Source organism: Phyllostomus hastatus, unplaced genomic scaffold (genome assembly GCF_019186645.2).
Source record: "Phyllostomus hastatus isolate PE091 unplaced genomic scaffold, TTU_PhHast_1.1 phas_scaffold_39, whole genome shotgun sequence".
NCBI classification, from domain to species: Eukaryota; Metazoa; Chordata; class Mammalia; order Chiroptera; family Phyllostomidae; genus Phyllostomus; species Phyllostomus hastatus.
This window is the reverse complement of record NW_025334028.1, coordinates 33829224-33951204: the sequence shown is the minus strand read 5'-3', so window position 1 is coordinate 33951204 and position 121981 is coordinate 33829224. Positions and strand designations below refer to the sequence as shown.

At 41.1% G+C, this 121981-nt stretch overlaps 3 protein-coding genes across 9 annotated transcripts; 1 reads left to right on the top strand and 2 right to left on the bottom strand.

The window, feature by feature from the left end:
• Window positions 1–334: 334 nt before the first annotated feature.
• On the bottom strand, window positions 335–67543 carry WDR37 (WD repeat domain 37). Of its 3 annotated transcripts, none has more exons than XM_045820219.1 (14): window positions 66958–67543; window positions 51039–51216; window positions 46990–47086; window positions 41059–41154; window positions 40647–40711; window positions 37355–37490; window positions 36021–36092; window positions 34242–34286; window positions 32276–32352; window positions 23296–23533; window positions 21914–22055; window positions 7105–7239; window positions 6545–6659; window positions 335–3143 (listed from the first exon to the last, which is right to left on the bottom strand). In XM_045820219.1, exons 2-14 carry the CDS (start codon window positions 51174–51176, stop codon window positions 3012–3014), a joined length of 1488 nt encoding a protein of 495 aa, XP_045676175.1. In that variant the 5' UTR covers window positions 51177–51216; window positions 66958–67543; the 3' UTR covers window positions 335–3011. The 3 variants fall into 3 exon arrangements, with proteins under 3 accessions (XP_045676175.1, XP_045676176.1, XP_045676174.1); XM_045820220.1 differs by lacking the exon at window positions 66958–67543 and adding an exon at window positions 66399–66886 and having other exon boundaries at window positions 23296–23530; XM_045820218.1 differs by lacking the exon at window positions 66958–67543 and adding an exon at window positions 66399–66883.
• Window positions 67544–76333: 8790 nt separating this feature from the next.
• On the top strand, window positions 76334–83065 carry LOC123806931 (isopentenyl-diphosphate Delta-isomerase 1). 5 transcript variants are annotated; one of them, XM_045820404.1, is made up of 5 exons: window positions 76334–76633; window positions 77770–77942; window positions 78577–78669; window positions 80274–80404; window positions 81600–83065. In XM_045820404.1, the coding sequence occupies exons 1-5, from the start codon at window positions 76554–76556 to the stop codon at window positions 81915–81917; spliced, it is 795 nt and encodes a 264-aa protein (XP_045676360.1). In that variant the 5' UTR covers window positions 76334–76553; the 3' UTR covers window positions 81918–83065. The 5 variants fall into 5 exon arrangements, with proteins under 5 accessions (XP_045676360.1, XP_045676362.1, XP_045676364.1 ...); XM_045820406.1 differs by lacking the exon at window positions 76334–76633 and adding an exon at window positions 76635–76677; XM_045820408.1 differs by lacking the exon at window positions 76334–76633 and adding an exon at window positions 76647–76670.
• An 8160-nt stretch (window positions 83066–91225) lies between these two features.
• Window positions 91226–113242, bottom strand: GTPBP4 (GTP binding protein 4). Its single transcript, XM_045820149.1, has 17 exons — window positions 113088–113242; window positions 112005–112175; window positions 108983–109086; window positions 108764–108900; window positions 107069–107169; window positions 105730–105822; window positions 104856–105047; window positions 104708–104773; window positions 102067–102156; window positions 101136–101246; window positions 99475–99552; window positions 99073–99124; window positions 98496–98596; window positions 96327–96524; window positions 95247–95312; window positions 93036–93179; window positions 91226–91887 (listed from the first exon to the last, which is right to left on the bottom strand). Exons 1-17 carry the CDS (start codon window positions 113133–113135, stop codon window positions 91735–91737), a joined length of 1905 nt encoding a protein of 634 aa, XP_045676105.1. The 5' UTR covers window positions 113136–113242; the 3' UTR covers window positions 91226–91734.
• Window positions 113243–121981: the final 8739 nt, after the last annotated feature.

The window sequence follows — 121981 nt, the reverse complement described above, 5'->3', positions numbered from 1 at the left end:
ACTTTTGAGAAATGTCTGTATTATTTCAAATCATTAACTTCCTTCAGAAATTTTTGGGATGGGAATGCAGGAATGGAGAAGATTATGTATCACTTAATATTAGCCTAACAGACAAATAGGAAATATAACACAACTGATCTTTTAAGTCTAAAATTAAAATTTTTCAACTGAGCAAACTATAATTAGAAATCTGTACAATTTCTACTTCATTATGATGTTCAGTAGCTATTAACAAAACTGCATGAAAGCAAAATATTTTTAAAAAGTAAAATAATTTTAAAAAGTAAAATAATAAAAAAGACACTCCTAACAACAAAACTTTTTACACTAGTAATTATGGAACGTGGATTTTTAATGAATTTCATATTGCAATGAAGACACAGAACACTTAAAAACAATTACCTCAATACAATAAAAAATACTTGCTTCTACACAACACTTACAAAATGCATACTTTGTCCCAAAGAAACTTGTTTTGCACACATTTAAGCAACAAATAATTTTACATAGGATTCTTCAGGCTGCAAAATATGTACAGAATCTCTGACTCTACAGAAACTGATGTGCAGTGGTCGAAAGAGTGATGTTCTGTCCAACAGTGTATCTCGTATGAAATTCTCTACCAACACAGTTTTCAGTAACCACCATCCCCTTTCCATTATTAAATGAAATTCTGGACATGTCAGCATATGGGACAAAACAACTCCCATTTCAAAACACTATTTCAGATGAAATCACTTGTGGCTGATCACATGACAAGTTTAGCCACACACACACATACATGCATGCAAACTCACACATGTGCACATACACACTACCACCCCGTCTCCTTCATGACTTCTGAAATCACCAACACTACGACCAGAACAGCTGAAGGGATCCCATCAGAGGACACGCAGCAGCCAGCAGGAGAGGGTCCTGTGCCTGGAAACCCTGCTCCAGCACCGTGGGGCCTTATGCCCTCAAGGAGATGGAAGAGTGAGGCTGGCCCCTCCACTTAGCAAAGACCATGAAGGGCGCTGGTCTGCACAGAATTAAATGGCAATCACAAATATGTATTTAAAAGCTTCAAAATTTTTAATCTGGCAGAGATCTGGTTCTTAAGTTTGATTTAGCTATTTATACACATCTTTCAATGTTCCTAACAGTGATTCTAAGACACCCAAACATTCAAATTAAAACCCAAGAGGAACCCAAGAGTGTGGTTAGGTAAATCGTCATTGAGAACTCACCACGCTCAGGCCTTTGGGGTATGGTGCCGTGGAGAAGGTGTGGCCACAGACATCCTGCCTTAAGACCACTCAGGAGAGCACGGCTGGAACCTGGTGCTCAGGATCACAGTGACAAGCTGACTTTGTCCTCAGTGTGCTCAGGGCAAATGGCACATTTTAAAAATACAACCAATTCTTGAGTTTTAAAAATAAACTCACTATAAAACTTTTCTTGTTTGTCCCTTAGCAACCTCAACTCTAAATTTTCCTGGTCCCTCTTCCCTGCCAGGCTCTGTAACTCATTTCGGAATCACCAATGATTCAGGGTTTAAGTCTCAAAGATTAGCTACTGTAGGACCTGAGCCTTAGGCGCTCCACCCAAGGGCAGCCTGCACACTGTCCCACTGCGCTGCACCACACCGCACCAAATGGTGTTCTAGCCCGTGTCACTACAAAACAGGAGACACGAGGAATGGGGTCACCTATGGTCATTTCCAACATTACCCTCTTGTACCTCTCCAAGGGGCCAGTCTCCGAGTGGACATATTCAAGGATTAAAAATATGAGGAGCAGTACACTGAGATGTCTCTTTATCAAAACTGTAACTCAACAATAACACTAACTCACAAACGTCACACACAGTAACTGCTAAGAAGGCAAGAGTGATGGGCCCAGCAGTGGGAGGGTTGGCACTAAGAGGTGTTCCGGCAGCAGAGACCGGAGCATCTTGTCACCTGTGAACTATGGCTATAGCTGCCACCCTGCTGGCTAATGGAAGTGCCTTTTGTCTTCAGGATACATTTGCTGTTTGTCTTCCTTGCCTTCCAAACTAAATTCAGTATTCCAGCTAAAAGCCAAAGTGCTTAGTTAGCTAGGCACAGTGAGACTCCCAAGTTTTCCAAACATTTATTTTTGAGGTAGTACTCATTTATTTGCATTGTTGGCTCTCAAATACCACCAAGGAAGTGAACCCATGTAGAAATATGCAAACCAAAGGTGTAGAAAATAAATAAGGTTTTTGTCTTCAGGTAGCAGAGCCTTCTTAAAAAGGTCAAGTCACATTCAATGGATAAGTCATTTGAAACTTCTAAAAACTGTTTATAACCATAGCTATAAACTAAAGTGCTTTAAATTTTGCTTACGATCTGAAATTGGTGATTAGAATCATTTTAGAATTTGCTAATATGAGACCTCAGGATATTGAAATGATTTTCTATAAAAAACAACAGAAACTTTTTCTTTTCAAAACAAACTCTCTAAATGTTGCAAACTCAACATTTGATGCTATTTTTTTACTTCTAAGATCCAGGTTAATTTCACAGAACTGTAACAGAATAAGAGCTGAAGCTGAATTACACAACAGCACTTGCTACAACTTCATAAGGAAGTAAACATAAAATTTTTTACTAATCCTGCCATTCATCAGCCAAGGCAAACACAGCTCTGCAGTCTCCCCAGGACAAGGTAGATATGTAGGATTATTCCAGAAATGCCACAGACTTATGCTCACAGTAATACACAGGTTCACATTGAACTCACACAAATTTGATGCCCTCCTGACATCTGTCAAATGCCATGTGCTACAGGGAGGGGCTCCGTTCCCACTGACCAGAGGATGCCAGCACAGACAAGATGGATAAAAAACAAAACCACAGTTCTGTACATTTCATGCAAGCTGGGTACAATGTGAAAAGGACATATACAAATCACCCTTCTCAGGGTCCAGCTCTCACAAAAACGGCTGATCGGTATGAGAAAGTCTGCTCCAGTCACAGGTCCATGGCATATAGTGGCAGCACCTTATTTTTCTTGTAACAGTGCAGGGATGTTGATGTTCCAGCCTATGGCTTGCCTGTCAAACCCACAGGTGAACAGATTGCACGTGGGATGGTCCTCACTCCACGCGGAGCAGCACACCATTCTTCTGTGGCCCTATTACCAATAACACAAAACAGAATTAGTGTATTATTCCTCAAGCATAAAAGCTATAATAAAACCTCAAAAGCTATAATAATACCTCAGCCAAATTAACAACTACACCACTCAAAGCAACCAAATGAAGAGGAAAACAATTAACAGGCAGGATTAGTCAAAGTGAGCCAAAAGCACTGAGTAGGGCAACGGGCTCTCAGGGATGTGCTGGTGGAAAGGCCATGACAAATGAATGAGGTCAGACACAAGAACCCAGTGAGATGCACAACAAAATCATTTATGATTCTTTAAGAAAATGAGTAAGATTACAGTCAGACAAAAATAAATAACTAAAAATAATCAATTTAAAATGTTTTAATGAATAAATGAGGCTAGGTAAATTTGGGAATAAACTCAATGAAATTGACTCAAAGACCTCAAATATCATTTTAACAAATACTTTGTTCAGGTGTTAAAGTCGCTAGAAAAACACATTTGGTGCCAAGTAAAAAAAGAAAAAAATAAGTGGCCTTTCAAGTAGATTCCTGCTAGCTTTAGGAATTCCAGTTCAATACCAGAATATTGGAAAATATTTCTGCAAAACATGTGCAATGGTTACAGTGCACTATGTTTGGTGTATACACACATGGATGCAAGCACTGCCTTAGGAGAGTCATATGTTGCTCTAATAAATAAATGGCTATTACTATACCCTACAATAAAGTACAAGAAGCAGGATTAGGAACAGTTGACAGAAATTGAGCAAGTGAAAGAATAGCACAGAAGTCCCCTCTGGAAAACATTCACATATGAATATTGCTAGCTATATGTTTTCAGAGAGAACTGGACAGGCCATGCAATGAAAGCACTGCTAGTAAGGAGCCCACAGAACGAAGGGTTTGGGAAGGGATCTTCTATACTTCTTTGTTAGGAACCCGAGAAGAGAATGAACAAGCATCCATTAGCTGGCAGGAAAAATCAAGCCTCTGGAAAGAACTAGTTGAAGATGACAAACTCAAGGCATTCACTGGACTAACCTTGAAATCAGGTCCCACTAACTGGATGAGGGAAAAGACCAGGCAGCACCTACAAACGTGGGTGAAATCCAGAAGCCAAGTCCTCACTGAACTGGAAGCCCACACTAGGAGTCACCCTTTCATCTGTAGACTCCCAGAATGCACACGGACATGACCCAGAAAAGCTCTGTGCACATGCAGACTCTGAAACCACTCTGCCCTCCTGGAGTTGCAGGCACATGTTGAAAGCTCCACACTCCTGTGCAGACCCTGTGCCCTGTCCTCAGACCGACCTCTCACTGTGCACTGCACCATGATCCTCTCCACCCTGGATGCCTGTTCAGTCCACACTCTGGAAAATGTCACTTACATGTTCCCCAAAGTTAAAACAATCCCATTATCATAAGCCCCTGATGCTCTGGTGACCAAGTTCAACTGAGTTTCATTGTCTCCTTATGAATCTATCAACTGGAAGCAATTGAGACAACATGAACCAGGGATTTCTAGCTGCAGTTCTGTGACACTGAAAACCATATTGTTTTATCTGATGAAGTGTTACAAGTTCAGAATGAAATAGAATGTTATTCATTAATAATAAAAATAAGTCCTTTCAGACCCACATTAGGAGGATATAAATCCAAGCACAACAGAATTCTACAATTCCAAAAGGTTTGAATATTAACAGATAATTAAAAATGAAGTTGTGTCCACAGAATTAGCCCCAACAAGAACTGCTGAGAACTCCCATTTTTTTCAGGGGAAATATTCTGAAAGTAATGAAGCCACACACATACACATTTGTATTTGAAAATGCTAGCTTTCCATGTTGCAGAGCAATTTTATGTACTGCACAGGTGCAGAGAAAAATAAAGAACTCTACTGTTATAGGACAGGCATTTAGAGGATACATCAGTGATGCTCAGCAGTTACCAAAGAAAATCCCAGACAAGCAACTATAGCTTTGCTAGGGGCTGTGAGCCTCTCTGTCGTTACTCTAATTCTGAGTAGTGTTTCTATGACATGCACTCATAATTAAGAAGCTCAGTAACTGACTTCAAACAGCAAACAGAGGAGCCACACATGGAAGAATCAGCCGTGTCTTAAATACAGAGGGCTTTCAAAAAGTTGGTGCCACTCAGACTTGCTGCTCTGTTGGCAGCAAACCCCACTTGACCGTTTTCCTAAGTCTGTGGTTCCTGAGCCCCAACACCCCCCAAGGCCAGCCTGCAGCTCACAGCTGCACTTTGAGGCTGTGCCCAAAAGAAAAGATGGGGTAACTACACCAAGGGTTCAGGTACCCACCAAGTTGAAGCCATGATGGTGGAATGCCAGCATGCATGCGGACACACTGACCGCAGCATCAGAAAACGAGTTCCTTAAGAAAGAATGAGGTATCACAGTGACACACAGAAAAGGCTGAAAAAAGCAAAGGACAGTGACCGTGTGGTAGGGCTCAGTTAGGCACAAAACTGAAAAAAGGCCACCTCACTAAGCTGGGGTGGGGGGGCCCCGCCTGTTGTTACTGCAGCTACATTCATTTCCCCCACAGAAGGAGCTAGTGTGTCACTCACTTGGGAATTCTCCCTCAAACTTGAAATCACCCAGAGAACAAATCAAAACACAGGTTCCCAGGTGCCTCTCAGAGACCAAGTCAATAGGTCTGAGCTGGTACTGCAGCCCAGGCAACTGTGACAGGTTGTGCAAACACCTCAGTATACACTGACTCAACGCCCCCACACTGTACCATCTAGGCTGAATGCAACGAGCAGTCCTAGCAACCAAGATGGTCCATCTACAGTGAAGTTTGTCCTGGCAACCCAGCACGGAAAGAGGTACCTGACTGGGACTGCAGGGTCCCTTCTTAACAAACTACCACAATCCATGATCCTGCCTGACCACGCAAACTCTTGTTATTCAATATACTTCCAATTTGTGTAAGTTCAACTGCAAATACGTAAAACTGTGCTTTCCAGGACAATGACCACTAACCCACATGCAAATGAGCTCCTGAAACATGCATGGCTAGTGACATGCATGAGGAAGTGAACACTCGATTTCCTTTTAGTTAAATGTAAAAACTACTACTCAGTTCAGGAATTGGGAAACATTTTTAAAGTTAAATTTTATGAACTCTAAATACAGATCAAGTATTTGCAATGAAAATCTAGCATCCAAAGTTAATAAGAAAACAAGAGTGTCAATTTTGCTAATATTTTTATACTGATGACATGTTCAAATGATATTATTTTGGATATATCTGGTTAAGTATATTGTTAAAATAATTTCTTTTTTAAAGTGGCTATTAGGTAACTGAAAACACATATGTGACTCGCAGTGTTACTTCCATGAGTTGCGATGACCTAACAGACATGAGGCTCTCTGTGAACACACACTGCCTGCAGTTACCTGCCGACTGCTGCGAGGGAGCCGTGCCAGCCGCACACCAGACATATCAAATAATCTTACTTGTCGGTTGTCATGGGGGAGGGCGATGATTTTTTGGCCAACGCATACATTGATCCTGCAAAGAGACAAAGTAGGTTTCATATAAAACAGTGACAGCACCAGTTTCTGAGTTTACAGATTACGATGCAGTAGAGGATTCCATACTATGCACACTTCATGGCAAATATGACAGCAAACTCCAAGTATTAGCTGTCTATAGCTTTATGATACAGAGACCAAGTTACTTAACACAACTCACATGCACAGCATGGTCACTAAAACAGAAACACTATGATACTGAGCCATAACTGCCTCACTCTTATTCTCAAAGCCCACTATACCAACCTGATTCTGAACTTCAGTTTCAGTGTTTATGGACACTGAATTTGCATTAGAGGATCAATAATAAATATTCTCCCAGAAGTCTAAACCACTTTTCCAAGGCTCATAGACAAGACATCGCACTACAATCAACCCTTTCCAGTCAAGTAAACATCTAAGCAATGAGTAGCTTCCTTCACCTGTTGATGGCGGAGTCTGTCCGAATGGTTGCAATGGGAGATCTCATGTTCTTTAAATCCCAGACCTTCACGGTGCGGTCGTCACTGCCTGAAACAACGTTATCTCCCACGGTAAACACAGCAGAGGTCACGGTGCTACGAGTAAAGGGAAAGGTCAGAAGCTCATCTAGTGTACAGCATGGTGACTAGTTCATACTATACCATGTACTTGAAATTTGCTAGAGGAGTGGGTCTTAAGTGCTCTCACCACACAAACAGAACAGGTATCCACGGGAGGTGAGGGATATGCTAATTAGCTTGACTGTGATCATTTCAGTGGATGCGTATACTAAACATCACATTGTACACCTTAAATAGAATCAATTTTTACTTGTCAACCATACCTCAATAAGGAGGAAAAAATTTTAAAGATAAGAAGAAATGGTCAAGAAAATAATCTAAAGCCCTGGCTGGCGTAGCTCAGTGGATTGAGCGCGGGCTGCGAACCAAAGCATTGCAGGTTCGATTCCCAGTCAGGGCACATGCCTGGGTTACAGGCCACGGCCCCCAGCAACCGCACATTGATATCTCTCTCCCCCGCCCCTCTCTCTCTCTCTCTCTCTCTCCCCCATTCCCTCTCTAAAAATGAATAAAATCTTTTTAAAAATTAAAAATAAATAAAATCTCAGAGTTTAAAAAAAAATTAAAAAATAAAAAAAAATAATCTAACCATTCCTGACAACTCTGGCCCTAAATAATAGCCTCCCAGAATATTTAAGAGCCATATTATTTTCAGAGGCATGAAAATTAACTACAAACAAATAACATATATATATATATATATATATATATATATATATATATATATATATCCTCATTATTTCTCACAACAATTTCAAACTACTTTTATTTCACTTAAGAGTCTAAAACAAGAGATAAACTTCTCAGGTTTAGAATATCAAGGTCCAACCCAGACTGAGACCTAAAGCTGTTTCACCGGCATTAACTCCATGCTGAGTCCCTGCCAGGTGGGCCTCACGCTGGTTGTCACTGCCAGCGTGCAGGTGACCCCAGTCTGTGGAGTATCCTGTGTACCTGGGATGAGCAGTCTTCCTGCCTCTGCCCTGCTGACACGAGGCGTGTCCCCTCCCCAGGTGCTACATCGCCCAATATCAGCCATTATGCTACAAAAAGGAAAATGGGAAACCTGGAGCATCAGTCCAGTGACCCATCTGAAGTCCCTATTTATAAAACAACACAAGGGCTTGTGTTACTCCTCGTCCATCCAGAGGTCACAGCGAAGTTTAAAGAATTCAACTGCCAACAGAGCTCTGGGAACAGCTCATGACACCAGGCTGCTCTGCAGATTCCAGCTTTTAGAAGGTTTGGGCCAAGTTAAATTTCAGTTAACATTCTGCTAAATTAATGGAAAAAATCTCCACAAAAGACCATCGAACCCTATGTTAATGAAATGCTGAAAGACATTAGGTTTTTAATAAATCACAGTCCTGACAGGTATTGTGGGCCATCAAAGGAAAAAAGCTGGCGCAGAGGCAGTCATCTGACAGCACCCTCGACTCGGGTCCCATGGGGAGCGGGGCCACCACAGCCACACACTGGAAAAGCTCCGACTCTGCCAGACTCCAGCAGACTCATTTATCTTGCCGCCGCGAGCAGCCAAGCATGTGCTTGCAGCTGACAGCGCGGTACCTCCTCACCGCACACCACTGCCCGATCTGGAACATTCCGCTCCCTCCGAGGGTCTCAATCAACGGAAAGACTGTAATGCTAGCACTCCTCATTAGGACTAACAGCTGTCTTCCCAGTCACACAGAGACACAAAAGTGTTTTGCATAACAATCTGCTGGAATTTCATGGCTAAGAAAAAAATATGATGTGGAAAATGCTGGCCCAAGAAATGCTGAAGCAGGGTGTTTTCCTGGCTCTGCGTCAGACACTGACTGCAGAGCACCCATTTCTTATTGTAAGGTGTAGTTCCCTACAAAACAAAGTCATCCTTCTACATCTGAAGAACAGGCCAGAGAGCAAGCACTCCACTCTGGGAACAGAAAAGGCAGGGCACCCTTCCCTAGAACATAGGCGGCTTCTCCTCAGGTCCATGGAGCCGTATGTGAAAAGTATATTGAGGAGCAACCAGTGTGGCCTTCTCAACAGCCATCCACCTGTTCAGGTGCACTGCAGTGATCATGTAAATGCACAGGTGTAACACCTGTGTGTCCAGCAGAAGCTGATGTGGCAAATGAACTACAGAACTTTCCCATCAGCCAAGTCAGAGTTCTCACACCCCTGCACAGGAGACTTGCTCATGCCACTGGACCCTGTCAAGACCACAGCGCCTCTATGTCCAAAGGCATCAGAGGTCACCACAGTCCTCCACAAGTCATCCCTACTTCCCAAACTGTTTTAGAACTAGACATCTTAACAGATGACAACGTATGCAGGAGACAGAGCAGGGTCATGGGGAGTGTGCCCTCCTGGGCCTTTCCTACCACATGTGGTTGGCAGAATTTAAGGCACTCACATCAGCCTGTACTACACAACCTTGGAGGACCAGGAAACTTCATTTCCAAATGAAGTCATTTCTAAATATTCCTAGATGGCTAACTCCCCGCAAAAAAGATAAAAAACATTCAAAGGAAGAGTCAAACTTGTATTACACATGGCTCTTTTTCAGGATTAAAAATTCCACTATTCCCTTGAAAAAAATTATGTTAAGCTGTGTCCTGACTGGTGTGGCTCAGTTGGTTGAGCATGGTCCCACAAAGTGTAGGGTCACTAGTTCAACTCCCGGTCAAAGCACATACTTGGGTTACAGACTCAGGCCCCAGTTAGGGCGTGTGCCAGAGGCAACTGATTGATGTTTCTCTCCCTCTCTGTCTCTCTCCCTTACCTTCTCTAAAAATAAACAGATAGCCCTGGCTGGTGTGGCTCAGTGGATTCAGTGCCGGCCTGTCAACCCAAGGGTCACCTGTTCGATTCCCAGTCAGGGCACATGCCTAAGTTGCAGGCCAGGTCTCTTGTTGGAGGAGTGTGAGAGGCAAACACACATTGATACATTGATGTTTCTCTCCCTCTCTTCCTCCCTTACCCTCTCTCTAAAAATAAATAAATAAAAATATTTTTAAAAACAATAAAAATAAAAATATATAGATAAACTATTTTTAAGAAAAAAACAGATGTTAAGGCTCCTTATTGTGCCAGCTACTCAGTATTCTCATTTGGCTGCTCTTCTCTCTACATCTCCCTCTTCAGGACAACTGAAAGATTTCCTTCCTAAATTACTGAACTACAAAACCACCCATTCGACAAGGATTTCTGAGCACTGCTGTGTGCCAGGCTCTTCTTTGTGTGAGAGAACTCCAAACAAAGAGAGGGTAAACCATTCCAGGTGATGCTTCCATTCTAGTGGAAAAGATGGCAGTGGCCCTGGCTTTAATGAAACGTGCTGCAGTTTTAGAACATGCAGTCTAATTGTAGTGGCTGGAATGTGCTGCTAACAGTTATCTCAAAAAACCCCTGCAGTCACCAGCTTTACTACCAGCCAGACAGAAGGGCTCCAAAAGTGATTTTAGGAGCACAAGAAAACAGTATGTTCAGTTAACCTGGCTAAATTCTCTTCCTTAGCATTCTATTCATTAAGAACCTTTTTCCACAGATTATTCAAGATGATAGTGCCACACAATCTGATTTAAAATGATTACAGAGAAATGAAAATGACTAAGATTTATATCTGACTTCCTGCTTGTAACATCAAAGTCAAGACACCAACTTCCTTTCCGTGAAAACTGTGGTCCTTGTTTCATTCTTACTGAACAATGTAATAGTCAGCTGTAAGTGTGAATATCTGTAATGACTGCAATAATTTTACAGAAACCTGAGAGGAATTGCACACCATTAAATTAGGTAAGGGATGATCTCTCTCTGGTTTTAATCACCTGACTTTCCATTCCCTTATTTTCTGAATCCCAAACTTTGCCTGTTACATACTCATCAACTAACAGCAGCCAATGTCTCAACATCACCATGATGTGAGTCTGTGTACAGAAACTAGGAAAGAACTTCAAAGGCTTTGTTTTTTTTAAATCTTCCAAAAGGAAAAAAACTTTTACATCAGCTTTGAAGGTAATGTGATTCAGACAAGCCCTATTCATTAGAATACTTAGGAAATAAAAGTCAGAAATATATAAGGACCTGCAAATGTTTCATTCTCCAATATACCAGATTAGCCAAAAATTGCAAAGTTGAAGGAAGGCCACTGTTGCTTTACTTGGTAAGAAAGATATCACAGGGAGCCGCACACCCAGCCCTGGGTGTTTAGTGACCCTTCCCAGGAGAATCTTTCCTTTACTGGTAATAAAGGAAGTGTTGCTCTGACTGGAGTATGGAGTGACCACCTAACACTGCACTAAAGTAGCTAAAGGCCCTTACGGTCCGAGATTGTGTGCCAATGTGCTTCAAAACCATATGTGAGCATACCCACCAGAAGTGACACAGTCTACACAAAACATGACACATGACAAATAAGTGTATGTGTGTATGAGTGTGCCCACTAGAAGTGGTGTGGGCTACAAGGAACATGACACATGTGCAGATAAGTATATGTGTGTGTAAGGATGCCATCAGAAGTGACATGGACTACACAAATTGGGATGTACATGCAGATTATGTATATCTGTGTGACCATGCCCATCAGAAGTGGCACCAGCTACACAGAACATGGCATGTGTACAGATAGATATATATATGTATGTTTAAATAAACCATGACTAACCTCTACTGATACAGAAGTGACTCTGCTACTTTAGCAACTACGCTGAGAACAACTGTTTTTCAAATCAAGTATAATTTGCTCACTGAAACAGTGGAACCATGTGGCCCCAGGAAGCATCCTTGGGTTCCACACATAAGCAGGGAGGTGACTACAAGTAAAATTTCACTTTAAAAAATTCAGAATTAAGCAATTAGAAACTTCCGGCCAAGATGGAGGCATAAGAAGACACGCTGTGCTTCCCCGCACAACCAAAATAAGGACAACAATTTAGAAACAAAGTAACAACCAGAACAGACAGCAAATTGAACTGTATGGAAGTACTACAACCAAGGAGTTAAAATAGACACATTCATTCAGACCGGTAGGTGGGGCAGAGCCTGGCGGCCGGGTGGAGAGGGGTCAAGGCACAAAAAGCAGAGTGTGCAAGATGACAATGGGCAGATCCCAGGCATGGGGTGGCAATGGGCAGACCCAGCAAGGCAGCAATTGTGAAGTGAGACACTGCACACAAGGCGGCTGGCTGACAGGGCGATCCCACATCCGCATGCACAGATAAACCAGGTGAAACTGGAGAGCCAGACAGGCCACACAGCCCAGGGTCCCAGTGCCAGGAAACAGAGCCTCAAAAACACCGATTGAAAACACCTGTAGGAAAAAATAAACATAAAAAAAGAAAACTCCTGTGGGGGTTGAAGCACAGGGAGAGATTCCCAGCCTCACAGGACAGTTCATTAGAGAGACCCACAGGGTCCTAGAACTTACACAAGCCCACCCACACAGGAATCAGCGCCAGAAAGGCCCAGTTTGCTTGGGGAAAGGAAGGGACTGAAATCTGACAGAGAGTGGAGCAAGTGCCACTGTTCCCTCTCCGACCCTGCCCCCACATACAGCATCACAACCTGACTGGGTTGCCCCACCCAGGTGAACAGGTAAGGCTCCACCCCTCATATGTAATAGGCACGTCAAGATAAAAAAAAAAAGGCCCAAATGGAAGAACAGATCAAAACTCCAGAACAAATCCAACTAAGCGATGAAGAGACAGCCAACCAATCAGATGCACAGTTCAAAGCACTAGTGATCAGGATGCTCACAGAATTGGTTGAATTTGGTCACAAATTACATGAAAAAATGAAAGCTATGCTAAGTGAAATGAAGGAAAATGCACAGAGAACCAACAGTGATAGGAAGAAAACTGGGACTCAGATCAATGGAGTGGACCAGAAGGAAGAAAGAAACGTCCAACCAGAAAAGAAGGAAGAAACAAGAATTCAAAAAAAATGTGAAGAGGCTTAGGGACCTCCAGGACATCTTTAAACGTTCCAACATCCGAATTATAGGGATACCAGTAGAGGAAGAGTAAGAGCAACAAGTGGAAAAGTTATTTGAACAAATAATAAAGGATAACTTCCCCAACCTGCCAAAGGAAATAGACTTCCAGGAAGTCCAGGAAGCTCAGAGAGTCCCAAAGAAGTTGGACCCAAGAAGGAACACACCAAGGCACATCATAATTACATTACCCAAGATAAAAATAAAGGAGGGAATCCTAGAAGCAGCAAGAGATAAGGAGACAGTAACCTATAAAGGAGTTCCCATCAGACTGTCAGCTGATTTCTATAAAGAAACCTTCCAGGCAAGAAGGGGCTGGAAAGAAGTATTCCAAGTCATGAAAGGCAAGATTGCTCTATCCAGCAAAGCTTTCATTTAGAATGGAAGGGCAGATAAAGAGCTTCTCAGATAAGGTCAAGTTAAAGGAGTTCATCATCACCAAGCCCTTATTTTATGAAATGTTAAAGGGACTTACCTAAGAAAAAGAAGATAAAAAACATGCACAGTAAAATGACAGCAAATTCACAAATATTAACAACCACACCTAAAACAAAAACGAAAACTAACTAAGCAAACAACTAGAACAGGAACGGAACCATAGAAATGGAGATCACATGGAAGGTTAGCAACAGGGGAGTGGGAGGAGAGAGGGGGGAAAAGGTATGGAGAATAAGTAGCATAGATGGTAGGTAGAAAATAGGGGGAGGGCAAGAATAGTATGGGAAATATAGAAGCTAAAGAACTTATGACACATGGACATAAACTAAAAGGGGGGAATGTGGGTGGGAGAGGGTGTGCAGGGTGGAGGGGAATGAAGGAAGGAAATGGGACAACTGTAATAACAATCAATAAAATATATTCTTTAAAAATTTCAGAATTAGTTATTATCACAGCCCTTTAACACCTTGCATTTCCTTATTCACTTAGGACAGCCACCTGAGTGGTGGCTGCCTGGTTTTCTCCTAGCTCGTGTGTGATGCACACATTATACACACTGGTCATCTGAGGACTGACTTCCAAGGGACCCCGTGTGGTGTTAGAGTCAGGACCCTGCAGCCCTCACATGTGGATGAGAGGGAGCAAGCAAAGACCTGACCAGGTGATACAGCCCCCGCCCCGGGCCCCCTGAGTGCAGGCCTCAGCACGCAAAGCATGAGCACCACTATCCTTCCAAAGACAAGCTCCACCTCTGGCAGCTGCTCACCTCCCCACTCTGCTCACTTCACATCACTGCTCAGTGGCTTCTGCCAACACGTGGAACCTGGTCCAAACACAGCTCATTTCTGTCTTCACAAGTCTGTTACAATGTAGTTAGCAAGTTTTTCATCTGTTAATAACCTGACAATTTTTTTCTAAGTTATATCAATGAAAGAGAAGCAACCTGGATAGCTCTTGACAAAGCTGAGAAGGAGAGTGATTTAATCATACTAATTTCCTTGAAGACCTTATTTTACTAGGTAGTGATCAGCCCTTCTTAAATGAGAAATTTTAAAAAGTAAATGGAGAAGTATTATTAACCATCCTCTTACTTTACAAGCTATATTCTCATTTGGAAACAACTTACAAAAGCATCAACAGGGGACTGATTAAATAAATTACTATGCATCCAAACTACAAGCTTCTTAGAAACAGAGGTGGTTCCAAGGTGCTGACATGCAAGGAACTCAAGCCCTCTCTCAGTGAAATACGATGAGACTTGCAAAATGACCCCATTCACAGAAAATCACCACTGTGTCCACATACATGAGGTACGAACGCATACTCCAGCAGTTGAAGCTACACAATATACTTACTAGCATCTCTATGACAAGACAAACATCAACTAATTAATACAAAGAAAACTTCCAAAAACAGTCCTTACCACAACCACTGAAGCTGAGTCACATTCTGCCAGTGCTGCTGCTGTTCCTTTTCTCTATAAACCTGGATGGTGTGTTTACGCTAACAAAGCTGAGAAAACATGAAATGGGGCCATATACTGGAGTTGGCACTGTCAATCTGAGTCCTTCGTTTTATGATAAACTTCAACTCAAACCATTGCCAGGGACTGTATGTCTCTAAACTTTTTAAAATAAAATTATTCCAATCTATCTTATTAAAAAAAGATAAAACCAGATTTTCAGGCATATGGGTAAAGGAACATGAAGCTGAGAGAGGCTCTAGGTTCCATATAGTTTTGAGGCCACGGCAATCCTACCGGTTCTTTTCTTTCCCAGGCAGTAATTTCCACCCCCACCCCAAGGGGACTTCCGGGGCCACCCTACCAGAAACCTCAAAGAACAATACCTTCTCCTCCCAAAGGCAAGGGTTTGAAACCAATCATTAAGAGTAATGGATTTACAAACCAAGTGCAGTCTACCAGAATTTCTAATCAGTTAGAAATTATAATATTAAAGTTATGTTCTTTTTCAAATGTGTTTATTGCCAAATACCCAAGGGAGATATTTAGTACTAAACATGAAACCTCCAGGGCAGCGTGCTGACAGACTACTGCCCATCTCCACCACAGGAAATCAACCACCGCCTGGTTATAAAAGAGAATGCTGGCAAAATACATTCTCTTTAACAGCACAATACAAAATGGAAAGTACATGACCTACCCTTTAGTATTTAGTACTTCTTTCCTGGGTATTTGGCAATAAAGCATATGAAAATATCGTAACTTTAAAGCAACCATTACAATTTTTAACTAATTTTTTTAATGTTTTCTTGTTAGATGTGGTGTTTTGTTTTCTTTAGAAGAAACTGTTGAAGTTCATGTGGACAGGGAATAACGTTATAAGTATATGGAAAAAATAAAAGCAAAAAAGAAATTACTTGGCATTCTCAGATATTTTATCTGTGCCGAGCTAATTTCAGATTTTTTTTCAATGTCAGAGTTTATTCACACTTGTAAATACCATCAGTTGGGTATAGAACTAGAGTCATCAGCCAGCCCTGGGGGAAGTTTAATGACTCAGTGACAGCCTCAACCGTCAGTCCCTTTTCATAGTAATTGAAACAAACAAAACTAAACTAAAAAAGGAGGAAGGAGAGGAGACATTCTACCGTGCTCCACAGGGAAGGCATTGGTGGTGCTGGGAGGCATGAATCTGGGTCCTCCAATTAGAAAACAGTCTAAATGGGCATGTTTCATGTTCCTTTCAAAGGGTAGTTACTGGATTTAACCTAAAAGCAAGTTTTATTACAGTAAGAGGTTCTTACGGATATGTCTGTGCATCCACAGCCCCCAGGATAACAGTCCTGGAATGGCCTGTCTGTGGAGTCCCACCCCAAAAGAGTGTGCACCAAAGCACAGCAAAGGGGCAGGCAGGCTCCCCAACTAGACGCCTTCAAATCGTCGGCTCACCTAGTGAGCAAATAGCATCAGGTAAAAACAATGACTATATAAGGGTTTGGGATCTTTTTTCAGATGACACTACTACATTTCAGTCCCAGCTCCTGAGGACAGAGACCCAAAAAGACCTAAGGGGAAGCAGGAGACCCCAGGAGGGCTGCCTAGACACCATCAAAGATGAACAATGATGCTGAACACACACAATCAACCACTCCTCTGCTCTTCTGTGAGAATTAGGCTCTCATGTTTGGTTGTAAGAAAAGGGTGACTTTGCATAGGGACACACTTATGTCCACTTGCAGGGTAGTTAAGTTCTACAGGTATTATTGGTCACATGGGCACGAACCAACAGAACCCATACCAGAGACAAAAAAAGCAACAATTATTGACTAAGAGTCCTCAACAGAAGACTGTAAAATGTCTCACTTCTTGCTTTTCCAAACTGCAGTTACTTCTAGAGGCTTACTGCAGACACTACACAGGAAGGTACTCTAGTGTGGAATAAAGCAGCCTGCATACGTCACCTCCTGACCACACAGTGTGGTTTCTCACAAGGTGTGGGCCTTCCCAACAGAGATGGCAGAGGCCCCCACCTGTGGTCCTGGTGCAGCCATGACTGGGTGAGTGTAGGACAGACACCACAAACCAGCCCCTAGCCAGTCCCTGCTGAATTCTCAAAGGCTTAGATAAGAGATAAAATATCCCCCTCACACTACTGCAGTAAATTAGTGTTAAAGATAGAACTTTTTTTTAAAGATTTTATTTATTTATTTTTAAGAGAGAGGGGAAGGGAAGGAGAAAGAGAAGAAGAGACACATCAATGTGTGGTTGCCTCTCATACACCCCACTGGGGACCTGGCCCCGCAATCAGGGCATGTGCCCTGACTGGGAATTGAACCAGCAACCCTTTAGTTCACAGGCCCATGCTCAATCCACTGAACTACACCAGCCAGGGCTGAGAGAATTTTTAAAAACTTTTCTCTCTACACATCAACAAAGTATGCTAGTTCATTCCGACACAAATGAAAATGTAAATAATCTGCACAACAGTGCTACTTGTACGTATATTTTATTTTCATTTAAAAGCTGTGACCTCATAGCTACGGTTAATGTAGCATCAACTTATGTCTTGGGAGATCCGGATGGGAGAGGCCCCCAGGACACAACTTCATGTCTACTCTGAGAAACTCCAGTTCGCAGTAGAGAAACAAACCTAAGAAACTGTGTAAAAGGTCCACACTAGGAATTAGATTTCCTTTGTAAGCAGTTATATTCCTCATAAGCATCTCTCTCCAAAAACAGCCATTATTTCCTGTACCTACCAGCTGCAAAAATATGCCACAAATTACACAGATACTTTAAATAAGACATTGGTATCTCCTGTACTCCATAATCTGAGGGAGATTCATGAGAAAAACCTGTTGTTAAAACACAAAGCTAAAACTGGCACTTCCATCAACTTCCAGTAACATACAAAAATTCCTGGCTCTTTTGGCACAAAAGATAAAATCTTTCAAACAAATAAAGAAAATGAAAATAGAATGTGACTAAACAGTTCTTTAAATAACACCAAGAAAGACTCCTCTGGAATCACACTTAAAAGTCAAGCCCCACCTAGAACCCATGAAATCTACAGGAAATTATCTGACTTCCTTGTGCCTCAGTTTACCTCCGCAGAATAGGGAGAGACTTGCTCACTGTAAGGATTAAAAAAGTTAGACCCAGTTTTCACTGTGCCTGGTGCACACCAAGGACTCAGTAAAAGCAGCTGCCACCACTCTCTCCATTTTTTACCTCACTCTCCAGACATGACCCCAGTCCTCCCTGATTCTCCACCCACAGGTCTTTGTGTCTCCTATCCATGCTGCACAGGCCAGTCAGGTCAGCAAAGCAGAGTCTAGGGTAGAATCTAGAGTAGAGCAAAAACAGTCTAGGAGACTATTTACAATGTTTCCTAGAGGCACAACACAAGTATGACTACCCCATCTCTACACAGTCCTCAAATCTCTGACCACTTCTGGCCTGGTGCAATACCAGCGAGCAGAGGCAGTTTAGTGAGAAGACTGCTGGCCCTTTCCACTGTCAGGTAGGAAAGTGCAGAATAAGGCTAGGACAGAATCCTACTGTGCCAAAAGCAGTGCATACTCAAAGACAAGAGGGCCCAGTAAACAGAGACAGAGAAGCCACAGGTGGGTACGCTTGGCAGCTGACTCTGGAACAACTTCAGCATCAAAAATAATTATGACAGCCAAGACTTTATAACCATCAAAATGAAAAAAGTCCTCGAGTCTATACTAACCTTCAATTACACTAATGAACAGAGCCAGCTAATGTGTAGAAAGAATGACAGAATTAACAAGATCACCCTTTTGTAACACTCGGTGTACTAACTGAGTCAGGCAAGGATCATTGATGATGTCAGAACTTTCACTGGATGAAAGGTAACTGGAGAAGATATTCACATGTCACAAAGTGTCACTTCATTTCAAGAAGATATTCACGTCACAAAGTGTCACTTCATTCATTTCAAAGTGGAAAACATCCTTCTGGGAAAAAGGAAAAAGTCAGCATGCGAGACATTCCATGACACAGGCTTGGATTCTCTACGAAAAATTTCAATTTTTTGTAAAAAAATTACAACAAAATGAGTAGAGGATTGTCTTAGATTAAAAGAGACCAAAGAACTTTTCAACAAATATGAAATGTGTATGTCTCAACATTACTTTTGTAATTTAAACTATTAAGAAATCAGTAGTAAAATTTGAAATATATTTAAAAAGAGATAAAAGGGAAAAAAGAGAAAGACCAAAGAACACAGTATCTAAATGTAATTAATGAATCCTAATTAAATACTTTAAAAAGTTATCAAAAGATATTTTGGGACAATAAGGATAAATCTGAATATGGGTTGGATATCAGGTGATATTAGAGACTTTTTTTTACATGTTCTTACATGGATAATGGCACAGTGGTTATTTAAGAAAATGTCCTTATTCTGAAAAGATACATCTGAGGGGAAAAGTGTGATGACAAGGACACTTTCTTTCCAAGGGCTCAGCCAAAGAAAGTGCTGTACAGAGAATACAGTGTACATTCCAATACAATAACATGTACATGTATCCACAGAGAGAACAGTGTGTGTGCTGTGTATTCACATGGTACATGTGAACACCTATCTATAGAGACAGGAGTGCATACTGCTATATATTCATACAATATATGTGAACATATCTAGAAGTGCACATATGATGTATCATGATACATGTGAACATATATCTACAGACAACAGTGCATATGTTGTATATTCATGGGTGCATATGTATCTAGAGACAGAAGTATGTGTTCTATTCATGCATGTGTACACAAATCTAAAGAGACAGAATTACACATGCACTACGCATTCTCATGATACACGTGTACGAATACCTCTAGACAGAAGTGTATGTGTGTGCTGTGTATCATACAATACATATGTACACATATATAGAGAGACAAGTGTGGTGAAATAAAAACAATTGCACTTCTAGAAGGACCACTGGATTTGATGCACTCTTTTTTTCAACTTTTAAGTAATTCTGAAACTTCTCACAAAAAATACTTGGAGAAAAGATGTGCAGGCTCCAGGGTAAGGTTGTAGGAGGGTCTGCTCGCCTCACATTTGGTCCTCATGGTAACCACCCACTGAAAGTTGCATCTGCTCTCTGGCTTAGTCACCTCACCCTAAAAGCGGGAAATGAAGAACTGTTGCTCCACTCACAACCCCACCCTTCCCAGTGTGCTCATGTAGGCTGGCCTGGTTAGAAGCTTCCCCTCCATAACTTCCAGAGCAACCAAAAGAACTAGACTCACAAGGACAGGGAGAACATGTGGGGTTCTGCTCAGCCCCCCAGCACTATATGAACCCCTGAGAATTGGGCATTTTCTGTTTCAGGGTTATACCTACCCTAGTTGGTAAAGAAATACCTCCCTTATCAGAATAAAATAAATTCTCATATGGATTGGCCTCAGAACAGAGTCAGTGGTATGCTAAAATCTCCAGTGTGCTGCCTGCTGCTTACTCCAAACACTTACATGCACCTCAGGTGCAAGGTGCAACTTGTTCTCCAATGTCAAGCTCCTTATAAAACTCTATCCTAGTTCCCTTTTGTATACTTTATGAATTATAACCATCAGCCCAGGCTGGTGTGGCTCAGTGGATTGAGTGCCAGTCTGCACACCAAAGGGTTGCTGGTTTGATTCCCAGTTAGGGCACATGCCTGGGTTATGGGCCAGGTCCCCAGTTGGGGGCACTCAAGAGGCAACCACAGATTGATGTTTCCCTCTCTTTTTCCCTCTCTTCTCCTTTCTCTAAAAATAATAAAATCTTTTTTTTAAAAATCATAAACATTGAATCTAACACTTAATATCTAACATTAAAAAGATAAAACAGACTTATTTGTTACATCACATGGTGGAGTGAGTGAAATATATATTCTGGAACAGCTGGATAAGCAAAAATTCATTCATAAAAAAGTATTTACTGCACTGGCTGGTGTAGCTCAACAGAAGTAGATTGAGCACTGGCCTGTGAACTGAAAGGCCACTGGTTCAGTTCCTGGTCAGGGCACATGGGTGGGTTGCTGGCTGGGTCCCGCTTCAGGGCCTGTGCAGGAGGCAGCTGATAGGTGTTTCTCTCCCTCCCCTCCCCTTTCTCTGGGAATGAACAGATAAAATCTTTCTGAGAAAGTACTTCCTGAACACCACTGCATACATCAGGAGGTATGACTGGACAAGAGGTCTTATTGCGGTCTGAATGGAACGTTAGCGGCGGGGTGGGGAGGTTCATGAGTTGAGTAACTAGAAAGATGATCACGTCATGTATTGGGAAGGGTCAGACTGGGAGAACAAGAAGTTTGTGGAAAGAAGAAAGTCCTCTTAGGATACGGTTACTCCTGAGCTGCCTAATACACAGGCAGAGAGAGAAGGGTGAAAGTCAGTGTACATCAGAGTACCAAGTATCTTCTCCTGGAACAGACCCTGCAAATATACGTATTATCAAAACTAGGTGAAAACACCCCAGTGTGAGGGGTGGCTGTGAACAGTTCCAGTGGGATCCCCTCACACTACCAGTGCTGGAGACTTCCCATTTCCTCTCTGATCTCTCCCAAAGTCCCATTCTGTCCCCATCCAATTTTCTTGAGAGAACTTCAGTGAGTTCTCTCAGTCTCCTAAATTCTTTGAAATCTCCAAAATGGAGTTAAATGTTTAGGAAAAGAGTAGCCATTTTGGAAGACAGTGGAGTTCAAAATTAATACGAAAATTAAGGTAAGAATTGAGTTTTCATATCCAACCACAAAACCTTTACAGTGAACAGTTAAAAAGAAACTGCAACTCACTCCGTATGGCCCTGGAAAACATTCACAGAGTGGATAGATGGGTCCCTGAAATCCCACAGACGGAAGGTCGTGTCACGAGAAGAGGTCACCACAAGCCGCTGGGTAGGGTGTGTACAACAGTGCGTGAGTTCCTGGTCATGCCCTACAACACAATCAAAACCAACAAAAGTGTAAGGTCACCCAGGTGCAGATAGTTACACTGAAGCTCTCTTAAAAATACCAGAATCAAAACTCAGTCTTTATGTCCTCCACTGCTAATACTCGCTGTAAAAGTAAGCACACGGAAACAATAAATAGCACGTGTGGTCACAGTGAGACTAGTTTTCCCTCAAGAGCTGAAAGTCCTTTCACTTGTACATTTAAAAGGAGCATGACACTGAGTGTGAGTATGACCTACTTCCTGACCCTAACAGTTAAAAGGTCTGGCAAATCTCTTTAACAGGCTCATTCACTTGCAGAATAGCCTCTAATAATATATGCGGAGTCTTCAGTGAAATTAGTCTTTAACAAACAGGAAATGTTCTTACTGACAAATCTGCAAAAACACTTGTGGTGAGCAGACTTTTAAGATGGCCTAAAGACCCTCATCTCTGGTGTACACACTGTCTGACTGATACCTTCCCTTGAGTTTGGGCAGAACCTACAAATGTGATAAGCTACTGCTCTGGTAATCTCAGTACGTTACATGGCAAAACAGATTTTGCAGCTGTAACTTAGGCCCCTAAATGAGGTGGTTTTGAGTTCATCAAAAAAAAAAAAAAATGTCCTGGGTGGATCTGACATAATCAAGTGGGCTTCTGAAAAGGGTCCAGGCAGAGATGCTGCCCTGCTGGTCTGGAAGAAATCAAATAGCCATGGGAAATACAACTCTAGAAGGAGCCACGAGGGACCTAATTGCATACTGGATGCTAAAGGCAGTCCCCAGCTGACAGCTAGCAAGAAAATGGAGACCTCTGTCATTCACCACAAGGAAATGAATCCTTCCAACAGTAGTAAAAAAAAAGGACCCCAAGCCTCAGATGAGCTAACACTCCAGGCAGCACCTTGAGACCCTGCGCAGAGGGACAAGCGTGCCCAAGATTCTTGACATAGGGAAACCACGAGGTTTAAATTCATGTTATTTTAAGATACCATGTCTGTGGAATGCTATAAAGCAATAGAAAGCTAATACACCAGCATGTTTCAAATATCTACGTACTACATGCTACAATTAAATCTCCTAAAGATAAAATCAGCTACCAACAGTTTTTTTTTAGAAAGGATCTCTAAAAAATCAGCACCCAGAGAACAATAATTCTGGACAGGAAGGAATGTGCAGGGTAAGATATACATATAAGCACATAACTCACGAGCACACAAATGGGAGGCCAGGGCTCTGGTACCTGTCAGAGAGTGAACAAGCTCTGCCGTCTCCACGTCGTACAGGTTTGCTGTTCGGTCCCAGGAGGCTGTCACTGCCTGCTTGCCCCCAACCAGCCAGTCAGCAGCTATGACCACGCCCTGGTGACTCTTAAGGGAAGTCAAGGGTACCCGGATAGTAGGACAATCACTGGACACGTCTCCATCCACATCAGGCTCATCCTTATCAGAGCACTCGACTTCGTCCTCACCACATATCTGCTGTTGAAGGTGAGAACAGAGAAGAACTCCTGAGTATCACAGGTCTTTTCTGACATGGCTACCCAATCAGACTATCGTCCTACAAATCATCAAAGTCTTTTTGTCAAAAGCTAAAGATAAAATAAAAACAATATAGTCACCACAGGCTTCAGCTCTTTAAAAAATATATGCTTATCTATTCATTCAACAAATATTTATCAGATGCCTACACAGTACCAGACCAAAGGATGGACACAAAGGAGAGGAGACAAGCTTTGCTGACGTGGACATAAGGGACAATGAACAGCAAGGTAAAGAGAGCAATTAAGCCAGAGACTAGCAAAGCCCTGCCTCAGGGAATCTACATACTAGCAAGGAAGACAAGCCACACATGTAAACCACATGTGTGGAGGTGCGTACATGCATGCACACATATATACATGTTAGTATGGGAACATGTCATAGATATACACACTAGTATGGAAATGTATATTGTATATATACGCACACTAGTGTGAGAATACATGCCATGTGTACACACACCCATAGCACAGTGATATCACATATTAATATGCATAGTATAGGGATATTTGTCATATGTGTACACTCACAGTATAGGCACAGGTATCACGTACACATACACATATCTGTGTAATAATTAAGTGTTAAGAAAAAATAAAACAGGATAAAGAGATGGACAGTCATGAGGACTACTCTTTATACAGAATTATCAGGGAAATACTCTGCTAAAGTAACATTTCACTCAGGATGTGAAAAAAAACAAGGAGTAAGGCCTGCAAATATTTAAAGAACAGTGTTCCCAGCCAAGGGAACAGAAGATGCAAAGGCCCCATAATGGAGCACATCAGCTACAGGGAAGGAGCTTGCAGAGGTGGATTCAGAGAGGTTTCTGGTGTAACTCATGTGAAACCTAGAAAAATGGAAAGGACTTTGAATTTTATTCTGTATGCTGGAAAATCACCAGAGAATTCTGGGTAAGAAAGAAAGTCAGTCTGACTCATGCTTTAAAGAACCACTCTTCTGTGTGAACATTCCAGGGGGCTGAACTATGTCTCCCAAAATTCATGTCAAATCCTCACTCAACCCCCAGTACTTCAGAACGTGACTGTATGTGGAGATGGGGTCTTTAAAGAGGTACTAGAGTAAAAGGGGGCCTTTGGGGTATACCCTAATCCAGTATTACTGATGTCCCTAAAATAGGAGATGAGGACAGATACACACACAGACAACCATGTAAGGACATGGGAAGAGGCCTGTCTGTGCGCCAAGGACCACAGGCTCAGAAAAGAACAGTCCTTCTGACAACTGAATCTGAGTCTTCCAGCCGTCAAGACCATGAGACAAGGAACATTTGATGTTTAAGCCATCCCCTTGTCCCCGGCCAGGTAGCTCAGCTGGCTGGAGTGTCATCCTGATATTACAAGGTTTCTGGGTTCAATCCCCGATCAGGGCATACCCAAGAAACAGCCAAAGAATGCATAAATAAGAGGAACAACAAATCGATGTTTCTCTTTTCCCCCTTCTTCCCTCTCTAAAAATCAATTTTAAAAAATTTAAGCTGCCCCCTTAGGAGTGCTTTGTTACAGCAACCCAAATTGATAAACAGGGTGAAGAATAAAGGTTGAGACAGGGAACAAAAGAGAAGGAATGGGTTGTGGGAACATCCAGAGCTCAATTTTGGACACGTAAGTTTTGCAATGTTTATAAGACATCCAAGTAGAAATTGAGTAAGTAGTTAGATGTCTATAGGAATCTAAAGTTAAAGTCAGGGACACTGTGCAAACTGGGGGATCAGCAGCAAGGGATGGTCCTTAAAACCATGGGTCTGAGGTCAGCTGAGAGTACTGGGGGAGGAAAACAGGTCAGAGGGTAGAGGTGGCCCACACACGTGACAGAGTAAGGAGGTGACTCACACAGAGGAGAGAGAGTGGGCAGGTGACCCACACGTAAGTGAGAGGGTAAAGTGTCAGAGATGAGGAATCATTGGGAAGAGGAGGTGACCCAGCCAATGAGACTCAAGGAGAGAGAAAATAAGAGAAGCACACAAGATGTGAGATGGAGAGAGAAGCCCAAGGAGCAAGTGAAAATGCCTGCAGGTAGGCGACATGGATGGGATGCTCATGAGAAACAGGTCCAGCTGGGACACCGCTTACTCTAGAGAAGTGTGTCAAGAGAGGCAAAGGAGTGCCAGTGACAAGTCTGAGGTTTGCGTAAGAAACCAATACCATGTGGCTCCAGGTGAAATACAGCACAAGGCTCAGGTGGATTATGGGGACTGCTACTGTGCCATGTCTGCGTGCTGCTGGGGACAACACAAGAAATAAGGAGGCCAGTGAAAATATGCAAAAGGGAGAATGTGAGGATGTCACCCGAAATTTGGCAGAGTTGCAGCCTGGGGAAGTGTGGTGGGGAGTGTCACAGCCCAGAGTCGCCTGGCGGTGAGGCCAGTCACGGGGCGCTCACTGATCAGTGCAGGTAGGACAGAGGGCCTGCCCAATGTGACCACAAATAGACCTGTCCAGAGAAAGGACTCAGAATCTAATGGGAAAGTTAAACATAAATGCTTACACAAAATTATCTATTTCATATAATGCTAAATGCTAGAAAGGCAAATGCAGGCAGTCTGTGACACTGACAGGTTCCTGCAGGATGAGGAGTGGTGTGAGGGGAGAGATCTAGGGGAAGGGTCAGCAGAGAGCGAAAAGGTGGCGAGTCAGGGCAGCAAGCCCATCCAGGAGCTGAAGCAGGGAAGGGACACAAACTGAGACTAAATTAGGTTTTCAAGGGCTCATTGAGTGACTCACAGAGACACAACGCTATGAAGACCACTCCCAATTTCACAGAGAAGAGGCTGGACAAGAGTGGTCAGATCTGAGATAGGGAAACTAGTCAGGAGACTACTTAGTGATCTGGACTAGGGATGGTGACAGCAAAAAAGACAGATGTGTTCCCATGGAATGCAACATGCTCAAGGTAAACCATTCCCTGCAAGGTAAACAGCATGTAGGCAGGAGAAACAACAGTCACTATTACAATCCAATGGAGATGCTGCAGCCGGGCTCTGGTTCCTAGGCAACGGGGCTTCTCACCCCCACAGCTGCTCCTGGGAGACTCCTGCATCTTTGCTAACTCCTGGACTGGCAAGTAGGGGGTGTGGACAGCTCTGTGGGAAGTGCAGAACAGGGGCACCAAGTGGGGACACTCTGCAGAGACCTCAGGTTGGGTGTCACAGGGAGACAGAAATGATCCAAAAATTATTCAGGAGCCAGAACCAGGAAGACGTATGTATTAGATGGAAAATGGAGGAGGGGAGGTAACTGAAGGGAAGAGTGTCAAAGTGACAGTCCTAGAGTATCAAAGTGACGGTCCTGTTCACAATTACACCCAGACCTGCAGAGTGAGCTAATGGGCTCTTCACTAGCTATTCTAATGGAAGGAGAAACAAGTGGGCACCCAAAGGAGCAACCTTTCCCATAGGAGTGGGGAGGGTCATGTGCAATGTGGTCTTGGAACAGTGCAGTGGAGAACTTGGGTGCAGGAAGGCACAGTGGTACAAAAGAACGGCCTGGAGCTCCCATGTAAAAAGCCCTACTTATCAGGATCCACATTTGAAAGGTCAGTCGCAACATTTACAGAAGTGATCTTGTTGCACAAACTACAGCAGGAATTAAAAGATATTTAAAACACACATGTAATAAATATAAAAGGATAATTGTCAAATCTTTAACCCTAAATTGGCAAAGGGCAGGACATGGAAGGGTAAGACACTTTTTTTGCCACTGTCTTAGAGATAATTAATCTATTTAACTTTAGTCATTTTTACTGCCAATGACGTTTGAACGGAAATGTCCAAGAACTACCTAGTAAGTATTTCATACTAAGTAACTACTGAACACGTTGTCCACAAAACCACAAGTCCCTGAATCACATGTTCTCATGTAGCAGGGGCCATTGGGAGCCCATATGTAACTCACGTCGATTTTCACTTTCAAATGGAGAAAATTCACCTAAGTTAAATTACTTACTCAGCATCATACAACTAGTATGACAGAGTGATATAACAGGCAATCTAAAACTGTTTACACAATATCATCCAAATATTTCTTTATTAACATCATGGATGCCAATGAAAAGGAGAAAGCCTCTGTCCAAAAGCTGAACTGATCCAAAATGATCTTCACAGACTAGAGGCTTTTTGAGATTCTAGGAGAACTGCTAAGGAATCCAGCAGAAGCTTAAGAACTCAAGTGGCCCTCAATCAAAGATCCGTGTGTGCACTGAGTGACAACTACAAAGGGGAGTAATCCAGTCCTCATAAGCAAAGGCCACACAGAACCCTGCCTGGCAGAGCGCTGAAGCGGTTCCAGTCACACGCTGTGATGAAGGCTCCTCTCTAGTTCAGTCTGGGCTTCCCCCAAGGGCCTCAAATCCTGAGGCAAAAAATCCACACATGAAAAAACCTGTTTCTAATGTAAACAAAACCATAAAGGAGAAAAAGTCAATTTAAATTCTAAGTAAATTATTAAGTTTTTTAAATGTAAGTAGCATACATAATTTTCTCCTCTAACAAGACTGATATTTTCTTATTTATTGGTGGGGGGGCGGTAACCACACAGTGTTAACTGACTTTTTTACCTTTCTGAGCATTAATCCCACCCTTATCTCTGCCCTGTCCTCCATCAAAACCCAATGCTTATCTCTTCAATGAATGAGCCTGTTAAGTACGACACATAATAAATAATTTGGTAATTCCACATGAGCAAAAACTGTGTTAAAATAAAGTACACAATACACTCAATTAAAAATGAGCTGTTTGCCCCGGCTGGTATGGCTCAGTGGATTTGGCACTGGCCTGCAAACCGAAAGGTCTCAGGTTCAATTCCCAGCCAGGGCACATCCTGGGTTGCAGGCCAGGTCTCCAGTTAGGTGTGTGCAAGAGGCAACTGACTGATGTATCTCTCACATACTGATGTTTCTCTCCCTCTCATTCTCCCTCCCTTCACATCTCTCTAAAAGTAAATAAATAAAATCTTTAAAAATAAAAATGAGCTGTTAATAAGACCTCTAAACTCACTCTTACTCATCACTGGAATTCATTAATTACTTAACCCATTCCCAAATAGAACAATGCTTAAAATGTAAAGGAATTTTCAGAGGCAGAAACATCTAAACTAGAAGGTTACCAATCATCAACCAGAAATTATGACCAAACGTGAGCTGAAACTTCATCTTTACACTGACTGCATGACATCACTGACCTCTCTGCTTGCTATCGGCAGGGCAAGGAAAGGGATCATCACCACAAGTGAGGATAAGACAGCAAAAAGCCAGATCATTTCACTCAAAAGGACAATTAAGGTCTCTGAGTGATTATAAACAGTATCCAATATTATGAGACAAACAGTAATTGAAGGATTTATGGTTTAATCTATTAATTCATTCTTTTTCTCAGTATGTAAACTCTATTGTTCCCTACATTGAAACTTTACCTGCAAGCCAAAGATGATGGCTTAGATAAACACAGCTCGCCTCCTCACAAAACCACATCAAAATTACAACCAAATACAGAACAACCATCATTTTGAAATGTCAGAAATCAAGCTGAATGGAAGTCCTACAACCACAGAATTAAAGAATAAACTATATCCAGTCTGGTAGGAGGGGTGGAGATACAGAACAAGCTGGTCCCATACGAATGTGTGGCAGACAAAAATGAGGAGAGATATCTCGGGAGCAAGGTGACCCAGCCCCACACCAGGCCCCCTAGCCCCAGGTTCCAGTGCCAGGCAGATAAGTCCTTATAATTTCTGACTTTAAAAACCAGCAGAGATTGAGGCTGTGGAAGACAAACTGCTAAGTTCTCAGTTCTTCCTAAACGGTCCACACACAGACTTATTCAGACTCACTCCCAAGCTCCAGCACAGGAGCAGCAGCCTGAAAGGCATCAGAGACATATGGGGAGAAGTGAATTGTCTGACATCAGGACAAGAGCTGAGAAGCAGCACTCTCCCACACAGAAGTGCAGGCAGAGGCAACTGTTCCTTTTCTGAGCCCTCCCCATGACATAGCCAACAGGCAGGTGCCACAGTTTGTTCCACCATGCGCTGCTCAACCCAACATTTAAGTCCACCCAGACTGTTTCCAGTGGCTTTTCCATACAAATGGCTTATCTTGGCTCATGCTTCATATTTTCCAAAATTCTCTCAAACAAACAGCATCTGGCCTCGGTGTACCCCATGCCTATTGGTAAGGGGCCCCCAGGCCTGGAACTAGCAGTAACGCAGCTGGCCTTAGTTCACTTAGACTCAGTTAGGTACCTCCAAGCCCAGCACAAGTAGCAGTCAACTGCAGACTGCTTTGTAGCTTATTTTGGTGGCCCCAGACAGAACACAGAGGGTGGCTGACCTTGGCCTGCACCTCCCAGGAGGCTCCAGAGCCTGAACACCCAGTGGACAGTTACAGACCACATCGGAGCATCACCACCCACCCAACCTCCATAAGCAACACACTCAAGGGGCAAACTCAGCAGGCACCAGAGCACTGCTGAAGAAAGTCCTGATCTGTGGAGTGGGCCCCTGCACAACTAATCGTCCATGGTGACTGATTAGAGGTTGGTGGTCAGTGGTCGCTACCAGTCCTTGCAGCTGATCTGCCTGGGTAAATCCCTCCTATTGACCTATCAATAGCAGTCAAGGCTCAGCTGAAGGAGGGGGGTGTACACAACCCACACAGTGGGTGCACCTTGATTGCCAACTTGGGTGATAGTGCCACTGGACACCTACTACATTAGGACATTCTACCAAGCCAGAGAGTAGTATCGGCTCTACCTAATACATACAAACACAGGGATGTTACCAAAATGTGACAAAGAAGCATGGCTCAAAAGAAGGAATGGAGCAAAATTAGAGAGGGAGAACTAAACAAAATGGAGATAAGCAGTGTGTTAGATGCAGAAGTCAAAACACTGGTTATAAGGATGCTCAATGAACTAAATGAAAACTTCAACAACACAAAAAAAGAGCATGGAAACCATAAAAGGAGAACCAATCAGCAATGAAGGACACACTAACTGAAATGAAGAACAATTTATAAGGAACCAAGAGTAGAGGGGATGGAGCCAAGAATCAGATCAGTGATTTAGAATACATGAAAGCAAAAAACACCCAATCAGAACAGCAAAAAGAAAAAAAGAATAAAAAAAATGAGGATAGCATAAGAAGTCTCTGGGGCAACTTCAGGCGTACCAAAATTCACATCATGGGGGTCCTGAAGGAGAAAAGAAAGAGCAAGAAATTAGAAACCTATTTAAAAAAATAATGAAAGAGAACTTCCCTAACCTGGTAAAGGAAGTAGACATACAAATCCAAGAAGCACAAAAAGTCCCAAATAAGATGAATCCAAAGAGGCCTACACCAAGACACATCATAATTAAAATGCCAAGGGTTAACGATAAAGAGAGGATCTTAAAAGAAGCAAGAGAAAAGCCATTAGTTATCTACAAGGGAGTTCCCATAAGAAACCAGCTGATTTCTCAAAAGAAATTTTGCAGGCTAGACGGGATTGTCAAAAAATATTCAAAATGATGAAAAGCAAGGACCTACAACCAAGATTACTCTACACAGTAAAACTATCATTTAGAATCGAAGAACAAATAATGAGCTTCCCAGACAAGAAAAAACAAGTTCATCATCACCAAATCATTTTTATATGAAATGTTAAAGGGTTTCTTTAAGAAGATCAGAAATATAAACAGTAAAATGGTAATAAGTACATACCTATCAACAATTGAATTTAAAAAACAAAATAAACAAACAAGCAGAATAGAAACAGAATCATAGATACAGAGAACATTTTGGTGGTTGCCAGATGGGAGGAGTGTCAGGGGGATGGGCAAAAAGGGATTAAGAAGTACAAATTGGTTGTTACAGAACAGTCATTGGGGATCAAAGTACAGCACAGGGAATACAGTAGCCAAAAAATACATATGCATGATCCATGAACATGGACACAGTGGGGGGATGCCTGAGGGAATTGGGGGGGGGGGGGGGCTCTACACAAAGGGCAAAATTGTGACAACTGTAACAGCATAAACAATAAAATATAATTTAAATTGAAAAAAAACCTTTACCTACATAAAAATACTACACATGCCACTGATTTTAGAAAGTTGTCCAAAATCAAGTACATAAAACATTAAGAAATGCAACCTATTCATAAATTTAAAAGAAAGGTAAGTGTTTAATATTTGTGAGAGGGAGGTTAAAGCAAGCACATGCATATATAAAGTAAGGTACTTCTTAGACTCCACCTTAATCTGCTCACATTGCCAACACAAAGCAGCAAGACTGGGTGGCCAAGATCAAGGGGCAGTGGATATGGTTTCTGGAGAGGGCTTTCTTCCCGGCATGTGGATACTGCCTTCTCATCATGTCCTCACATGACCTCTCCCAGTTGTATCCGGGGACAGAAAAAGCTCAGGAACTCTTTGGTATCTTTTCTTATAAAGGCACTGATCCTGTAGGATCGGGGTGCTACTCTATGACCCCATTTCACCTTCATTTTTTCCTTAGAGGCCCTATATCCAAACATAGTCACACAGAATTATAGCTTCAACCTCTGAATGTTGGGAGACACAAACATTCAGTCCATATGACAGCAAGTTATCCTGAGATTTGCAGACATCCAGAACCCCACCAACATACCCCAGGATGCATTTTCAGGGTAAGAAAATGTGCTGCTTACACTAGTATCAGCCACAGGCTGGGGTGTCGGCAGCTGAACTGCGTATCTCCAAATGTGAGCAGTCTGATCTCCAGAAGCTGAAGAGAGAAATTGGGGAAAAATTACCCAAAGTGCATGCCATACGTAAAAAGTACCTTTTGAAAGGCTTTTGGCATCATCAGACTTGTGTTAACTTAGTGACCATTATTCACTTCTTGAAGCACATTCACTCAAGTATTTATTTCTGAAAATACATAAGGCTATTGAGAAAAGGTAAAGGCACAAAATTAAGATAATTACTTTAAAAAAATGTTCCCTTTTTCATTTTAGTGTGGAAAGCTGTGAGGGGTCAGAGAAAATATACGAACAGGTTTTATTCTCCAAATACCTAAGTAAACTGAAACCCAGTTATACTCTCACTTGTGCCTATAATAGGTTCTGAGGTTATTTCAGAAAAGTGAGCAACACACAAATGAATGGTCCTACCACTCAACGCTGATGGACCTCATGATCTGCCAGGCACCCATAAGTACTAAGACCTCACCAGCCAAATCTCCAAGGTGATGCTTGGACTTGAAAACAGAAAGACAGAGGACAGCTGAAAGCCCAGAAAGGTCCCAGGAGTATCCATCGTCTCCACCCACCCTCACAGGAGAACCAGCTGAATCCCACTTTGTCTTTGGTTGAATCCCACCTCGCCTTGTGGCTGCAGAGCTTATTCAAGGAAGTGACCATGTGCAGATGGTGGTACCTTTCTCAGGTGTTAAATGCACCTATTGCCTGACTTGCCAATCTCTCTTAGAATCAGCATCATGACCAACGCCCCATCTTGCACTCCCCTCTCTAGCCCACTACTGTTATCTGTTTCAGTTTCCATCAGCTCCCTTCTGAGTTGTCCGTTGATTTCAATACCTCCTTTCCAATCTCTGGTTGTCATTAGTCTCCCTCCATCTTCCCTCTTCCACAAAATGAACGGTTGATTTAATAAAGTTTAAACTCCTCACCTACCTTATTCCCAAAATGTTTTTTCAGGTATCAACGAGCTACTGTGGTCAGGCCTATGACTCTCAAACTAACTTGCCCATTGTATTCCACTCACATGTAAAAGCAACCAATTAGAACTGCTTTTGTCCTTTTATCCCAGGGTCAGCAAAATTTTGCCCAGGGGCCAAATCCAGGCAACCACCCATTTTGTAAATAATGCTTCCTGCACACAGCCATGTCCATTCATCTGTGTCTTTGCAGCTTCCCCACTAACACAGAGCTGAGCAGTTATGACACAGACCCTGTGGTCCTCAAAGATGAAAACAGTTACTTCTAGTCCTTGACAAAGACTGCTGATCTCTGTTCCATCCAAGCACTTATCCTTCAAGATTACTCTCAGTGTCCCAAAACACCAACAGTGGACTACAGCTGTTGGATTTAATAGGAAAACGTCTCAATATAATAATGAAGGTACTTCATTATTGTTGTTTTTAAAACCACTATGTAAAATATGACAAACACAAGCTACCACAGTTTAGGAGAACTACCTAGAAAAGAATAAGAACACAGGCTCTGCAGACTGCTGTGACTTGGAACTACTATTTTCTCATTTCTGTATTTGAGGTGCACACAGAATTAGGAACTCAGCAGAATAACGGGCCTCAGAAAACTGAGTCACAATCTGCTGAGGATCTTCATGGCACAAGAAGGGAAAGTGTGCAAACATGAAGTCTTCATAAAAAGTCTCCAAGAAGATCCTAGAACAATGTTAATCTCACAAAAAGGTAAAGCTCATGTAATTTACCATCCATTACTGGTTAAAAGAAGTACTACTCAATGTATTTTTTCCCTTATTTCTTATGTAATTCAAAAAACGCCTACTAAAAACCGTCTAACTTTTGTACAAGACATGGATAATCCTGATGCTCCTGATAAGAGAATGATTACAGCTGTTTTAAGAGTATCAGTCACTTTATTCAATAAAGAAAATAAATCAACATACCAGTGAGAGCCAACTGCTCTGATGGATGGAATTTTATAGAATTTACTGCAAAACAAAAATATTACACAAACAGGTTTAAAATAAAACATCATTAATACCTATTATAGCTACAGCATATATTGCAGTTAAATTTAAACCCTAAAAGAACTATGGTAGTTCAATATTAGATCCTCCTAGTCAGTTAAACTGTAAAAAAATATGTACATTACAGAGAACCAAGATACAATAAAAATACTCAACATCAGCTATCAAACTGCTAAAGCACAGTACACATGGAAAAAGAATATTAACAATCCATTTCTTTTTTTTTTAACTCTATTTATTCATTTTTAGAGACGGGGGAAGAGAGGGAGAGAAATATCAATATGTAGTTGCCTCTCACATGGCCCGAACGGGGGACCTGACCTGCAACCCAGGCATGTGCCCTGACTGGGAATCAAACTGGCGACCCTTTGGTTGGCAACCCGCGCTCAATCCACTGAGCTACACCCAGCCAGGGTTACACTCCATTTCTTTTTATCCATAGGGAAAGCATCAAGAGTTAAAGATAATCTGCAGAGTACAGTGTAGGCCCAAGTGGACCTAGGCCATGCTCTCCTTCCCAGCTCTCAGAGCCCTGTTGTCCAGTCCCCTGGGGAAGCCAGCCCTCACACCCATACCTGAAAAGAGATGCAGGGCCCATAAATGGAATGTAAGGAAGTTTTAACAGACTTCAACAAGTTCTCTTAGTGAGAATTCCATTAGTGCTGCCACTAGAATTATATTTTTTTAATGAACTAAAAGATGCTGTTTTACTGTTAACTCTAGACAACAGGTAACTGTAAGAGAAGCTGGTGGAACAATTAACTGTGATGCTTAGACCATCACCACACTCCTGACAGGCAAATAGTATGAATGCTCCCAATTTCAGTAAGACCCACTGCTGGAGAGAATGTGGAAGAGCCAGAACTTGCCTGCACTGCTGGTGGAACAGAAGCAAAGGGAGGGAGCACACACTCTGGAGACTGTTTGGAGGTTTCTGCTCATGTTGACCACCATGAACTGGCCCACATGGAGCACACACCATATGACATGACCATACATGTGAGCATCCCGAGCCCCAGGGGCAGGACTGAACAAGCTCACTGCACATCAGGCCCCTCCCACCCTCACCTTCACCTCCTCAGTCCAGCAATAAACAGGCTCAGTTTCTTGACAAGTTGGTAGATGGGGACACCCCTAACTCTAGAAACAAAAGGCAGATGCCACCTAGAAGTTTGTCTACAAGGGTTCAGGGGGTGACAAGGGCTGGTAAGGGGCAGTGAGCCAGGGACCACTTGACAGAACCCTGGATATTATGCATTCCAAATGGAAGGACCTACAAAGGGAGCAGGGACAAGAGTGGGTGATATCTGGTCAGAACACCTGGGTACACAGGGTACACAGAAAAGGCATGGAAGAGCTGCTATGTTAACTATGGCACTAAGGGCTGGCAAGGGCCTAGGACAGCCAGAGCCCTGCCTTGGGCCTGAACATGGGAAAGCAAATCTCTAGAGTGAATACGTAATTTTTGATAAATAACACACATATTTCCATTTCAAAACTATCTATTTGTGCCTTTCTGTGCAACACTAAATAAAACACAGACAACTCCTATCTGATGTTGTTTAGGGAGCTGAGCTTTCCCTTTGTGAAACCCATACTTAGATGCATAGTGTCTGTCTATGAGAATGCCTCACTGTCCCAACACCAACTCAGCAAACCTCCCGTCTGGAGACCAGTTGATGACATGGCGCTCACCTGACCCCACGTGGCCCGTGTACTTGACAAGGCACCTCCCTGTCTCAATGCTCCACAGCAAAGCCGTGTGATCTGCAAAGTAAAACAAATGAACTGAGCCACTGCTAGCTACATGGTCTTTTTAATGAAAGAGTAAGACAAATATTCTAAAAATGAGAAGTTATGTTGCCATGATTCTGATTATACCACTCTGTAATTCAACTCTTCCAAAACAATGGAAGAAGCTGGTGACTTGACTAGGGTCATTTATGAGCAAGTGGAAAACCAGGGTCCTGAGCTCCTGGTTCACTGTTACACTGACTATACCCCACTGGTGACTTAAATACAAAGGTCATTTACAACCTGGGTTCATTTTTGTGTGTATGAAATATTAAAACTTTTCAGAACAACATATGATATTCAAATGCAAACAACATCCAAATACAGTTCTAAATTATTTGATATTTAATAAATATTCCTTTAGACCTTTCCACTTAAGGGCATGACAAAAAGATAAAAAGTAGACCTAATAGGAAAATCTGAAAAATAAATACCAATTACCCAAATGAGATGTCAGTCATAAGAAAAGGATCTTTCTATTCTTCTTTATTAGTTGTAATTTCCATAAAAAATTCTGGGGTGCTCATAAACGAACAGAATTTTAAACAAGGAAATAAAAGTCTCAATTATTCTAAATAGTTTTATATTTTTTATTGCCACGTGAAAAGACAGAGTCTGGTAAGTAACTTGTCACAGCTAGAAAAGTTATTTCCAACAAATAAACACTATTTTTAATTTTAGCAGTTTTTATCTAAGGAGTATTAATTAGCTTTCAAAAATGCCCCTTCTTTAGTGAGCAAAGATGGGTCTCTCTATCACCCACCCTGTGAGTCCCACAGGCAAACTCAGGGTGGCAGCGGCATTACTCCCCTAGATCCCGGGACAGCAGCCCCCTGCAGAAGTACCACATAGCACTTCCCTCAGCCAAATCTCACAAGTGGGAAAAATGTGAAATGTTGACATACAGTTAGCTATGAATAACAAGAAAGCCAATTAAAAAAATACCTAATATATTTAAATGACACTCTACCTTCCGCTGCCTCTAAAAGTGATTCCTTAGCACAGCTGGCTATGTCCCATGGAGACAGACATGGCATCATACCCACGAGGTTCACAAGACCTAACAGGGACATCTGAACTAAGTGCTAAGTCAAGGCTGAGTGCCTCGTCTGAATGACTACTCAGACACATGTTTGCTCCCAGGCTCACTCTGCTATCTACACTCGAAGGTCAGTCATGCGAACCAGCTGCTGTGCACTATGCATGACAAGTGTCAGGGTGAGCTTTGGACTCACCAGCAGATGCAGTCCCCAGGACCACAGGTTGTGTTCTCGCCACACTGACATCCCAGATGCCATCCCTGTGGCCAATGTATTCCTTCACAAGCTGGCACACAGCCCTCGACGTGGTAGCCTTGAAGCTGGAGACAATCTAAAATTGTGATAGGAAGAAGACAATTTACTGAGCAAACATTTTTAAGTTAAAAAAGATGTCTTAAAAATGCATAAATCATTAAATAGACTATTTAAAACATTAAAGGAACACAACATAAGTGCAAACAGTGGAACTCGTCTGGCTGGATACCACAAAACAAGAATGAAGTCCTTACTAAGGCCCCAGAAGACCACCCACCCCCAAAATCCCCTACTTCCAATAAGCATGTCCTACGATGGAAGAAAAGCCTATTTGTGTGTTGCAAGGTACTCTTCCAAAAATCCAAATCATAAGACAAAATTTCCAAATTCTGGAAGGTATACCCCAAACTTTTAACACTAATCACTTTTATTACTGCAGACTTTTGTTTTCTTTTTGCTTTTGATAACCGATACTAACCACCTGTTATTAAGAGGAAAACAACCCAAGGTGGGGAGAAACCAAAGAGGGCCCCTCTGAATAGAAGTCTGTTCGGAATTGCTTGTTGAACATGTGCTCAAGGACTACACCATGCAAAGAGATGGGACAGGGCACTGATAGCAGCCCGGTGTAAACAACACACAAAGTAACGGGAATAGACCTGAGCACCACACAGGCCACAGGATGGTGTGGGACCATCTAGTATGACACTCACAGCAAAGAACTCTCTCTTTCCTTATGAGGAAAGTAGGAAGTGTCTGAGGAAGACAAGAATTAAACACAAGAACTCTTCAGAGTCTGAATTTTAAACTGTTCTTAGATGTAAGAATGGCTTTTTAGCTTTTAAGCCAGAACAATGTAGATTAATCAGAAGACTAAAATTGGCCCTGGCTGGTGTAGCTCAGTGGACTGAGTGCTGGCCTGCAAACTAAAGAGTTACAGGTTTGATCCCCAGTCAAAGCACCTGCTAGGTTGTAGGCCAGGTCCCCAGTGGGGGATACTTGGGAGACAACCACACACTAATATTTTTTCCCCTTTCTTTCTCCCTCCCTTCCCCTTTATCTAAAAATAAATAATAAAAATCTTTTTAAAAAGACTAAAACTGTAAAATCAAGTGAAAAAGAAAAAAATCGGTGGCATTACACATCTGTTTTAAACTGATTTAGCAAAGTCCTAAAAAGGTGTCTCAGTCCATTCTTAGTGGAAACACAACCCACTGTTTCATGAACTCGGGTGTGAGCACCAAGTTATTCCTGACACAGTAGGCGACTAAACAAATGTATAAAGAGACGCACTCTCACCAATGCTGTACACAGGTTCCATCTGACTCAGCTTAAACATATATGGGATTACAAAAGGATCTCTGATCAATCCCAAACCCATCATCATTACCATCTTCTTCTTTCTGAAAGTTTGTATCATAGTTAACCTAAAAGACTATCCCCCTCCACATGGAAACATGCTTTTGCTGCACAGGTTCCATTCATGTATTAAATAATGTAACATTTAGAAAGAAGGAAATTAAAAAACATGCACAGCCTACCCCCACCATAAGTGGTAGCAAGTTTAATTTTCCAAGTCTGCCATTTCTCACACAGACTGTATGATTATGAGACATGAACTACTGGAGGCCAAATCAGTCACTGACCTCATGGGAACAGTAAGGACTGAGGGGCACTGGCTCACAAAAACCACGTTTCTGGTGGAATTTTGAAAGAAGCTTATAGACAGTTCATGAACATTAACACATTGCTAAAGGTACTGGTTCCTAATGCCCATTATATGGTGGCCATTTCTTGACCTTTTTTGTTCTTAAAAGTGTTGACTTAGCCACAATTTCCAAGAAGCCCCCATGAACTATGCAAGGGAACATTCACGACAGAAAAGCAGCAGAATGAAGCAATGAGTGGACACTTACACCTGCCATCCTATCATTATAACTGAGGTATAATCTATACTACTTGAATGAAATCCAAGTGTGAACATTTTCGTAAGTTTCTTTCAAGTGATTTACCAGTAAGACTCTCGTGCCTGCCTGCCTCCCTCCCAGGAGGCATTAGAGATGGTTATCAGCCACCCAGGGAGGGCAGGCCTCTCCTGGTTTGCTCAATGAACTTCAGTTTTTCTCTATGTCACCAACCATACTACCTACCTACCTGCTGAGTCAGGAAGAGGAAGTGATAAACTCAGATCACAGCATCTGCCTGCTGCATTGTATTAGCTCTATTATCCAGATATGCATGGCATAAATCAGAATACATTCTGTTATCAGATCACTTCTCGAATTTTCAAATAATGTCACATATTTTCATTGTTATTCTTTAAGATAGGTACATACATTGTGCACAATGCTATAAAGCACATTACTCATGTGCTTCTCATAAATTCGAATGAATTTCTAATCATCAAAATGACTGGTCTTTAAATATTTCTAATTTTTTTAAAGCAAAGTGTTATTGTACACATACCTTTACCTTTGCCCCAATCTTACTTTTTACTACTCATGGTAAGTGATAATTTTATATAATCTTTTCTCCCTCTACTTCAGAAATTATCAGAAAATTTGGCATTCAACACCTTACATTATAGCCCTGACTGGTGTGGCTCAGTAGACTGAGTGCCAGCCTACAAACCAAAGGGGCACTGGTTCAATTCCTAGTCAGGGCACATGCCTGGGTTTGCAGGCCAGGTCCCCAGTTGAGGGCATGAGAAAGGCAACCAATCAATGTTTCTCTCCCTTCTTTCTCCCTCTCTTCCCCCCTCTCTATAAATAAGTAAAAACTTTTTAAAAAGAAAAAGAAAAATACTACAAATGTCCCCATTTGCCTTGGAAACAGACCTTCACTTCCTGATCATAATTGGAAAATTAGAGAAGGTGAACTAAAATGTAGCTATAGGTCAGATCTTATTTTTCACTGCTTTATACCCACTTATTAGCTTTCTCCAAATTCAGAGTATCTATATCAAGCAATGTAATAATACAGAATGTATTTTGCCTCAAAAAAGACATATTTAATGATGCATAATGTGTTAATCTCACAAGTATTAGTACCTAGGTGTCTATATATATATAGTCACTTAACAACGATACTCCTTCTAAAAATTGAATTTTCCTAAACACCAGTTTATTTTATATCCTATCACACATTTCTAATTGAAAACTACGCAACCAGAGTACACATGTGCCCACCTTACGTACCACATGGCTGGCCCGAGAGCCAGCACCTTGCATACCTTGCTGGTGGAGGCCTTGTAAGTGGTCTTCAGCTTCTGAGAAAGCTGGCTGGTACTGTGACTGGCTGCCAAGACAGAGAATCAACAACCAATACAGTCATATGACCAAAAAGCCACAAACTTCAGAGCAGAGACAGAAGGCAGACATTAATGTGACTGACCCCAATTCCGCATGGGAAAACAACACAACTGAGCCGGTCTGCCTGTGCATGCAAACATGGGACAGACAACAGCAGGGCGGGAAGAGGAGCCTGAGCTCCCAGGTACCTCCCTCTTTCCTCTATGTCCACAGAGAAATTAAGGATTCAAGTAATGCTGACCACAAAAAGTCAAGTGAATCATGTCCAACATTAAATTCCAAATTCCCTCCCCATGTATTCTGCAGGGCACCCTTCACAAGCATCCCCCTTACCTTTAGTTTTCAGTTGGCCCTTACTCAGCTCTGCCCCATCAATCACTTGTCCTTCCGCAGCTAAACGCTCATTAAGAGTCTCAATTTCTCTACGCACTGGAAATAAAAAAATTTTTCAAAAAAGTAAAGTATGTACTTTTTATGTTTAACTATACCAACCACTTCCAAAACTTGAGCACATAAAATATTACACATTGGCATTGTGTAAACAAAGACATGAATAACATCCTATAAACAAGATCACAGTTTACTGAGTTCTCAAAAAAACTCAGGACATCATTCCAAAAACAGAAACTCCAATGCTATTCCTACACAGAGAAGACATGATAGACATTATCAGGGTTCTCATCCAACAGAGCTCTTAGATTTCAATTTAGTTCCTTTCCTTTCTACTTCATTCTATATATTTAAAAACACTATCCTGATATTGTCCAAAACTCAATGTAGTATTTACAGTCTAGCTGAGAACACTGAAATCAAGGGGGGAAAAAAACATAAAAAAAAAAAAAAAAACCATCACTGCATGGTACCTTAGATCACCAAGTGAGGATTACATATAAAGATTGAAAACTGATGGAAAGCTATGAAAAGTGAATAGAAGTAGAAGTGTATGGGAACAGAAAAGAATGAAGAGGAAGGACGTTAGCTATAAAAAACAGAATGAGTAGAGAGACTGAGGAGAGAAGTGGACATGGCTGTGCTTTGTACGTGTGCTGTTATCCCACTGTTATCCACCCTGTACAGATGAAAAAAGAAGTCAGCTAGAGGAAAAGACTCATCCAAGGACATGGCCTATGGAGGCCATGATTTGGACCTTGCCTGGCTACAGATTCACCCAGCTCTAAGGGCATATGCCTACCACACTGCCTCCAGGCTTACACAAGATCTGTTCCGGCTACAGGGAGGCCAGTCATCTGGGTGAAAGTACAAATGATATCAGTTAGAAAAAAGGCCAAGCACTAAAAGCCCTGAACAAATCCTGTCTGAGCAATTTCAACTCTACAGGCAGCAAGAAGCCACTGAACCTCCAGCTTTAGTCATCGGTAACCCTATAGTTTTTCTTGAACAAACTGCACAAATTCACAGAAAACAAAGCCTTAGATCACAATGGAAACTCAACAACACTCAGGTCCATACAACTCTTGATACTTAATTTAAAAACAAAAGAAAAAAACTTAAATCAGATCTAGTATATATGGTACTTAATTTTCATTTTAGAAAAAGTTGGAATAATTTTGCCCTCTGTAAATTTTCAAGATGGACTTAATAAGGAAAACCCAATATTAAAACATTAAATTTTCCAATGTCAAAGTTTAAATGACATAGGATTACAATCTCTTCACTACTGGCCCAAGTATACCACTTAGTTATAGAGTGAAAACATGTTAATAATGTAAAAACTGTTTATTAGCATTCAATTTTTGGAATCAACTTATAAGGCATGAAAAACCTAATTTTGTAAACATAAACCCTGTAAAATAACAAAACCCGCAAAGTAATGAAGCAGTGAGGGATAAAGGACATGTCATTTCCTAACATTTCACAGCAAAGTATGACTGCACATGGACTAAAATTGACAGAGCAAAAAACAGAAGTAGATTAAGTCCATAAAAATTGTCACTAGGGCCCTTCCCAGGTTGCTCAGTTGGTTGGAGCATCATCCCATACACCAAAATGTTGCAGGTTCAATCCCTGCTCAGGGCACATACTTATACCTAGGTTGCAGGTTCAATCCCCTGTCGGGGCATGTATGAGAGGCAACTGACGTTTCTCTTTCTTTTTCTCTCTTCCCCCCACCTTCCTCTCTCTCTAAAATCAATTATATATATATCTCCATCCTCAGGTGAGAATTTTTTAAAATTTTTAATAAAAAAATCACTAGAAGAAAAAATGTAGCAAATGTTTTCCTTTGCAGAGTGAGATGGGTCAACAGATACAGTAATGGCAGATATCTTCACTTTGTACACTGCCTGATTTTTTTAAGCAGTAATTTTCATACCTATTTAGTGAGGACCACTGGCCTCTTTTCCTTTACACTGTTAAATTAAAAAATGACAACAGCCAACACAACAATAGCTGCCCAATATGAATGAATCAAAATTATACCTATTTTTTTGTCAGACTGGCAAAAAATATATTTTTTGGTGTGCCAAAGAATTTTAGTAATTAGTTTATGTGTGCTATGAGATTAAAAAAAAAGGTTGAAAATCACTGCTTTAAGGAAATGAAGGCACTGCTTCTAAAATAAATATTTTTAATTAAAAAATATTTTTTAATTACAGTTTATATTCAATACTGTTTTGTATGTTTAGGGGAATAATTTTTTTTAAAAAAACTACAGATAAGCCCACTGACTCAGTGGATTGAGCGCTGGTCTGTGAAACAAACGGTCACCAGTTCGATTCCCAGTCAGGGCACATGCTAGGGTTACAGGCCAGGTCCCTAATAGGGGGCACGTGAGAAGCAACCACACACTGATGTTTCTCTCCCTCTCTCCCTCCATTTCCCTCTGACTAAAAATAAATAATCTTTAAAATAAAAAAAAAACCCTACAGACAAGGTGGTCTACTTCAAGGATCCAAAGACTTGAACCACAGTATTTGCATGTGTTTGTTTTATTCCCTTCTCTCACTATTTCCTTCCCACCTAGTACCACTATAGTTATAGATACCTGCATTTTTAGCAGTTCTACCCCCTTATTATTTTTTTAATATTTAAGAACTTCTGCCTACAAAAGATGTAGTAATCAGACTTGAAAAATGCAGATGTTGAAGAAATAGATGTCTTGTGCTTTAAAACATTGTGGCAGAACTGCACTATAAGCAAATGAATCAAATAACTATGTAAATTACAAATAAAACCTAAAAATGAACCAAAGTGAAAGGATAACTTTCAGGCAATATCTTTCTATTGTAACCTGTTATTTAAAGGAATACTAGTGATTTGTTCTAAATAGGATGTAAAACCTGTTCCAAATTACTCTTGCTCAGTCCAACTTGCCAAAAGCTCAAATGTAACTGTTGATATACTTAGTGACCGTTCCCAGGTAGACTGACAGGTTATGTGTGATCTTAGAATACACAAATGACATATATAAAGTATGACAACTGGAATGGTAGATTCCTTTACATTGTTTACATTTCTATGACCAGGCTTTTAGGGAAGGTGAGTTTTCTAAAAAACACATAATGTCTTCTTACTATCTCCATATTAACAGTGCAAAAGCTATTTATTAGTATTTGACTTTTGGAATCATGACCCAGGCAGCCGATCCTTTCACACACCCATAGGAGGGGATCAGAGACGCACTAGTAGGACTGCCTGACACTGGCGAAGGAGGGAGGAAGGGCTTCAAGCAAAGGAATGGGGCAAGTTCTAGACACTGGGAATGCCAGCAAGAAGGTGGGACCACTGTCTTCACTGCAAGTAACTGAAATCTGCCACAATCCAAACAAGCAGGAGAAGATTCCTTCTCATACCTCCAGAACAAATACAGCTCTACCCGTGTGTGATTTTAGTCTGCAGTGCTGTAAGATAATAACTTGTGTTATTCTAAGCCACTAAACTTAATATAGCAGCATAAAACAGGGCTTCTGGTCAAGGTAGAGGCACAGGTAAACATGACTCACCTCCTCGCACAATCACAGCAAAAATTACAACTAAACTACAAAACAATTATTACCCAGAACCAACAGAAAATCAAGCTGTATGAAAGTCTGACAACCAAGGAATTAAAAAAGTCACATTCATTCAGATGGGTGGTGGGGCAGAGATGTGGAGACACAGAACAGGCTGGTCCTATATCCATGTGCAGTGGATTAAAATCAGGAGAGAGATCTCAGGAGTGAGGGATCCTAGCACCACCCCAGACCACCCAGCCCAGGGTCCCAGTGCTGGAAAGATAAGTCCCCATAACTTCTGGTTGTACAACCAGTGAGGGTTGGGGCAGCAGAAGAAACAATAGGATGCTCAGGCGTCTCTTCTGAAAGGGCTCACAGTGGACTTAGGGCTTACTCAGATTCACTTCTGCTGGGCTCCAGCACCAGGGCAGCAGCTTGAAGGGCACCAGTGGCATAGGGGGGAAAATTGAAGTATATGACATCAGGGCGAGTGCCATGGAACAGCTTCCTCCCAGACAAAACTCCAGAGGCCAAGCAGCAGCCATTGTTCCTGAGTCCTTCCCCACACAGAGACACAGAGCAGTAGCACAATATCTGAGACTCCATCAACCTGGTTTGCAAGGGGTGCCCCACCCTGATGACTGCCTAAGGCTCTGCCACATCCAACTTACAAGAACATTTTTCTACCTTAGACCTGCTACTAAGACAGGGAGTCAAGGCAGCTCTGCCTAATACATAGAAACAAACACAGGGAGGCTGCCAAAATGAGGAGACAAAGAACAGAACAAATCAAAGAACAGAACAAAACTCCAGGAAAAGAACTAAACAAAAAGGAGATAAGCTATCAGATGCAGAGTTCAAAACACTAGCTTTAAGGATACACAAGGAACTCACTGGGTACACCCAGGCAGAAATGAAGGTTACACTAAGTCAGGGGTGACAAACTCATTTTCACCAGGGGCCACATCAGCCTCATGGTTGCCCTCAAACGGCCAAATGTAATTTTAGGACTGTATAAACATAACTACTACTTAACAGTTAGGCAAGAGCTCAGTGCTGCCACTGGGTAGAAACAAGGTGCCGGGCCAGATAAAACAACATTGAGGGCCAGATTCAGCCTGTGGGCCTTGTGTTTGTCACCTGTGCACTAAGTGAAATAAAGAAAAATTTAGAGAATCGGCAATGGAGAGGATGAAGCCAAGAATCAAATCAATGATTTGGGACATAAGGGAGAAAAAAACATTCAATCAGAACAGCAAGAAGAAAAAAGAATCCAAAAAATTGAGGACAGTATAAGGAGAGTCTGGGACAACTTCAAACATACCAACATTCAAATCATAGGGGTGCTGGAAGGAGAAGCGATGCAGCAAGAAATTGAAAACTTCTTTGAAAAAATAATGAAAAAAAAAAAACCTTCCCTAATTTGGTGAAGAAAACAGACATACAAGTCCAAGAAGCTCGAAGTCCCAAACAAGATGGACACAAAGAAGATCATACCAAGACACATCATAATTAAAATGTCAAAGGTTAAAGATAAACAGAGAATCTTAAAAGTACAAAGAGAAAAGCAGAGAGTTACCTACAGGGGAGTTCCCATAAGACTGTCAGCTGATTTCTCAAAAGAAACTTTACAAGCCAGAAGGGACTGGCAAGAAGCACTAAAAGTGATGAAAAGCAAGGACCCACAATCTAGATAGATTACTCTGTCCAACAAAGCTATCATTCAGAATGAAGAACAGATGAAGTGCTTCCCAGACAAGATAAAGCTAAAGGAGTTCATCACCACAAACCATTCTTCCATGAAATGTTAAAGGGACTTATTTAAGAAAAAGATCAAAACTATGAACATTAAAAGAACAATAAATTCACAACTACCAACAATTAAATACAAAAAACAAACTAAGCGAAAAAGCAGAGCAGAAACAGAATCACAGATATGGAGATCATTTGGAGGGTTATCAGTCGGAATGGGAAGGGGGGAGGCTGGGGGAAAGGTTCAGGCATTAAGATGTACAAATTGGTAGGTAAAGAATACCCTTGGGGTTGTTAAGAACAGTACCGAAAATGAGTAGCCAAAGAACTTACATGCATGATCCATGGACATGAACTAAGGAGGGGGAGAAATTGCCAGAAGGAATGGGGGATGCTGGGTGGAGGGGAAAAGGGGAAAGAGTTGGGACAACTATAAAAGCATAACAAATAAAATACATTAAAAAAACAAATATAGTGGTGAATATCCAAACATCAATATGACTCACAAAGATTTTTAAGTGAAAAGTTATAAAAGTATATTAAGACAGGAGATACTCACATTCTAAGTTTTCAATATAAAGGTTTTCAAATTCTCTTTCTATTTGACCAAACAGTTCCAAAAGTGTACTGCGAACTGAGGAAGGCAGTTTAGAATCCTGCAGAAAAGGAAGATTTGTTCAAAATGCATGAATGAATGAGACACTCTGACACCAAGTCCCAATATACATTTTCAAAAATGAATTTTCTTGCCCTGGCCAATATGGCTCAGTTGGTTAGAGTGTCATCCTGTAAACTGAAAGGTCATGGGTTGAATTCCCAGTCAAGGCACACACCTAGGTTGTGGTTCAGTTCCCATCAAGGTATGTACGAGAGGCAGATCCATGTTTTCTCTGACATCGACATTTCTCTCCATCTCCTTCCCTTCCCCTCTCTCTTAAAAAAAAAAAAAAAATCAGCCCTGGCTGGCGTAGCTCAGTGAATTGAGTGCAGGCTGCAAACCAAAGCATCGCAGGTTTGATTCCCAGTCAGGGCACATGTCTGGGTTGCAGGCCACGGCCCCCAGCAACCGCACATTGATGTTTCTCTCTCTCTCCCTCCCTCCCTTCCCTCTCTAAAAATAAATAAAATCTTAAAAAAAAAAATCAATAAGCATGTCCTCAGGTGAGAATTTTTTTAAAAAGTCAATTATCTTAAGCTCATCTTATCTCTTTACATGTTTCATTTCTTATACATAAAATACTTAAAGAACTTAAAGTTTCAAATTTCTATAGATAAAATTAAAATCAAATTGTATGAATGGTTACTTAGGATAAGAATAAGCACTTCTTCAGAACAACATAATTTTTCTTTTTATAAGGGAGGAAATACGTGTACTTTATTTAAAAACTTCCAAATTTATAGAGAGGGTATGCAGTTCTCATAAATATTAGAAATAGCCTTTCAGTTCTATCACAGAGTATTATAAATTAATTTTAATGTTATGTACTAATAGAAAATGTGCCTCACATAGTCCTCATGTCCACTGTTGCTTCAAGCAAAATATTTTCTATTACTCTCTGTAATACCTAAAAGATTACTGAGAAGATAGAAAAAAGAAAAATTTTCACCTGTAAAAGCAAAACATGTGTCAGTTAAATGAAAACATTACCATGTAAGTCCCAGTAAGCTGTTGGTGCCTGCATGCCACAGCACATGCTCTGCACACATCAGTCCCATCTAAACCCTATGAGAAGTCAGTGGAAGAAGCAACATCTCACCTGAATTTTTAGGTATAAACAAGTAAGCAGTGTCCAAGGTACCAACTGTGTTGACAAGCATTTACCTTCCAGACACTGCTAATAACAGGGAGACTAACACAGTCTACATTCTGCTCTAATCCCGAGGACATGGTCTGCAATCAGGTGCGTCCAACCTGCAGCCCGCAGGCCACATGCATCTCAGGATGGCTATGAATGCAGCCCAGCACAAACTGTAAATTCACTTAAAAATGCTAAGACTGTTTTGTGATTGCATGTTGTAATATATTTAATTTGTGGCCCAAGACAACACAACTCTTCTTCCAGTGTGGTGCAGACACACCAAAATGTTGGACACCCCTGGTCTGTGTAGTCTAGTATTTTCTATGTGACCCCATCCCAGCATTAGAGAATTTTCAAACAAAATTCTTACTAAATATTGCAATATTTCTAAAATAATGTTTTAGTACTTAACTGCTATCAGTATAATTTTCTAAGTGATTTTTCAAATTTATATACAGCACAAACTTTTTGATATCTAATGAGTTGCAAATAAAAAGATACATATAACGTTTATTAAATTCCTTCTCACATTAATTTCTTGTCACCCTAATATTAATGGTGACATTAAAACTAAGATGTTACCATTAACATCACTTGATAAAAGAATTTAAGGCAAAATGATCTCTAATGACATAAGCATTTTGGCAGCATGTTTTGAAGTAATCACAGAATGCTCAAGTAAATTTTACAAGATACTTGAAAACATATGTGAAGTCACTTGTTTACAAGCTGAATCTGGTAGAATTGGTTAATGCAGCCTCTCTCAATTCCCATCTAAAATATCAATAAAACATATGGGGGGGGGGGGGGGACCTTAGCCCTGGCTGGTGTCACTCAGTGGCCTGAACTACAGCCTGAATACTGAAAGGTTGCTGGTTCAATTCCCAGGCAGGGCACATGCCTGGGTTGCAGCCCAGGTCCCTGGTTGGGGGCATGAAAGAGGCAAAATATCAATGTATCTCTCACTTGTTTCCCTTCCTCTTTTTCTCACTCCCTTCCCCTCTAAAGTAAATAAATAAAATCTTTTAAAAAATGAAAAAAATAAAAACTTAAGAGTAACAATGAAAAATAAACTAAACCATCACAGTTGTTTGATACAGTCTGCCCCACCTTGTGGCCTTTGCATAGTCTCTTCCCTTTCCATGCCATGTCCTTCCCCAACCCCACATTCAGCTAGTCCCCCTCAGCTAGCTTCCCCTTGGGAAGCGTTTCTGATTCCCAAGGCCAAATCTCCTCTTACGTGTATCAATTTTAACTCACCTACACCCATAACATTTAGATCCTTATTCGGCCACTGAAACGTTACATTTACTTAAATAGTAAACACCTCTTAATATAAAATGTAGTTGTAATGACAAAACTAATGTCACCATTAACATCACTTGATAAAATAAAGACAATCACAAAACAACATGCAGTGAAATGAGAACTTTTCTACCAGAAGGCAAGCGGGGCTGAGTGAGCACTCCTGAAAAGACCTCCCACTGACCTTTCCTAACAACTCTCCTAGTGCCTTTGACTTCACAGACCCTGAACTGAGGAGCTGAACTTCCAGTATCCCTTGAGAAAACTCATGACAGAAAAGCTACTGATTCAGTAAAGCGCATAAAGGGATTTGCATTTTACCACAGCAGCATGAACCTGCACACAGGACCCATCAGTGATCCATGTGCACAGATTCAGGAGCCCTCTGCAACTACAGACCTCCCATTCCTGTGCTAAGCACTGCTTTCTAAACTACTTCCAACTCATGAATCTAGAGTTTAACTTACTGTCGTTCCTTTACATTAATCTTCACTACTGATACTTCTCCCCAACAACTCAAAGAACAGGACGGTAACCTCATGCAGAGATGACCTACTGTTCAACTCAAACCGACTGGTAACCAACCACCTATACGCTCAGACCCCTCTACTTACACCCACCATGCCAACTGCGTGCACCCCACACCATCACTACCATCCTCCCACTGCTGAACGAGGCAAAGCACCTCACACCAGCCATCCAGGATACTGCACTCATTGACAGGTAGGCGCCTTCCAAGGAACACTGGAGACACCATGATGAGGGCTGAAAAGCAGTGCTAGGCTGTGCAGGTCAGAAAAATCTTAAAGGCCTTCACAAAGGGTTACCCTGAAATGCAATTACCCCACTTGTGCTACATCACAATGGAGGGAAGGCACTCAGAAAGCCAAGAGAAGAATGCATGTACCTCATATGGGAGTTCATGCTAGGAGGTGCTAACAAAAGTTGTAGAATTTTCACTGCTAGAGATGTAAGGAAATCTAACAATTAAAAAAAGATATGCCCTGGCCAGTGTGGCTCAGTTGGCTGAAGCATTGACTCATAACCAAAGGGTTGTGAGTTCAAATCCCAGTAGGGGCACACGCCTAGTCTTTGAGTTTGATCCCTGGTTCAGGTGCAAATGATCCCCAGTCTGGAAGTATTCGGGAGGCAACCAATTGATGTTTGTCTCACATATCAACGTTTCTTAGTATTGTCTCAGACAACCAAAACTGGCACTGTAGAATAAAAACTACACCGTAGAATAGCACAAAGAAAAACTGATCTAAACTGTCCACCCACTTGTTTATTATTATTATGTACTATAAAAACATTAACTTGGAAATTGAATCCTGTCACTCTGTGGGTTGCTGTATTTGACAGTAACTTTATATCTGAGGGGGGGCCCTGTTAGGTTTGTTTTGGTTTTGGCTTTTCTTTGGTAACCCACACTTTTCTCTACGTTAGAGGCCTTGTATATTTGGTTATTTCTGGAATATTACAAACATTCTCAGCACTAACTTACTTGTCCTTCCAACATTTCTCTTGGTATACCCGTCCTCTCCTGCTCCGAGCTGTTAGTTCTTCGTATAGAAAGGCTATGAGATTTGCGTTTCTGTTTTGCTTGGCGCGCAGCTGAACAGCTCCCGCTTTCTGTGGGCATTACTTCCACAAGGTGATATCCTGGTCACTCCTGCAGTAAGCTAGACAAAAGCAGGAAAAACAAGTATACTTTATTTCTGATTATAGCAAACTAAAATGAAGAAAAAGGAGTGAACAAGACAATAGCTACTTTTAATTCCAAACTTCCTTACTAAGGTTAACGTTTACTACGTAATTTAGAATACGACAAATTAATGTTTTAAAATAGAGACCATGGCCTTTGTTAAAGAGGTAATTTTTTAATCAAATTTCATTAAGATGTTTTAAAAATCAAATAGCAATGAAAAGCTTAAAATACAAAACAACTCTTCCTTGACCAACTTTCCCCAGGCTCAGCCTACTCCCCAAGGGAACCAATTCTAACTGCATGTCCTAGACTACAGATTGCAGAGCAGCAAATTTCAACTGGTGTGGCACAAGAATTTTTAAAACCTGCAGTACCTGACCTTGTTAGTCAGGGGCACTGACCTCTTTTCCTTTAAATTGTCGAATAAAAAAAAATGACAACAGCCAACACAACAATTAGTATGAATAAACCAAAAATATACATATTTTTGTCAGATCAGTAAAATATATTTTGGTGCACCACAGAATTTTAGGGATTGGTTTATGTGTACCATGAGATGAAAAAGGTTGAAAATCACTGTCCAAGAGAAATACAATACAAGCCACACATGTAACTGCAAATTTTCTATTAGCCACATTTTAAAAAGTAAAAACAGGTGAAATTACTTTCACAATGATTTATTTAACCCAACATGTCTAAAATAATATCATTTTCATCAATGCAAAAAAATACGATGGGATATTTCAGTTTGTATACTTTAAACGTCAATGTGTATCTCATACTCACAGCACGCCTCAGCTGGAACCAGCCAAGTTCCAAGTTCTCTGATGTGGTCAGGTATGCCATGAGACAGCACAGATTTTCATTTGTCCATTTTGGATATTATCTACTCATTTCTTGCTACTTTGAATTCCTCCTCCCAATATAACCGTGTCACTCTTAGTTAATGTAATTTTAAAGGAACATACCATTGACATTTTCTTCTTCAACTGCAGGTTCACATTTTGGGCATTTTTTGCTCTCACTGATCCTTCCTTCTCCCAATACATTTACGGTGGTTCATGTAATTTTAAGTAATACACTTATGTATATGCTTTCTTCAACTATTAACACTATCTTTTGATCCCCTCCATTCTCCACCTCTCTTTGTAAGAATGACTGAAAGTTTCCCATCTTATCTTGAGCTCTCCCCCACAGCCCACCCATTTCCCAACTTTTATTCTATCATCTGTGCTCTAAATGAAAGCACAGAGTATGTGTCCTTTTGGGAATTTGAGCTTAATACCCTTGAGGTCCACCCAACTTGTTGCACACACCAATAATTACTTCCTTCTGAGTCTGGGTAGTATTCCACAATATGGATGTACTACAATTTTAACCATTCACCCACTGCAAAAAAAATTTAGTTTTTTCCAAATTTTTACTACTACATTTAAAGCACTATGAACAGTAACACAGGTTTTTCATGAACGTTGGTTTCCATTTGTTTTGGATGAATACCCAAGCATGAGATTGTTGGGGCATAGGGAAAATGTACATTTCATTTAAAAAAAAAATTACTGAGATGTAAGTCAAACACCATATAAGTCACTCCCACAGCCAACTTTAGGCAACCACGAAATTACTTTCTCTACATTTAAAATTTCCTTTATTGGCCATTTCATATAAATGGAGTCACACAATAGACCAGCCTGGTCTACTGTGACTGGTTTTTACTCAGCATTTTTTAAGGCTCATCCATGTCACAGACTGTATTGACAATTTCTTTCTTTTTATTGCCAAATATACCACATTTTACTTGTTCATAAGTTGGACACTTGGTTGTTTCCATTTTTAGGTTATTATGAATAACACCACTGTGAACATTAGCATGCAAGTTTTAGTGTGCATTTGTTTTCTCTCTTGTGTACACACCTAGGAATGGAATTGCTGGGTCATAAGGTAACTCTATGTTTAACCATGTTTTCGTTTGTTTGTTTGTTTTGACACTGTCAAATTATTTTCCAGAGTAAAAAATACTCCCATCAGCAATATATGAGAGTCTGTCTTTCGCATCCTACCAGCATTTGGTTTTTTAATTTTAGTTGTTCTGAGAGGTATGTAGTATCTTGTCATGGTCCTAATTTGCACTTCCCTGCTGACTAGTGATATTGAAAAGTCTTTTTGTGTGCTTACTTTGCTATCTGTATAGCCCCTCCAGTAAAATGCCTCTTCATGTCTTTTGCCCATTTTTCTAATACAATTGTTTGGGTTTTTTACTGTTAAGATTTGAGAGTTATTTATATATTCCTCATGAGTTATTTGTCAAATATGGAGGTTGCAAATAGTTTTTCCCAGTCTGTAACTTGTCTTTTCCTCCTAACATGGTTTTTCACAAAGCAAAACTTAATCTGATGAAAACCAACTCATCAATTATTCTTTTTTAAAATACTTTATTCATTTTTATACAGAGGGAAAGAGGGAGAAAAGCACCAATGTGTGGCTGCCTCTTGTGCACCCCCACTGGGGACCTGGCTTCCAACCCAGCCATGTACCCAGACTGGGAATCAAACTAGCAACCCTTTGGTTCGCAGGCCAGCACTCAATCCACTGAGCCACACCAGCCAGGGCTGATCAATTATTCTTCTATGAATCATATTTTGAGTCATGTCTAAGAACTTTTCACCAACCCTAATTCCCCCAAATTTACTGTTTTCTTCAAATTTTATTTAAAACTGTATTTAAATTTATGAGCTATTTTGGGTTGATTTTTATAAGGTGTGAAATTTAAATCAGATTTTTGGGGTTTTGTTTTGTTTGGGGTATTTTTTTTCTGATATCATCCAATTATTTCAGCACTATTAAGTTGAGGACTACCTATCCTATACTGAATTAAGAAAGTTTTGGCATATTGGTCAAAAATCAACTGGCTATATGTTTGTGATATTACTTCTTGGTTGTCAGTTCTGTTCCACTGATCTATGTATCCCTCAGCTAATACCACCGTCTTGATTCCTGTGCTGTCTTGAAATCAGTTGGTGATCCCTGAGTTGTCTAAACTATTTTAGTTCTTTTGCCTTTCCACCTCACAAACTGAAACAATCTTTTCCACATCTACAAAAACCCTGATGGGGATTTTAATAGGAACTGTGTTTAATCTGTTTATCAACTTGGAGCGAATTGGCATTTTTATAATGTTGAACCTTCTAATCTATGAACACAGTTTATCTCTATTTAGATTATCTTTGATGTCTTTCCTATTTTGTAGTTTTCTGCACAAAAGTCCTCCATATGTCTTCTCAAATTTGCACTACAGTTTATATTTTTGAGCAATTTTAATATATTCCTAATTCCATTTCCACATGTTCATTGCTAGTATACAAAAATACAATTGGCCCTGACCTTCACGGCTCAGTGGGTTGGGTACTGTCCTGCAAACCAAAAGGTTATTGGTTCAATTTCCAGTCAGGGCACAGACTGGGGCTGCAGGCCAGGTCCCCAGCCAGGGGTGTGAAAGAGGCAACCTACCTATGTTTCCCTCCCTTCCCCTCTCTCTGAAAAGAAACAAAATCAAAAAGAAAAAAATATCCAGTCTTTCATCATTAAGTTTGACACTAGCTAACTGTAGATTTTGTAAATATTTTTAATCAAATTGAGAAAGTTCCCTTCTATAGTTTATATTCTGAGCATTTCAGGAATGAGTGTAGAATTTTGTCATTTTTTTTCTTAATATGACCACGTGGCTTCTCCTTTTTAGCCTGCTAACAAGTCAATGACACAGATACCACGTAATATGACATGCATTTTCAGTTTATCCCCTGAATAAACCCCACTTGACCACAGTGTACAATTCATTGTTTGTTCTCTCATTTTGTTTTATTTTTCCTACTTTCTTGTGGGTCACCTGAACATTTTTTTTAATTTTACTTTATCTACACTATAGTTCAAATATATCTTCTTATAAATTTTTCTAGTAATTTTTCTAGGTATGACATTTTCATAATGTATCACAGTCTACTGATTATCAACATTTTATCAGTTCATGGTAAAATGCAGAAACCTTACTTCCTCTTGTCCCTCTCCCAACCCCCCTTTTCTAACATAATCATCTTAAATATTTTGTTCTACATACAAAGAGAACCACAGCAGACAGTTAATTAAGTTTCACCCTTCAAACATAAAGAAGGACCATCTATTGAATTTACCAATATGCTTGCTCTTTCCATTGTTAGTTCTTCCTTCCTGGTATTCCCACACTCCTTATGTCACTTGTCTGTTTAGAGAACTTGCTCTACCTATTTTTTTTAGGCCTGCTAGGGACAAATCATGTGAAGGAAGTTTTCCCTTGATATATTATTCTGAGTTGAGTTCTTTTCTCCAGCAGTTGAAAAATGTGCCACTTCCTTCTGCCATCCATAGTTTCTGATGAGAAATCCACTGTAAAGAAACTGTTTTTCTACTATAGGTAAGTTGGCATTTCTTTCTTGTGCCTTTTTTCATCTTTAGTTTTCAGAAGTTTCACAGTGATGTGTTTTAGCATGGATTTCTTTGAGGTTATCCTGTCCAGGTTTCACTAAGTTTCTTGAAAATGTACATTTATGGTTTGCCAAATTTAGGAAATATTCAGCTTGTACCTCTTCAAATACATTTGAAGGCCCACTGCCTTTCTCTGCTCTTTCTGGGATTCTGATGATAGGTCTTTCTGTTAAAGTCCCCAGGTCTCTGAGGTTCTGTTTATTTTTATTTTTCAGTGTATTATCTCTCTGTTGTTCAGATTGGGTAATTTCTATTGTTTGTCTTTAAGTTTACTGATTCTTTCCTATGCCCTATCCATTCTGTTATTAAGCCATCCACTGGTTTAATATATTGTATTTTTCATTTCTGAAACTTCCATGTTTCTTCTTTATATCCTATATTTTATTCCTGAGATTATCTGTTTTTCATTTGTTTCAAGTGTTAGTAATTAATCATGATAGTATTTTTATGATGGCTGCTTTAAAATCTTTTGTCAAATAACTCTAATTTAATCTGTCATCTCTATGTAAATTTGACTTCTTCTCGAGTCTAGATTTTCCTGGTTCTTTGTGTGACATGATTTTTTTCAACTGAAGCCTCAACATTTTGGGAATTGTGTTATCAGACTTCTGATCTGACTTAAGTCTTCTATTACAGCAGACCTCTGCTGACACTGTACCATCAGGCAAAGATGGACGCTACTTTGTTTCTGGCAGGTAGATATGGAAAATGGATGGTAGTTAGGGCTCCCCACTCAGCTTCCATTGACCCTGGGTAAGGTAAGAGTTTAGCCACCTCCTTGGCCTCTGCTCACACTACCCTAGCTAGACCGGGGGGTTCCTCAGTGACTGCACCCTATATAGAAGTGTGGTGAAATTCCAGACCACACTAGATTTCCTCTGATGCCACCCCAGCAGCAAGAGGGATGGGTATGCTTTGTATCACCCTGCAGAGATAAGACTTCCAACTCCTTATGTGGCCTTCTCTGGTAACACCCAGCAGAGTGTTACTTCAATACAGCTGTCAACGGTAAAGTCTAGTTTTCCCATCTGGCCTTTGACAGCAAGGGTGAGGGTGGGGGCTGCAGTGTTTTCTAAAAGTGTTCTGTCTGGTGGACTTTCCCTTTCCTGGTCTTTTGTCTAAAAAGCAGGTTGCTTCTTGGGGCTTCTTGTGTGAGCCTTTTGGTGTTGCTGGCTTCTCCAGTCTCAGTCTGACATACATGAGGCAAAAAGAAAGGCCAGGGAACTCAGCTCTGTGTCATTTCTCCAGTCCCAACATATGCAGTCAGTCCACCTTTCAGTCTTCTCTCCACTTTTCAGTCTTAAATTCGTTTTATATGTAGTGTCCAGTGTTTTTAGCTGTACTTACGGAAAGGAATAGGAGAAGTACATCTGCTCATCTTTCTTTAAGAAAAAGCCAGATCACTTTTTGTGTCTCACATTGTATGTGCAGGCCTTTTAAAATGGCAACAAGATCTTACTTTACAACACAGGAAGGCATTCAAGTTGGTCAATTCTGCATGTGTAGGTTTTAAAATTTTGAAATTCATTAACTTATTAAAATTATTTTCTGTAGCTTTATGTAGACAAGATGTAACTAAAATATTAAAAAAAAAGAAACTCCCCTGGCTGGCACAGCTCAGTGGATTGAGCGTGGGCTGTGAACCAAAATGTTGCAGGTTCGATTCCCAGTCAGGGCACATGCCTGGGTTGCAGGCCACGGCCCCCAGCAAGTGCACATTGATGTTTTTTTCTCTCTCTTTCTCCCTCCCTTCCCTCTCTAAAAATAAATAAATAAAATCTTAAAAAAAAAAGAAATTCAAAAATAGGAATAAAGATACTTGTAATTTTTTATTCCTAAAATTCTTGTGGGTTTTTTTTTAAATCTTCTATTTCTCTCACTTTTTGGTATTATATTTGTCAAAGCAAGTCACAAGGCCAACCCAGACTCAAGTAGAGACAAACAGACTTAATCTCTGGATAGGAGGAAAATGAGAAAGAATTTGTAGCAATCTTTAACCCATCACACCTTAATCTGACTTGTGAATTTCGGCCCTATACTTAATAACATTCTGCTTCCCTAAGAAATATCAGTGAACATGGGTGGGTTGGGATGGGAGTAAAAAATAGAAAATTGTACTGCAACAATTAAAATTAAAAAAAGATTTAAAAAATTTAAAAAAGAAAAAGAAAAAAAGAAGTATCAGTGAACAGAAGTATGTAGTTTTGTCACTTCTTAACTTAGTGGAATATATAGATATAAATAATTCAAATATTTACATACCTCTCTTAGAATGAAATCCATAGAACACAATGGTTATGAACATGAGTTTTGCCCTGGCTGGTGTGGCTTAGTGCATTGAGTGCCGGCCTGTGAACCAAAAGGTCACTAGTTCGATTCCCAGTCAGGGCACATCCCTGAGTTGTGGGTCAGGTCCCCAGTTAGGGGCATGCAAGAGGCAACTGATCGATATATCTCTAGCACATCCATGTTTCACTGCCCTCTCTTTTCCCCTCCCTTCCCCTCTCTCTAAAAATAAATAAATAAAATGAAATAAAAGAACATGAGGTTTATGGTTATACAGACTTTAATTCCCCCCAACTCTTCTAAAGATTGGCTTTTTTATCATAAAGCCTCATCTTAAAGGTTATCTCCTCAAAAAGGGTTCCCTTGACCACTGCTAGTTCTAGCACCTCATGACCCTTACCACATTTGTACTTAGATCTTATTTGTGGTTTTCTCATTCAATGAATGCTTCCTTCCCTACATCATCAACAACATGAGGACTGGGACATGTTCATCTGTGTTCACTATTGTATTTGTAGGACCTGCCATGTTGATGAATGTATAAGTGAATGAATGAAAAAACACATCTACCACAAAGTTAGACTAGCCGTCTAACTTTGATCAAGTAACTTGACCACTTTCCTAAGACTTAAGTTTTGTCATCTTTAAAACAGAGATAATAACAGCACTTAATTTCATTCAAGTCGTTCATCGAATACTTGTTGAAGATATAATATATACATGAGCTAGGAGCTAGAAATACAGTAGTGAACAAAACAAACTTGGTTCCTACCTTCAGGTTGCTTAGAGTTAGGCTTTAACTCAGACATTAAACATAGAATCTCGTAACTTATTATAATAATTATAAATTATGATGAATAATTTAAATAAATTATGAATACTATAAAAGAGATATACAAATACTACACAGAGCAAATATTAGCTACAGTAAGAAGCTGTCATTTAAATTGAGAGTTAAGACTTCCAGCCAAGATGGAGGCATAGGTAGATACACTTTGCCTCCTCACATGACAAAAAGGACAACAGCAAAGTTAAAAACAAAAAATAACTAGAACTATCGGAGAACCAAAATGTATGAAAGTCCGACAGCCAAGGAGTTGAAATAGAAACATTCATCCAGACTGGTAGAAGGGTGGAGACAGGCAGCTGGGGTGGAGAGGAGGCACGGCAAGACAGCAGCTGGAGGACTGGGATGGGTGAGGCAACGGCTTTACCTTTGCCTATGGGTAAGCCAGGAGGAACAACTGGAGAGCGAAATAGACCATACAACCCAGGGTTCCAGCACATGGAAATAAATCCTCAAAACCTCTGACTTAAAAACCTGTGGAGATTGCAGTGGCAAGAGAAACCCCCAGACTCACAAGAAAGCTCACTGGAGATACCCACAGGGTTCTAGACAAACCCACCCACCCAGAAATCATCACCACAAAGGCCCAATTTGCTTATGGGTAGAGGGGGAAGTAACTGAAAGCCAGCCAAGAGCCCAACAAGCAGCGCTGTTCCCTTTCCTACACCTCTCCCACACACAGCACCACAACCCAGTAACTGGGTTGCCCCGCCATGGCAAACACCTAAGGCTCCATCCCTTACTACATAGCAGGTGCACCGAAACAAAAAAAATATGGCCCAAATGAAAGAACGGATCAAAGTTCCAAAAACAGAAGTAAAGAAGAGATAACCCATCTATCAGGTGCACAGTTCAAAACACTGGTAACCAGATGCTCACAGAAATGGCTGAGTATGGTCGCAATATAGAGGAAGAAGTCTATGCAAAGTGAAATAAAGGAAAATGTAGAGGGAACCAACAGTGGTGGGAAGGAAACCAGGACTCAAATCAACAATTTGAACCAGAAGGAAGAAATAAACATTCAACCAGAACACAATGAAGAAACAAGAATTCAAAAAAAATGAGGAGAAGCTTAGGAACCTCCAGAACAACTTTAAACCTTACAACATCCTAATCATAGGGATGCCAGAAGGAGAAGAGGAAGAGCAAGAGCAAACACTGAAAACCTATTTGAAAAAAAAATTGAGAACTTTCCTAATCTGGTAAAGGGAACAGACTTCCAGGAAATCCAGGAAGCTCAGAGAGTCCTAAAGAAATTGGAACCAAGGAAGCACACACCAAGGCACATCATAATTACATTACCTAAGATTAAAAATAAGGAGAGAATCTTAAAAACAGCAAGAGAAAAGGGGACAGTTACCTACAAAGGAGTTCCCATAAGACTGTCAGCTGATTTCTCAAGAGTCCTTGCAAGCCCTGGCTGGCGTAGCTCAGTGGATTGAGCGCGGGCTGGGAACCAAAGTGTTCCAGGTTCGATTCCCAGCCAGGGTACATTCCTGGGTTGCAGGCCATAACCCCCAGCAACCGCACATTGATGTTTCTCTTTCTCTCTCTCTCTCTCTCTCTCTCTCTCTCTCAAAATAAATAAAATAAAATCTTAAAAAAAAAAAAGAGCCCTTGCAGGCAAGAAGGGGCTGGAAAGAAGGATTCCAGGTCATGAAAGGCAAGGACCTACATCCAAGATTCGTCTATCCATCACAGCTCTCATTTAGAATGGGAGGGCAGATAAACTGCTTCCTAGATAACGTCAAGTTAAAAGAGTTCATCATCACCAAGTCCTTATTATATGTTAAAGGGACTTATCTAAGAATAAGAAGATGATCAAAAATATAAACAGTAAAATGACAACAAATTCACAACTATCAACAGCTGAACCTAAAACAAAAACAAACTAAGTAAACAACTAGAACAGGAACAGAATCACAGAAATGGAGATCATATGAAAAGTTATCAGTAGGAGGGGGTAGGGGGAGAATGGGGGAGAAGGTACAGGGAATAAGAAGCATAGATAGTAGGTACAAAATAGATAGGGTGAGGTTAAGAATAGTATGAGAAATGGAGAAGCCAAAGAACTTGTATGGACGACCCACAAACATGAACTAAGGCAGGGGAATGTTGGTGAGAGGGGGGTGAAGGGCAGAGGGGAATAAAGGGGAGAAAGAAAATGGGACAACTGTAGTAGTATAATCAATAAAATACATTTTTAAAAAATGAATAAACTGAGACTTAAGAATTAGTAAGAGTTAGCCATGTGAGAAATGGAGAGGGACAGAAACTGTGTGCAAATGCCCTGAGCTGGAAATAAGACTGTTTTATTAAATACTAAAAACAGGTAGTGTGGCTACAACACAGCAAGTAAACAATTGAGAAAATTGTGCAGGATAAGCCAGACAGAAAGACTTAGATTCTGTTCTTTTACATTCAGAATTTATCCTAAATTAAAAAGGGAGCCACTTAAACATTTTAAGCAATAAGAGACACTAGATTTGCATTAAAAACCCATCAGGCTGCTGTGTGAAAATACGTAGAAATAACAGGTGACTAGAAATGGGGAAGCTAATCAGGAAGTCACTAAAGTAATCTAGGCGATAAACATGGTCGTTAAGTTAAAGGGCAGATGATCAGATCTGGGGACTAGAGCAGGTGGGGAAGAGGAGAGACTAACAAAGAGAGCTCTCATTTCTGAGGAAAGAGGTAGGTGAAATGGGAGGCCAGGGCCCCTGAGATGAGGCAGATTTGGAGAAGTCAAGAACTAAATACTGAATGTATTATGTTTGCAATGCCACTGAGTATCTAAAACAACAAGGTAGCTGAAGGTACACAGGTCTAGAGATGAAAAGAGCACTGGACTTTATCAATCTGTCAGAGGTCTACATTTAAAGTAGACGGGCATTGTGACCCCATTATGCCTCCAGAACCAATGCTTTCCCAAGTTACTTTCTTTGCAAGAAGAAAAGTTTATAATGTGTATTACTGGTGAAATAGGCAATACAAAATCAAACTAATGGTCCCTTAAATGACTTATGGAAACATTTATGATTGAAACATGACAGAACAAATCTTTTGATGAAATTTAGATCTGAAAAATTTGAGCTACAGAAATCAGAAATGGTTGGCCTTGGCCAGGTGGCTCAGTTGGATGGAGTATCGTCCCACGCACCAAGGGGTTGAGGGTTTGATTCCTGGTCAGGGAGCATACCTGCGTTGCAAGTTCAATCCCTGATCAGGAAGCAAAGGATCAATGTTTCTCTCTCCCTTCCTTGTTGTCTGAAATCAGTAAGCATATCCTCGGGTGAAGATTTTTAAAAAAGGGGAAGGGGAGAGAAAGAAAATTAGAGATGGTTGAAATAAAGACATAGAAGAAAAATCGCAATGGCAGAATCTGTAATTGGTTAATTTTATACAGAAAACAGACTTCATTGATATTAAATTCAACAAATTTAAATTTGAATACAGATTTGAATATAACAAATCTATAGTCATAGTCATATGACTCCCACTGAACAGCAATTTAGCTGTTACCTTGCAGTTTATAAGGTATGTTTTATAAAGGAATGGTATCAAAACACTGTGAAAGCTGTCCTGATAGGGCTTCAGAGAAAAAAAGAGACTTGACCTTTAGACATTTAAATTAAGCAAATAAAACAGTAAAAGTTTCTTTCCTCTTTCAGTAACTTCAGCAGAAGCATTCTGTTAAGTATAAACTGAAAAGCTAATGCACTCCCAAGAGTGTATCAGTTGGGCCCTGCCTGGCGTAGCTCAGAGGATTGAGTGCAGGCTGCAAACCAAAGCATCGCAGGTTCAATTCCCAGTCAGGGCATATGCCTGGGTTGCAAGCCATGGCCCCTAGCAACCGCACATTGATGTTTGTTTCTCTCTCTCTCTATCTTTCTCCCTCCCTTCCCTGTCTAAAAATAAATAAATAAATACCTTTAAATAAAAAAAGAGTGTATCAGTTGGTCATACAAAGACTGCAATACCAACCTTCCTTTCACATCACAGAGGATTTTCTCTCTTAATATCACATCTCTGGTTTTTTCAGCCACTATAAGGAAATTAGCAGTCTTCTTCACAACTAATTTTTAAGATCCTCACCTTCTACCTTTCACTGAATTTTTAACCCCTCACTCATCTCCATGAACCACACGGTGTTGTTTGCCTATTTGTTTGTCACTTCACAAAACAGTCCATATACTGGTAGTCTTTCCCCATTGATCAATTTCCAACCAAATATACATTTCAATCTATTATAAACTATAAATCTGGAAGAGGTTTGGTTCTCCAAAACCCGACATCAAATGGAGATTTTTCATAGTGATTTTATCTTTTTGTGACTTTCTAAATTCTGTGCAGTCATATCTCTGAGGTGGGTTCATGTGCCTATGCTGTACACTGTGTATTAACACTAAAATATTATCTAGCAAATTCAGATTCTGCCTCTTCCTCTAATTTCTTCAGATATGGTTCACCCTTCTTCCAGAATTAGATCTGTAGGTTCCTCTAGTTCTAACCTCTTTTAAGTTTTTTCTTCTTTTTTCCTGCTGTTAACCTGTTACAACTTTTTTCCTGAAACTTTTAAAAAATTTTACTTGGCTCTTCATTCAGGTCCTCCACCTCTTCCCAGCAGGCATCACTGGTCTCAGCATCACTTCTTCCCTTGAACAGTAGACCCTCCATGAAGAGTATGTCCTTGGCTCAGTAGCTAAAGTTTCTGTTACCTTAACCTCAGACCATTGGTCAGTGTTAGTTCAAATTTTATTCGAACATTTGATAATGACTTTAAAGTTTTTTCAGGCTGATATGGAAAGAGGGGCAAGAAAGTTGCAAGTATTTATAAAAGGACTATTAAAATGATGTAGCATGAACTCTAGGCTAGACCAGCAGGAGGCACAGACAGAAGTAATAGAGATGCTAATGAGTATGTAGGTGACCTGAGGTGGGAGAACTTCGAATAAAAGTTGCTGTGAGACTCAAATGAATCAGTAAAAACAGGCTCACTAATGCTCACAACACCCCATGAGGTAGTTTCCAAATATTTAACAGGCTAAACACTTTAATAAATTGTTCATAGAACTATAAAGAGAAAGAACTCTAAAAATCAGCTACTTCAAATATTATGTACTGTTTCACCTAAATATAAACTAACACCAAAGCCTGAAATTCCAAAAGATAATTATTTTCCTTCAGAATATTCATACTAACCCAACATTATAGAACAGATCACCACATTAAACAGGTTTATGTGAATTAAATGTTCTGGTGATTTTACTTAAAACATTTACTTTCAATAAAGGATAGTCCCCTCTAAAAATTCAATGCCCTTACCTTACCATTCACATAATTGGATTTAACATACACTCTACTTCTGCCTAACACATTTGTCCTTAGTATATGCTGCCACATGCATATTACCACCCACAGACAAAACACAACTCATATCTTCATATCCAGTGGGATTTTTAAACTTGTTAGCAAGAGAAAAACACTTGCTTAAGTAGTTAATTTCATTAATATTAATCATATGCAAAATAATGTTTAAAGAACATAATTTTCATGTGACATTTAAAAATAGAAAATCTGACTGAATTTCCACAAGAAATTCAATTAAATTTTTCATAACATTTCATCATGAAAGCCATTAGGTAAATTCCTGGCAGGCTGAAACACCAAACTCAACAACTGAGTAGTATTAGCAGAGAGGTAATCTCAAAAATCTATCAGCAGTCTCACTTGCTTTAAATGTTTTCTTAGTGATCGGATGAAGGCATAGGACACACCCTCATCAAATCTGTGAACAACAGTGAACTAAGGGACATCACTGAAAGACAAATAACCACCAAGAATTTTTTAAGATCTTAATAGCAGTTTTTAAAAACATGAGCTGGACATGGCAGGTGTGGCTCAGTGTTGCTCAGCTGGTTAGAGCATTGTGGTCATCGTGTTGCCCACCCCCCCAAACACCAAAAGGTTTGGGGTTCAATTCCCAGTCAGAGCACCGTATTTTGCCATGTAAAATGAGCACTTTTTGCCCACATTTTTTGAAGGAAATAAGACGCGCATTATACATGGGTATAATGATTAAATGGCATGGGTATAACAGTACAAAAACGAGTGTGCATTATGCATGGGAGTGCATTACACATGGCAAAATACGGTACCTAGGTTGCGGGTTCATCCCTGGTGCGGATGCAAATGGGAGGCAATCAATCAATGTTTCTCTTTCTCTCTCAATTAATAAACATGTTTAAATATTTTATTTATTAATTTTTAGACAGAGGGGAAGGGAGGGAGAACTAGAGGGAAAGAAACATCAATGTGTGGTTGCCTCTTGCTCACCACCAACTGGGGACCTGGGCTGCAACCCAGGCAAGTGCCCTGACAGTGAATCAAACCGGCGACCCTTTGGTTTGAAGACCAGCATTCAATCCATTGAGCTACACCAGCTCAATGGATTGAGCGATAAACATATTTTTTAATGAACCCAAAATCTAGGGTGAAACTTAATAAACGTAAAATACTGCCCTTAGATAAACCAACACATAATATTCAGAGAGCTCTTGGTATCACCTGGAGGTAGGGGGGAGGACTTAAGGGTGCAAGGTAGGTGCATATTCAAGTGAACAGTCTGACAATGCTATCCAGAAGAGGAAGGAAGCATACTAAACAAAAATGCCCTGTGTCAAGGACTTTGCAAGAATACCGATCATATTGAAACATAACCTTCTCAATAACAAAACAAGGCTAAGAACGGAGACTGAGGAAGTTCCTTACCTAAGGTCGCACCGCAGTTAGCCAGGAGATTCACTAACCTCTCTCCTTGGGCAGTACTAACAGAGAAACGAGGGTTAACGGTCACCGCATTATTCCACCTCCCTTAGACACTTCAGAAGTGATTGGCTGACAACCCTTTGACCTGGAGGTGCCCCAAACTGCAAAGGAAGCTTGCAGAAAGTGCTCACGACCCGGCGAGGAGGCCAGACCTGGGGTACGCGACTACCTGAAGAATTTGTTCATTCGCTGGACGGTAATCCCAGGGTCAAACGCGTAGACCAGCACACTGGACTTAAACGGCGGCCGATTAAACCTCAAGTACCGACACTGCGCTCTCCCACACCGGCGCAGCTTCCCCTTGCCCGGCCGTGGGGTTCTGTGGAGGACCCCTCTCCCCTGACCATTCCGCACCTGCCCACGCCACACGTGCTTTGAGGGACGCAATCTCCCCGGCAATGCAAACTGTAACTGACGCCCGCGACACCAGGTCTCCAGGCATCGCTGCGAGGCTCAGTGCACCCTCCCGGGACCTCACCCACAGCAGGGCTGGAAGAGCCAGCCAGGGTGCATAGAGTCGGGGAACGCACGGGCACGGATTGGGGCAACGAAGTCCATGGGACAGCTCGGGAAGGCGGGGGGCGAACGGACTCCACAGCGTACCCCCACCCCGGGGGAACCGCGGACGGCTTCACCAGGGTAGCCCGTCCCGGAAGGAAGATGGCCGCCCCGGCACTCACCAATCACACCGCCGCCGAGCCAGCCGCCTAGTGCCTGCCGGGCCTTGCCCTGCCCCCCGTCACTTCCCAACCACACGGAGCCGGGACCGACGCGGAGACGCAGGACACTGACTCAGTCCGGATCCGTTTCCACTACGCGGCAGCCAGACTAGCCGCACTTCCGGCGCCGTCGGAAGTCCCGGCCTCGCCCCGCCTTGGGGGGGCCAGAAGCCCCGCCCATGACACCGGAAATCCGGACGCCTTGGCCCTACTTCCGGTCCGCAGGAAGTCCCGCCTTGTCCCCTGAAATTCCGCCTGGCTTCATCCGCCTCAGTGCAGCCGGAAGTATCTCTCGGGCTCCGCCGCTCTGCGGAACTACCGCCTCGGTCTCCGGCTGCTGCCGGAAGTTCCACACTGCCGCCCGCGCCTACCGAGCCGGGCTCTCGAGGGGAACCGGTAGTCGTTCGCGACGTTGGCTGAATCGCAATGACCCTCCCTGTTCTCGATAATCACTGGGCCCTAGTTTCGTCGTCCGCGCTCGTCTGGGAAGACCCTGGGGTGTGGGGCCGCAGGTACTCACCGCGGTCGTGCCCCTCGGTGCTCCGGCACCGCATGCTCCCATGCATCCTCCCGCAGGCCCCTACTCTCGGGGCCAGTTCAGCCGTTACAGCCGGCTGGGCCGCGGGCGGGCGTTGTCAATGAGGCTAGTTGCTGCTGCTGCTCGGAGCCCGGCCGAGATACTATTAATATTTCAGCTTATCTGCAGAAGGTGACTCAGCCAGCGTCCTTTCTGAAGTATCCGTTCACCATTGGCTCACAAGAGAAACGAAATCAGCTGCTCACTGCGAAAAGCTTTTTTGGCTTTGAGCCAAGCTGGGAAATCTGCATAGTAAATGAGTCCAGATCCCACTGCGCGTGAAAAGCTCACTGCAGTGAATCAAGAGCATGAAAGCATTTCTCCTATCTGGGTCACCTTTCTTGCCCTCTCCTTTAAAAACTAAACCTCAGCATTCGAATTCAAGAAGCACTAATATTGTTAGACAAGAAACAAATTTAATGTATTTGGTGATCCAAATAACCTAAAAGTATGTGAAATAAAACCTTAAGTTATGACTGCAGTGAGTATAATAAAAGCTTATCGCTGTTAACAGTCATCATGTAAGATGATCCAAGGCCTTCACACTGTTGGAAGTTGTGGAAAACATTCAAGTAGCAGTTTTAGTGGTCACCTAATTTGCGCAAGGACATACTGGGCATTGCTCATTGATGGAAAGCTTTAAGAACCATGTATCTTCAGCTAACTCATGCTAATGTGTGGGTTCTTTTGCAATTCAGCGTCCACAGTTTGGGAGAAACAGGATATTGTTAACTAAGGTAATTTTTCATGGATATATTTAGGATTCCACAACAGTCACTGAATAAATGAGTGCATAATGAGGTGTCACAAATCTAAGAAGGGAAAGGAATCATCATTTTCAGGGCCTACTTTCAGTGCTTGTGCCAAGCACTCACATATTTAGTAACTTGTTTAATCCTCAAAACGATAATATAAAGTAAAAGTGATTCTAAATTGAATTCTAACTAAACATGAGTGTTAAAATTACTTTTCAAAATTCAGAAAGGTACTATGCAATGGAAAAAACATTAGATCAAACTCTAGGTTCAGCACTGGCCAGGAATCTGCAAGTTGGTTGGAGCATCCAGATGCAACAAGATTGCAGATTTGATGCCAGTAAGGGCACATGCAAGAATCAACTGGTGAATGCATAAATAAGTGGAACAACAAATCCATGTCTGTCTCTTTCCCCTGCCCCATCTTCTCTCTAAAGTCAATAATTTTTTAAATTGAATCTAGGTTTACATCACATTCTTTCCACCATGTATTCCTTTGATAGGGCTGCAAAAACAAAATGCCACAAACTAGGTGGTAAAAGCAATAGAAATGTATTAGAAGTCAAGGATCAAGGTGTCAGCTGAGTTGGTTCCTTCTGAGAACCGTGAGGGAAACTTCCATGCCTCTCTTAGCTGCTACTTAGTGATCTGTCATTCCTTGGCCCATGACAGCCATAACTGCATTCTTCACATGGCATCTTATGTGTGCAGGTCCCTTCACTTGACACTCTTATAAGATCGTAATTGGACTAGAGGCCCATCCTACTCCACTATGATTTTATTTTAACTAATTACATTTACAACAACCCTATTTTCAAATAAGGTAATATTCTGAGGTTTTGGGGTTAAAATTTCAACATATGAATTGGGAGAGGGCACACAATTCAACCTGTAACATACCGTATCCTGAAATAACTCTCCATGTATTTAAAAAAAAAAAAAGGCCTCATTTGTAAAAAGTTCTGATCACCATACTGGTGTCCAACTTCATGATCTTGCAAAAACTACACGGAGCACCCAAATCCTATTTTGTCATGTGCTCATCCATGTTAAACGCATATGATTTATCCCCATCATGATGGAATAAAGCTGAATTTAGTAAGACGCTGTTATGAATATGGTTTGAAGCTACATTAAGTTTGCTGGGTATTCAGTCATGCTTCATCACTTATTATTTGATCTGTGCCTCAAACACCTTGCATATATTACAGGGTTGAGATGTTTGACATGTTGCTTCATGATCATTCTCAAGTTATTTTATTATATGGACTATATGGTATGTATACATATATAATAAAGTTTTTCTTGAAGAACTCCATGTTTAGCACTTCATTCAGATCTTTGCTCAAATACACCACTTCAGAGATGTTCTTATCATTTCTATTTTTATATTTGGCTTTGACTTTGAATAAGACTTTTTTTAAATTATATTTTATTGATTATGCTATTACAGTTGTCCCGATGATTTCCCCCTTTTCCTCCCTCCACGCACTCCCTCAGGCAATCTCCACACCATTGTTCATGTCCATGGGTCATGCATGTAAGTTCTTTGGCTACTCCATTTCTTATACTGTACATGACATCCCCATGGCTATTCAATGACTACCTATTTGTACTCATAATCACCCACCTCTTCACCCATTTGCCCACTCCCACTGAGCAACCATCAAATCCCTCTCTGTCCATGATTCTGTCTCTGTTCTTGTTTGCTTAGTTTGTTTTTTTAGATTCAGTTGTTGATAGTTGTGAATCTGTTGTCATTTTAATTATTCATAGTTTTGATCATCTTCTTTTTCTTGAATAAGTCCTTTTAACAATTCATGTAATAATGGCTTGGTGATGATGAACTCCTTTAGCTTTACCTTGTCTGCAAAGCACTTTATCTGCCTTTCCATTCTAAATTATAGCTTTGTTAGATAGACTAATCTAGGTGGTAGGTCCTTGCTTTTCATCACTTTGAATACTTCTTGCCAGTCCCTTCTAACCTACAGTTTCTTTTGAGAAACCAGCTGACAGTCTAATGGGAATTCCTTTGTAGGTAACTCTGCTTTTCTCTTTGTGCTTTTAAGATTCTCTGTTTATCTTTAACCTTTGGCAAGTTAGTTATGATGTATCTTGGTGTGGTTCTCCCTGGGTCCAAGTTGTTTGGGACTTTGTGCTTCCTGGACTTGTCTATTTCTTCACCAAATTAGGGAAGTTTTCTTTCATTATTTTTTTCAAATAAGTTTTCAGTTTCTTGCTCTTCCTCATCTCCTTCTGACATCCCTATGATTTGGATGTTGGTACCTTTGGAGATGTCCCAGAGATACCTTACATCATTGTGAGGTTTTATTAAAATCTTTTTTTCTTCCTGCTGTGCTCGGTGAATGCTTATTTTTTCCTCATGTTCCAAATCGTTGATTTCAATCCCAACTTCATCTCCACTGTTGGTACCCTGCAGATTTTTATTTATTTCACTTAGTGCAACCTTCATTTCTTCCTGGGTCTTTTTTATTTTGTTGCCATACTCAGTGAAGTCTTTGAGCATCCTGATCACCAGTGTTTTGAACTCTGCAGCTGACAGATTGGTTATCTCCATTTCATTTAGTTATTTTTCTGGGGTTTTGATCTGCTATTTGGGTCATATTTCTTTGTCTTCTTACTTTGGCATCTCCCTGTATTTGTTTCTGTGTATTAGGTAAAGCTGCTTTGACTCCCTATCTTAGTAGCATAGTAGAAGGGCCTATTTTAGAAAAGGCTCCTATAAATTGTGGGGCAGAGACTTAGGTAATTGCCAGGGTAGGGCAACTTGCTTCACTGCTTTGTGGTTCTGTGTGGCAAGAAGGCTCAAAGAGGAGACAATGCTGCTGCCTGGCTTCTGGAGATTTGTCTAGCACTCATGCTGTGGACTGACGCCCTTCCAACTGTTGTCCTGTTGCTGAGTCCCACACAGGATGGGTCTGTGTAAATTTTAAGTCTGTGTGGACTCTTTAAGCAGAGTTTCCTGAAAATGTGGCAGTTTCTTCCACCACTCCAACTTCCACTGGTTTTTATAGCTAGAAGTTATGGGGACTTATCTTCCTGGCCCTGGAACCCTGGGCTGTGCAGTCTGGCCTAGACCTAGGATCATTCACTCCCAAGGTATCCCTCCTGATTTTTATTCACCACACATGAATGTTGGACTGCTCATTCTGCTGCTGCTGCCTTTCCACACCACATTGCATCTCCACCCCTTCTACCCATCTAGATGAATGTGGCTTCTTTAAATCTTTGGTTGTCAGACTTCTATACATCTAGATTTTCTGTCAGTTCTGGGTGTTATTTGTTTTGAGACCCAATTGGAATTCTTCCTGTGGTTGCACAAGGAGGCAAAGTATTTTTACCTACACCTCCATCTTGACCAGAACTCTCCTTATCCCTGACTTTTAAATGGCATAGTCCATCACTATCCCTTAACTGTACCTTATTTTTCTTCTTAGTACTTCTTATAACCTATTGACATTATTTTATTTGTTACTGTTTCCCCCACTATCATGTAAACTCCATAAAAGCAGCAACCTTTCCTATTTTGTTCACTGCTTTATTCCCATGACCTAGAAGAGTGCCTGGCACAGAATGCACCAAAAAATGCTAACGGGTAAACAAATACTTGTACTTCTCCTCATGAGTATACAGATGCCTGAATGGCATAGGTTAAGGTTTTCAGTTCCTTTTATGTACCAACTTTATCTAGCTCTATGCAAGAAGGGAGAAAACCACAATCAGCTGGCATGTAAATACCTGAATACAATCAACTGGGTACTCAATTTCTCCTATTCGTAACTGTTAGGGTGATGCAGGCTGTGAAAGAATTCACAAAGAAAAGAAAGTACAGAGAGTAAAGTTTTTGTTCACTCTCCAAGAAAGGAGAGGGGTATGGTATAGAGATATATACCAGCACAGCAGATAGGGGCTTTGAGCTTTTATTGAATTATAATTAGATGTTAAAAGGGGAGGTGCTGTTGTGAGGCCTCTGGGCTGTTGGAGCAGTTTGTTCCAATGTTATCTTCTGCCTGTGGCTGTAAGGAGGGGTTAGGCATGATGTGTTCTTGCTTTCCAATAATTTCCTGGGGACAAGCTAAGAAGAGTAAAATGGCAGTCATGTTTAACAGGGTCATAGGCCTGCAAGGCAAATGGCACCACTATAGCAAATGCCACTGGCTTTGTCCTTTCAACAACTGCTCTCACTAGGAGAAGAAGAAAGTTAATTCAGTTTTGTGGACCAAAGGGTCCAGTCCATATGATGAAACTTCACCAGGACTGACTTGCTGACTGGTGTCATTTGTGCCTCATCCATGACACTGGAACAGGTACTTTCTTCCCTCAAAAAACATTACAGTCTCTGTGTTAGTTCTCACCCAGTACATATGTGCCATCAGTGGAACTTATTACCTTGTGTGCTGTCCATGTGCTAAATGAAAAGGGACAAGTAATCTCACAGTGAGTGTATGTTTAGTCTTCAGGCTGTCTTTAAGAATGTTTGGTTCAGCATTGGCTGGTGTACCTCAGTGGACTGAGCATGGGCCTGCAAACCAAGGGATCGCTGGTTCGATTCCCAGTCAGGGCACATACCTGGGTTGCAGGCCAGGTCCCCAGTTAGGGGTGCATGAGAGGCTACCACACATTGGTGTTTCTCTCCCTCTCTTTATGCTTCCTGCCCCCTCTCTCTAAAAATAAATCTTTTTTTAAAAGAATATGTTTGGTTCAGTTCTAATAAAAACAATCTGCATTGTTTTTATTATCATGACACCTAAATGTCACAGGTTTGAATCCAGTCAGGGCACATGCCTGGGTTGCGGGCCAGGTCCCAGGCTGGTGAAGTGCAAAAAAAAAAAAACCCAACCAATGTTTCTCTCACACTTTGGTGTTTCTCTCCTTCTCTTCCCTTCTCTCTAAAAATAAATAAACAAAATCTTTTTTCTTTAAAGAAAGAAAAACAGATTTTAACAGATATTGATATGTAGCATAGGAGGGAATGGCAACAGATTTGGAATGGTAATTGTTACCATATAACCCATATTTATATATGTAATATATAATATGGCTTATCATAGACACACAGAAATGTTGAAAAATAGGATGAAAAATGAGGTTGGGGCTACATCATAGATGGACAAACATGTAAGGAAGTAAAGTGTACAAAGGGAGAGGACTGACTGTCGTCAAGTGCTGCATAGGGTCTCACAGGACAAAAATTTAGAGGACAGCATTGAGTCTGGCAGTTCAGAGATAGAAGGCCAGCTGATGGCCTGTAGAAGAAATGAAGTCATCTCATAATGAAACATTATTCAAGGTCCTGCTATCTGTTGCAAAACACTAGAAGACTGCCATACACAGATGTAATTAGAAAGTGCTCCATGAGTCAGCAAAGAGGACTTGCTAACTGGACACAAGCCAAGTTGTAACAATGGTACTGTTTTGTGGTGAAGAAGTGATGTTTCATGCACTTAATATCCTAACATGTTGGTCAAGAAATGATGTTTTTTCACACTTAATATTTTAACATGTGCTTGTGGGTTTTGAGCATGTACCTCACAATGATTTCCATTTAAACTAATTGAAAACAGATCCATAGGAAATGCATTTGTGGTAATGTTGGGGTGTTTGTTTTATTCAACACGTGATTTTCAGCGATGGACTACTGAAGCTGAAGATGCTCACATTTAATTGCTGTAGTGCCTGCCTTAGGCTACATTTTATTCCATTACAAAGTATTTTTGCTTTAAAAATAAAAGATCCCCACCCCTTTTCATTTAGCCAAATTGACAGTAATGGTACATTGTATAAAAAGAAATAATTTAGTACTGGCATCTGACATGCCACCACTCCTTCTGAGATGAAAGGGGGTCTCTCCTGAGAAGATATTATGGGAAATGTTTATGTAAAATACCTTGCTGAATGGGAAAGAAACAGATATGAAAAACTAAGAGTAAATTCTCCATCTGCAAAAATTATATAAAACCATATTTAGACCAATTAAAAAGCCAACAGATGATGGGGGGGGGCACGGTGCAGGGCCAGTTTGGCCAGAAAGCCAGGAGGACTCCACGAGTGGATTCTAAAGTTCATTTAGAAAAGATAAACATCAAGATTACCAAAAACAATTATTAACAGAAAAAGCAATACCAGAGAAATAAAGCAGATCAATGAAAAAGAGGAATTTAGATGTAAACCTGAGATAAATGACTAGCTAGCTTGGGAGGTAGTAAAAGGGCTCAAATATTTGGTGATGGAATATTTGACTTTGGGTGGTAAACACACAATGCATACACAGATGATGTATGACATAATTGTACACTTGAAACCTATAGTATATAATTTTATAACCAATGCCATCCCAATAAATTCAATAACAATTTATAACATAAAAAAAATCACAGGCCCCAATTGCCACTAATGTAAAAGCCCATGATAAACAAACCTAGGTCTAATACCTGATTTCATTACAATTTCAGCCTGTCCCAGAAACATAATTTTAATCAACCAAATATGGAATTTTCTGGTCCAGCACCAGTAAGATAATCTATCATAGGGACCATCTCCATACCCCTATAGATAGTCTACATAACAAAAACCTTTCCCCTTCTTTTCCCCAAAGATGTCCTGACTACCCCCCAACAAAAGCCCTTCTTTTCTTTCCCTAGTAGCTCCCTTGCCCACACTTCTTCCTATCAAATCCTTCCATTTTGTACAACTCCTGGCTCCACCATGCTAGTTGCTAGATGGAATACTGCCAAACTCATGAATTGTTTAATAAAGCGAAATAAATCTTCAAATTTACTGAGTTTTGTTTTTTAACAAGTTCATATGTGTCCACACAACGGTGGTTACAGTATGTTGTTTATGGCTCAGCCTTGAGCTGAGTTTAGCAACCAAATAGCAGCTCTGAGGACTGAGGGACAAGATGTGCATTGGCCCCCACTTCTCTAAAAGCCTCCTGACTCTATTTTAAGTAACCCTTTTAGCAATGCTTAGTCCTAGACAAAGCTTCAATTCAATTACATATACTTTGTATTTAAACATTAAAAGGTAATTTCACACTGTAGTTTGCTTTAAAGTATTACTGACATCCCTGACCAGCGTGGTTCAGTTGGGCATCGTCCAGCAAAGCGAAAGTTCGCAGGTGATTCAGGTTATGGCACAGGCCTGGGTTGTGGTTCAGTTCTGGTCCAGGTGGAAAAGTGGGGCAACTGATTGATTTTTCTCTCCCTCTTTTTCCCCTCCCTTCCCTCTCTCTAAAAATAAATAAAATCTCTTTTTAAAGAAAAATAAATTTTAAAAATATTGTTGACGGGAGAGACCTGGTTCTTCTTGCTGACGCATGTAAAGAATTACATATCAGCAAATCTAGTAGTATGTAATCAGCTTATCAGTGGCTTGCTTCCATGGAAGAGAACAGGACTGGGTAGATTAGGAGGTGAAAGGCAAAGTTTCAGAGCAAAGCAGGGCAAGAAAAGCAAGAGCGGCTGGAGACCAGGGTGGCAAGCCCCTGGGCAGCCTGAGACCCAAGAGCCAAGAGCCCCCTGAGCCCCTGAGGGCAAGAGCATCCTGAGCCTCCGAGAGAGAGCGAGTCCTTTGTTCTCCAGACTTATATAGTTGGTGGGATAGGAGGGGAAAAGTTACATATTGATTAATGGGTAAATGTGGCACCAGCTTTCCTGGGAGGATGTGACTACCCAAACTTAGGTGTATGTAGGGGTCTGTTAGCCCAAATTCTATCTTGCTCCAGACTCCATTTGGTCATCTTGTTGTAAAACAAATACCTGACAGTTAATTAAAATTGGGTTGATTTCCAACATTATTTATGGGCTCTCTCTGTGAGCATCAGGGACTCCCTCCTAAAACAGATAGTGACCAGAGGTAGGCAATCAACCAAAGTTATTTATGGGCTCTTTCTTTGGGTCCCAAGACCCTCTCCCACATTCAGGCCTTGGGATGAAAGCAGTTTCAAGGCTTTCTTTCTTGTTAATATAGTGTTTCTTGTGATATTGAAACACCTGACAATATTATCAGAACAGGCTTAGGACTGCTGAGTTAGCATGTGAGACTTGTCTCCTTCCTCCTCCCTGCCTCGGTTTACTATTTATTCTACCTAATCGGTAAAGCATTTTCTGGCAACCAGCGTGCTAAATGCTGGCCAGTGACAGTATTGCAGTCTCAGAGTTCTTCCTATGCTGTCTTCTGCTTCAGTATCACTAACATATAACCTTCTATGACTATATGGATAAGTAAAGGACTGCCACCCACAGAGTCCTATTCAAGCGCAGAAGACAAACTGCCTTTACGCTCAGCCCTGCTGAACTGTCCCTGGTAACATACCCGCTTTAGGACTTGTAGAAATTTTCCACTGGAGATAAACTCTTCAACGACTCCAAAGAATGTAACTCGGAACATGTGGCCCTCAAGTTACTACATTAACAGTGACTTCTAACTACACCTTCAAGCCCTGAACCCGCGGAGACGACCTCTGCTAGCAGTGCAGCACTTCAGGTTGAGTGCGCAGCTTCCCAGTGCGCAGGCGCCACTCCCCGCCTAGGCGCCAACGCCCAGGGGCCACTTCCAGCACGCAGCCCCCCACGCACGCTAGCGTATCGTCAGGTAGCCCCTCAGTGGAGGGGCACGAGAGGGGGAGTAGAAGTCCCACCGCTCTTCGTAGCGAAGGCTTTTCACCCTCTGTCCACCGAGGAGACCCTGCCCGAGCCGGGGGTGGTGCTATCGCGCGACCGTGACGTTAAAATTGGGCCGGAGCGCGATTGGCCTGCAGACATGTGGAGCGCTCTGGCACTGGCGCGGAGGATTGGGTGGGCCGCCCGGGGAACCTGGACGTGGGGCCGCGGCTGTGGGAGGTGAGTGCGTCGGAGCGGCAGCCCGCGGACTATTCTGGTCTCAGGTTCAGGGCGTCCCCGAGGGGAGAAAAGGGGCTCCTGGAAGGGGGTCCCCAAGGAGAGAGTTGGAGATCTCCCCGGATTCCTCAGAGAGCCGGGGGGCGGGGGGGAGGAGCAGATTCTTGTGAGGGAAAGACTAGGGGCAGGGGGTCCCCTAGGGACGGGGCGTTCCCGAAGGAAAGACAGATTGAGGGCTCCTGGTGCCCGCAAGGGGAGAGACTAGAGGTGGAGAGCTCCGAGAGGACAGACTAGGGCGGGTCCCTGAGAATCCCGGGGACTGAGCACGGAAGTCTCTGTAAGCTTTGGTAGGGAGGGACCAACTTCAGCCTGGGAACCAAATGCGGCTCCACTGCCTGTTATGTCCTGTGAGCTAAGAATGTTTTTTCACATTTAATTGTTTGTGGGGCTGGAGGAGAAGGAAATATTTTATGGTTTGTGAAAATTGAGTGAAATTCCTGTTTCCTTGGAACAGTTCACACGCAGCCAGCGTCTGCGTCTAGGCTGCCAAGGAACGGTCACAATCTTATTGGAGCCCCGGCTGAAAAAATTGGGTTAAATCTTACTGGGATATTAAGAAAAGGTTCGTTAGTGTTGGGCACATAAATTGGATGTTGAAAAATGGATTTTAACAAAGAATGGTATGTAGGAGGGAATGGCAACGCATTTGAGCTGGTCATGGTTACCATACTTATGTATGTAATATATAATATGGGTACACAGAAATGTTGAAAAATAGGATGAAAAGTGAGATTGGGGCTACATTATAGATGGACAAACACCTAAGGAAGTCAAGTGTACAGAGGGAGAGGATTGACTGTCAAGTGCTGCATAGGGTCTCACAGGACAAGAATTTAGAGGACAGCATTGGGAATGGCTAAGATGGAAGGCCAACTGATGGCCTGTGGGAGAAATGGTGGCCAAGATGGGGCTGAAACGTGAAGACTCAGAGGTGGGAAGGCCAGCAGCAAGCACCATGCTTACCCTTTGAAATGGTTTACTTGCCTACTGGGCTCCTGGGTTCAGAATTGACTCATCACTGTGTTTATATGACAGCTACAGAAATGTGATGTAATAACCTTTCTTCTCATTTCTTTTAGGAATCTAGGACAGATCAGATATTTAGTAACGATGCCTGAAATCAACACTGACAATCTCGATAAGCAACAGGTTCAGCTCCTGGCAGAGATGTGTATTCTTATTGATGAAAATGACAATAAAATTGGAGCTGAGACCAAAAAGAATTGTCACTTGAATGAAAACATCGAGAAAGGTACTGTTTTAAAATACTCCGTGAGAAAGTGACTTGCCTAGGCATCTCAGGGTAGCTGAGAAAAGTATGTTGGTAAAGGTGTGATCCTTAATCATGTCCTCATCTTTGGTTCCAGTTAGTTGAGGGTGTAATAGTAAAATCTGTTTTGCTACTTTCTCTGCCAAACAGCTGTTTCTTTCCACTCATGTCTTTTACTCAGCTTGTTCAGGATTATTTTGGTTTATAAAAAAGGGAATAACCTAATCTTAGCAGAATAGCACTCATCAAGGCTATAGTACTGTTTTTTGGGGTTTTTATTTTTTTTTTGGTTTTTTTTTTTAGTGAATGGAGAAGGAGACAAGTTATCATAAAAGGAAGCACATGCCTTTCCAGTCTGCTCAAGAGGGGAGGCTCATTAGCAGACTGGCCAACAGATCACCATTTCTTTCACTTGGTGACCAACTTCCCTACTGGTATTCCAGAGCTCTTCTCCATTGTAACTCTGCAGAGACTCACTAAGTAAAAGACAATGCAAAAATGGGAAAAAAAAAAAACCAAATGCCAGCAAGTTACTAATATCCTAAATCCTAAGTAGAGAATTAGGCACATAAATGGTATTTTAAAGCTAAATTAATAGTATTGCTTTTACTTTCAGGATTATTGCATCGAGCTTTTAGTGTCTTCTTATTCAACACTGAAAATAAGCTCCTGCTACAACAGAGATCAGATGCTAAAATTACTTTTCCAGGTTAGTGGCCTAATGTACAATATTTTGTTGGGAACTATATTTAATTTGACTTTGTCACTTGGAACTTTTTGGTTAGCTATTGTTAAAAAAGGGAAATCCTGTGAATAACATAATTTCATATTCTACGTAAAATAAGCTTATACAATGACTGCAACCTAATAAAGTAACAATAAAGAATAAAAACTACTAGGTATATGTGTATATTTAGAAAATCTGTATCTTGCCCTGGCTGGGTGGCTCAGTTGGTTGAGATGTCATCTCATACACTGCAAGGTTGTGGATTTGATCCCTGGTCAGGGCAAGTACAGGAAACAACTGATATGTGTTTCTTTCTCACATGATCTCTCCTCCCTCCCCCCACCCCTTTTCCTTTCTTTTTAAAATCAGTAAGCAAATCCTCAGGTGAGGATTAAAAAAGAAATCTTTATCTTATACACATCTTCATCTTTTTGGTTGAGATGGCATTAATAACCCTGGCCAGGCAGCTCAGTCAGTCAGAGCATCATCCTGATACACCAAGGTTGCAGGTTCAGTCCCCGGTCAGGGCACGTACAAGAATCAACCAATGAATGCATAAGTAAGTTGAATGACAAATTGATGTCCCTCTGTCTGTCTGTCTGCCCACCTCTCTTCTATCCCTCTTTAAAAGCAATAAATAATTTTTGAAAGGCGATAATAAAGAACTTATCTACACATGTTTGTTTTACAAAATGATGACTGGTAGTGTAACCAAACCCAGGTTCGGTTGCCTGCTGCAACAAAAGCCAAACTTGTGAGACAGATGCTGATGAAAAGGAAAGAAGTTTATTCAGGTGTCAGCCACCTGAGATGGAGGCCTCTCAATCCAAAGCCCATCTTAACATCTCAGTGTAGTCAGAGGTTTTTATGGGGAAGGAGAGGGAAAGCACAACAAAGAGATCAGGAAGGGACTGTGGACATGCAGGCAGTGCCCTTGCTGGTCCTGATACAGATTTTCTTGGTCAGCGTCCATGAGTTGGCCATTTGTTTTTTGTCAGCTGAATTCCTGTGTGTGTGTGATCAGCATTGGCTGGGGCCTTGAGGTTGGGCTGCTTAAATTCACACTGGAACTGAAACTGCTGAACTGTAAAGTATACTAAAAAAAGAACTTTTAATATGAAAGCTTTAATTTCAAGAGAAAAATTACATTAGAGAGTAACACTGTTTAGTATTTAAGATTAATGTGGGTAGATTTATATAAGCATAATATATTCGTTACTTGTTATAATAGTCCATTGTAACTAATTTAGAAATTAATCCTCAATAGTCATTTGATTAATGTTTATATTACTTTTTAAAAAGATTTCATTTATTTATTTTTAGATCAAGGGAAAGGGAGGGAAAGAGGGAAACATCAGCATATGGTTGCCTCTGGCACACCTACCACTGGGGGGCCTCGCCCGCAACCCAAGCATGTACCCTGACTGGGAATTGAACTCGTGACCCTTCAATTCACAGGCTGGTACTCAATCCACTGAGCCACACCAGGGCTAATTTGTCTATTACTTTTAAAACTTGGGGTTTTCTCGACCTTTTAGGGCTACTTTGAAGAAAAGTTAACCTACATCTATATTAATGTGTTCCAGGTTGTTTTACCAATACTTGTTGTAGTCATCCCTTAAGTAACCCAGGAGAGCTTGAAGAAAATGATGCGATTGGAGTAAGGCGAGCAGCACAGAGGCGTTTAAAGGCTGAATTGGGAATTCCCATGGAGCAGGTAATGAGGTTTGCACAACCAAACATACCAGGTGAAATATAAACATTCTGTTTTGGGGATTTTTTTAAAGATTTTTAAATTTACTTTTAGAAAGAGGGGGAGAGAGGGAAAAAGAGAAAGAGAGAAACATCAATGTGTGAGAGATACATCCTTCAGTTGCCTCTCGCATACTCCCAAATGGGGACCTGGCCTGCCCCCTACTGGAGACCAGGCCCACAACCCAAACATGTGCCTAACTAGGAATCAAACTGGTGACTCTTCAGTTTACAGGTCAGCATTTAATCCAAAGAGCCACACCGGCCAGGGCTAAACATTCTTTAAACTTAAACTTCTTTAAAACATTTTTCAGTAAAATTTTAAATTCAAGTGTAGGTCTCTGCTTTGTAACCTCTTGATTTATTGACCCCCAAAAGCACCTCGAATGAAGATTATTTAAATTTTGGTGTCTTAATATTGTTTGTCAACATTTACCAAACAATACTCAGTACCAAAATGGATTGATCTGTTAATCAGTATATAAAGTTGAGTATTTTTATAATTGATCATATCAAAGATGAATATTTTATTGTGAAAATTCTTAGGAATATGATCTACAACTCTGTGTGAATTGAAATCATCTCCCTACCCCCACACCCAGAATTGTCCCCTTTCAATAAAACCTAAATAAATAAAGTATCTCCCTTCCCCTCTCTCATCTAGTTAAATGGTAAATTTTTTTTCCTCCCAAAAAGTAATATTGAGATGTGAAGGAGAATGTCACAATTCCAGTTTGAGTAACCGCTTTTTATTTAAGATTTTATTTATATATTTTTAGAGAGAGGGGAAGGGAGGGAGAAAGAGAGGGAGAGAAACATCATTGTGTGGTTGCCACTCACGTGGTCCCTACTGGGGACCTGGCCTGCAACCCTTTGGTTCACAGCCCGTGCTCAATCCACTGAGCTACACCAGCCAGGGCTGAGTGACTTCTTTTTAAAAAACAGTATTTCAGTAAGTCAGCTGACATTTTTGGTCCTATGGAAAAAATTTAGATACTTGAAACTATATAGTAAAATATCATCAATAGGAAGTTAATATTTTAAAAGTCCTAACTAAAACTCTACTGGTCTTGTTCAAAATAGTACTGAGATATGGTGGGTTAATTTAGACTACTTGTTTTGTTGTTGATGTTTGTATTTCTGTTTCACTTTTGTCCTAGGTTCCTCCAGAAGAAATTAATTATCTGACTCGAATTCATTACAAGGCTCAGTCTGATGGTATCTGGGGAGAACATGAAATAGATTACATTTTGTTTATGAGGAAGAACGTGACTTTGAATCCAGACCCCAATGAAATTAAAAGCTATATCTACATGTCAAAGGAAGAAGTGAAAGAAATGTTGAAAAAGGCAACCAGGGGTGAAATTAAGATAACTCCATGGTTTCAAATTATTGCAGAGACTTTTCTGTTTAAGTGGTGGGATAATTTAAGTCACTTGAATCAGTTTGTTGACCATGAGAAAATACACAGAATGTGAATGTGGAGATGACTGATTAGTAAAGTACTAAAAAATTTCTTTACTTAGTAAGCTTAAAATGACTTTTTAAAAATTTGGTTCTGCATTAAAACTCTCACTGGATACATTGATATTTTACAGCCAGAATTTATGTAGAAAAGACAATTAACTTAATTTTGTATCACACACACCACATACATGCCCTGCTGTTTGTGAAGGACACTTATGAGAGATTATTTTTTAAATTTGATTTAACCTATCTAAATACGTAGTTCTGATAAATTTGAACAAATAAGCGAAGCTCTTCATTTTCGATCTGTTGAGGTAAACAGTTCCATAATATTTGTAGAGCACTTTATTTTCCAGGTGCTTTACGTATCATTAAGTTTTTATAATAGTTCAGAAAAACATGCGATAGAAACTGTTTGCTTAGCTACTTCAAAACATCTCAAATTAATTTTCCATTTTAAGATATTAAACTAGGGGAAGTGGGTCCGAGGTAATTAAATGCTGTATGTCCTGACTTCTCTCAAAAGTCTGTGTTCTCAGAATTGCAAGGGACAGACAGGCTATTTGTAAAATGGAAATTGGGTCATACCTAGCACAGGATTTTTTACCACTGGTTTTTTTGAATAATTCTTTGTTGTAGAGGTTCATCCTATGCATTAAAGGACATTTAGCAGCATCCCTGGGTTCTACCCACTAAATACCATTGGTACCCATCCTTCCCCCCTATCACAGTCACAATGTCTGCAGATGCCGACTGTGTGCTGGCGGACCAAGGTGCTCCCGCTGAGAACCACTGGTCCACAACATTGTGCTGTATTGGGTGAAGGGGACGGGAGATTATCAGAAAGGTTAATATTTGTGTTAAATGGAATTGGGGCATGGAATATGTGTATGTTAATGTTTAAACTGTACCTTAGATTAATGAACTTTTTAAAACTCTTGTATAGATTTCTCAGGTTTGAAACCTCAAGATTTATTATCCTTGAATGCTATGTAATAATAATGAAAAAGATAAAAATTTGTTTCTTACCAGCTAAATGTTTTATTATAAGTTCAATAGAAAAATCTATTTCTGCTTAACTGAGCTGTTAATTCATAATTTCAGGGAAGATTGTCATAAGTAGTAATCTCACTGAAAAGTAAATATATTTTAAAAATGACATTTGTTGTTTAGTTTGTTAAAATTTTAATACAATAATAGGTTAACCTGTCTATGGTAGCTTAAACATAAATGCTATATAGCTTCAAAGTACATTCATAACAGTATTTCTAGTTAAGTTTTCTTTTCTAGGAAGCTTTAGGCTGAAAGCCACACATAAGTAGTTACTCAGCTGCAGTGGCTAGTGGCTGCAGTGCTGGACAAAGGGGCCTTACACCAGCACTTAGCACTTTGTAAATGCTCAGCAAATGTTAGATAATTCCACTGTTACCTTTACTAGGATGACTCTTTGACCTGATGAACTCCTTAGAACTCACACATCTTTTTAAAGCCAATGGAGACCATAAACAATTCCTGAAAGGGCCAGAGGTGGTTTTTAGGTTCATTCTGTCCCCAAAGCTTTATTATCAAGAGAAAACAATAAAATACTGTGGATGGAAGGAGGGCACATTATTCTTAAATTTTTATTGATTGTAGAGAGAGGAAGGGAAAGAAAAACAATAATGTTGTTCCACTTATTTGTACATTCACTGGTTGGTTCTTGTATTTTCCCTGATTGGAGAGCAAACCCAGAACCCTGCAGTATTGAGTCAATGGTGTAACCATTTGAGCTACCTATCCAGGGCCACATTATTCTCTTACTCGGCCCTAGCAGATGTGTCAGCCACAGATGAATGACTGGGAGGCTGTCCTGTCTTTTCCCTGGTGGACATCTGCCCGATGGTTTCATTCCTCTGATGGGTCTACCCTCCCCAGGCTTACCCACCTTTGGGTTCCCTAGAATCCTTCAGGCAGATGGGCTGTGTTTGAGTATTCTGATACACCTCTTCCTCACCCTCAGCTGAGTGCCTTTTTAGCCCTAAACCTGTACTATTCATATTTTACACAGAGAACTTGAGTGTACATTTGCGCACACCTAACCTGACAAATGATTTTTCTGCATTTTCACACTTACTTATCATGTACACGCTTTAGACTCCCAGATTTAAATCTCCATGGAATCCCATTTCATGCTCAAGACAACTCTTGTGTATGTAAGTACATCTCCCACACTTGGATCCCAGACCAAGTCTGACAGATACCCCTCCCCTACTCGTCCTCAGTCCCCCTTTTCCTGTTGCTCAGTCTAAATGGGTCTCCCCTTCTCACACTGTATATTCAATTAGTAAATTGAATATTCAATTTAGTAAATGTTCAATTAGTAAATCCTTGAAATAAACCCCTTTCCTGCTCCTCTGAGTGCAGGCCATCCTCACAATGCCCCCACTGGGTGGCGCAGCCACATCTGCTCTCAGCTACAGTGGTTGTACTTCACCTCTCATCTCAAAATGCACAGGAAACAGCCTCCAAGAGCCTCCAGGCCCCAGGACGTGGCCACCCCGCTGATCTCACCCCCTTATCTTGTTCCATGCAGCCCACTGAGAACACCAGGCTTGCTCCCACCTAGGTTTTCTGTTCCTTCTAACTAAAATTCCTAGGAAATTCTTTTTGCAGAGACATCCATAACTCACTCAATTTTTTGAGACTGCTCAATATTAACCACTTCAGTAATGCCTACTTTGACTATTATGTGATGTGACCCAATTCTCCTGTACTTCAACCTCCTTTCCTGCTGTTTTTCTATTATTTAACAGCTCAGATAACATGGAATTTACTTACTGTCTGTCCCACCCAGGTGCAGGGTCCATGATGGAGGGGATTGATTATTTCTTCCAAATTTTCATTTTGGAAATCTTCAAACCTACAGGAACATTGCAAGCACAGTACAGCAAGCACCTGTATACCCTTGACATAGATTTACCAACTGTGAGTACATGTTGAAACTTTTACAATCTAGTACAGATCTAATGACATCTTACCCTCTGCACTTTGGCACACATACTTCCTAAGAGGGCATTCTAACATAGACAAGCGGCACAACAGGATATTTAGCACATATAATACTTGCATTTAAAATAGGTCATTTCAAATTTCCCCATTTTTCTGAATGATGACTTTCATAAATTCTCTCTCCCTTCCCCTCTCCCACCATGAGTCTGTCAAGGATCAACAACCTGCATTAGTCGTGACTCTTAAACAGTGTCCCAGCCTCCTCTTGTCTTTCATGATTCTTCAAGACCGCACAGCAATTATTTTACAAAATTTTCCCTATTTTGATTAGTCATATTGTTTCCCATAACTAGATTCAGATTAAACTTTTTTGGCAAGAATGTTACATAAGAGTATTGTTTCCTCAGGCAATCACATTTTGGGGCACATAAAGATAACTGTAAAGGTGATGTAAAGTTAGACCCCTCAGTAAGATATATCTGTCAGGCTTCTCATAAAAAGGGTATTTTCCCCTTTTGTGATTAAGAAATAATTGTAAAGTAATACTTTAAAATTGTGTGAAAATCCTGCTTCTCAATTTTTTTTTACCTCAGTATTTTAATATCCACTGATTCTTACTAAATCAGTCATTTTGATGGTAATTGTAAATGGTAATTTAAGTTTTTTCTATCTTTTTTCTACATTGATTAGTTCATTTTTTTCTGTAAAGAAAACGTTTTTTGGAGCCCTGGCTGGTGTGGCTCAATTGGTTGGATCATCGTCCCATAAACCCAAAGGCTGCGGGTTGATTTCCAGTCAGAGCCCGTCTGGGTTGCAGGTTCAGTCCCCGGTTGGAGCATGTGCAAGAGGCAACCCAAATGTTTGTTTCAGACAGTGATGTTTCTCTCCTCCCTCTCTTCCCCTCCCTCTGTCTCTAATATCAATAAGTATGTCTTCAGATGAGGATGGAAAAAAATAGTTAAAAAAAAGTTTTTCCCCCCTATATTCACTTAAGTATCAGTGGGAATTCATGAATACTGTAGAAAATTGTTACAATTCATTTCTATCATTATTCTTTTGATGTTTCAACTGCACCAAATGGACCTAAGGATGCCTATTTAAGCCACTCCTGTATTCTTTGTCCTTTCTCCATCAGTTTTGGGTCACATCTTTCATTCTAGACACAATCAAATGTCCCAGGCCCATGTGTATTTTCCATGCTAGAGTCCTGGTATCAGCCACTTTTTCAAGGCGGAGAGCAGGGATTTGCTTACACACACACACACACACACACACTCACACTCACATTAATTTGAGGTAGAGTCATTGCAAAGTATACTCATCAGAAAAGGAGGGCCTCTGAAGTTGAGGATTTTTACCCCAAGACTCTCTTTCCCCTACTTCCTTTCTTAAATTTTGATATTAATCTTGTAATTATAAACACCATCAAAGACATCAGTGATAAAGGTATATAACATTCAGGATTGTTATAAGGACTTTCTTCCAAGTACTTTAGCAAGTCGTAACTTAGTGAAGAGGATGTGTTCCACACCCAGAATAGCAGCTCAGATGTACCTGTAAACTGTTTTTAAAGTGAAGGACATTATTAATGTGTATAGGCTGCTTGTTTGAAAATGTTGTTATATCTAGGAGTAATTTCATTTAATCTGAGAAATGATTTGTCATAAAGTCCTCCCAGTACTCATGGAGTTCAGCTACATATAATTTAGGCTGGATAAATGTGAAATCTGGAAAGAGGCTCATCTTAACTAATTGCAGAGTTTCAAAAGGATATATATAATTCCTAGAGTAACAAGTATAGAAACAGATTGTAGTACTTTCAACTCAGTAGACAGACTAATGTAGGATAAAAATTATTTCAAAGGAAGACAGATACATACAAGGACAAATCAAAAGTACAAAATAAGTTAGTGCTTTTAAATTCAGGTATATAAATAATGAGAACTTTCTTAGCAATTTACTCTTAGCAATTTTCAAATACATAATACAGTATTTTAAGCTACAGTCACTATGCTATACATTACATCCCCATGGCTTAGCTATCTTCTACAGGGATTTTGTAACTTTTGACTTCTGTCGCCCATCTCGCCCACCCTTTACCCCCACCTCTGGCAACCACTATTCTGTTCTCTGTATCTGAGGTCAGTTTTTCTTAGATTCCACCTATAAAGAAGATCATATAGTATTTGTCCTCCTCTGACTTACTTCACTTAGCAGTGTCCTCAAGGTCTATCCACGTTGTTGTGAAGCACACAATTTCCTTCTCTTTTTCCAGCTGATTAACATTCATTTTAGATAAACCATATTTCCTATACATAGCCATCTGAGAATAGACATTTAGGTTGTTTTCATGTCTTGGCTGTTGTGAATAATCCTTCAATAAACATGCGAATACATATTATCTCTTTGAAATCATGCTGATTTCTTTTGGATATACTCATATACCTGCTGATTTCTTTTGGATATACTCATATATCTAGAAGTGAGATTGCTGGTCCATGATATTCTACTTTTTGATGAACCTCCATACTGTTTTCCATAGTGGCTGCACCATTTTACATTTCCATCAATAATGCACAAGGGTTCCAATTTGTCCTTAATCTTCACCAACACTTGTTTTCTGTTCTTTTGATAGTGGTCATCCTAATGGAAGGAAACTCACTGTGGTTTTGATTTTCATTTATAATTAGTGATGTTTAGTATCTTTATATAAACTTGGCAATTTGTTTATCTTATTTGGAGAATTGTCTATTCTAGCATTCTGCCCATTTTTAATAGGTATTTATTGTAGTTGAGTTGTAGGAGTTCCTTATATATGCTGGATATTAATCTCATACAGATATTTGCAAATACTTTCTCCCATTCTGTAAGTTGTCTTTTCACTCTGTTATTTCTTTTGATGCACAGAAATTTGACCAAGACCCACTTGTCTCCTTTTGCTTTTGTTGCCTGTACTTTCCATCCCCAGAATTTTTTTGGTACCTTTGTTTTATATCTATTGATGTTTCTATTATGTTCACACAGTCTTTCCTACATCCATGTCTTCCTTTAGCTGTATGAGCATCTTTAAGACAGTTGTTTTGTGTGGTACTGGCAGAAAAATAGACACACTAATGGAACAGAATTGTGAGCCCAGAGATAAACACGTGTATGGGCAAATTTTTGACAAAGGATCCAAAAACATAGAGAAAAAAGAAAGCCTCTTCAATAAATGATGCTGGGAAAATTGGAAAGCCACATGCAAAAGCATGAAACTAGACTATTTATGACCATATATAAAAATTAACTCAAAATGGATTAAAGACTTTAAATATAAGGCCTGAAACAATAAGTCACACAGAAGAAAACATAGGATCTCAGCCTTAGAGAAGATTTTATGAATTTGACCTCAAAGAAGAGAATTAAAAGCAAAAATAAATGGGACTATATCTGAACTAAACTGTAAGTCTTATACATAGCAACAGACACCACCAACAAAACAAAAGGGCAACCAAGCAAGTAGTAGCAGGTATTTCTAGACTACACTCCTGATAAGGGGTTAATATCCAAAATATATAAAGAATTCATACAACTCAACAACAAAAAAAACAATCCAACTGAAAAATGGGCAGAGAATCTGAACAAACGCCTCTCCCAAGAAGACATACAAATGGCTAACAGATGTATGGAAAGATGCTCAACTTCACTAGCTATTATGAAATGCAAAACTAGTGTGATACCACCTCACATTGTTAGAATGACTATTATCAACAATGAATGTTGGAGAGGTTGTGGAGAAAAAGGAACTGCTATTCACTGCTGTTGGGAATGTAACCTGATACAACCACTATGGAAAACAGTGATGAAGTTCCTCCAAGAGTTACCATGACTCTCTTCTGGGTATCTATCTGAAAAATTTGAAAACACTTACTCATAAAGATATATGCACCTCTATGTTCATTGCAGCATTATTCATGGTGGCCAAGACATGGAAACAATGAAGTGTCCTTCATCAGATGACTGGACAAAGATATGGTGCATATATACTATAGAACACTACTCAGCCAGATGAAATACTACCATTTGCAACAGTATGGATGGATCTTAAAATATCATACTAAGCAAAGTAAGTCAGAAAAATTTGACAACCATGATTTCACTCATCTGTGGAATATAAAAAAGCAAGAAATGGACAAGACAAACAAAAAGAACAAAAACTCAGACACAGATAACAGTATGGTAATCAACAAAAGGAGAGGTGAGTGTGGAAGTTGTAAAGGGGGCCAAATATATGATAATGAAATGTTTGACTGTGGGTGGTAAACATACAATAAAATATACAGGTGATTTTTGTAGAACTGTACACTTGAAACCTATATACTTTTCTTAACCAATGTCACCCCAATGAATTTTTAAAAAGACAGCTGTTTTAACTCTTTATCTGAAAGGGACCATTTTGGGGGAGGTCATACTTTCCTATTTATTTGTATGCCTCATTTTGTTGCTGTGAAAACTGGACATTTGACTTGTATGATGTGCTGATCAGGTTTTCTCTTCACCTGGGTGGCTGGATTTGTTTATTTTTTCTTGATTGTTGTGCTGGCCTGGGATAAAAACTTAAGGGCTTCTCAGTTCTGTTCTGTGGCAGACTCCGGCCAGCAGAGTCTGCCTGTTGTGACTGAAGATGAGAACAAATGCACAGGCTACAGCAATCCTGTGGAGAAAAGGGGGATGGCATGGCCACTCTCTCAAGAGGAGAGTGCCCCGACCCTTGCCTAGACAAGCTTTTATTGTTTTTCTCAGGTCTTACATCAAAGGATTTATTATCTATTACATAGAATATTATTGTCTACATTTTAGGTACAATCAAGGAAATGCAAATAACACATGCAGAAGGGAAAGGTGGAGAGCTGATTAGCTCCGTCCTTGGGAAAATTTACACAAGCTTTGGAAATCACCTTGAAGACAGACAATACACATCTACTGTTTCAGACCAGGGTGAGGGCGTTTTAGCAAGAGCAAGCCCTAACAGTCTGTATGCATTTTCTAGGCCTGATTCCCACAGGAAAACCCGGTTTGAAGGTCTGGCTCCTGCCCACCACCTCGCTTCTATAGGTTTTCCATACAGAGCTGAGTCACATTTGCCAGACCAAAACAAACCAGTCCCCTACACTCCTCTGAGTATGTCTTTCCTTGGGCATGTATGCTTTCTAAATTCCCCAGAACAAGCAGGTGGTTTTAAAAGTCCTAATCCTTAAGTGTCTGTCACCCAAAATGGTAAAAAAAGAAAAACTACGAAGTGGAAAAAAGGCACTGGCCCTTTCAACTTCCTGAATCTGATTCAGCTTATGGGAATTTCAAGAATGGGAGTCTACCTCTTCTATCAGAAGCAGCAATCAGTAATCATGACATAGAATCCCAGCCCTGACCAGTGTGGTCCAACTGTTTGGACATCATCCCACAAAATGAAAGGTTGCTGCTTTTAGTCCTCTGTTGGGAAGCGGGCAATACGTAAACAGTAAGCCACAAAGGCTAAGCTGACCAAAATTACTGTGATTTATTGACCACGACTTTCCCTGGAGGAGGCAAGCCTTCAGAGTTCCAAACTAGTTACACAGACAGGTTCTGCCAGTGCTTCTTTAAAGGAAGTCCTGGTGCTTCCTACTCCATCTTCCTGAGAAGAGTTTGAGTTTCTCTTACTTTAATCTTTCCATCATAGATATATGGAATTATACTAAGTCCTTACTTGAAATCATCAACAAGTTCTGCAACTTTAAGTGAAACATGTATGCAATAAAGCCAATTTTGACATAGGCTAATTGAGGTAAGCAAGAGTAACTTCATACCGCATCTCATGATGAAACATTATTCAGGAGCCTGCTGTATATTGCAAAACACTAGAAATCTGTTGTGCATAACACAAGTGTCATTAGAAAGTGCTTCTATGAGTCAGCAAAGAGGACTTGCTAAAAGCATACGAACTATGTGGTAACAACAGTACTGTTTTGTGGTCAAGAAGTGATGTTTTACACACTTAATGTTCTAACGTGTTAAGGGTTTTGAGCCGACATGTACCTCACATTGATATCCGTATAAAAGAATCGAAAACAGACCCCCAAAAGGTGCTTTTTGTGGTAGTGTTGGGGCGTTTGTGTTTTACTCAACACATGTGATTTTTAGCAACGGACTTCTGAAGCAGATGTCCACATTTAATTGCTGTAGTGCCTGCCTTAGGCTACACTTTACTCCACAACAAAGTATTTCTGCTTTAAAAAAAAAAAGCTCCCCCACCTTTCATTTGGTCAAATTGATGGTAAAAACATCAAAAAAAACCACACCAAATAATCAAAACTACTTTCTTTCAGAAGTTTATTTTGGATAAAATAGTTGAAGACAGATAACAATGATACATTGTACACAAAGACTGGCATCTGACATATCCATAAGCTGTGTCTGCAAAGCAGGGCTGGCAGCCTTCTGCCCACAGCCACAAAGTGGAACCTAGGGCAAGAAAGGACTCTTCACACACAGGGAACCAAACTGAAGTTCCCTCTTGCTGAAGAGAACAACAGTCACACCAATAAATCTTTCCAGTTCTGCAAATATGATGCAATCAAGAAGAGTCCATTAAATGCAGAAACTAGTCTACTCAAAGTATTCATGAAATTATGCAGTGATAACAATTTCTCACACCTGTATCGTTAAGGGTTAACCACAGTTTTGAGGAAAGCAACAGGCGCTTTAGTTATTTCACTATCACTTGGAGTTTATAGATCCTGGACTCCAACTTTGTGAAACCGTATCATATCAAATCAAGAAACAAACAGCAGTCTAGCCAAACTGCTTCAGCTGAGAAGGACACTATCTCCTGTCCTTCTTACCAGCTTTCCTCTTCCCAGAGAGTAAGTGCTTGGGCTTCATGTCAAACACATGCCTGTCTGCCTCCCCTTTCCTCCCCAAGCGATTCATCTTCTTCTGAGCGCTCTTCATCATGGTCTTGGCCTTCTTCACCATCTACAAAGGAGAAAACGTAAAACACGTTAGTCACTGAAGACCAAATTTCCATGAACCTGATAAGAGTCTATCTTGCCCTGGCTGGGTGGCTCAGTTGGTTGGAGCATCATCCCATACACTAGAAGGTTGCCAGTTTGATTCTTAGGGCACATGCCTGGGTTGCAGGTCTGGTCCTGGGTCGGGGTGCATACAGGAGGCAACCGATCAACATTTTTCTCTCCCATTGATGTTTCTCTCTCTCCCCTGCCTTCCATTTTCTAAAGTCAGTAAAGGTATCTTTGGGTGAGGATTTAAAAAAAAATTTGTCTGTATGGTCTAGGCCTGTTCTGTGTTGAAAAACCCAGCTAAATCTCACTTATGGCTATTCTGGACCCACCACAATGGATCCAGAAACTCAACCAATACCTGTATATGAAGGCAGGAAGATTATAGCCAGACAAGGTTTACACCCATAAGGACCAGATATATTTAGTGGAAAATTAGAGTGTACCTATTCTAACTCCCTCTTGGACAAACAAAAAACCCCTCATATTTTGGACCCATGAGACTGTACTACTCACATCTAACAAATGGCAATGTTGATATTAAAATCCAGATTTCTAGATGGAGATAGCATCATGGAATGAAAAACTCAGGCTTCCATGAAATAGACCGTGCACTCATTTATACAGACTTTCTCCTTTACCTAAAGATTTAAAATGCTGAAACTACAATTTTTGTGTTTAATTAAAAAGACGTTTCAGCAAGAGTATACATCCAGAGTGTCTTTCCCAAAAGACTGACCAAAACAGACTGGCTGGTACCCAGCATGGCTAATTGTAGGTGAGGGCCCCAGGCCTCGAGGGGCAAAGCTGGGACCATTTCTTAGCATGTCCAAAATGGCTGGAACGTAGGCTCAGCGCCATATGACACCACGCTTCTGTTTACCCTGAGAGGACACCACGAAGGAGTGGTGTAATCAGGGCACAGATCCAGGGACACCCAACTGAATTGGCCCAAGGGCAGCTCTCAGTGTGCGGCACACAGCTAACTCCCACCTGCAGCCCCCTGCTCCAAATGACAGCTGGAGAAGGGGACTTGGCCCTGAGTGCATGTGTAGCTAAAAGGAGGGGCCCTCCTGTTACTAACTGCACATGACAGAGACTAACCTTGGTGTCCCGAAGACCAGACACATCACGTGGGGTTCGAGAGCAACTGCGACTCCGGGCAATAGATGTGCGGGGTACAGAGTCTTCCCGCTTTCTTTTCCTAGTGACGCTCCGTGACCTTCTGGCCTGGATTGCATAATGGGCCTGAAAAGCACAAAAAACACATTTCAGGATCCAAGCCTGGCTTTCAGGCTTAGTAACAAACATGAAATCACTCCAATTACGGGAAAGGACACTCAGGGACTTTTATTAAAGCCATTGTCAAATAACCTAAAAAAATCTTTAAAATACACATAGTTAATGTCACATTAATTATCGGTCACATATGTTTTTCACTTAACAAGGATGCATTGTTACGAAGCTAACCGTATTCCACTGGAAAAAGTTACTTAGAGCTAAGCCGACCATTCAGCAATGTTTTCTCTTACTTAACCTAGATCATTAGCCTAGCATCACGACCTGAATTTCAGACATGGAGTTTTCTCTTCTTTACTCCTCCATTTTAGGTTATACATCTGAACACCGTGATGATCATCAGAAAGATCAGCCTCGAGGTTCAGTAAAGACATACAGGTGGCCCCTGATGGGTTCTTCTGTAGCCCCCCAGTTGTTACCTCTGCTTCCACTGGTGGTGGGTGCAGCATTCACCCTCCCCACTTGTCCTGAAATAAGGATGATATAGTTCCCTCAAAGGCATGCAGACAGTAAGCCCAGCACTCACTAAGCCTCCAAATGTGAGAGGCTACATATGTACGTTAAACTAAGACTCTACATGAGCAGGATGCTCTCTCAACTTGTTGCTGATGAAAATCCAAATCAACCAAAGCCTCCTGGAAAGAAACTTCAACAGACTTTACTCTTTGACTTCATTACTCTGGTCCTGGGAATCTATTCTGAGCAAATAATCCAAAATATGAAAAAGTTCTTGCCCTGACTGATGTGGCTCAGTGGACTGAGTGCCAGCCTGCAAACAGAAAGGTCACCAGTTTTATCTCCGGTCAGGGCACATGCCTGGGTTGTAGGCCAGGTCCCCAGTGGGAGGTGTGAGAGAGGCAACCCATTGATGTATTTCTCCCACACTGATGTTTCTCTCCCTCTCTCAAAAAAGTAAATAAATAAAATCTTAAAAAGAAAAAGTTCTTTTTTATACAAAGATGTATATGAATAACTCACCAACAAAAAACCAACCTGGAATTCTAACAGGTAGTTGAAATGCCTTCTAATCACTGGGCTTCCAGAAAAACAGCTTTGAACGATTTGCAGCCTAATTTCCTCTCACAGCTGAGAGACTCAATGGCACTTCATGGTTATTTGATAACTAAAGTAAAGCTAATTAAAGCAACAAATAAAGACTTTAGTCACCAAAATTCACCAGTTCAAGGAAAAAAAACTGTGTAGTATGGATGACATAAATTTGTTTTGTTCTAACATTTCCAATTTGTATTTTTCACTGACACAAACCCTTGTTTTTATTGTGTATTTCTTACATATCACCTTACATTCTTTGAGGCAACAAGTGAATTTTTAAACTGTAAGCCATTTAAAAGACCTAACATGAAGAGACTAAATTTTTTACTCAGTTCCTCTAAAATCAAAAGAGCCTGAAGCACAATAAAAAGTAGATGCAGGGTGTGACATGTGGGTATAAACAGATTTCAAAGAAATAAACAGAAAGATGAAAAAGGTATCCACCACATGGCATCCTAGTTCATTTTTGTGTGCTATCACAAGTGATTTTTTTCTAGTTTTCGAAATTTTCTGAATTTTGCATCAGCCTAAAAGAAAAAATGTACATACAAATACAGCAATATTGACAAAAAGCAAAAAAAGTAAATGAAAATGCAATGGAGGCACCTCACATACTGAACATCAACTAAACAGGACAGCAGAGTGACATCCAGGGAATCTGCCCACAGGGATGAGTTCTAATGAAGGATGATGGCATGGGCAAGGTGTTCCCAAGTGGGAACAGCAAGAACTGAGTCTGGCAATGCTATCCTGCACCAAAAGCATGGCCCCTTGAGCCAAATGCCCAACCTCTTCCCCGAGAGGAAAATCACAACAGTGTGACAATGCATGCCGCCCTCAACCAGGAGGTTCTAATTTCTTTTTAAATCAACTCTGTGATCCTATTGGTTTCTGAGCCCCTGGTGTCCTAGGACACAGCTGTGCCCAACTACAAAGTACTTGAGACCACCTGTGCACACTCACATTGTCATTATCATCCATGTTGACACCAAGACTGCGCATCTCATTCTCCAAGACTTTCTGCTGAACCTGAAAAAGAGGGAAAAGGTTATTTGTTTTAAGCAAAATCAGTTTGATGAAATGTTAAACTCAAGGGAAAATGTGCCTTTTATAATGATCTGATATACCTCTCTTATAAATTACATTTTTTATTTGGCTTCATAATGATGTTTTTAACAGCTCACTAAATCCTATGAAAAATAACACTTCCTGGGCACTTGCCATGTGTAGGACAGTGTATATATCATCTCTGGATTCTGCACAACACTGCAGGGGATTCCATGCGTGCCGATAAAGTCACTGAGGCAGAGGTCACTTAACACACACCAGGAGGCCAGCATTCCCACAGGCCCACCAAGCACCATGGGATACTGCACCTGCCAAGAACTACTCAACATCACTGAAAACAGGTCAAGCACAGGAATATCCATGAGGCATACGTGCTGTAGTCATTTTCCTTCCTGCCCCACTACACTTTAACTGCCCTACACATCATCCTTTCTTTGGGGAGCTGACCCCTACTTTCTGTCATGCCCTGAGGTTCTGAGATGACCACAGGACCTAACTTCACTTGCTACCCTGATGAGAACATGAGTAGCATGAATAGAAGATGCCTAGAGACAGAGCTGAGAGCTGGAAAAGAAACCTGACTCACTGACCCACTGGAGCCTAATCTGTGGTAGTAGGTCAGAACAGTTCACAAGGCAATAAATCGCCTTCAGATTTATGATTGGGTTAGGTTTCTGAAAATTGTGAAACACCAGTCTGGACTAATAAAAATAAATAAGAACATGTTAATTCATGGCTTGCTTTAGAGCTACAAATCATAAATTATGATCTCATAAACTCTGAAAATCACCAAGAAAAGGCGTAATAATCAGAAGATCTTCGATTCAACCTACCGTAACAGTCAGTACATACCAGCAAAACAAAGTATGTACAATGTTACGGCTGCACACAGGTAAAACTGTTTTATCTAGCAATGACTATCCAATGACTAGCAAAGAAATGGGTCACACCTCCTTGAAAAGACACAAAACTTGCCTTCTTAGCAGTTCTTGGCATTCTGGGACCCTGTGTGTCCTTCTCTTTGGACTGCAGAATTTTCAACTTTCTTTTTTCTCTGATTTGTTTTGCCAACTGTCGGATTTCCACCATTTCTTCGTCTTCACTTTCCAGTTCACTGTCATACTCTCCAGCAGCTGTTCTTAGCTCTTCTTCTTTTTCTAACTCTTCTAATTTCTTTAAAAAGAGTCACAGGTAAACAAAATCAACAATGAAAACCTTATAAGTAAGTGCAGAAGTTCTGAGAACTAGGTTTCCCCTAAGCCTTTCAGTATGCAATGAGTGCCAGGGTTGTCTCATGTCGGCCTCATCCACATGCCAGAACTGACCTCCTAGCAAAGATTCTGGGAATAAAATGAAGACTGCATGAATATTGAGCTTACAGCATATTAACTGCTCAGGGCTGTATCTTCTTCTCCTTTAAAATCAACGAGTGCACACACTGTGGTTAAAAATGTGCAGACAGAAAGCACTTCCCTTAGTCTCCTCGCTCCCAGCAGATACAGGGAAGACATTCTTGAAGAACTTAAATCACCAACCTGCACTGATCTTGTACTACAGTTTTCCACTTATCCATCCTAATGCCATCTCCAAATACAACCTCATAAGCTGTACAGTTAAAATTAAAAAAAAAAAAAAAAAATACACATATGTAGGCCCTGGATGGGTAGCTTAGTTAGTTGGTGTTGCCCCGATATGCCAAAGTTGTGTCTTCCTCAGTCAAGGCACACACAAGAATTGACCATTGGCCCTGACCAGTGTGGGTCAGTTGGTTGGGCACCATCTTACAAAAGCTAAAGGTCACCAGTTTGATTTACGATCAGGGCACATGCCTAGGTTGCAGGTTCGGTCCCTGGTTGGAGCATGTTTGAGAGGCCACCAATTGATGTTTCTCTCTCACATCAATGTTTATCTCCCTCTCTTTCTCCCTCCCTTCCCCTAAAAATAAATAAATAAAATCTTTTAAAAAATAAACAAAAAAAGAATCAACCACTGAATGCATAAATAAGTGGAACAAGGTAACAATGTTTCTCTCTAAAATCAACAAAAAATAAAAATATATGCACATACATCATTATCCAACAAATAAACTGGCAGGAATCGAGCAGTCCACTGTGCCTACATCACTATTTATGTGACAGTGTGGGGGCAGAGGCTAAGGGGGGCCTGGCCTGCCAATTATAGGCCACCCAGAACCCACACTGAGGTAACAGGTGCTGTGCAATAAGAGATGAAAGCAAGAGGTACAACTGATGAGTTAGAAGGAGAGCAGTATCACTTCTCATTATGTGGGAGTATAGACAATAGGATGAGAACGGTAAGGGATGGGAAAAGCAGAAGACTAAAACCATGGCAACAAGGATGAAAATCAGACAACAGAGAACAAAGACTACTTCAAAAGTGGAAAAAACAGGGAAAGTGTGAAAGAGGCTTACGTTAGGGTTCATGCTCTTGATACCTAGAGATTAAAAGTATAAATTAAAGGTACCATTTGGAAACTGAGAAGAAAATAGGACATTTAGATGGCAAATATTTATGAAGTTCTGTTTTCCAAGAAGCTTGACTGAGAGAAGACAGTATAGCAACTAAAGGAGGACCCAGATTATTTTTGTTTTTTAAAAGTGAGAGAAACTTGCAGACACTACAGGGGAAGGACTGAAACAGGAGGGAAACACTGGTGACGAAGCAAAACTCTGGAGAAGAGAAGGAGGAACCAGGCTTGAGAGCCAGTGGTGCTGAACCCAGAAGTACTGCCGACAAGAAGCACCTGTGCGACAACAGTGTTGACATCCAGGGCTGTACATTCTTCAAAAAGGCAGGCTGCCTGCTGAGATGAGCGGAGGGGAGCAGAGCAAGAGTCTGAGAAACTAAAAGGTCTCTTCAGGAAGAGGATGAATGGCACGCACAACGGGCAGAGTGCTGAGGTCTCCACGACACTTAGCAGGCTGTTAGTGACTGTGGATGGGGAGGCTTGTGGGTGTAAAAGAAACAGTGGCAACACAGGCAGGTGAGTCAAAAGTGGTGCTTGAGTCATAGACCAAAGTATTGAGCATCACACCATGGTACCAGCTAAAAGTTGTGCCTGTATCTTCTTGTGGTCACATTAAAAAAGAATAAAAATCATGTAATTTAACAAGTGACACAAACCTGCATGATGTCAGGATCAATGTAATCAGCTACATTATGGCCTTCCCAGATCTCAGGTATCTTATCATACTTTTCGGATGAATTCATTATGTCCCAGTACTCTAAAGTTAAAAAAAAAAAAGGAAAAGAAAGTTATGTTTGCAGTAGTTTTTAGTATCTTCAAGCACCACATGTCCAAAATGAGTTATAACTCAAGCAAGTCATGCCACTCTGTAATTTGACACAATGTAAGCAAAGCCACCTGCTTATCAAAGATTTTACCCCCCAGGCATTTCCCAAGGTGTATCAGTACCTTGGGATGAAGTGAGCACAGAAGGAACAAAAATGAAACAAGAGGAAAAAGGCATGAATAATAGACTGCTAACAATATCAACCTGGCTCAACATTTATCCGCTATGAAAGCTACAGAAATAATCCTTTATCCGGAAATGACAGAAAACTACCAGAAATTTCATCTTTAAGAAATTAAATTACAAAGTTCTGGAAGACTTGTGCTCATCAAAGCCCGTTCGCACTTTTCTGAAACAGTTTACATGTAACTGGCAATTTAAAATAACTATTACATGCAAGTCCTTACTTTTAAGATCCAAAATATAATCATCTCCTAGTTCCAGTTCAATATCTCGTTCCTGAAATTAAAAAAACCCACAATGATTATGATCAGCTCTATTTCACCTTTCAGGTTCAGAAATGCTAAGCCCCCTCCTTATTCCTGCAAAATACCCTCGTCTCCCACCTAAAGACCAATCCTTCCCACACCCGGCACTCAGCTATTTTCAGTAGGAGAGCTGTTGTGAACATCTGTAGGCCACATACAGGGGAGCAGGAATCTTCGTCTGGTTTCCTGGTCGTCTTCTCATAGAGCACAACGGTGTGGACACCAGTGCTGTTGGCTATTTACGCTGATTCTTTATCCCTTGTTGCAAAGCCTTTCTACCATTCTCCGAAAGTAAACCCAGTGAGGCTGAGAGTGACCTACCATCCTCCTCCGAGGCTCCCCAACCTCCATTCTCTTCCTGCGTGCCACCACTCCTTCCGGGATGAAGGGGGGCCTTTCCTGAGAAGATATTATGGGAAATGTTTATGTAAAACACCTTGCCAAATGGAAAAGAAACACAGAAATGAAAAAGTAACAGTAAGTTCTCTATCTAAAAAAATTATAGAACCACACCCACTATTTAAAAACCAACAGATAATTCAGGGGGAGAGGGGAGGGTGCGGGGCCAGTTTGGGCAAGGAAGCCAGGAGGACTCCACAAGATACTTCTTAAGTTCATTTAGAAAACATAAACATCAAGAGTACCAAGAACAATTAACAAAGGAAGGAATACAGATGCATAGCACATCATGGTGAGAGATATTTAAGTATAAACCTGAGATAAATGACTAGCTACCTAAAAAGCTGATCTGGACAACTACCTCCACCTGCTTCCTAACAACAAAATAAATTCACAGTCAAGTAAAGATTTTTATTCAAAACAGGTAAAATTTTAAAAAACCAAACCATAAAAGTGCAGAATAAAAACAATTTTTGGAATGCACGGTTAGGCATTGATATGCATGACACGAAACCCAGAGGCCAGAGAGAAAATATTATATGCTAATAGCTTAAAAATGTGTACTTTCTGAGGTTAAAAAAAATCCAACTCAAAAGGCAAATGACAAAAATAACCTGTTTTATAGCACAAAACATTTTATAAAATACATGATTGTCTAACCACTATGCTGTACACCTCAAACTAGTACAAAATAACAATGAATGGTAACTGTAATTTTTAAAAATCAAATAAAAAAGAACACATGATGGTCTGATTTCCTTAGCATAAAAATTACAAGTCAATGAGCAAGACACATGATCTGAAGAACTGAAGAGGCCGAAAAGCCCATCGAAAGTGCTCACCTACACTAATCATTAAAGAAATACTTCACAACAAAACTATTTCTTTAAAAATTGTAGCAAAATTGGTATATGAGGTTCTATGTATTTCAGGTGTACATCGTCATAATCCAATACTTGTACATATGATGTAGTACTCACCACTGTCCATCTAGTTAGCAGCCGTTATCTTTATCCAGCTTAATCTACTAGACTGACAGATGCCAACACCCAACACTAAGGTGCATGCAGGGAACCATCAGTGCGGTACACACTGTATGGTGTGTATTATGGAGGACAACACTTTCAATGCCACACCTTACTTTCCCCTATAGATAGATTCGTACATAAAAATATAGAACTCTATATAAAGGTGTGCATTCAAGTACTGTCTATATTGGCAATTAAGTGAAAATTTTAAAAGAACATAATAAAATCCGTATTTAAATAATTTAAAAATATGCTTTTATACCAGAAGTATTTCTGGAAAGATAAACAATACAGAGTTAACCATAACCTCCCTGGTGGAGGGAGAAGAAGGTTTTAACTTGGCACCTCACACTCATTTTTACCTTTTCAATATACATAGCATGATTTCTAGCCTGAGTAAAAAGCTCAAGTCCACTCACGCCACCCATTTATAGCTGTATAATGTGGGCATATAGCTGGATCTGCAGCCCCTGGACAAAAGCATGCAGCGTGTCCATTCTGTCAGCAACAACATCATAATCCTCTCTCAAAGGCTCTCTGGAAGGGCAACATTACCTTATCATCTCTTTTGTTTGGCACAGCCAAATGCAATCTGTTCAGCACCTCATTCACTTTATTTCCTTTCATTTTGGTTTCAACTCGATGAGCCAAAAGCCTGTCACAAGCCTAAGGCAGTGTGAAAACAAGGTACAGAATCACAAAGCATCCTGCATCAGCAACCAAAGACTATGTTCCAAAGGCCTGAAACTGGCTAAGCACTTCTGCTCAGTAGTGACATCTGGTGGCTAACTCCCCAGGACCACTTTAAGGTCCACTAACTCCCCTGGGGCAGACCCCACTCTCCAGAATGAGGCTGCGTCTTTCTCCCTTTCCAGGCCAGGCCCAATCTGAGGGAGAACCCAGAGGCAGTGCCACCAGACCCTGAGCAACCCCATGGCCCTTTCCAAGCCTTTCTCCCACTGCCAGTGACCCCATGATAACCAGTTAGCTCCCTAACTTGACCCACATCCTGCCTCAGGACTCTAACTAGAACAACTGAGCTGGAGTAAAAGTTGCCCTTTCTTTTTATTTCAGGTAAAAATAACAACAAAATAAGAATATCAGAATCACATGAAATCTAACAAGAAATGCCTCCTTAAGCTGTTCCTACTTGTACTACTTTTTCTACTTCTGAACAGGGTTCATGAAAGTACTTTTCAGGCCAGTTCCCATAAAAGTACTGGCAGGTCAAGAGAAACGCCAGGCAGTGGACAAAGCTAAAATGGCCTGTGTTGGCAGGGTAAGTATCCTTGCAAAGTCTCACTGTTATCCGGGCAGGTGGAACTAGGGCTTCAGTGAGGGCGCCTATAATTCATGCCTCCTGCCTCAGCCACTCCAAGTCCTCAGTGTTAGAACCCCGGAAATAAAGCTCTCTCCATGACTGACTTTTCTAAAACAAGAGAAAGACAGTAAAGGGTTTGACACCTGCCTATGAGGGAGCACTGACCTCTGTTTTCACTTTGATAACCCCTTCCTCCGTCAGGGTGCTGGTCTCTATTACAGGAAATCCTTCAGCCTGCAAATCTATAAATATTTTCTGGGAATATAAAGGAAAAACAAGAGACGTGTTATTTCTAGATCCCTGTGAACAAATCTTAGTGTTCCTCAAATGGGTGTTAAAAATGCTACTCAGCACATCTGTGGTTTAACTCTTGAAGAAATCAAAAAAGTTACTTATTTTTCCCTATATTGTTCTGTGGTTAAGAAAATTCAAATTACTAGGAGGATCAAACCAGACTATAACAAGCAAACCAGAGGCTTTCCAGTATATTCCATGACATCTCACCTTCCAAAATGAAAGTTGGCAAGAAGAACAAGATATGGATTATTTTTTTAGAATGTTTTCAAAGCTATTTTTAATAAAATACTTGGCCTCCACCACCTAAGAGAATTCCTTAGAAAACAACACAAAAATGTTTACAAATATAGCTCCTTATAAATCACTAAGACTCTTAAGAGAAGAGACCTCATTTGTGCACCCCTTTACCATATATGACTGTACTCAGACGCAGATGACCAAACCCATGATGGTTAGCTTCACACGAACAAGACCTGCTTCCTTACTGGAAAGAGCAGTGGTCCTGAAGAACACTGGGGTTGGAGAGACAGTCTCACTAGTGACTGATGTAAATCCAAGTAAAATATTCACTGCATCTGCCTGAGCATGTGGTGACAATGTCCCTCACAAAAGATGGGGCAGTAACCCTACACTGTTGCTGATGAAGTCAAAGCACCAATGAACACAGGCTACAAGACAGTGTTACCCAGACAGCAGTATCACAGCAGCGCTCGATGTCACTTCTTGATTTCACTAAATCTTTCCAACAACATCACTGATAAAAACCCAATGGTGTCACTATTACTCCAGATAGGTGACCTCGACCACCAGGGCTACTAGGTGGTGAGGCTGAACTCAAGCCTGTGTAGTATCAGAGCCTGAGCATCCCAACCTTCCTGGTGTCCCTTACTTTCCCTACTTTTCCACCCTCCAGTGCTTTTGGACTGAAAAACTGAGATTACTTGGGTCCTTTCAAAGACAAGGGAATTCTCTGATGACAGTGTTTATATAATTGGTAATTTAAAGAATACACCACAGTTCCCTAAAGAAACCAGCATAGCTGCTTGAAAAAACCTAATTTTCACCAAATACGAAATGTCCACATAACATAAGAGGGACACTGGGAAGAGAACAAACAGCATGCTCCTTCCTCGGGACCCTCTACCTGTTCAGAAGTATGCTCCAGGAGACATGGCCAGATGGAGTCATCAATCTACTGCAGGGGCCCCCAAACCTCGAGTGTGCACCCATCACCAGGGGACTGTTCAAGCCCAGGCTGTTGGGCATCCTGTTTTTGATTCCAAAGACCTTTCATTCAGAACATACTACACAGGAAAGCAGCTAACACTGTTGGTTGGGGCTACAACCTGAGAACCACTGTACTAGCACAAAGCTTCTCACAACCTCTGTCCTGAAAAATAAAAACAACAACAAAACTAAAGAGGGCTGCAGGATTCAATCAATTTAACAAAACAAGGTTAAAATTCCCTGCCTCTTGGAAAGCTTCAGCAGACACTACAGACTCAAGTTTTAGAGAGTGTCTGGTGCTCATTTTCCTTTGATCACTCAAGTTTCCAAACTCATTTCATCACAGACTCTGCAGCAGACACATAGGTAATACTACAAAACACCTGCTACTTAGAAACTTATTCTGCAAAGTTTGCTGCTCCTGTGCACCTGGCTGCCAAGGCCTGCACTGCACTTCCTTTGAGGTCCTGGGGTAAGAGAATGGTCCCTTCCTATGTGAGCACATGAGCCAGGGGTTAAATGTACCAATTGGTTGTACGCAGAGAGGTTTCCACAGCCTCTAACAGAGCCACTATCAGGAAATTTCAGGTTTATTTTGCCACTAAGAAGTTTTTATAATGTCATGTTGACTGAATCACCGAGAATACTAGTGGTTTGGCCAAAAAGTCTGTTACATTTTTTCCATATGATGGCTCTACTAGTAGTGCTTAGTTGTCTTTAATTTCATTTGAAACAATTTTGTTAGACTGTATTGTGACAGCTGTCATATCAGCATGCATTTTAAAAAACTTATCAAAATTGGTGAATTTTTGTGTAGCAAATTTAATATTGAAAGTGGAAGAAAATATGCAATGTTTTCAGTATAAATGCAAAAAATGATTTGGGCAGTGTATATACAGAAGGTGCTGGGGCTGAATGAATGTGCCAAAAGTGGTTTCTAAAGTTTTGTGCTAGAGATTTCTTGCTGGACGATGCTCCACGGTTGAGCAGACCAGATGAAACTGGTAGCAATCAAATCAAGACACTATTTGCGAACAATCAACGTTATACCATGTGGGAGATAGCCCACATACTCAAAACATCCAAATCAATAAATTTATTGGTGAACATGAAAAATGTCTTTTATTTTACAGAAAAAACTATACAAGCTTTTTGACCAACCAGTATCTCAACTGTAAAATCAAATACCAGACTACCATTGCTACAATTGTTTCTAAAGTCTGGCTGTCTGAAATGAGATTTAAGAATTGTTAGAAATATTGAAAACATTAGGGTCACTTACCTGGTCATCTTCTGGAAGTTCAGCTATTCTCTTCACGTCGCATTTGTTTGCAACAACTATAAGAGGCTAGAGTGAAAAGAAAGGTAACAAGGTGATTACTACCTTCACACTGCAGGTCATAAACTGTAGTACTGGTCATCGCACTCACCTTGTTGATAAAGAGAGGTTTGATATTCTGGAAGAGCTCCAGCTGTGCCTGTAGCCCATGCCCACATTGCTCAGATACATCCATTACATACAGCACTGCAGCACGTAGGTGGGCCAGGGCTGTGATGGCCTGCATTTCGATTGTGTTCCGATCCTCCAAAGGGTGGTCCAAAATCCCTGGGGTATCTACAACCTAATGGTCAGTCTCATCAATCCAAAGCACACCTGCTCACAAACTTACTGTCCAGAACATCCTGGAGTCACCCAGATACCCAAACTAGACCTTATAAAACTAGTTAATAAAACACACGTCTCCCAGCTGATCGTGATAAAATAAACAAAGCAGTAAGGGGAAAACGGGAGATGGAGGGCCCCGCACAGCACACTGAAGAACTAGCAATGACCTTAAGAGAATGCCTCTCTGCTCATTAGTGACATGATGAAACTGGAGTAATTGGTAAATATGCCCATGTGTGAGAAACTACGTCCACTTCAATAAAGTTCAACTGTGGAAACAGACTTCCATGTTTTTAAATAGTTAGTAAATGCCATTTCTAATAACAGGGTCAAAAAAAGGTGACAAGGGGACTTTCCTCAGCAGCACCACTGTTAATGTAATGCAGAACTTTCTTGATAGCTGGCTGCTCCCCTGAACTCCATCAGAGGAATGAGAAATACCCTAACGCAATCCCAAAGCTCAGAATTCTCTTCAAGGAGGTGCTTCTGGCAACCCCGAGAATCTACTTCCTACCTCCTCAGTCTCCCCACCTCTAAGTGTTCAAGATATGAACACTCTAGTACTACAAGGATCAAAATCATACTCCATTAACAAAACCACCAAGATGTCTGTTCTGTTTAAAGATAAGAGCTCTCACCTGCCAGCGCAGATACTTATAATCCATGTGCCCAACAAACAAAGACTTGGTGGTAAATGCGTAAGGCTGCACATCCACATCTGCTCTTGTCACCTGAAACCAAACAAAACAATCACAGGGTTCTACTCTTTATTTTCTTTCAAACAGCATCAAAGTACCCTGGCATGTTATCAAGACTGTTTTGGTAGAAGAAATAAAAAAGAACAAGTGAAACCTTAATGGTTAACTGAGGAAGACAGGCGCTACTGTGCTTTTACAAATGATGGGCTCCATTTCCTCATCACCAGCTCACAGGGGAGGAATCTGAACCAGGGAGCAGGGAGGTGAGGCAGGCCCAGTAGGAGGAGGACATGCACCAGATTCTCCTTGTCCGCCCTGGCCCCAGAAATACCTAGTGCAACTTTCTTTGATGACGAAACATTCTACATCTGCAACGTCCATGTGGGACCTGCTAGCCATATGCTGCCCATGAACTCTTGAAATGCAGTCAGCGTAACTGAGGAACTCAAAATTTTAAACGTTTAATTTTAATTAATTAAGTGGCCCTCGTCTCTGCCCCACAGCACTGGCTTAGAAGTGTTGGAGACATAGCTAGGACACTGCAGAGCTTTGGCTTGTCACCATAACTTGTAGACAAAGCAAAAATCTACAAAGCTGCTTAAAGACAAAAGTGTTTTTGGTAGCAAACAGCCACCTGAATATAACAATTGTTTATTGGCATCTGAGCTGTTGTTGCTTGAGAGATGACATTTTAATAGCTGTTTCTACTCTGCTCACATCCCTCAAAGTCAGGTCAATTATCCTGAAGCATCAAAGTACTTACATAAATAGTGCCCTTGAGTCCCAATTAATAAACTCACTCAAATAATGACTCAGCACTCCCTACTACATGGACCAAATAGTTTATATGAAAGCTGACACAGCAACTAAAGGGACAATACCCAAGAAATACCTTGGGAGACTGGGAAGTCCCATTCAATGAGTGCAGCCTGCCACAGTGAATGGCAGTTCTTCTGGCACCACTATTCCCAGAACATGCCAAGACAACATGTCCTGTGAGAGGTTCTTGTATGTTAACAAAAATGTTTTTAAACATCTCAAACCCCTTAGAAACTTGTAGGAAATACGTAAGAATCAAAAAGTGGTTTCTGTAATAGCAATATACATCTAGGATTTGACAAACTCATTCCTCCCTTCAATGACACAATGTTTTAAGCCCAGGGTAGTACCAACTAAAGGACTAACTGGACAGCCGCCCTCTATCCCATGCGGTCAGGACATGGCGCACTTTGGCCTCAGGTCCTTGGTCACCTGTGTTAATTATCAGAGAGAGACCAACCTTATTGATGAAGCTGGACTTGCCGACATTTGGGTACCCACAGAGAAGTAAGGTTCTCGTGTTCGGGTCAATAGTTGGCAGACGGGACAGGTGCTGACGTACTGTGAGAAGTTTAAATTAAATGTGCTTAATTTTACAACAAAAATTAAGAAATTCAAGGTTTAAGATCTGTTTCACTTAATACTACAGGCCTATGGTTATATTAGCCTCACTCCAACATTTATAATGTAAGTGATGGAGAAAATACCAATGAATAAAAAAAAGGATCATCTGCAGAGCCACCATGGATGGTATTTCTCAAATCTGGATGCATGAAGAAATCTATTCCTAGGCCATGCCAGCTTGGTATTCCTATCCAACAGGTCAAAGGTGGAATGAAGAAAAACACAAGTCCAAGTGCCCAGGCAAACTCTTATTAAATGAGATAATATCTGGAAAAGTGCTTTTGAGGCCAGCACATGTGCCAGCATTTTCAGGCTTGACAGAGCACTGGTTCCATGTAATGACTACTACTTGTGGGGACTGTCTGCAGTGCACACAGTGTCAGTGACACCACCAGCTGAACAGATTGCCAGAAGTACTGTCAAAGCAGCCAAGTACTGTATTCTTCTTGCAAATTATTTGCTAGATCCTGGGGAAGTGGAATAAAACTACCCAAGTTAAAAACATTTGTAGTGAAGTCCTAGCTGTTGTGGCTTGGTTGGAGCATCGTCCCATAGACCAAAAGGCCGTGGATTTGATTCCTGGTCAGGGCACATGCCTGGCTGGGTTGCTTGTTCGGTCCCTGGTCGGGCAGCATACAGGAGGCAATTGGTTGATTTTCCTTTAGCATTCATGCTTCTCCCTCCCTCCCTCCCTCTCTGGAACCAGTAAATACATCCTTCAACAAAAGTTAAAAAAATATATTTGTGGTGAAAATTACACAAATGTAAAAAGGCAAAAGAACTGCTTCAACAGAAACCCTACCATGTTAATTCAGATGTTGTCCTAGTAAATGAAACTAGTGGGTAACAAAAGTAGGAGTTTGATGTTATCACGTGTTACAAAGAAAAGCATTAGAAGAAATTAAAAAGTAAATAATAGGTAAAACTATGAGTCATTTTATTTTTATACATACTTTTGGTATTTTCCCAAATGTATAATATATATGCCTTACCTACTAAATATGAGAAACATAGGTAAAATGGTCTTAATAATGCCTGTCAGAATTTCTTCTAGGGTGAGCTAGAAAAAATACCATATTTTGCTCTGTGTAATGCGCTCCCATGTATACCACGCACCCATGTTTTTGGCCCAAACTTTCAGGAAAATAAATTTTCGTTTTACCTTTTAAAGTCAATTATTTATTCATTTATATTTAGAACCAAAACCAATTGCTGAATTCCAGGGTATTATTTTGCATATGGATATTGTTATTGCTTTCTCGAGTTATACTTTTAACACATTAGCATAAGTAATTAAAAACATTTACACAGATACAGAATTAGAATTACCCATGTATAATGTGCATCCTCATTTACCCTTCAAAAATGTGGGCAAGAAAGTGTACATTACACATGGCAAAATATGGTAATTTGACCTTGTCATTTTAAAAGGAAACAAAAACAAACATTTCAAAAATAAGTTTTTGACAAAGATCAAGCACCTTAATAGAATGTATACTCAAAACTATTTTTGCTAATGCTTGACAAGTACCTTGTTCCAAATACTCCAAACTCTGCTTCTGCCTTTTGATAATAGTACACATTCGTCCCAGGGCAGCACGCTTCAGCTGCTTGCAGCGGTAGAGAGAGTCTCCGTATTTCATAAGCCGCACATAATCTTTAGCAACACTTAAATAAATAAAAAGAAACACATAAGATTTGTTTTCACTTTTGACAATGTAAAAGATAATATATTAAGAAAATACCTTACTTGTCCACTAAATTTTTGGCAATATTTATTTGTCCTAGAGCCAACTTGTAATGATCCTTGTCATAAAGAATGTTCATCAAATCAGCATAAAACGGATGAATATCCTGCAACAAAACAGCAAAGCAGTCAAGTTTGGTACAAGTCTCTCATCCCTATTGTAAATACTTGAAGAATATTCCTAGGGAAATATATCATACCTTTCCTTCTCTTCGCAAACCCCCAGCATCTCTCCCTATCTCCCTTTCCTGGCTAATGTCTATCTGGTTCCCCGAGAGAACAGGAGTCACAGGGAAGGAAGTGGTGCTGTCTTTTCTTTCCTCCTATTCCCACAAACCCAAACTAGTCAGGTCTGTGTCTACTAGGCCATTCAAGCAGATCCTCCTCCTCCTCCTCCTCCTCCTCCTCCTCCTCCTCCTCCTCCTCCTCCTCCTCCTCCAGTTCTCCCTCTCTCATCAGACCCTTCCCTCCCACACTTCCTGATGTATTTACCTGGCCTCTGGGACCTTTCACTCAATAGCTACTTCTTCTCCAACTCCCTTGCTGGCTCGAGTTCCCAGACCAATGCTAACCACTCATGCTCCCTGGATGACCCGTCTTACACTCACTTCCTAGGTGACCTCACCTAAGTTTTCACACATCTACATTTTCATAAGCTCCATCTGACCATCTCCAAGCCAGATTTCTCATGAGCTTCAGACTGCTCAGCACTTCTGCTTGAACATCTTACCAACATCTCATGATTAACATGTACAAACTGCTCTCCACCTCCTCAAACCCATGTTCTTCCCTATCTCAGTGTAAGGGCAACTCTACTGTCCAAGATGCTATGGCCCACACCTATTCTATGAGAAAACCCATTAGCTCTTCCTTCAAACGACACCCTGAAGCCAACTATTTCTCAACTCCTTCACTACCACCTGTCCTCTAAGTCACTATGCTGACCTGAGGGGCCTCCTACCCCCACAGGCCAGTCTCCCTCTAAGCGCAAGGGTGTCAAACTCATTCTCATCGGGGGCCACATCAGCCTTGCGGTTGCCTTCAAAGGGCCGAATGTAATTTTAGGACTGTATAAATGTAACTCCTTAAAAGTTAAGCAAGAGCTTGATGCTGCTGCCGGGTAGAAACAAGGTGCTGGGCCAGATAAAAACAAGGTGGAGGGTCAGATTTGGCCTGCAGGCCTTGTGTTTGCCACCTGTGCTCCAAGAGCTAAGCCAGAACATGGCCAGTCCCAGTCTCAGATCCAAAGCCTTCCTTCCTTAACAGAATTCAAGCTCTACACAAGTCTCCTCACCCTCCCCATCACCTCTCTGACTCATCCCCACTATTCTCCTTCTCATATGCCCTGCTCCACTTCCTGTTCCTTGAAGACAGCATACTCTGGACCTTGGCACTTGCTTTCACCAGGGATCCAGAGCTCACCACCTTACTTCTTTCAGGTCTCTGCTACAAACACCAGGCTAGGGCACTCCCTACTCTCCTTAGTTATCTGATACACCATATACTTTTATGTTTACTGTCTTTCCTTCCACTAGACAATAGGGGCTTCTTTCATTACTGCTGTACTCCTGGTACCTAGAACAGGACCTGAAACACAGCAACCATTTGATAAATGACAACTTACTCTAACCCTCTACTCTGAAAACTGTTCTCAGATAACTAATTCTGATTTTTTTTAATTGTTCATAAATTTGAACCTATAATGTATTTTTAAAAATCACACAATGCTAAGGATGAAAAAGATAAAACTTCTTACACAGAACGACAGAAAACTGGTGCTAATTAGAGTAAAATATTTTATTTGCTCAAACTAGGTATTTCCTAAAATCAAATTAGTTTAGAATAATCTCATGCCTTTTCATCCCCAGGTCTTCCCATAGAATCTGCCTTTTCTCAAAAACTAATTTACTGATTCAACAAGCATCTATTGAACACATGTGCCAAGTCCTAGAGAAAAACATGAATTAGTGCCACTCCTCCAGCAGGAACTTTAAAATTTTAAAAGGTTCTGTATTAAAAAAAAAAAAAATTAAAGACTGTATTTATTTTTAGAGAAGGTAAAGGCAGGAGAAAGAGAAAGACAGAAACATCAATATGAGAGTTGCCTCTCAAATGATCCCAACCAAGGATCTGACCTGCAAACCAGGCATGTGCCCTGACCAGGAGTCGAATCTGCAACCTTTTGCTTTGCAGGACAGTGTTCAACCACTAAACCACACCAGTCAGGCACTTCTGTACTTTTTAAAACAAGCCACTGTTATCTTTTTAAATATAAAAGGAATACTTGTCACATAAACCAACCTTTTCTCTGTTTTAACCAACCAGCAGAGATTATTTCAGGGTGGTGACAAATTTTAGACTCTCACACTGTACTGCTGACCCATCCTTCACCACCCCGTATAACCTTGCCACCGTGTGATCCTACACAGGACTTCATAAGCAGTGTTACTCTAGCTTTCTACAACTAAATAAACAGGCAAACAGAACTCCATAGCAGAGTCAAGAGTTCAACTTTCTTGGCTTAATGGAGAAGTCACAGCTACTTCACAGGAGTTCTTACCACTGTAAAAAAAATATTCAGTGTTGAACGACCATCACTGGCTGACAAACCAACACCACCACAAACAGTGGCAGACCTCAGGCCGCTGACCCAATGTGTGGCCAGGAAAAGGAAACAGGGAGGAGAGGAAACCAGAGAAGCTGGTGAGCCACCAGAATCCCAGGCTTTCAGATTAAGTCACAGCTTTCAGAGACCTTGGTGTTGGCCTCTGCCAAGCTGAGAGGTTACAAAACCTCAAGAGAGAGCTCTGAGCTCTCTTAGATGGGGTTCATTTGGTAGAAAGTAAGACTACTAAGGAACAAAAATACCTGTGTTCTGTTCCCAACTTTGTCGCTAACTCAGTAAGACAACTTAACTAGTTTGTTTCCTTCATTATCTGTCAGATGAGTCGACCAAACTGGTTAAATACCCATGACCTGAAAGCTCACATTTACGTGAATATCTATAGCCCCCAGAGTCACTTACGTCCAATTTGGGGAAATCTGTTAGAATCTGTGAGAGTCTGTCATGGTAGTTCTGTTGAGTAAATTTGACTTTTCGCATGTAAAAATGTCTAATACGATGAATTTGGTAATGTTTATGAATAACTGTTGGAGTCTTTCGTTGAGTCTTTGATAACGTTAGGTCAATGAAGTCCTGCAATTAAATAAAATAAGAGAGTTATACCAAATATATCTACTTTGCACCCCCTTTATTTGAAACCTTTTTAAAAGACTAACATTTCATAACAGTAAATAATTTAAACTACAAACACTTCCCCTAACCAAGTCTTTTATATACAACTTTGTTCATCTTTATAGTTTCTGGCCTTTACCAAGTGGCTGTTGAAATAAATTTTATACCAAACTTTTCTTTTATCTTAATTTTCAAACACCTAAAAACCTTTGAAATGTAATAGACAACGCAAACATAAATCAGAAAAAATGCTTGAAAAAGAACAATCCTGCAATTTCAATTCGTGTATCTTTCAAAGTACGTACAGTGATTGGTAAAAACAAAAATCCACTGTTTATAATTTCCTAGAATATGTAAGGTGACTGAGAATATTAAAGATTTTGGCATGAATTCCCCAGTGCAGACAGACAAGTTGACAGGTGCCCGCAGCACTGCCAGTACCAGGAGGAATACAGATTTCAGGCCCTGAGATCCCTTCTCCCTCTTCCATCTCCATGAATCCTCGAGGGTCCAGTTCAGAAGTGAACTTCTTCATCAAGTCTTCCGACTCTCCCCCTTCTCTGGGGAAAGGGCCTTTCCTCTGTGAGGAACGACCATCTCGTCTCTGGAGAGAACGCTGACGTCAGAGGAAGGACCCCGTCCCCTCTAGGGAAAGATTTCAACCACTAAGAAATGACAGCCTCGTCTCTAGAGAGGAATCTAACGTCTGAGGAGAGAACCCTACCCTTTCCGAGGGAACACTAACCCTGGGAGCCCCACTCTCGAGAACATGGCCTTGGCAGCCGGGTCCTGCGGGGGAGCATTGCAGGCCTGGGCCCTCCCGGCGACAGGGCGGAGGAACAAGGCGACAGTGGAAGGCCCCAGGACGCGTACCTTGGCGGACGGGACCACTGTGATTTTCTTGAAGTTGTAGTGCGCCATGTCGGAGGTCTGCCACGAGGGAAACGGCCAGCACGAGGGACTTCCGCCGACTGCGGATACTTCCGGGTGATCCCGGCGTCTCCTCCGCACAGCCGCCGCGTCACACAGCGCCCCAGCCTGGCCGGAGGTCTACTGCAGCGGGGTCGCAGGGCTGAGGGTGGGCTGGAGCGGCGCGGCCGACCTGGAGGGCCGCGGAAAGGGGGCGGCGTGGAGGTTTAGTCCCTGCCGCGTAGCGAAGGGTTTCTCGACTGGCTGTCCGGGTTGTCTGTGCTGCCCTCGCCAGGCTCGGGGCGTGGGTGGGAGAGCTGGAGAGTCTTGGGTGTCTTCGGGGTCTCTGGGGCCGGGGATTCTCGAGGGGTGTTGGGGACTCGGTTTCCTGGGATCTTGGGGGTCTCGAAGATACGGTCGGATCTCTAGGGCTCTCGGGAGTCTCGGGGACTCGTGGGTCCTTTGGGGACTCAAGGAATCTCGGGGGTCTCCGGCGACTCAGGGTCCGGGGATCTGGTGAGGGGGTCTCGGCGGTCCGGGGTGCTCTTGGGATGTGGGGGGTCTTGGAGACTCGGTTCCGGGGATCTGCGGGATCTCCGTGGATTTAGGATTTCAGAGTCTCGGCAATCTGGGGGAATCTGAGGATATCAGGGGTCTTGGGGACTCGGGGGAGTGTCCGGGGACTCAGAGGTCCAGGAATTCTGGGGATCTCGGGGGTCCAGGGACTCGGGCTTGTGGGCGCGGGCCCTGGGCTCCCAGAGAAGGTGTGGGTGCACTGTGAGAGCAGGGAGGCCCTTAACTAAGTCCCGTGTCTCCCCAGCACCCCACCCCCCTGCGCCAACCCCACCCCAGGGTCCTAACCTGACCCAAACCAGGAGGACAGTGCAGCACAAGAAAGTAAGATTATATGCTAACTTCACTCATGAACATAGTCACAAAAAAATTAAATAAAATATTATATAAACAATTATGCAAGAAAAGTAATAAAATTCAACATCCGTGCATGACAAAACAATTTTTTTAAAAAAAACCTCTTGGCAAAATAGTAAGAATTTCCTTCTTCAGGGAATCTACCTGAAGGAAACAAAATAAAGAGAAACAAAACTCAGCAAACACCTTACTCACTGGGGAAACATAGAAAACATTCCATTTGAAACTGGGAACAAGATTATCCATCCATGAATTGATCATTGTTAAAACTTGCTATGCAGGGGTCAATTATACTGTTTTCTATAGTATGTTTGAAATATTACGTAACAAAAATAAATTTAAAAAGTGTTTCCTACATGTCCCATTTCTTGAACCCTGGTCCATAGAATGAATGAATTCATTACTCAAACCAAAAGAAGAGAGGAAGAAAACATGTAAGGAAATTAACAAAAATTTATATAGCAGACCCAGTGTTTATCTTAGGAAGTGAATGAATGGAATGAATCTAAACAGCAATAGCCAAGTTAGTTCCTTGGAAAGTAACAACAAAAACATTAACTACACATACGAAGTGACGTGTCTTCTTTAAGTATGGTGAGAATTCATCAGGGTAATTTTTCAGGGGTTGATAAAGATTATAATGGAATGCCACCAATCAGTTTACATTCCTGGGCAGCTATTATGTGAGTATTCAAGGTTTTATTACATGTTAGGTGTTGAGTGGAACATAATGTAGCATGAAAGACACCTATGTGCTAAAGAATTTTTCATTTTAGCCAGGGAGACAAAATTGAACGCAGAACAGTCTAAGCCAACACAATTTACAAAATATTTCTAAGTGGTCACTCCTACCTTCTGCCTTCAGAAATACAGGGGCTACTCTCCCCTAAATAGCACAGCTCCACCTGCACCCACCTTTCTCCTGTCTGATGCCTTGCTCGTCCTACCTGATGGCTTTTCCCTCCCTGATGTCTGTCTCCTCCTTGGTTACTTACTACCTTCACACACAAGGACCTTCTTTCCTCTCCTCCCTCCCATGTGAGCCAGGCAGTGACACTGTGGACTCTAGTACCTTGAGCCAAGTCCAAACACCACTGCACACAGATCTTTCTAGGCCTCTGGTCTAAGTCCATTATGGGCGGCATGTCTGGTGGGATATTCCGAGAACCTGGCAAGTTTTTATTACACTGCGTATAGGAAACAAGTTTTAAAGTAAGAAACACCAACTGACCTATTAACTTTTAAACCTGTTATAACACAGTGAGAACTGCCGATACCATGGAATGTCAAATTAGAAGTAAAGACTGGATGTTCTCAAACTCAGTGTCATGACATTACCATCATTGTGAAATTTGTTACAAGCAGCTTGTCACCAACTATAAAGTTCTGAAGTTTGCAATGATTGCCCTTTTTTAAATGAAAAATGCAAACTGAAGACTCTCATTTTAACACCATTCATTGAGATTTCTTCTTGGCTAGGAGAGAAAAGATTGTGCTCCAAGAATTACTATAACCCACAGACTACTTAATTTGTCTGAAAAATGGAATTCCTGCACACTTGACTTTGAACAGAAGTGAAGCACAGCAAGAGTGTTGACAAATGCTGTGTAGACAAACTTTCAAAGTTATAGGAGAGAAAACCTGGGGCAGGGAGGTGGGGCAGCTGTTGGAACCAGGAAGGGGTCTCTGAGAGGTGAATTCCGCCTGCCCCTTGGTGCGTATTATTTCAAACAGGGGAGAGGGCAAATCAGGTGAGTGGAATGGCGTCTTCCAAAGGATGAATACATGGCACCATAGTTCACTGAGGTCAGCTTGGTTTTGTTTTCTTCTGTGTGTGGGTTAATGGATAAGGGGTTTGACCCATGCCAGGCAGGTGACTAAAGGATTGTTAAATGTATTCTCAAGCACTGTAAATGCATCCAAAGGGGGGACATTTCTGTGGCCTCAACAATATCCACACTCTCTGAGCACCAGCTAGGTCCTTTCATAGAATCCTCACCAAGACCTAGGGATGGGTCAATGACCTGGGGAGGGGACACAAACTGGGGGAGAGGTCATAACCTGGGAGTGGGCACTATTATGTCTGCTTTGCACATAAAGAAATGAAGCATAGAGACCTTGTCTGACAAGCCCACTCCAAGCATGACAGTGGAGACAGGGCTGAACCCAGATTATCTGATGGCAGGGCTTCTTTCTTCAGTCCCCACTGCACTGAGGACCTTCTGGGATAGGGTCCTGGCACAGGCCCTGTCTCCTTGTGTCACTCCCTGGTGGAGGCAGAAAAAACCTCACCAGCCCAAGGTGGCATGAATCACACATATGCATGGAAGGCATATAGGCACCTAAGAAAGAAGTCATTAAATCACATGGGGAGTGATGGCAAACACCATTTTATTTCATTCTTTAATCAATGACAGTTGTTTGGTTCCTTCAGCTTCTGCCAACCGAAAGCTAATGATAGTGCATTGTACTCAGTTGAGCAATTCTTTGCACCAATAGAGACTTAGAGCCTCCATAAATACTCTATTTGGAACACATTCAGTGGTTGATAAATGACCATCATGTTGGCATGTGAACTCATTCAGAATCACACTTAGAGAAGCCAGGGAGAAAATTGTTTCAGCAAATATGGGCAAGCTGGTGGAGCTGATTTAAAAGATACGTTAAAAAATTTAGCCAACTTCCACGCAAAAATCTTTGAGTTGACTAGTTGGAGCAACAAGGAGGTCATCTATTCACATATGTCTATTTTCTTACTTTTCTCAGATTCCAATATTATTATTTCTTGCCTAGACCCTATTGTGAAAGGAATATTAACTGAACCCAAAAGGAAGTATGAGGCAGGGTAAAAGAATAGCCAAGATTCTTCACTTTTTTATATAAATAAAAAAAGTTCAGGATTTAAGAGGAGGTAACTAAAAGAGATACTGAATGTATCTCTGAAATAGATTCATCTTCCCAAAATGTTTACCAATTACTATGGCTTGAATGCAGTGCACCTCCTTCTAAATCATACATTGAAAGTGAACCCCCAGTGTGATGGTATTAAAAGTGGGGCCTTTGGAAGGTGATAAGTATATGAGGGTGAGCCCAGAAAGTGTTCCTCTTCTACCATGTGAGGTCACAACCCGAGATATCATCTATGCCAGCTGCTATGAACCAATAAAACCACAAAAATACTTTTCATGTGTTTCCAGAGTAAATAACAGTATTTTATAGAAATAATTTCATGATGCACAGAGGCTAGAATGTACTGGGTAGGTCAATTGTGGTTGAGACATATGCTCATTCCTATATATTTTTTAAATATTTTATTTATTTATTTTTAGAGAGGGAAAAGGAGGGGGAAGAGAGGAAGAGAAACATCAATGTGTGGTTACCTCTCATGCGCCCCTCACTGGAGGCCTGGCCTGCAACCCAATAATGTGCCCTGAGTGGGAATCAAACCATCAACCCATTGGTTTGCAGGTCAGCACTGAATCCACTGAGCCACACCAGCCAGGGTCTGTCCTTCTATTTAAATGATGGCTTAACTGGGTAGAGTAATCTCAGTTGTACATCCTTGCTTTTCATCATTTTGAATATTTCTTGCCAGTCTCTCCTAGCCTGCAAAGTTTCTTTTGAGAAATCAGCTGACAGTCTTATGGGAGTTCCCTTGTAAGTAACTAACTGCTTTTTTCTTGCTGCTTTTAAGATTCCCTCTTTGTCTTTAACCTTTGGCATTTTAATTATTATGTGTCTTGATGTGGGCCTCTTTGGGTTCATCCTGTTTGGGACTCCCTGTGCTTCCTGGACTTGTATGTCTTTTTCCTTTAACACATCAGTGATGTTTTCTGTCATTATTTTTTCAAATAGGTTTCCAATTTCTTGCTCTCTGTCTTCTCCTTCTGGCACCCACATGATGCGAATGTTGGTATGCTTGAAGTTGTCACAGAAGCTCCTTACATTATCCTCATTTTTTGGATTCTTCTTTCTTCTTGCTGTTCTGATTGGTTGTTTTTTGCTTCCTTATATTCCATATTGCTAATTCGATTCTTGGCTTCATCCACTCTACTGTTGATTCCCTGGAAATTGTTCCCTTCTAAAAAAAAAACAAACCCTTTTATTTATTTATTTTTAGCAAGAGGGCAAGGGAGGAAGAAAGAGAGGGAGAGAAACATTGATGTGAGAGAGAATTATCAATTGGTTGCCTCTCACACACCTGCAACCAGGGACCTGGCCCACAACCCAGGCATTGCCATTACTGGGAATTGAACTGGTGACCATTCAATTTGTGGGATGACACTCAACTCACTGAGGCACACCAGTCATGGCTGTAAATTGTTCTTTATTTCAATTAATGTAGCCTTTATTTCTGACTGGATCTTTTTAATGCTTTTTAGTGCTTAGTCAAGGTCCTCACTAAGTTCCTTGAGCATCCATGTAACCAGTGTGTTGAACTCTGCATCTGGTAGAAGCTTGTCTCCTTTCGTTTAGTTCTTTCTCTGGTGTTTTGTTCTGTTCTTTCATTTGGTTCCTGTTTCTTTGTCTTCTCATTTTGGTAAACTCCCTGTGTTTCTTTCTATATATTAAGTAGAGCTGCCATATCTCCCAGTCTTGGTAGAGCAGCCTAATATAGTAAGTGTCCTGTAGAGTCCAGAGGCACAGCCTCCCCTATGACCCAAGTTGGGTACTTAAGGTACACCCACTGTGTGGGTTGAATATACCCTCCTATTGTATATGAGCCTTGATTGCTGTTGGCATGTCCATGGTCAGCCACTGCTTGTATTCTGTCTGGAGTCACACAGCATAAGCTACAAAGCAATTTATAGATGGCTGCTACTTGTGGGTGTGGGACCAGTTCATTCCACATCTCCACCCCACCTACCAGTCTCAATACGGTTTCTTCTTTAATTCCATAATTGGTTTCTTCTTTAATTCCATAGTTGTAGAACTTCCATTCTGATGATTCTGAATGATGGTTGTTCTATAGTTTAGTTGTAATTTTGATGTGGTTGTGCAAGGAGGTGACCTGTGTTTACCTACTCAGCTATCTTAACCAGAAGTCCAATTATTCCATATATTTTTGAAAACTATCTCAGAAGGTTTTCATACCCACTCCCAAGAAACAAATAAAGCCCTCATTTTTGTGTGCACAGCATACCCAGCCTACTCCCAATGATTATATGTATGGGATCCTAAAGCAATTTTTCTCCCATCCAATACACACTGCAAAATGCCTGCCATTGACTTCTCATTACCGAAGAATGTTTTCTTTCCTTTAATTGTGCAGCTTCCAGATTTGTGTCTCTAACCAAACTTAGGGTTCCATGGAGCATATTGTTCCTGTCTGTGGTAGTGGGAAGAATGTTTCCAAGACCCTTATTCTGATAGAGGAACCTCTTCTAGATGGGATCTAAAGGAAAAGCAAATCTCACCCATGTGGCACCCTGACATTGGCCTCAAGGCCAACCAACACCATTTGGTTTTAGACAACTTAGGCTCATCTTTGTCCAGCAAGCTGGGGATGGGCTCAGAATTAGTTAGTGGTACATGGAAGCAAACACAGACCCTCAAGACCCCATTTGCATTGCTGCTTCTCAGCCCTGTCATCACAGCCTTCCTTCTGGTTTCCAAATCATCACCCTAGGACTAACTGCATGTGGTTTTATGGTGGGGAAGTGTTGTATCATGTTCTTATCCTGCCAGGCTGTGATGCAGATACACAGGAATCTCTATTGTACAGGAAGCAATATATGTATGTGAAAAAATTAGTAACTTTTATAAGGATTTAAGTTAGAGGGTGAGGAAAAAGTGATGGCTTAACCACAGAAAATGACACAATTGTTAACAAGAAAATATACAAAAGTTAGACTGATTCAATAGTGTTGAAATATAAAGGTGTATTTAATTATTTTGTTTTACTTAAGAAACCTGCATGGTGTGCCTATAATGTACCAAGCATACTGACTGTGTGTGGATGGCAAAAGAGTGGCCCCAAAGATGTCCACATCCTGGTCCCAAAGACATCCATGTCTTTGTCCCTGGAGCCTGTCTGTGTCACCTAGCCATGGTGAGGGGGATCAAGATCAAGACTAAGACAGAGCAACATTTACTCACCACCTTGCCTGAAGGTAGGGAGATGATCCTGCATCAGTGAGGTGGGCCAAATTAATCACAAGGGTCCATGTAAGTAGAAGGGGTCAGTGTCAGTGCCTTTCGATGTAACAAGGGTTTCAATGCCACTGCTGTCTTTGAAGAGGAAGAGGCACCTTGAGTCAAGGGACCTGGGCACCTATAGGAGCTGGAAAAGTCCAGGAAGGAGCCCTTTTCCTGATGCGGACCCCAGCTCATGGGGTCCGAGTCATTATGGATGAAATGAGACATTCACACAGACTACTGAATCCGGTGGAGGAAAAGGGACGGCATGGCTTTTCTCTCAAGGGGAGCAAAAACCTCAGCCCTTGTTCCAATGAGCTTTTATTATCTTACTGGGCACATTACAAGAAGGTCCTCATTAACTATGCACAGGCTTGCTTTGGGTGGTTACCTTTTACAGTAAACAAAGGAGCCAATGCTGCTAATCACATCACTGAAGAGGAATATTTGCAAATGAAAAGGCAAAAGTAGTTGGACTAGTTACACTCATCCTTGGAAGATTTAGCATAGATTTTAGGAAGTTGCTTTGCAGTAAATGTCCTCAGTTCAGGGTGAGGGAGTTTTTAGCAAAAAGCAAGACTCATAGCGGCCTAGGCACATTGCAGGCCTGATTCCCCACAGGAGAACCTATCCTCGGGCGTAGGTCCTGTGCATCTCCAAGTGGGAACTGGGCCCATGCCACGCAGAACAGTCTACTACACTTCACTGGACCCTCAGAAAGAGTATAGCTCTACCAATGAGTTCACGTCAGTCCAGGGAAACCCTTTGCAGATTTACAGCCTGAAGAACTGTAAGGAAATGAACATGTGGTGTTTTAAACCACATTTGTGGTCATTTTTTTGCAGCAGCAATAGAAAGCAAAGTCACCTACTAATCTATCAATTTGTCTGACTAGTATCTTGCTAAGGAAAAAAGTAGATAAGACTCTTGACCTGCAGAGACTTATTCACAGCCAATTACAGTTAAGTAGTAGAAGTCTGCACATGTTTACACGTGTGTGGGTTTATATGTGTTGTCTGAGAAGAAGGGAACTGTTAAACAAAAAGGCAGCAAAAGGCACTATCTGAAGGTGGATTTTCCTTTTCTTCATTGTGAATCCTGTGGGGACCCAAAATAGTTGGTGTAGAGACGGAATATTTAGGAACTGCTCTCAGCCAGGTGCTGGGCCCGGCTTCCTCTCCCTTTCTCCTTGGTTAACCCTTTGGTAGGAGGACTGCATTGCCCTCCTCTTCCCTGAAGAAGAGTATATTCTTGCTGATGATTACAATGAAGGGACAGAGTTCTTGTTGCTGAACCCACCTGATCTTGCACAGCTCAAATGTCCAGAGAGGTGGCATAAACTGAGACAGATACTTTCTGGGGAATCCAGGTCTGCCTGCTGAACTGTGCAATGAATGGAAAGTCCTCCCAGGTTTGGTTGTTCTTGGGGCTGTGGTAGAATTCCATCTTTCACTGCAGTTAAAAAAATTTTTTTAACTTACTGATTTTAGAGAGGAAGAGGGAGGGAGGGAGGGAGAGAGAGAGAGAGAGAGAGAGAGAGAGAGAGAGAGAGAGAGAGAGAGAGATCAGTTCCATTTATTTATTTATTGCTTGATTCTTGTATGTGCCCTGACCAGGGATCAAACCCACAACCTTGGTGTATCAGGATGATGCACTAACCAACTGGGCTACCCAGACAGGGCCTTCACTATGTTTTTAACTGCTTCAAAGTCTTCATTAGACTAGGCAATGCCAGGCTGGGTTATTAAGGAAAACACCAAAGTAGTCACCATAGAAATGTGCCCTTCACA

Excerpts from the sequence above, each read along its gene's own strand:
- WDR37 (XM_045820219.1), bottom strand. The coding sequence starts at position 51,176 with ATGCCCACAGAAAGCGGGAGCTGTTCAGCTGCGCGCCAAGCAAAACAG. Across the intron at positions 47,087-51,038 it reads GAGAAATGTTGGAAGGACAA|GATTCTAAACTGCCTTCCTC; the intron begins GTAAGTTAGTGC and ends CCTTTTCTGCAG. Across the intron at positions 22,056-23,295 it reads GCTTGTTCACTCTCTGACAG|GGCATGACCAGGAACTCACG; the intron begins GTACCAGAGCCC and ends ATTGTGTTGTAG.
- LOC123806931 (XM_045820404.1), top strand. The coding sequence starts at position 76,554 with ATGTGGAGCGCTCTGGCACTGGCGCGGAGGATTGGGTGGGCCGCCCGG. Across the intron at positions 78,670-80,273 it reads TGCTAAAATTACTTTTCCAG|GTTGTTTTACCAATACTTGT; the intron begins GTTAGTGGCCTA and ends AATGTGTTCCAG. Across the intron at positions 80,405-81,599 it reads TGGGAATTCCCATGGAGCAG|GTTCCTCCAGAAGAAATTAA; the intron begins GTAATGAGGTTT and ends CTTTTGTCCTAG.
- GTPBP4 (XM_045820149.1), bottom strand. The coding sequence starts at position 113,135 with ATGGCGCACTACAACTTCAAGAAAATCACAGTGGTCCCGTCCGCCAAG. Across the intron at positions 105,823-107,068 it reads AGTCCAGCTTCATCAATAAG|GTGACAAGAGCAGATGTGGA; the intron begins GTTGGTCTCTCT and ends GTTTGGTTTCAG. Across the intron at positions 102,157-104,707 it reads AACTTCCAGAAGATGACCAG|AAAATATTTATAGATTTGCA; the intron begins GTAAGTGACCCT and ends TTATATTCCCAG.